Raw genomic sequence first — 144,179 nt, 5'->3', positions numbered from 1 at the left:
GTTTTCCCAGAGACAATATGTAGTAGGGTTCTGATGCTCCTATTACCCCCATGTGTGTTCCTCATTTTGTCCAATGTTGACTTGGGTGTGGGTTCTGTCCTGTGACAAAGAGAGGCTTTGTTACCAGCGATCCCTTGGATTTCAGGTGTTGCTTTCTGCATTTGACGTAACTACCATTGGCATTTGCTCCTCTTCGTCTTCTCTTTGACCTCCGGAACCCACCGAGGGCCCGTCTTTAGCTGTTGAGTCCTCGCTTGGACAGCTCCGCCTGTCTTCCTCGCTCCCTGAGGGCCCAGCTCACTCTCTTTATCCATCTCGCTTGGGTGATGAAATTGGGTAATTTGTCATAACTATCTTTGCCACATGCTCCTCTTCTTCATCTTCTTTCCGGTACCCACCACGGGGCAAGTCCAACCTCCGGCACCCACAGTGGGCCCGTCTTCAGCTGCCAAATCCTCTCTTGGAGGGCACACCTTGATCTCTTTAACATCTTCGCTTATGTTTCCCACCAACAAGCAGCTTCAGTTGATGCTCATTCTCTCCTGTTTGGTCCTGGATGGGTCTTTTCCTCCTCGTCATCACTGGCATTTTCTTTTTTTCAGTGTTAAATTGGTGATGGGTCCATCTTCAGTTAAAACGATGCATCATTCCTGGAGATTCTGCCTTGCTAGCAGAGTCGTCCTCCCCGAGCTGGCCAGGCTATTTGGCATCTTTCTTCTGTCTTTGCCCTTCTGGTGAATCCAATGACAATGCAAGGAGTCCAGCTTGGTTCTCAATCGTCGGAAGCTCCAGCTGCTTCTGGTGAGTTGCGATGTCTTGGTTTTCCCTGAGACAATCTGGAGTATGGTTGTGATGCTCCTGTTCCTCCCATGTATGTTCCTCATTTTGTCCAGTGTTGACTTGGGTGTGGGTTCTGTTCTGCCACAAAGATAGGCTTCATTACCAGTGATTCCTTGGATTTCAGGTGTTGCTTTCTGCATTTGACGTAACTACCATTGGCACTTGCTCCTCTTCGTCTTCTCTTCGACCTCCGGAAACCACCGAGGGCCCGTCTTCAGCTGTCGAGTACTCGCTGGGACGGATCGGTCCCTCTTTCTCGCTCCCTGAGGACCAAGCTCACTCTCCTTATCCTTCTCGCTTGGGTGACGAAATTGGGTAATTTTTCATAAGTATCTTTGCCACTTGCTCCTCTTCTTTCCGGTATCCAACACGGGGCAAGTACAACCTCCGGCACACACCGTGGGCCTGTCTTCAGCTGCCAAATCCTCTCTTGGAGGGCACGCCTTGATCTCTTTAACATCTTCGCTTGTGTTTCCCACCAACAAGCAGCTTCAGTTGATGCTTATTCTCATCTGTTTGGTCCTGGATGGGTCTTTTCCTCCTCGTCATCACTGGCATTTTCTTTTTTTCAGTGTTAAATTGGTGATGGGTCCATCTTCAGTTAAAACGATGCATCATTCCTGGAGATTCTGCCTTGCTAGCAGAGTCCTCCCCGAGCTGGCCAGGCTATTTGGCATCTTTCTTCTGTCTTTGCCCTTCTGGTGAATCCAATGACAATGCAAGGAGTCCAGCTTGGTTCTCAATCGTCGGAAGCTCCAGCTGCTTCTGGTGAGTTGCGATGTCTTGGTTTTCCCTGAGACAATCTGGAGTATGGTTGTGATGCTCCTGTTCCTCCCATGTATGTTCCTCATTTTGTCCAGTGTTGACTTGGGTGTGGGTTCTGTTCTGCCACAAAGATAGGCTTCATTACCAGTGATTCCTTGGATTTCAGGTGTTGCTTTCTGCATTTGACGTAACTACCATTGGCACTTGCTCCTCTTCGTCTTCTCTTCGACCTCCGGAAACCACCGAGGGCCCGTCTTCAGCTGTCGAGTACTCGCTGGGACGGATCGGTCCCTCTTTCTCGCTCCCTGAGGACCAAGCTCACTCTCCTTATCCTTCTCGCTTGGGTGACGAAATTGGGTAATTTTTACATAAGTATCTTTGCCACTTGCTCCTCTTCTTTCCGGTATCCAACACGGGGCAAGTCCAACCATCCGGCACACACCGTGGGCCCTGTCTTCAGCTGCCAAATCCTCTCTTGGAGGGCACGCCTTGATCTCTTTAACATCTTCGCTTGTGTTTCCCACCAACAAGCAGCTTCAGCTATGATGCTCATGTTCTCCTGTTTGGTCCTGGATGGGTCTTTTCCTCCTCATCACTGGTATTTTCTTTTGTTCAGTGTTAAATTGGTGATGGGTCCATCTTCAGTCAAAACTGATGCATCATTCCTGGAGATTCTGCCTTGTTAGCAGAGTCCTCCACGAGCAGGTCAGGCTATTTGAAATCTTTCTTCAGGCTTTGCCCTTCAAGTGAAACCAATGACAATGCAAAAAGGAGACAAGTCAAGTCAAGTTTATTCATCACATACAAATACAAGATGTGCAGTGAAATGAAAAGTGGCAATGCTCGCGGACTAGCTTGGTTCTCAAGCTTACTTCTCACCTGGTTCTCAAGCTTGGTTCTCAATCGTCGTTAGCTCCAGCTGCTTCTGGTGAGTTGCGATGCCTTGGTTTTCCCAGAGACAATATGTAGTAGGGTTCTGATGCTCCTATTACCCCCATGTGTGTTCCTCATTTTGTCCAATGTTGACTTGGGTGTGGGTTCTGTCCTGTGACAAAGAGAGGCTTTGTTACCAGCGATCCCTTGGATTTCAGGTGTTGCTTTCTGCATTTGACGTAACTACCATTGGCATTTGCTCCTCTTCGTCTTCTCTTTGACCTCCGGAACCCACCGAGGGCCCGTCTTTAGCTGTTGAGTCCTCGCTTGGACAGCTCCGCCTGTCTTCCTCGCTCCCTGAGGGCCCAGCTCACTCTCTTTATCCATCTCGCTTGGGTGATGAAATTGGGTAATTTGTCATAACTATCTTTGCCACATGCTCCTCTTCTTCATCTTCTTTCCGGTACCCACCACGGGGCAAGTCCAACCTCCGGCACCCACCGTGGGCCCGTCTTCAGCTGCCAAATCCTCTCTTGGAGGGCACACCTTGATCTCTTTAACATCTTCGCTTATGTTTCCCACCAACAAGCAGCTTCAGTTGATGCTCATTCTCTCCTGTTTGGTCCTGGATGGGTCTTTTCCTCCTCGTCATCACTGGCATTTTCTTTTTTTCAGTGTTAAATTGGTGATGGGTCCATCTTCAGTTAAAACGATGCATCATTCCTGGAGATTCTGCCTTGCTAGCAGAGTCGTCCTCCCCGAGCTGGCCAGGCTATTTGGCATCTTTCTTCTGTCTTTGCCCTTCTGGTGAATCCAATGACAATGCAAGGAGTCCAGCTTGGTTCTCAATCGTCGGAAGCTCCAGCTGCTTCTGGTGAGTTGCGATGTCTTGGTTTTCCCTGAGACAATCTGGAGTATGGTTGTGATGCTCCTGTTCCTCCCATGTATGTTCCTCATTTTGTCCAGTGTTGACTTGGGTGTGGGTTCTGTTCTGCCACAAAGATAGGCTTCATTACCAGTGATTCCTTGGATTTCAGGTGTTGCTTTCTGCATTTGACGTAACTACCATTGGCACTTGCTCCTCTTCGTCTTCTCTTCGACCTCCGGAAACCACCGAGGGCCCGTCTTCAGCTGTCGAGTACTCGCTTGGACAGCTCCGCCTGTCTTCCTCGCTCCCTGAGGCCCAGCTCACTCTCTTTATCCATCTCGCTTGGGTGATGAAATTGGGTAATTTGTCATAACTATCTTTGCCACATGCTCCTCTTCTTCATCTTCTTTCCGGTACCCACCACGGGGCAAGTCCAACCTCCGGCACCCACCGTGGGCCCGTCTTCAGCTGCCAAATCCTCTCTTGGAGGGCACACCTTGATCTCTTTAACATCTTCGCTTATGTTTCCCACCAACAAGCAGCTTCAGTTGATGCTCATTCTCTCCTGTTTGGTCCTGGATGGGTCTTTTCCTCCTCGTCATCACTGGCATTTTCTTTTTTTCAGTGTTAAATTGGTGATGGGTCCATCTTCAGTTAAAACGATGCATCATTCCTGGAGATTCTGCCTTGCTAGCAGAGTCCTCCCCGAGCTGGCCAGGCTATTTGGCATCTTTCTTCTGTCTTTGCCCTTCTGGTGAATCCAATGACAATGCAAGGAGTCCAGCTTGGTTCTCAATCGTCGGAAGCTCCAGCTGCTTCTGGTGAGTTGCGATGTCTTGGTTTTCCCTGAGACAATCTGGAGTATGGTTGTGATGCTCCTGTTCCTCCCATGTATGTTCCTCATTTTGTCCAGTGTTGACTTGGGTGTGGGTTCTGTTCTGCCGACAAAGATAGGCTTCATTACCAGTGATTCCTTGGATTTCAGGTGTTGCTTTCTGCATTTGACGTAACTACCATTGGCACTTGCTCCTCTTCGTCTTCTCTTCGACCTCCGGAAACCACCGAGGGCCCGTCTTCAGCTGTCGAGTACTCGCTGGGACGGATCGGTCCCTCTTTCTCGCTCCCTGAGGACCAAGCTCACTCTCCTTATCCTTCTCGCTTGGGTGACGAAATTGGGTAATTTTTCATAAGTATCTTTGCCACTTGCTCCTCTTCTTTCCGGTATCCAACACGGGGCAAGTCCAACCTCCGGCACACACCGTGGGCCTGTCTTCAGCTGCCAAATCCTCTCTTGGAGGGCACGCCTTGATCTCTTTAACATCTTCGCTTGTGTTTCCCACCAACAAGCAGCTTCAGTTATGATGCTCATGTTCTCCTGTTTGGTCCTGGATGGGTCTTTTCCTCATCATCACTGGTATTTTCTTTTGTTCAGTGTTAAATTGGTGATGGGTCCATCTTCAGTCAAAACGATGCATCATTCCTGGAGATTCTGCCTTGTTAGCAGAGTCCTCCACGAGCAGGTCAGGCTATTTGAAATCTTTCTTCAGGCTTTGCCCTTCAAGTGAAACCAATGACAATGCAAAAAGGAGACAAGTCAAGTCAAGTTTATTCATCACATACAAATACAAGATGTGCAGTGAAATGAAAAGTGGCAATGCTCGCGGACTAGCTTGGTTCTCAAGCTTACTTCTCACCTGGTTCTCAAGCTTGGTTCTCAATCGTCGTTAGCTCCAGCTGCTTCTGGTGAGTTGCGATGCCTTGGTTTTCCCAGAGACAATATGTAGTAGGGTTCTGATGCTCCTATTACCCCCATGTGTGTTCCTCATTTTGTCCAATGTTGACTTGGGTGTGGGTTCTGTCCTGTGACAAAGAGAGGCTTTGTTACCAGCGATCCCTTGGATTTCAGGTGTTGCTTTCTGCATTTGACGTAACTACCATTGGCATTTGCTCCTCTTCGTCTTCTCTTTGACCTCCGGAACCCACCGAGGGCCCGTCTTTAGCTGTTGAGTCCTCGCTTGGACAGCTCCGCCTGTCTTCCTCGCTCCCTGAGGGCCCAGCTCACTCTCTTTATCCATCTCGCTTGGGTGATGAAATTGGGTAATTTGTCATAACTATCTTTGCCACATGCTCCTCTTCTTCATCTTCTTTCCGGTACCCACCACGGGGCAAGTCCAACCTCCGGCACCCACCGTGGGCCCGTCTTCAGCTGCCAAATCCTCTCTTGGAGGGCACACCTTGATCTCTTTAACATCTTCGCTTATGTTTCCCACCAACAAGCAGCTTCAGTTGATGCTCATTCTCTCCTGTTTGGTCCTGGATGGGTCTTTTCCTCCTCGTCATCACTGGCATTTTCTTTTTTTCAGTGTTAAATTGGTGATGGGTCCATCTTCAGTTAAAACGATGCATCATTCCTGGAGATTCTGCCTTGCTAGCAGAGTCGTCCTCCCCGAGCTGGCCAGGCTATTTGGCATCTTTCTTCTGTCTTTGCCCTTCTGGTGAATCCAATGACAATGCAAGGAGTCCAGCTTGGTTCTCAATCGTCGGAAGCTCCAGCTGCTTCTGGTGAGTTGCGATGTCTTGGTTTTCCCTGAGACAATCTGGAGTATGGTTGTGATGCTCCTGTTCCTCCCATGTATGTTCCTCATTTTGTCCAGTGTTGACTTGGGTGTGGGTTCTGTTCTGCGACAAAGATAGGCTTCATTACCAGTGATTCCTTGGATTTCAGGTGTTGCTTTCTGCATTTGACGTAACTACCATTGGCACTTGCTCCTCTTCGTCTTCTCTTCGACCTCCGGAAACCACCGAGGGCCCGTCTTCAGCTGTCGAGTACTCGCTGGGACGGATCGGTCCCTCTTTCTCGCTCCCTGAGGACCAAGCTCACTCTCCTTATCCTTCTCGCTTGGGTGACGAAATTGGGTAATTTTTCATAAGTATCTTTGCCACTTGCTCCTCTTCTTTCCGGTATCCAACACGGGGCAAGTACAACCTCCGGCACACACCGTGGGCCTGTCTTCAGCTGCCAAATCCTCTCTTGGAGGGCACGCCTTGATCTCTTTAACATCTTCGCTTGTGTTTCCCACCAACAAGCAGCTTCAGTTATGATGCTCATGTTCTCCTGTTTGGTCCTGGATGGGTCTTTTCCTCATCATCACTGGTATTTTCTTTTGTTCAGTGTTAAATTGGTGATGGGTCCATCTTCAGTCAAAACGATGCATCATTCCTGGAGATTCTGCCTTGTTAGCAGAGTCCTCCACGAGCAGGTCAGGCTATTTGAAATCTTTCTTCAGGCTTTGCCCTTCAAGTGAAACCAATGACAATGCAAAAAGGAGACAAGTCAAGTCAAGTTTATTCATCACATACAAATACAAGATGTGCAGTGAAATGAAAAGTGGCAATGCTCGCGGACTAGCTTGGTTCTCAAGCTTACTTCTCACCTGGTTCTCAAGCTTGGTTCTCAATCGTCGTTAGCTCCAGCTGCTTCTGGTGAGTTGCGATGCCTTGGTTTTCCCAGAGACAATATGTAGTAGGGTTCTGATGCTCCTATTACCCCCATGTGTGTTCCTCATTTTGTCCAATGTTGACTTGGGTGTGGGTTCTGTCCTGTGACAAAGAGAGGCTTTGTTACCAGCGATCCCTTGGATTTCAGGTGTTGCTTTCTGCATTTGACGTAACTACCATTGGCATTTGCTCCTCTTCGTCTTCTCTTTGACCTCCGGAACCCACCGAGGGCCCGTCTTTAGCTGTTGAGTCCTCGCTTGGACAGCTCCGCCTGTCTTCCTCGCTCCCTGAGGGCCCAGCTCACTCTCTTTATCCATCTCGCTTGGGTGATGAAATTGGGTAATTTGTCATAACTATCTTTGCCACATGCTCCTCTTCTTCATCTTCTTTCCGGTACCCACCACGGGGCAAGTCCAACCTCCGGCACCCACCGTGGGCCTGTCTTCAGCTGCCAAATCCTCTCTTGGAGGGCACACCTTGATCTCTTTAACATCTTCGCTTATGTTTCCCACCAACAAGCAGCTTCAGTTGATGCTCATTCTCTCCTGTTTGGTCCTGGATGGGTCTTTTCCTCCTCGTCATCACTGGCATTTTCTTTTTTTCAGTGTTAAATTGGTGATGGGTCCATCTTCAGTTAAAACGATGCATCATTCCTGGAGATTCTGCCTTGCTAGCAGAGTCGTCCTCCCCGAGCTGGCCAGGCTATTTGGCATCTTTCTTCTGTCTTTGCCCTTCTGGTGAATCCAATGACAATGCAAGGAGTCCAGCTTGGTTCTCAATCGTCGGAAGCTCCAGCTGCTTCTGGTGAGTTGCGATGTCTTGGTTTTCCCTGAGACAATCTGGAGTATGGTTGTGATGCTCCTGTTCCTCCCATGTATGTTCCTCATTTTGTCCAGTGTTGACTTGGGTGTGGGTTCTGTTCTGCCACAAAGATAGGCTTCATTACCAGTGATTCCTTGGATTTCAGGTGTTGCTTTCTGCATTTGACGTAACTACCATTGGCACTTGCTCCTCTTCGTCTTCTCTTCGACCTCCGGAAACCACCGAGGGCCCGTCTTCAGCTGTCGAGTACTCGCTGGGACGGATCGGTCCCTCTTTCTCGCTCCCTGAGGACCAAGCTCACTCTCCTTATCCTTCTCGCTTGGGTGACGAAATTGGGTAATTTTTCATAAGTATCTTTGCCACTTGCTCCTCTTCTTTCCGGTATCCAACACGGGGCAAGTCCAACCTCCGGCACACACCGTGGGCCTGTCTTCAGCTGCCAAATCCTCTCTTGGAGGGCACGCCTTGATCTCTTTAACATCTTCGCTTGTGTTTCCCACCAACAAGCAGCTTCAGTTATGATGCTCATGTTCTCCTGTTTGGTCCTGGATGGGTCTTTTCCTCATCATCACTGGTATTTTCTTTTGTTCAGTGTTAAATTGGTGATGGGTCCATCTTCAGTCAAAACGATGCATCATTCCTGGAGATTCTGCCTTGTTAGCAGAGTCCTCCACGAGCAGGTCAGGCTATTTGAAATCTTTCTTCAGGCTTTGCCCTTCAAGTGAAACCAATGACAATGCAAAAAGGAGACAAGTCAAGTCAAGTTTATTCATCACATACAAATACAAGATGTGCAGTGAAATGAAAAGTGGCAATGCTCGCGGACTAGCTTGGTTCTCAAGCTTACTTCTCACCTGGTTCTCAAGCTTGGTTCTCAATCGTCGTTAGCTCCAGCTGCTTCTGGTGAGTTGCGATGCCTTGGTTTTCCCAGAGACAATATGTAGTAGGGTTCTGATGCTCCTATTACCCCCATGTGTGTTCCTCATTTTGTCCAATGTTGACTTGGGTGTGGGTTCTGTCCTGTGACAAAGAGAGGCTTTGTTACCAGCGATCCCTTGGATTTCAGGTGTTGCTTTCTGCATTTGACGTAACTACCATTGGCATTTGCTCCTCTTCGTCTTCTCTTTGACCTCCGGAACCCACCGAGGGCCCGTCTTTAGCTGTTGAGTCCTCGCTTGGACAGCTCCGCCTGTCTTCCTCGCTCCCTGAGGGCCCAGCTCACTCTCTTTATCCATCTCGCTTGGGTGATGAAATTGGGTAATTTGTCATAACTATCTTTGCCACATGCTCCTCTTCTTCATCTTCTTTCCGGTACCCACCACGGGGCAAGTCCAACCTCCGGCACCCACAGTGGGCCCGTCTTCAGCTGCCAAATCCTCTCTTGGAGGGCACACCTTGATCTCTTTAACATCTTCGCTTATGTTTCCCACCAACAAGCAGCTTCAGTTGATGCTCATTCTCTCCTGTTTGGTCCTGGATGGGTCTTTTCCTCCTCGTCATCACTGGCATTTTCTTTTTTTCAGTGTTAAATTGGTGATGGGTCCATCTTCAGTTAAAACGATGCATCATTCCTGGAGATTCTGCCTTGCTAGCAGAGTCGTCCTCCCCGAGCTGGCCAGGCTATTTGGCATCTTTCTTCTGTCTTTGCCCTTCTGGTGAATCCAATGACAATGCAAGGAGTCCAGCTTGGTTCTCAATCGTCGGAAGCTCCAGCTGCTTCTGGTGAGTTGCGATGTCTTGGTTTTCCCTGAGACAATCTGGAGTATGGTTGTGATGCTCCTGTTCCTCCCATGTATGTTCCTCATTTTGTCCAGTGTTGACTTGGGTGTGGGTTCTGTTCTGCCACAAAGATAGGCTTCATTACCAGTGATTCCTTGGATTTCAGGTGTTGCTTTCTGCATTTGACGTAACTACCATTGGCACTTGCTCCTCTTCGTCTTCTCTTCGACCTCCGGAAACCACCGAGGGCCCGTCTTCAGCTGTCGAGTACTCGCTGGGACGGATCGGTCCCTCTTTCTCGCTCCCTGAGGACCAAGCTCACTCTCCTTATCCTTCTCGCTTGGGTGACGAAATTGGGTAATTTTTCATAAGTATCTTTGCCACTTGCTCCTCTTCTTTCCGGTATCCAACACGGGGCAAGTACAACCTCCGGCACACACCGTGGGCCTGTCTTCAGCTGCCAAATCCTCTCTTGGAGGGCACGCCTTGATCTCTTTAACATCTTCGCTTGTGTTTCCCACCAACAAGCAGCTTCAGTTATGATGCTCATGTTCTCCTGTTTGGTCCTGGATGGGTCTTTTCCTCATCATCACTGGTATTTTCTTTTGTTCAGTGTTAAATTGGTGATGGGTCCATCTTCAGTCAAAACGATGCATCATTCCTGGAGATTCTGCCTTGTTAGCAGAGTCCTCCACGAGCAGGTCAGGCTATTTGAAATCTTTCTTCACGCTTTGCCCTTCAAGTGAAACCAATGACAATGCAAAAAGGAGACAAGTCAAGTCAAGTTTATTCATCACATACAAATACAAGATGTGCAGTGAAATGAAAAGTGGCAATGCTCGCGGACTAGCTTGGTTCTCAAGCTTACTTCTCACCTGGTTCTCAAGCTTGGTTCTCAATCGTCGTTAGCTCCAGCTGCTTCTGGTGAGTTGCGATGCCTTGGTTTTCCCAGAGACAATATGTAGTAGGGTTCTGATGCTCCTATTACCCCCATGTGTGTTCCTCATTTTGTCCAATGTTGACTTGGGTGTGGGTTCTGTCCTGTGACAAAGAGAGGCTTTGTTACCAGCGATCCCTTGGATTTCAGGTGTTGCTTTCTGCATTTGACGTAACTACCATTGGCATTTGCTCCTCTTCGTCTTCTCTTTGACCTCCGGAACCCACCGAGGGCCCGTCTTTAGCTGTTGAGTCCTCGCTTGGACAGCTCCGCCTGTCTTCCTCGCTCCCTGAGGGCCCAGCTCACTCTCTTTATCCATCTCGCTTGGGTGATGAAATTGGGTAGTTTGTCATAACTATCTTTGCCACATGCTCCTCTTCTTCATCTTCTTTCCGGTACCCACCACGGGGCAAGTCCAACCTCCGGCACCCACCGTGGGCCCGTCTTCAGCTGCCAAATCCTCTCTTGGAGGGGACACCTTGATCTCTTTAACATCTTCGCTTATGTTTCCCACCAACAAGCAGCTTCAGTTGATGCTCATTCTCTCCTGTTTGGTCCTGGATGGGTCTTTTCCTCCTCGTCATCACTGGCATTTTCTTTTTTTCAGTGTTAAATTGGTGATGGGTCCATCTTCAGTCAAAACAATGCATAATTCCTGGAGATTCTGCCTTGCTAACAGAGTCCTCCCTGAGCTGGTCTGGCTATTTGACATCTTTCTTGTGTCTTTGCCCTTCTGGTGAATACAATGACAATGCAAAAAGGAGTCCAGCTTGGTTCTCAATCGTCGGAAGCTCCAGCTGCTTCTGGTGAGTTGCGATGCCTTGGTTTTCCCAGAGACAATCTGTAGTAGGGTTCTGATGCTCCTGTAACCCCCATGTATGTTCCTCATTTTGTCCAATGTTGACTTGGGTGCGGGTTCTGTCCTGTGACAAAGAGAGGCTTCATTACCAGCGATCCCTTGGATTTCAGGTGTTGCTTTCTGCATTTGACGTAACTACCATTGGCATTTGCTCCTCTTCGTCTTCTCTTTGACCTCCGGAACCCACCGAGGGCCCGTCTTTAGCTGTTGAGTCCTCGCTTGGACAGCTCCGCCTGTCTTCCTCGCTCCCTGAGGGCCCAGCTCACTCTCTTTATCCATCTCGCTTGGGTGATGAAATTGGGTAATTTGTCATAACTATCTTTGCCACTTTCTCCTCTTCTTCATCTTCTTACCGGTACCGATCACGGGGCAAGTCCAACCTCCGGCACCCACCGTGGGCCCATCTTCAGCTGCCAAATCCTCTCTTGGAGGGCACACCTTGATCTCTTTAACATCTTCGCTTGTGTTTCCCACCGACAAGCAGCTTCAGTTATGATGCTCATGCTCTCCTGTTTGGTCCTGGATGGGTCTTTTCCTCGTCATCACTGGTATTTTCTTTTGTTCAGTGTTAAATTGGTGATGGGTCCATCTTCAGTCAAAAAGATGCATCATTCCTGGAGATTCTGCCTTGCTAGCAGAGTCCTCCACGAGCTGGTCAGGCTATTTGACATCTTTCTTCAGGCTTTGCCCTTCAGGTGAAACCAATGACAATGCAAAAAGGAGACAAGTCAAGTCAAGTTTATTCATCACATACAAATACAAGATGTGCAGTGAAATGAAAAGTGGCAATAATCGCGGACTAGCTTGGTTCTCAAGCTTACTTCTCACCTGGTTCTCAAGCTTGGTTCTCAATCGTCGTTAGCTCCAGCTGCTTCTGGTGAGTTGCGGTGCCTTGGTTTTCCCAGAGACAATATGTAGTAGGGCTCTGATGCTCCTATTACCCCCATGTGTGTTCCTCATTTTGTCCAATGTTGACTTGGGTGTGGGTTCTGTCCTGTGACAAAGAGAGGCTTTGTTACCAGCGATCCCTTGGATTTCAGGTGTTGCTTTCTGCATTTGACGTAACTACCATTGGCATTTGCTCCTCTTCGTCTTCTCTTTGACCTCCGGAACCCACCGAGGGCCCGTCTTTAGCTGTTGAGTCCTCGCTTGGACAGCTCCGCCTGTCTTCCTCACTCCCTGAGGGCCCAGCTCACTCTCTTTATTCATCTCGCTTGGGTGATGAAATTGGGTAATTTGTCATATCTTTGCCACATGCTCCTCTTCTTCATCTTCCTTCCGGTACCACCACGGGGCAAGTCCAACCTCCAGCACCCACCGTGGGCTCGTCTTCAGCTGCCAAATCCTCTCTTGGAGGGCACACCTTGATCTCTTTAACATCTTCGCTTGTGTTTCCCACCACCAAGCAGCTTCAGTTATGATGCTCATGCTCTCCTGTTTGGTCCTGGATGGGTCTTTTCCTCCTCGTCATCACTTGTATTTTCTTTTGTTCAGTGTTAAATTGGTGATGGGTCCATCTTGAGTCAAAAAGATGCATCATTGCTGGAGATTCTGCCTTGCTAGCAGAGTCCTCCACGAGCTGGTCAGGCTATTTGACATCTTTCTTCTGGCTTTGCCCTTCTGGTGAATCCAATGACAATGCAAAAAGGAGTCAAGTCAAGTCAATTCATCACATACACATACGAGATGTGCAGTGAAATGAAAAGTGACAATGCTCAGGGACTAGCTTGGTTCTCAAGCTGGTTCTCAAGCTTACTTCTCACCTGGTTCTCAAGCTTGGTTCTTAATCGTCGTTAGCTCCAGCTGCTACTGATGAGTTGCAATGCCTTGGTTTTCCCAGAGACAATCTGTAGTAGGGTTCTGATGCTCCTGTTACCCCCATGTATGTTCCTCATTTTGTCCAATGTTGACTTGGGTGTGGGTTCTGTCCTGTGACAAAGATAGGCTTCGTTACCAGCGATCCATTGGATTTCAGTTGTTGCTTTCTGCATTTGACGTATCTACCATTGGCACTTGCTCCTCTTCGATTTCTCTTTGACCTCCGGAACCCACCGAGGGCCCGTCTTCGGCTGTCGTGTCCTTGCTTGGACAGCTCCATCTGTCTTCCTCGCTCGCTGAGGGCCCAGCTCACTCTCTTTGTCCGTCTCGCTTGGGTGATGAAATTGGGTAATTTGTCATGACTATCTTTGCCACATGCTCCGCTTCTTCATTTTCTTTCCGGTACCCACCACGGGGCAAGTCCAACCTCCGACACCCACCGTGGGCCCGTCTTCTGCTGCCAAATCCTCTCTTGGAGGGGACACCTTGATCTCTTTAACATCTTCGCTTATGTTTCCCACCAACAAGCAGCTTCAGTTGATGCTCATTCTCTCCTGTTTGGTCCTGGATGGGTCTTTTCGTCCTCGTCATCACTGGCATTTTCTTTTTTTCAGTGTTAAATTGATGATGGGTACATCTTCAGTCAAAACGATGCATCATTCCTGGAGATTCTGTCTTGCTAGCAGAGTCCTCCCCGAGCTGGTCAGGCTATTTGACATCCTTCTTCTGTCTTTGCCCTTCTGGTGAATCCAATGACAATGCAAGGAGTCCAGCTTGGTTCTCAATCGTCGGAAGCTCCAGGTACTTCTGGTGAGTTGCGATGCCTTGGTTTTCCCAGAGACAATCTGTAGAAGGGTTCTGATGCTCCTGTTCCTCCCATGTATGTTCCTCATTTTGTCCAGTGACGACTTGGGTGTGGGTTCTGTTCTGTGACAAAGATAGGCTTCATTACCAGTGATCCCTTGGATTTCAGGTGTTGCTTTCTGCATTTGACGTAACTACCATTGGCACTTGCTCCTCTTCGTCTTCTCTTCGACCTCCGGAAACCACCGAGGGCCCGTCTTCAGCTGTCGAGTACTCGCTGGGACGGATCGGTCCCTCTTTCTCGCTCCCTGAGGACCAAGCTCACTCTCCTTATCCTTCTCGCTTGGGTGACGAAATTGGGTAATTTTTCATAAGTATCTTTGCCACTTGCTCCTCTTCTTTCCGGTATCCAACACGGGGCAAGTACAACCTCCGGCACACACCGTGGGCCTGTCTTCAGCTGCCAAATCCTCTCTTGGAGGGCACGCCTTGATCTCTTTAACATCTTCGCTTGTGTTTCCCACCAACAAGCAGCTTCAGTTATGATGCTCATGTTCTCCTGTTTGGTCCTGGATGGGTCTTTTCCTCATCATCACTGGTATTTTCTTTTGTTCAGTGTTAAATTGGTGATGGGTCCATCTTCAGTCAAAACGATGCATCATTCCTGGAGATTCTGCCTTGTTAGCAGAGTCCTCCACGAGCAGGTCAGGCTATTTGACATCTTTCTTCAGGCTTTGCCCTTCAGGTGAAACCAATGACAATGCAAAAAGGAGACAAGTCAAGTCAAGTTTATTCATCACATACAAATACAAGATGTGCAGTGAAATGAAAAGTGGCAATGCTCGCGGACTAGCTTGGTTCTCAAGCTGGTTCTCAAGCTTACTTCACACCTGGTTCTCAAGCTTGGTTCTCAATCGTCGTTAGCTCCAGCTGCTTCTGGTGAGTTGCGATGCCTTGGTTTTCCCAGAGACAATATGTAGTAGGGTTCTGATGCTCCTATTACCCCCATGTGTGTTCCTCATTTTGTCCAATGTTGACTTGGGTGTGGGTTCTGTCCTGTGACAAAGAGAGGCTTTGTTACCAGCGATCCCTTGGATTTCAGGTCTTGCTTTCTGCATTTGACGTAACTACCATTGGCATTTGCTCCTCTTCGTCTTCTCTTTGACCTCCGGAACCCACCGAGGGCCCGTCTTTAGCTGTTGAGTCCTCGCTTGGACAGCTCCGCCTGTCTTCCTCACTCCCTGAGGGCCCAGCTCACTCTCTTTATCCATCTCGCTTGGGTGATGAAATTGGGTAATTTGTCATATCTTTGCCACATGCTCCTCTTCTTCATCTTCTTTCCGGTACCACCACGGGGCAAGTCCAACCTCCAGCACCCACCGTGGGCTCGTCTTCAGCTGCCAAATCCTCTCTTGGAGGGCACACCTTGATCTCTTTAACATCTTCGCTTGTGTTTCCCACCACCAAGCAGCTTCAGTTATGATGCTCATGCTCTCCTGTTTGGTCCTGGATGGGTCTTTTCCTCCTCATCATCACTTGTATTTTCTTTTGTTCAGTGTTAAATTGGTGATGGGTCCATCTTGAGTCAAAAAGATGCATCATTGCTGGAGATTCTGCCTTGCTAGCAGAGTCCTCCACGAGCTGGTCAGGCTATTTGACATCTTTCTTCTGGCTTTGCCCTTCTGGTGAATCCAATGACAATGCAAAAAGGAGTCACGTCAAGTCAATTCATCACATACACATACGAGATGTGCAGTGAAATGAAAAGTGACAATGCTCAGGGACTAGCTTGGTTCTCACCTGGTTCTCAAGCTTGGTTCTTAAGCGTCGTTAGCTCCAGCTGCTACTGATGAGTTGCAATGCCTTGGTTTTCCCAGAGACAATCTGTAGTAGGGTTCTGATGCTCCTGTTAACCCCATGTATGTTCCTCATTTTGTCCAATGTTGACTTGGGTGTGGGTTCTGTCCTGTGACAAAGATAGGCTTCGTTACCAGCGATCCATTGGATTTCAGTTGTTGCTTTCTGCATTTGACGTATCTACCATTGGCACTTGCTCCTCTTCGATTTCTCTTTGACCTCCGGAACCCACCGAGGGCCCGTCTTCGGCTGTCGTGTCCTTGCTTGGACAGCTCCATCTGTCTTCCTCGCTCGCTGAGGGCCCAGCTCACTCTCTTTGTCCGTCTCGCTTGGGTGATGAAATTGGGTCATTTGTCATGACTATCTTTGCCACATGCTCCGCTTCTTCATTTTCTTTCCGGTACCCACCACGGGGCAAGTCCAACCTCCGACACCCACCGTGGGCCCGTCTTCTGCTGCCAAATCCTCTCTTGGAGGGGACACCTTGATCTCTTTAACATCTTCGCTTATGTTTCCCACCAACAAGCAGCTTCAGTTGATGCTCATTCTCTCCCGTTTGGTCCTGGATGGGTCTTTTCGTCCTCGTCATCACTGGCATTTTCTTTTTTTCAGTGTTAAATTGATGATGGGTACATCGTCAGTCAAAACGATGCATCATTCCTGGAGATTCTGTCTTGCTAGCAGAGTCCTCCCCGAGCTGGTCAGGCTATTTGACATCCTTCTTCTGTCTTTGCCCTTCTGGTGAATCCAATGACAAAGCAAAAAAGAGTCAAGTCAAGTCAAGTCAAGTCCATTCATCACATACACATACAAGATGTGCAGTGAAATGAAAAGTGGCAATGCTCGCGGACTAGCTTGGTCCAGCTTGGCCCAGCTTTTTTCTCAATCTTGGTTCACACCTGCTTGTGTTTCCCACCAAGCAGTTTCAGTTATGATGCTCATGCTCTCCTGTTTGGTCCTGGATGTGTCTTTTCCTCCCTGTCGTCACTGGTATTTTCTTTTGTGTTAAATTGGGTAATGTGTCATGACTATCTTTGCCACATGCTCCTCTTCTTCAACTTCTTTCCGGTATCACCAGGGGCAAGTCCAACCTCCGGCACCCACAGCGGGCCCGTCTTCAGCTGTCGAGTCCTCGCTGGAACGGCTCAGTCCCTCTTACTCGCTCCCTGACAGCCCAGCTCACTCTCCTTATCCGTCTCGCTTGGGTGACGAAATTGGGTAATTTGTCATAAGTATCTTTGCCACATGCTCCTCTTCTTTCCGGTACCCACCACGGGGCACCCACCATGGGCCCGTCTTCAGCTGCCAAATCCTCTCTTGGAGGGCACACATCTTTGCCACATGCTCCTCTTCTTTCCGGTACCCACCACGGGGCACCCACCATGGGCCCGTCTTCAGCTGCCAAATCCTCTCTTGGAGGGCACCAGCCCAGCTCACTCTCCTTATCCGTCTCGCTTGGGTGACGAAATTGGGTAATTTGTCATAAGTATCTTTGCCACATAGAAACATAGAAATTAGATGCAGGAGTAGGCCATTCGGCACATGCTCCTCTTCTTCATCTTGTATCCGGTACCCATCACGGTGCAAGTCCAACCTCTGGCACCCACTTCGGGCCTGTCTTCAGCTGCCAAATACTCTCTTGGAGGGCACACTTTGATCTCCTGAACAACTTCACTTGTGTTTCCCACCAACAAGCAGCTTCAGTTATGATGCTCATGCTCTCCTGTGTGGTCCTGGATGAGTCTTTTCCTCGTCATCACTGGTATTTTCATTTGTTCAGTGTTAAATTGGTGATGGGTCCATCTTCAGTCAAAACGATGCATAATTCCTGGAGATTCTGCCTTGCTAGCAGAGTCCTCCCCGAGCTGGTCAAGCTATTTGACATCTTTCTTCAGGCTTTGCCCTTCTGGTGAATCCAATGACAATGCAAAAAGGAGTCAAGTCAAGTCAAGTTTATTCATCACATACACATACGAGATGTGCAGTGAAATGAAAAGTGGCAATGCTTGCGGACTAGCTTGGTCCAGCTTGGTTCTCAAGCATGGTTCTCAATCGTCGTGAGCTCCAGCTGATTCTGGTGGGTTGCGATGACTCGGTTTTCCCAGAGACAATCTATAGTAAGGTTCTGATGCTCCTGTTCCTCCCATGTATGTTCCTCATTTTGTCCAGTGTTGACTTGGATGTGGGTTCTCTCCTGTGACAAAGATAGGCTTCATTACCAGAGATCCCTTGGATTTCAGGTGTTGCTTTCTGCATTTGACGTAACTACCATTGGCACTTGCTCCTCTTTGTCTTCTCTTTGACCTCCGGAACCCACCGAGGGCCCGTCTTCAGCTATTGAGTCCTCACTTGGGCAGCTCCGTCTGTCTTCCTCGCTCCCTGAGGGCCCAGCTCACTCTCTTTATCCGTCTCGCTTGGGTGACGAAATTGGGTAATTTGTCATAAGTATCTTTGCCACATGCTCCTCTTCTTTCCGGTACCCACCACGGGGAAAGTCCAACATCCGGCACCCAGCATGGGCCCGTCTTCACTGCCAAATCCTCTCTTGGAGGGCACACCTTGGTCTCTTTAACATCTTTGCTTGTGTTTCCCACCAACAAGCAGCTTCAGTAATGATGCTCATGTTCTCCTGTTTGGTCCTGGATGGGTCTTTTCCTCGTCATCACTGGTATTTTCTTTTGTTCAGTGTTAAATTGGTGATGGGTCCATCTTCAGTCACAAAGACGCATAATTCCTGGAGATTCTGCCTTGCTAGCAGAGTCCTCCACGAGCTGGTCAGGCTATTTGACATCTTTCTTCAGGCTTTGCCCTTCAGGTGAAACCAATGACAATGCAAAAAGGAGACAAGTCAAGTCAAGTTTATTCGTCACATACAAATACAAGATGTGCAGTGAAATGAAAAGTGGCAATGCTCGTGGACTAGCTTGGTTCTCAAGCTTACTTCTCACCTGGTTCTCAAGCTTGGTTCTCAATCGTCGTTAGCTCCAGCTGCTTCTGGTGAGTTGCGATGCCTTGGTTTTCCCAGAGACAATATGTAGTAGGGTTCTGATGCTCCTGTTACCCCCATGTGTGTTCCTCATTTTGTCCAGTGTTGACTTGGGTGTGGGTTCTGTCCTGTGACAAATATAGGCTTTGTTACCAGCGATCCCTTGGATTTCAGGTGTTGCTTTCAGCATTTGATGTAACTACCATTGGCACTTGCTCCTCTTCTTCTTCTCTTCGACCTCCGGAACCCACCGAGGGCCCGTCTTCAGCTGTTGAATCCTCGCTGGGACGGCTCAGTCCCTCTTTCTCGCTCCCTGAGGGCCCAGCTCACTCTCTTTTTCCTTCTCGTTGGGTGACGAAATTGGGTAATTTTTCATAAGTATCTTTGCCACTTGCTCCTCTTCTTTCCGGTATCCAACACGGGGCAAGTCCAACCTCCGGCACCCACCGCGGAGGGCACACCTTGACCTCTTTAACATCTTTGCTTCTGTTTTCCACCAACAAGCAGCTTCAGTTATGATGCTCATGCTCTCCTGTTTGGTCCTGGATGGGTCTGTTCCTCGTCATCACTGGTATTTTCTTTTGTTCAGTGTTATATTGGTGATGGGTCCATCTTCAGTCAAAAAGATGCATAATTCCTGGAGATTCTGCCTTGCTAGCAGAGTCCTCACCGAGCTAGTCAGGCTATTTGACATCTTTCTTTAGGCTTTGCCCTTCTGGTGAATCCAATGACACTGCAAAAAGGAGTCAAGTCGTCAAGTTTATTCGTCACATACACATACGAGATGTGCAGTGAAATGAAAAGTGGCAATGCTCACGGACTAGCCTGGTCCAGCTTGGTTCTCAAGCTTGGTTCTCACCTGGTTCTCACGCTTGGTTCTCAACCGTCGTTAGCTCCAGCTGCTTCTGGTGAGTTGCATGCCTTGGTTTTCCCAGAGACAATCTGTAGTAGGATTCTGATGCTCCTGTTCCTCCGATGAATATTCCTCAATTTGTCCAGTGTTGACTTGGGTATGGGTTCTTTCCAGTGACAAAGAAATACTTTATTACCAGTGATCCCTTGGATTTCAGATGTTGCTTTCTGCATTTGATGTAACTACCATTGGCACTTGCTCCTCTTCGTCTTCTCTTTGACCTCCAGAACCAAACGAGGTCCCGTCTTCAGCTCTTGAGTCCTCACTTGGACAGCTCCGTCTGTCTTCCTCGCTCCCTGAGGGCTCAGCTCACTCTCTTTATCCATCTCGCTTGGGTGATGAAATTGGATAATTTGTCATGACTATCTTTGCCATATGCTCCTCTTCTTCATCTTCTTTCCGGTACCCACCACGGGGTAAGTTCAACCTCCGGCACCTACCTTGAGCCCGTCTTCAGCTGCCAAATCCTCTCTTGGAGGGCACACCTTGATCTCTTTAACATCTTTCGCTTTAGTTTCCCACCAACAAGCAGCTTCAGTTATGATGCTCATGCTCTCCTGTTTGGTCCTGGATGGGTCTTTTCGCCCTCGTCATCACTGGTATTTTCTTTTGTTCAGTGTTAAATTGGTGATGGGTCCATCTTCAGTCAAAAAGATGCATCATTCCTAGAGATTCCGCCTGGCTAGCAGAGTCCTCCACGAGCTGGTCAGGCTATTTGACATCTTTCGTCTGGCTTTGCCCTTCTGGTGAATCCAATGACAATGCAAAAAGGTGTCGTCAAGTTTATTCATCACATACACATACGAGATGTGCAATGAAATGAAAAGTGGCAATGCTCGCGGACTAGCCTGCTCCAGCTTGGTTCTCAAGCTGGTTCTCAAGCTTGGTTCTCAATCATCGTTAGCTCCAGCTGCTTCTGGTGAGTTGCGTGCCTTGGTTTTCCCAGAGACAATCTGTAGTAGGGTTCTGATGCTCCGGTTACCCCGATGTACGTTCCTCATTTTGTCCAGTGTTGACTTGGGTGCGGGTTCTGTCCTGTGACAAAGATATGCTTCATTACCAGCGATCCCTTGGATTTCAGGTGTTGCTTTCTGCATTTGACGTAACTAACATTGGCACTTGCTCCTCTTCGTCTTCTCTTTGACCTCCGGAACCCACCGAGGGCCCGTCTTCAGCTGTTGAGTCCTCGCTTGGACAGCCCCGTCTGTCATCCTCGCTCCCTGAGGGCCCAGCTCACTCTCTTTATCCGTCTCATTTGGGAGATGAAATTTGGTAGTTTGTCATAACTATCTTTGCCACATGTTCCTCTTCTTCAGCTTCTTTCCGGTACCCACCATGGGGCAAGTCCAACCTCCGGCACCCACCGTGGGCCCATCTTCAGCTGCCAAATCCTCTCTTGGAGGGCACACCTTGATCTCTTCAACATCTTCGCTTATGTTTCCCACCAACAAGCAGCTTCAGTTGACGCTCATTCTCTCCTGTTTGGTCCTGGATGGGTCTTTTCCTCCTCGTCATTACTGGCATTTTCTTTTTTTCAGTGTTTAATTGGTGATGGGTCCATCTTCAGTCAAAAAGATGCATCATTCCTGGAGATTCTGCCTTGCTAGCAGAGTCCTCCACGAGCTGGCCAGGCTATTTGGCATCTTTCTTCTGTCTTTGCCCTTCTGGTGAATCCAATGGCAATGCAAGGAGTCCAGCTTGGTTCTCAATCGTCGGAAGCTCCAGCTGCTTCTGGTGAGTTGCGATGCCTTGGTTTTCTCAGAGACAATCTGTAGTAGGGTTCTGATTCGCCTGTTACCCTCATGTATGTTCCTCATTTAGTCCAGTGTTAACTTGGGTGTGCGTTCTGTCCTGTGACAAAGATAGGCTTCATTACCAGCGATCCCTTGGATTTCAGATGTTGCTTTCTGCATTTGATGTAACTACCATTGGCACTTGCTCCTCTTCGTCTTCTCTTTGACCTCCGGAACCCACCGAGGGCCTGTCTTCAGCTGTCATGGTCCTGTGTCCTTAACATCTTCGCTTATGTTTCCCACCTACAAGCAGCTTCAGTTGATGCTCACTCTCTCCTGTTTGGTCCTGGATGTGTCTTTTCCTCCTCGTCATCACTGGTATTTTCTTTTGTGTTAAATTGGGTAATTTGTCATGACCATCTTTGCTACATGCCCCTCTTCTTCATCTTCTTTCCGTTACCACCACGGGGCAAGTCCAACCTCCGGCACCCACCGCGGGCCCGTCTTCAGCTGTCGAAAGATCTCTTTAACATCTTCGCTTGTGCTTCCCACCGACAAGCAGCTTCAGTTACGATGCTCCTGCTCACCTGTTTGGTCCTGGATGGGTCTTTTCCTCGTCATCAATGGTATTTTCTTTTGTTCAGTGTTAAATTGGTGATGGGTCCATCTTCAGTCAAAAAGATGCATAATTCCTGGAGATTCTGCCTTGCTAGCAGAGTCCTCCACGAGCTGGTCAGGCTATTTGACATCTTTCTTCTGGCTTTGCCCTTCTGGTGAATCCAATGACAATGCAAAAAAGAGTCAAGTCAAGTCAAGTTTATTCGTCACATACACATACGAGATGTGCAGTGAAATGAAAAGTGGCAATGCTCGCGGACTAGCTTGGCCCAGCTTTTTTCTCAAGCTTGGTTCTCAAGCTTGATTCTCAATCGTCGTTAGCTCCATCTGTTTCTGGTGAGTTGCGATGCCTTGGTTTTCCCAGAGACAATCTGTAGTAAGGTTCTGATGCTCCTGTTCCTCCCATGTATGTTCCTCATTTTGTCCAGTGTTGACTTGGGTGTGGGTTCTGTTCTGCGACAAAGATAGGCTTCATTACCAGTGATTCCTTGGATTTCAGGTGTTGCTTTCTGCATTTGACGTAACTACCATTGGCACTTGCTCCTCTTCGTCTTCTCTTTGACCTCCGGAACCCACCGAGGGCCCGTCTTCAGCTGTCGAGTCCTCGCTGGGACGGCTCGGTCCCTCTTTGTCGCTCCCTGAGGGCCAAGCTCACTCTCCTTATCCTTCTCGCTCGGGTGACGATATTGGGTAATTTTTCATTAGTATCTTTGCCACTTGCTCCTCTTCTTCATCTTCTTTCCGGTATCCAACACGGGGCAAGTCCAACCTCCAGCACCCACTGCAGGCCCGTCTTCAGGTGCCAAATCCTCTCTTGGAGGGCACGCCTTGATCTCCTTAACATCTTCGTTTGTGTTTACCACCAACAAGCATCATCAGTTATGATGCTCATGCTCTCCTGTTTGGTCCTCGATGTGTCTTTTCCTTCTCGTCATCACTGGCATTTTCTTTTTTTCAGTGTTAAATTGGTGCTGGGCCCATCTTCAGTCAAAACTATGCATAATTCCGGGAGATTCTGCCTTGCTAGCAGAGTAGTCCCCGAGCTGGTCAGGCTATTTGACATCTTTATTCTGTTTATGCCCTTCTGGTGAATCCAATGACAATGCAAGGAGTCCAGCTTGGTTCTCAATCGTCGTTAGCTCCAGCTGCTTCTGGTGTGTTGCGATGCTTTGGTTTTCCCAGAGACAATCTGTAGTAGGGTTCTGATACTCGTTACCCCCATGTATGTTCCTCATTTTGTCCAATGTTGACTTGGGTATGGGTTCTGTCCTGTGACTAAGAGAGGCTTCGTTACCAGCGATCCCTTGGATTTCAGGTGTTGCTTTCTGCATTTGACGTAACTACCATTGGCACTTGCCCCTCTTCGTCTTCTCTTTGACCTCCGGAACCCACCGAGGGCCCGTCTTCGGCTGTTGAGTCCTCGCTTGGACAGCTCCGTCTGTCTTCCTCGCTCCCTGAGGGCCCAGCTCACTCTCTTTATCCGTCTCGCTTGGGAGATGATATTGGGTAGTTTGTCATAACTATCTTTGTCACTTGCTCCTCTTCTTCATCTTCTTTCGGGTACCCACCACGGGGCAAGTCCAACCTCCGGCACCCACCGCGGGCCCGTCTTCAGCTGTCAAATCCTCTCTTGGAGGGCACACCTTGATCTCTTTAACATCTTTGCTTGTGTTTCCCACCGACAAGCAGCTTCAGTTATGATGCTCATGCTCTCCTGTTTGGTCCAGTATGGGTGTTATCCTCCTCAGGGGTATTTTCTTTTGTTCAGTGTTAAATTGGTGATGGGTCCATCTTCAGTCAAAAAAATGCATCATTCCAGGAGATTCTGCCTTGCTAGCACAGTCCTCCCCGAGCTGGTCAGGCTATTTGACATCTTTCTTCTGGCTTTGCCCTTCTGGTGAATCCAATGACAATGCAAAAAGGAGTCAAGTCATGTCAAGTTTATTTGTCACATACACATACGAGATGTGCAGTGAAGTCAAAAGTGGCAATGCTCGCGGACTAGCTTGGTTCTCATTACCAGAGATCACTTGGCTTTCAGCTGTCACTTTCAGCATTTATTGTACCTACCATTACATAGAAAATAGGTGCAGGAGTAGGCCATTCGGCCCTTCGTGCCTGCACCGCCTTTCAATATGATCATGGCTGATCATTCAACTCAGTATCCTGCACCTGCCTTCTCTCCATACACCCTGATCCCTTTAGCCACAAGGGCTACATCTAACTCCCTCTTAAATATAGCCAATGAACTGGCCTCAACTAACTTCTGTGGCAGAGAATTCCACAGTTTCACCACTCTCTGCGTGAAAAATGTTTTTCTCATCTAGATCCTAAAAGGCTTCCCCCTTATCCTTAAACTTTGACCCCTTGTTCTGGGCTTCCCCAACATCGGGAACAATCTTCCTGCATCTAGCGTGTCCAACCATTTAAGAATTTTGTACGTTTCTATAAGATCCTCCCTCAATCTTCTAAATTCTAGTGAGTACAAGCCGAGTCTATCCAGTCTTTCTTCATATGAATGTCCTGACATCCCAGGAATCAGTCTGGTGAACCTTCTCTGTACTCCCTCTATGGCAAGAATGTCCTTCCTCAGATTTGGAGACCAAAACTGTACGCAATACTCCAGGTGTGGTCCCACCAAGACCCTGTACTACTGCAGTAGAACCTCCCTGCTCCTATACTCAAATCCTTTTGGTATGAATGCTAACATACCATTTGCTTTCTTCACTGCCTGCTGCACCTGCATGCCTACTTTCAATGACTGGTGTACCATGACACCCAGGTCTCGTTGCATCACCCCTTTTCCTAATTGGCCACCATTCAGATAAGTCTACTTTCCTGTTTTTGCCACCAAAGTGGATATCCTCACATTTATCCACATTATACTGCATGTGCCATGCATTTGCCCACTCACCCAACCTATCCAAGTCAACTTGCAGCTTCCTGGCATCCTCCTCACAGCTAACACTGCCCCTCAGCTTTGTGTCATCCGCAAACTTGGATATGTTGCATTCAATTCCCTCGTCCAAATCATTAATATATATTGTAAATAGCTTGGGTCCCAGCACCAAGCCTTGCGGTACCCCACTAGTCACTGCCTGCCATTCTGAAAATGACCTGTTTACTCCTACTCTTTGCTTCCTGCCAGCCAGTTCTCTATCCACATCAATACTGAACCCCCAATACCGTGTGCTTTAAGTTTGTATACTAATCTCTTATGTGGGACCTTGTCGAAAGCCTTCTGAAAGTCCAGATATAACACATCCACTGGTTCTCCCTTATCCACTCTACTAGTTACATCCTCGAAAAATTCTATAAGATTCGTCAGACATGATTTGCCTTTCATAAATCAATGCTGACTTTGTCCAATGATTTCACCACTTTCCAAATGTGCTGCTATCCCATCTTTAATAACTGACTCGAGCAGTTTCCCCCCCCTACCGATGTTAGACTAGTTGGTCTGTAATTCCCCGTTTTCTCTCTCCCTCCCTTTTTACAAAGTGTGGTTACATTAGCTACCCTCCAATCCTCAGGAACTCCTCCAGAATCAAAAAAGTTTTGAAAAATTATCACTAATGCATCCACTATTTCTGTGGCTACTTCCTTAATTACTCTGGGATGCAGCCTATCTGGCCCTGGGGATTTATCTGCCTTTAATCCATTCAATTTACCTAACACCACTTCCCGGCTAACCAGGTTTTCACTCAGTTCCATCTCATTTGACCTTCCTTAGTGAAGACAGAACCAAAGTAGTTATTCAATTGTTCTGCCATGTCCTTGTTCCCCATGATCAATTCACTTGTTTCTGACTGCAAGGGACCAACATTTGTTTTAACTCATCTTTTTCTCTTCACATATCTAGAAACAATTTGCAGTCAGTTTTTATGTTCCCTGCCAGTTTTCATTCATAATCTATTTTCCCTTTCCTAATTAATCCCTTTGACCTCCTCTGCTGGACTCTGAATTTCTCCCAGTCATCTGGTAGGCTGCTTTTTCTGGATAATTTGTATGCTTCATCTTTTGTTTTGATACTATCCCTGATTTCCCTTGTTATCCACGGATGCACTACCTTCCCTGATTTATTCTTTTGCCAAACTGGGATGAACAAAGTTCATCCATGCAGTCTTTAAATGCCTTCCATTGCTTATCCACAGTCAACCCTTTAAGAATCAATTGCCAGTCTATCTTGGCCAATTCACGTCTACCTTCAAAGTCACCTTTCATTAAGTTCAGAACCCTTGTTTCTGAATTAATTATGTCACTCTCCATCCTAATGAAGAACTCAACCATATTATGGTCACTCTTGCCCAAGGGGCCACGCACAGCAAGACTGTTAACTAACCCTTCCTCATTACTCAATACCCAGTCTAAAATAGCCTGCTCTCTCGTTGGTTCCTCTACATGTTGGCTTAAAAAACTATCCCGCATACATTCCAAGAAATCCTCTTCCTCAGCTCCCCTGCCAATTTGATTCACCCAATCTATATGTAGATTGAAGTCACCCATTATAATTGTTTTACCTTTGTTGCACGCATTTCTGATTTCCTGTTTGATGCCATCCCCAACTCCACTACTACTGTTAGATGGCCTGTACACAACTCGCACTAGCGTTTTCTGCCCCTTAAAGTGTTTCGCAGCTCTACCCATATTGATTCCACATCCTCCAAGCTAATGTCCTTCCTTTCTATTGCGTTAATCTCCTCTCTAACCGGCAATGCTACCCCACCTCCGTTTCCTTTCTGTCTATCCCTCCTGAATATTGAATATCCCTGGATGTTCAGCTCCCAGCCTTGGTCACCCTGGAGCCATGTCTCCGTGATCCCAACTATATCATATTCATTAATAACAATCTGCACATTCAACTCATCCACCTTATTACGAATGCTCCTTGCATTAAGACATAAAGCCTTCAGGCTTGTTTTTACAACACTTATACAATTATGTGGAAAAGTGGCCCTTTTTGATTTTTGCCTTGGATTTGTCTGCCTGCCACTTTTACTTTCCCTCTTGCTACCTATTGCTTCTACCCTCATTTTACACCACTCTGTCTCTCTCTGCTCACACATTTAAGAATCCCACCACCTCCTTTATTATATTTTTCTTCTTTCTCCCCTACATGTTGGGTCCGAGTGCTTCCCTTCTCTGCCTCCTGCCTCACACATTGTCCACTAGCTTTATCTATTATCAAGGGGCAACAGACAAGGATGCTCATTATCACCACTGTTATTTGCTCTGGTAATTGAACCTTTAGCCGAAAGAATTAGAACACATCCGAATATCCACGGTTATAATACAAAATATTCTAATAACAAAATATCTTTATACGCAGACGATGTACTACTGTACATCACAAGACCCCAAACTAGTATACCAAACATATTAAACCTAATCGAGGAGTTTGGATCTTTCTCAGGATACAGAATAAATTGGAATAGAAGTGAAATCATGTCGATCAAACCGAAAGACTCAACACACCTCTCAAAATTCCCTTTTAAAATAACCACAGAAAAATTTAAATAGTTGGGAATCGAAATCACTAGAAAATATTAAGCTATGTATAATGCTAATTATAGTACCCTACTTAAGAAATTAAATACTTTAATTATATTCTGGAAAACGCTTCCGATGTCTTTAATAGGCCGAATAAAATGATCTTTTTACCACAAATTCTATACCTATTTCAATCAATTCCTATATATCTACCAAAATTTTTTTTTTTTTAAACTGGACAGACATTACAAATTTTATATGGGACTATAAATCCCACAGAATACAAAGAACTCACTTGAGCAAACCTAAAGAATTGGGTAGTTTAGCACTTCCTAACTTTATGTACTATTACTGGGCAGTAAATATCAAAAATATGATTCACCTGCTGGACAATTCTGCCCAGCAGGTGGATTGGATTATAATGGAGCGAGAGGACTACTCCCCTTATAATATTGGAGTGATCCTCCTCTCACCAATGAACTTGAATAACACAAATTATAATAAAAATCCAATTATACACAGTACAATTAGAACCTGGAAACAAATAAAACATAACCTAAAAATAAGAAATCTCTGTTATCTCCAATAGCTAATAATTCGTCGTTTAACCCCTCTATTATAGATAAATCATTTACATAATGGGACAGAATAGGAATTAAAACGCTCAGAGATTTGTACGAAAATGGAAAATTATTATCATTCCAACAATTACAAATATAATCTAATCTGAGAAATTACCATTACTTTAAATACCTTCAAGTATCTGACTACCTGAAAAAATATACACAAGATTATTATAATATGCCATCAGATTTACTGGACGAAGCAATGAAGACAAAGGCTGAATCAGCAAACTTATTATCATACTTGTATAACATTATTTTAAATATAGAAATACCATCAACTGACGGTATTAGAAGAGACTGGGAACAAGAACTAGCTATAAACATTTCAAGAGAGGGGGGATAAACATTTAAAATATGTGCATAAATGCTCGATTAACGTTAGACACTCTAATACAATTCAAAATCTTACATAGATTATACTATTCAAAAACCAAAATAAGTAAACTTTTTCCTAACGTCTCACCTATTTGTGATAAATGCCGATCTCAAGAAGCTACCATAGCGCACTCATTTGTTTTTTGAATAAAAATCCAAAAACTTTGGACTGAAATTTTTGAAATCTTCACAAAATTATTCAAAATAAAACTGATGCCAAAACCTGAATGGATTATCTTTGGAACAATGGAAGGTAGCCCTGAACTAAATGTGTTTCAAAAGAATCTATTTAATTATGGGCTAATAATGGGAAAAAAGCTTATACTTAAATTCTGGAAGAACGCTCCTATACCAACATTAAATATGTGGATTTCAAATATGTTTGAAACATTACACCTGGAAGATATGAGACTCCTCCTTGCAGGCAAATCGGACCACTTCCAAAAGACGTGGTCTGCATTTATCGACTTACTACAAGAATAAGGTGCATCAGTACTTCAAAAAAGAAATGGTGTCTGGATCTGGTAAGGGGGGAGGAAAAATATGAAGTTGGTATATCCTTTTTGCGCGGTTTTTATAATAGTTTTGTTTTTTGTTTTTTCCTTTTTCCTCCTTTCTTTTCTAGGGTCTATTTCTTAATTCTTTTCTCTATCCAATGGGTCCCTTTTTTTTCTCTCATTGATCACTCTTTTACGCAAACACAACTTTCTTTCTCTCACTTTCTCTACTTTCTTTATCTATATCTTTCCTTAAAGCTTAAAAAATGAAGGGGTACAATAAATGTAATAAGATATATCTGGCTTGTACTATTGTAATTTACTGTACTTCTAATAAATAACAAATATTTTAAAATTTAAAAAAAAAAGAGCTTTCTCTATTTGAGTCCCTCCCCACAACCGTTCTAGTTTAAAGTCTTACCGCTTTGCAAATCTCCCCGCCAGGATATTGGTCCCCCTTGGATTCAAGTGCAACCTGTCCTTTTTGTATAGGTCACACCTTCCCCAAAAGAGGTCCCAATGATCCAGAAACTTGAATCCCTGCCCTCTGCACCAGTCCTTCAGCCACGCATTTATCCTCCACCTCGCTCTATTCCTACTCTCACTGTCGCGTGGCAGACAGTAATCCTCAGATTGTTACCTTTGCTGTCCTTCTCCATAACTCTCCTCCTAACTCCCTAAATTCTCCTTTCAGGACCTCTTCTCTTTTCCTACCAATGTCATTGGTACCTATATGTACCACGACCTCAGGCTCTTCTCCCTCCCATTTCAGGATATTTTGGACACGTTCAGACACATCCCAGACCCTGGCACCAGGGAGGCAAACTACCATCTGGGTCTCCTGACTGCGTACACAGAATCACCTATCTGACCCCCTAACTAGAGTCCCCTATTACTAATGCCCTCCTCTTTTTTTCCCTTACCTTTTTGAGCAACAGGGCCGGTCTCTGTGCTGGAGGCCCGGCCGCTGTCACTACCCCCAGGTAGGCTGTCCCCCCCAACAGTACTCAAACAGGAGTACTTATTGCCAAGGTGTACAGCCACTGGGGTACTCTCTAGTCCCTGCCTCTGCCCCTTGCCCCTCCTAACCGTGACCCACTTGTCTGCCTCCCGTGGTCTTGGAGCGACTACCTCTCGGATTGTCAAGGAAGACTCTCTCTAACTTCTACAGGTGCAGTCGAGAGCATGCTGACCGGTTGCATCGTGGCCTGGTTCGGCAATTTGAGGGGATTTATCGCAGTCGCTGCCTCAAAAAGGCTGGCAGTATCATCAAAGACCCACACCATCCTGGCCACACACTCATCTCCCTGCTACCTTCAGGTAGAAGGTACAGGAGCATGAAGACTGCAACAACCAGGTTCAGGAATAACTACTTCCCCACAGCCATCAGGCTATTAAACCTGGCTCGGACAAAACTCTGATTATTAATAACCACTTTCTGTTATTTGCACTTTACCAGTTTATTTATTCATGTGTGTATATATTTATATCATGGTATATGGACACACTTATCTGTTTTGTAGTAAATGCCTACTATTTTCTGTGTGCTTAAGCAAAGCAAGAATTTCATTGTCCTATACAGTGACACATGACAATAAACTCACTTGAACTTGAACTCCTCTCTCTGACCTCCTCGCTCTCCTTGACCAGACAGAGGCCATTGAGCTGCTGCCCCAGGAGCAACACGCTCCTCTTCTTTATCTTCTCTAGGACACCCACTGTGGGTCCGTCAGCAACCCGACAATCATTCTTTCCAGTTTCAAGAACATCTTCCCATCAACCATCAGTTTCTTGAACATGGCACCAGCAACACATTTCAGCACATTTCTACTCACTTTTGCATTATGTTCATTATTTGGATCGTCTTCATCAAAATAGCCAAAGCACTCTCAATTAAACAGAATGCATCCGTCAACCACTTGGTTAGATTTCAAAGAACCTCAACCTCTCTATCTTCTCTGCTTCATGTTCCCGCGCTTTTAAGGTCAAGCACATTTTGGGGCGACAGTTCTCTTCAATGAGTCTATTAACTCCTGCATGTCTTCCAACTCACCTCTTCACAAACTACTTTCTAAGCCAAACTCAACCTTTTCCTCTGGTTTTACATAGTCCATTACCAACCCTAAAACCTCTCAGGCCAGGCACTCGATGCAGGCACAGTTTTTATCAAACATCATTTACACACCAACCATGTCCCGTGCATTGCGAGCAAGCATTATGAAGTCTCTAATGTTAAGATTTCCAGACATCTTTAACAGTCATTTTACAATCACCAGTAGCCTTCATTACAGCATCAAATGTTTTGTTGAGATAATAAAAATTAAACATGCTATTCACACCCAGATCCATAAGTTGGAGGGATGTAGTGTTCAGTAACATTTCTGTTTCTGCACTTTACATTGTCACATTGCCATTACTAATAAATTATGACACATGCTACAAAGTCTGAACATCAATTCTTCATCTGAACTATACTTGCATGTTTCTTAATTAAGCATTACAAATCGAGAAATAGGACATCCAGACATAATAAATGCAAACAGCAGACTTAGGGAGTAAAATATTCAGCAGCTCTTACCAGACCTTTAGTTGAACTGGACGAAGGAAGGATGTAGATGTACTTCATCTTCTCGGACAGGGGACAATCCTCTCCCTGGAAGGATCATGCGCAGGATCACGTCCACAACCTGGCCAAGTTAAGCTCACTGGCCTTCAGTGAGTTTGACAGCTGAGCTCTGGTAGCACTGATCTCACCCTTCAGATTGATCTGGGATATGACCTCTCTAAGGTGCTTAACATAAGGATATGTTACCTTGCAAGAGCTGTAACTGGGACATGTTACAGGCTTCAAACCAGTGGCAATTTAGAGGACTTTCTAAAGGGGTCCCAATCACTCTAGTTCTTCAAACTATTACAAACTTCTTATTGTTCTGCCAGATTTACTAGCCTATCTATTGCAAAGAAGCAGATTACAGCAATTGGAAAGACACTGCCAACCAGTATCCATCCCCTACCTGTATCATGATCAGTCACTACAACAGCAAGTTATGTTTGCATCAAACAAGAACCAGCTTCCAAGATTATTGTGGTTGTCCTACTAATCATCCTTTTACCATTACCATTTTTTGATGGGGGGGGGGGGGGGGGTTCTGGAGTGCTAGCATGGGTGTTGTGGGCCGAATGGATTTTTGGCCTGGCAGTTGCAAAAGGCGCACAGTTGCAAAAGGCGGTTACAAAAGGCGCAGTTACAAAAGGCGCAGTTACAAAAGGCGCAGTTACAAAAGGCGCAGTTACAAAAGGCGCAGTTGCAAAAGGCACAGTTGCAAAAGGCACAGTTGCAAAAGGCGCAGTTGCAAAAGGCAGTTACAAAAGGCACAGTTGCAAAAGGCGCAGTTGCAAAAGGCACAGTTGCAAAAGGCACAGTTGCAAAAGGCAAAGTTGCAAAAGGCATTGCAAAAGGCACAGTTGCAAAAGGCACAGTTGCAAAAGCCACACAGTTGCAAAAGGCACACATTTCAATAGCCACACAGTTGCAAAAAAACACATAAAGGGCACTCACTGGTCAGTATTCTCATTGTTCTGTAGATTTCCAGCGCGGACTGAGTCGCGATCCTCTCCCTCCCCCATCATGCAGACTGAGCCACGCCCACACTTCCGGGTTTTACAGCTCCTTACCCCCTCCCACCGGAAGGGGCGTGATTGACAGGAAAGAGAATCTCAACATTTTTAAAACATTAATAAACCGTGTCCCATGCATCGCGGGAAAGCATTATGAAGTCTCTAATATTAAAAGATTTCCAGAAATCTTTAACAGTCATTTTACAATCACCAGTGGCCTTCATTACAGCATCAAATGTTTTGTTGAGATAATGAAAATTAAACATGCTAATCACACCCGGATCCATAAGCTCGAGGAAGGATGTAGTGTTCAGTAGAAAATAAACTTGAATATTTCTGTTCCTGTACTTTATGTTGTCACAATGACATTACTAATACATTATGACACATGCCACCAAGTCTGAACATCAATTCTTCATCTGAACTATACTTGCATGTTTCTTAATTAAGCTTTACAAATAGAGAAATAGGACATCCAGACATAATAAATGCAAACAGCACACTTAGGGAGTAAAATATTCAGCAGCTCTTACCAGACCTTTAGTTGTACTGGACGAAGGAAGGTTGTAGATGTACTTCATCTTCTCAGACAGGGGACAATCCTCTCCGTGGACGGATCACGTCCACAACCTGGCCAAGTTAAGCTCACTGACCTTCAGTGAGTCTATGACAGCTGAGCACTGGTAGCATTGATCTGATCATTTAGATCTCGGATGTAATCTTGGATGACCTCCCTAAGGAGCAACTCGTGGGATTCCAGACAGTGCGGGTTTTCCATTTAGATCCACGGTATGACCTACAATACAATTGAGTGGTATCAGAACAATTATCTCACTCTCTGCCTTTGTAAGACAAAGGAGTTACTTGTTGCCTTCACTAATGCACTGACCGATCCATCACAAATACTGCCCACCCACCATTGAATTGACCTACAGGAAGTGCTAGTACAACCGGATCACCCGTTTGGGGGAGTGGAAGGAGCAATAGGGGGTGTGCACGTAAGGTCACTGGGTCATAGGGCTTGACGCACGGAGCCGGTCAATCCATCTGGAGGACATCCGTAACTTCCGGTATATGTTATTAATGCAAGAAACGCGTACTTTCCTACCTGTTAAAAACCGCTAAAATGTTGAATTTTTGCGCTGTAAAAAATTGTGGAAGTCGGGATAAGTGTGAGAGACATTTCAAAAGTGAAGCAAAATGAAGGTAAAGAGAAGTGAGAGCTGAAGGGACAACAGCAGCTAAAGTGCTTGACAAACATTGGCTGTGCAGATATCGGAATTGAAACTATAGGGAATTATTGCGTTTGCTCACTGCATTTCATCAACAGTAAGGCATTATTTGTGGTTTTTCTTGATTCCTTTGGTATCTAAAAAGTATCAGAAGTGATAAATCTGGCTGTAAATTTTGCTTCTGAGGCGTTTTCTTTTTGTATGTAAAAACCCACTTGAGAACCATGGGCGATTTTAAAATTTTACGGCCAGATTTTCACTTCTGAAATTTTTTAGATGCCAAAGGAATCAAGAAAAAACACAAATAATGCCTTAGTTGATGAAACGCAGTGAACAAACGGCCAATGTTCGCTAAGCACTGGCTGTTGTTGTCCCTTCAGCTCTCGCTTCTATCTACTTTCATTTCTCCTCACTTTTGGAATTCTGAAGTAGGCTAAATGTCTCTCACGCTTATCCCGATTTCCATAATTATTTACAGCGCAAAATTAACAATTTTGGCGGGTTTTAACGGGCCCTCTACGCTGCAAACAATGGTAAGTGCCTACCTGTAGGTATGTTACAAAACTTACCGTCAGCGGCGCTGTAATTCTGCCACTGGCCGTGTGCGCGATTTTGGCGCGTTTGAGGGGGGGGGGTTAAAACGGGGTTTTTTCCCAACCTGTTCCTGAATTATATTTGTTGGAGTGCAAGTTTTTGCTAAAGAATCATTCCTACAGCCGTTCTGTGTGTTTTAAAAAAAAAATTCGCCCGACAAGTTAATAGCTGGAATGATTTTAAAAGCAGCTTCTGGAGCCGTCAATGCCGATAACTGGGACGGATTTTATGGAGGACCAGGTAAAAGAAAGTAGTTTCTTTTTATGTATAAAAGTGTTGCATAAGATGTTTTTAATTCACATTTTACGTTGCGAAACAGTAATTTTCCCCACTGAAGAACCGGCAGTGTATTTGCTGCAGATATGGGGGTATAAATTCACCGCATCTGAACGTTCTAAATGGTCCCGTTCCAGTAAAACCCACTCGCAAGCTGATTTAAATGGCCATTAATTTACAGGTATTAAACATTAAATTCCTTCCATTTGGCCTATAAACCCATGACAATGAGATTTTAAAATTATGTTATATTCTGAATTATTGTGTGAATGTTATTTGGACACTTAGGCTATTTAAAAATGTTAATCTATTCTTAAGAAATGGATAATGTTTAGATCTAATAATTGAATTTTGTAATTAGCTACAATTAGGTAACTAATTATATGCTTTAATTTCAAGTCATCTAAGTAAGATTGTTTCATATTTGTTTCAGAATGCTTCAATCTAGAATAACTGAACATTTCTTTCAGTTCTCTTAAATTTTAAGAAAGTTATCGGCCTTTAAATGTTCTCAATCACAGCTTTTGTGTTAAGTCAATGAAAAAGCAATAGGGAACAAGATGCCAATTTCCGAGTACGAAAATGTCCATAATCGTTTTAATACTGAAGGTATGAAAGTGAATTAGGAGTCAAATTAAACTTATTGTTATGCTTTATCTGATGGGATAAATTAAAGACTTGATTTTTAACATCTCAAAATTTTGTAACATTGCTATTACCTGCAGTTCATCGCGTGTACTCCATTTGGCGTGGCGTAGCGTAGCAACAGTACGGGTCATGGGTCGTGACCCGACTGCCGTGAAACCTCCCTATAGATTCGTGTCCTCACTAGTAAAAAAGTCCGCCTCGACTAAAAAACACACCTTGAGAAAAAAAGTTTTTAAAAAATCAGCCTTGACCAAGCAAACACCTGCAATAAAAAGCTAGATTTAAAATCACACGTCAAAGAATCACGTAAAAATCCCGCCTCAACTAAAAAACACTGAGGGGAAAAAAAGTAAAAAGCCCGCCTCGAATTAAAATCACACCTCAAGTAGATACCTGTAAAAAAAACATACCTCAAGTAAAACCCCCTGTCAAAAGTAAAAACCATAACTTGAGTAAAAAGCCCATTCAGTTAAACCCCCCCCCCCCCCCCCCCCCCATCCCGAGTAAAAACAAGAGTAACCAATGGGGTAACCTCGGGCTTTGTCCAATGAACATGGCAGGAGTTTCGAGTTGGTTTTATTCGAGTACAAAAACACCTCGAATAAAACCAACCAAGTTGAGCTAAAAAAAAAACGAATAAAAGGCCGCCTCGACTAAACAGCCATCTCCAATTAAAAAGTTGGCTTCGACTAAAAATCACAATTAAAATGCCTCCGTCATGTAAACCTGCTCCAGTAAACCACCCCGATTAAACTAAACAACCACCCCGACCAAAGTTACAAACACCTCAAGTAAAACATCCAACGCGTAAAAAATGAGTAAAAGCTCAGCTCGAAGTAAAACAAACCTCGAGTTAAAAACGCATGTCGAGTAAATAGAAACCACGCGTAAAAAGCTCGCCTCGACTCAAACCCCCACCTCGATTAAAGAAAGCATCCCGAGTAAAATAAACCAATACAAAGCCTGCCTCGAATAAATAAACACCGTTAAAACTAAAAAAACACCTCGTTAAAACACACGCCTCGAGACACAAAGAACGAGTAAAAATCCCCTTGACTAAAAAACAAACCTCGAGTAAAAAGCACATCAAGTTACCAAAACACACCCCGAGTTTAGATTTTTTTTAAACGAGTAAAAGCCCGCCTAAAGTTAAAAAAATGAACTCGAGTAAAGTTATTAAAAAAAATACCTCGAGTAAAAACAAGAGTAACCAACGCTGATCGAAATGGCCTGTTTCCGTGCTGTAATTGTTATATGGTTATCGGTCCTCGGGCTTCGTCATGAGGGGATTTATGAGCGGGAAACCGAAGCGGAGAAAGTTTTCGCTGTCGGCGAAACCCGCGCCCGCCACAAGTACAGCACTAGTGGACAATACCTCATGTAAACAACCTGCCCCAGTAAAGAACCACCCGCCTAAACACACACCCGACTCAACATCAACCTCTCAACAACCACCCCGACTAAACAATTACAAAACCTCCTCGAGTAAAACAACCAACTCGAGCAGAAAGCACAGGTCAAGTAAAATCAAACGAGTTAAAACAATGCCTGTTTAAGAATGAACTGTAGATGCTGGTACATCGAAGGTAGACAAAAATGCTGGAGAAACTCAGCGGATGCAGCAGCATCTATGGAGCGAAGGAAATAGGCAATGTTTCGGGCCGAAACCCTTCCTGTCTGAAGAAGGGCCTCGACCCGAAACGTTGCCTATTCCCTTCGCTCCATAGATGCTGCCTCACCCGCTGAGTTTCTCCAGTTAAAAACGCATGTCGAATAAACAGAGATCACGAGTAAAAAGCTCGGCTCGACTAAAAAAACCACGACTAAAAAACACACCTTGAGGTAAACAACGCACCGAGTAAAATAAACTAGGAGATAAAATAAACAAACGAATAAAATTCCCACCTAACTGAGAAACAAGCCTCGAGTAAAAAGTACATTGAGTTACAAAACAGAGTAAAACGTTTTTTAAAAAACCGCGAGTAAAAAAAAAGCACAAGTAAAAAGCCCGCCTCGACTAAGCAAACGCCCATCTCCAGCAAAAAGCTGGCTTCGACAAAAAAATACCTTGAGGTACCAGAGCGGTTCCGTGGCTGGAGGCGGGAACAGGACCCGAAACACTCGCAACTCCCGCCCCAACGCTGAGCTGACCCCGAGCTTCGTCTAATTAGCACGAACGGTTTTTTTGAGCGGGAAATGGAGGCGGAGAAAGTGTCCGAAGCCCGCGCGCGTCGCAAGTACAGCTCGAGTGGACAACCCCTGATGTAAACAACCTGCTCCAGTAAACATCCACCCCCGACCAAACAACCACCGTTCATTTACAAAATCACCTTGAGTAAAACTAACGAGTGAAAAAAAACGAGCAAAAAGCACAGCTCGGGTTAAAGCAATTTCTCGAGTTAAAAGAAACCACTAGTATTAACTAAAAAAACCCCATCTGGAGTAAAAAGCCAGGCTCAAGTAAAAAACACACCGAGTTAAAAAATCACACCTCGAAGTAAAAAATCCCACGAGTAAAAAACTAACATGGACTCTAAAGCCACCTCGAATAGAAAAAAGACGCACATCGAGTAAAAATGACGCCTCGAGTACAGAAAAACACCTCGAGATAAGTACACATTTCTCATAAAAGAAACGAGTGAAAAGCTCGCCTAGACTTAAAAAACCCTCAGCTTGCGTTAAAAAACACACCTCGAAAAAATCTCACCGAGTTAATAAACATGCATCGAGTTAAAAAAAACCACATCGAGTATTAAAAAAACGAGTAAATAACCCGCCTCAAGTAAAAATCACACATCGAGTAAAAAAAACTAACCAGGTTACAAAATATACTTCGAGTGAAAAACACGAGTAAAAAGCCCGCCTCGACTAAAAAACACCTCGAGTAAAAATCCCACAAGTAAAAGACTAGATACCTCGAATAAAGAGAAACATCGAATAACCAACCACCTCGATTGAAAAATACATGAATTTTAAAAAAACGTCGAGTAAAATATAATTTCTACACTAAATCTTATTGTTATTCAGAAATAAAATGTGAGCATTTTAGAATGTTCGTTGTCAGAAGCAGGCTCGACTAAAAAACACTCCTCGAGTTTAAAAAAAACCGAAGAAATGTGGAAAAATGGTCCCCCAGATCCCTTTAATTCTTTCAACTTTTATCTTAACCAGTCCCCTTTAGTTTTTAAACTTCATTGCCTTTGAAAAAAGCTGCCCGATCAGATCATCACCTTTAATGCACAGCTTCTGCCTCTCGCCGATCGCAGCTTGCACTTGAGTTGGCTGGAGAGTTGTCTTCCCTTATTTAGAGACTCACCGAGAACAGGCATCTTGGTCGTCAAGGTCGAATTGGGCTAAAGAGACTTTCCTATTTATGTCTGACTGTTTACCAAGAAGGTCCAGCGAGGGGTTTGGTTGTTGTTGTCACGGCACCGCACTCTGAGGGAAAGGACTGCAACGCAGAATCCTACTACCACAGGCTACTGAGGGGCGGATCCTATGTAACAGCCTATGAAAAATACTCTGAGGTAGACATGAAATACTGGAGTAACAGCGGGACAGGCAGCATCTCCGGAGAGAAGGAATGGGTGACATTTCGGGTCAATCTGACTCTGAAAAAGGGTCTCGACCCGAAAGGTCACCCATTCCTTCTCTCCGGAGATGCTGCCTGTCCCGCTGAGTTACTCCAGTATTTTGTGTCTACCTTCGATTTAAATCAGCATCTGCAGTTCTTTCCTGCACATATGTGAAATACTCTATTGATACTTAAAGATGAAACATTACTGGAGTATTGCTACTATACAACATTGTTTCCACTCACCTACACATTGAAAGGCAAGCAAGACATAACATTATAACTCCAATTAGTCTGGCACGTTATCGATGTTACAATAGTGTCGCCATAATTATATGTTCGAAAATATATCAGACTGAGAGATTGACAGGGTGTGAAGGGTCCTAACTCAAAATGTCGCCTGTCCATTCCCTCCACAAATGCTGCTGACGGATTGTTCCTCCAGCATTTTGTGCAGAGTTGATTTGTGCTTGTTCAGCTGACAGAAGCCAACATTGTGATGGATTATGTGAGCCATACAACTGAACGATCTCCTGATGCAGAATTTTAACTCAAAACGTCGACTACCCTTTTGCCTTCACAGATGTTGCCCGCTGAGTTCCTGGAACAACTTTTGCTTTGCTCCAGTTTCCAGCATCTGCAGTCTTTGAATTATCCTCTCATTATTTCACTCGCAGATATCCTTTTTGCCTGACGTCCTTTTCTTATTTCCAAGCTGTCTTATCGTCGAACGAACCAATATTAGACAAATTATACAAGTCAACCCGAAACGCCACCCATTCCTTCTCTCCGGAGACGTTGCCTGTCCCGTTGAGTTGCACCAGCATTTTGTGCAGTTCCAGCATCTGCAATTCCTTCCTTTGCTCAAAACATGAACTAAATAATGAAGAAAAATCAATAGGAACCGCCGATGTTGGTTTACGAGAAAAAAATACAAATGCATACATACAGATATTGAAACTCATTGTTAGATACACAGATGGTAGACACAAAAAGCTGGAGTAACTCAGCAGGCCAGCAGAATCTCTGGAGAGAAGGAATGGGTGATGTTACGGGTCGAGACCCTTCTTTAGACTCAGTGTGTTTGGACCAAAGATACTAGAGAAGCAGTCTGAAGAAGGATGTTGACCCGAAACGAGACCCATTCCTGAGTTACTCCAGCTTTTTGTGTGTATATCTTCGGTTTAAACCAGCATCTGCAGTTCCTTCCTACAGAATAGGAACTGCAGATGCTGGTTTGCGATTCAAAACAAAAGATACAAAGTATCTGAAAGGGACGGGATGCGACCTTCCTGCTGCGGCCACCACCCGCGGCTCCATGCCGATCCGCCAGGGTCCCGGGTTCAATCCCAGCTCAGGGCGTTGTATATGTGGAGTTTGCATGTCCTCCTTCAGGCCTATCCGTCAGTGCACCGCCTAAGGGAGGGGAGGTGTTTTTACTGTGGTGAACTGGGACATTTGTTGAACAGCTGTTCAGTAAAAGACAAAGCTCACCAATGAAAGAGAGGACATTGGTGAGTTGTACCGCTCCTATGAGCCGTTCCTCTCGTCCATTGTCGACGGTACAATTGTTGGTGCATTCCCAGTGGCACTCCCTGCAGGCTTTGGTTGATTCTGGGGCAGATGAGAACTTCATGGACATTCGCTTGGCTGATGAATTGAAGCTGGAACGTGAACAGCTTCAAGATCCTATGGAGGCTAGTGCACTGGATGGGTGCCTACTGTACAGGGTAATTCACCGAACTCAACCTGTTCAACTCATCGTAGCAGGTAATCACCTTGAGACCATCAGTTTTCATCTCCTCGACTGTCCTCTTCATCCTCTGGTTTTGGGGCTCCCTTGGCTGTCTTACCATAATCCTCACATGAACTGGGGTACTGGGGAAGTAATTTCTTGGGGGAATAACTGTAAACTCATCTATCTGCATGATTCTTCTCCTGAGTCTATGAAGGATCCGTCAAGGAGCAGTTTGCTGGGATCTTCCAGGACCACCCTCCGGCAGCCTCCCCGTTCAAGGGAGGAGGATTTTCCAGATCTCACCAAGGTTCCCTCATATTATCTAGACCTAAAGGAGGTGTTCAACAAGGCCAAGGCCACATCTCTTCCGCCGCATAGACCGTACGACTGCTGCATCGACCCTCTGCCAGGTACAGCGCCTCCTAAGGGCCATCTCTACTCCTTGTCTTCACCTGAGCGGCTCGCCATGGAAAAGTACATTGACGATGCCCTTGCTGCTGGGATCATCAGACCTTCTTCTTCACCTGCAGGAGCTGGATTCTTCTTTGTGGATAAGAAGGATGGAACACTTCGGCCCTGCATTGACTACAGAGGACTCAATGACATTACTGTTAAGAGCAGATACCCTCTTCCTCTTATCTCCTCTGCATTTGAACTGTTAAAAGACGGTGCAGTATTCACTAAGTTAGATCTTAGAAATGCGTATCATCTGGTGAGGATAAGGGACGGGGATGAATGGAAAACTGCGTTTAACACACCCAGTGGTCATTATGAATATCTGGTCATGCCGTTTGGTCTTACTAATGCTCCAGCAGTTTTTCAAGGCATGGTTAATGATGTATTACGGGACATGCTGAACCGATTTGTGTTTGTGTACCTTGATGACATTTTGATTTTTTCTCCAGACGAGACTTCCCATGTGCAGCATGTACACCAGGTGCTAGAACGTTTGCTCCTGAATGATCTGTTTGTGAAAGCTGAGAAATGTGAATTTCATGTTAACACTGTTCAATTCCTTGGTTTTGTTGTATCACCTGCTGGTATACAGATGGACCCGAGCAAGGTCAGTGCTGTGGCCACCTGGCCTACACCCTCCAGTCGTAAGCGACTTCAGGGGTTCCTTGGGTTTGCTAATTTTTATAGGAAGTTTATCCGGAACTTTAGTGTCACTGCTGCACCACTCCATGCTCTTACCTCACCCCACGTGCCTTTCTCTTGGTCCTCTCAAGCAGAAACTGCATTTATGAGACTCAAGAGGAGCTTCTCCTCAGCTCCCATCCTGGTTCACCCTGACCCGTCACTCCAGTTCGTGGTTGAGGTGGACGCCTCGGGTGTGGGCATCGGGGCCGTACTCTCACAGAAATCCCCCACAGATGGTCGATTACATCCCTGCGCTTTCCTCTCAAAGAAGCTTTCTCCTGCTGAGAGAAATTACGATGTGGGTAACCGTGAACTGTTAGCGGTTAAAACAGCCTTGGAGGAATGGAGACATTGGTTGGAGGGTACCAAGCAGCCGTTTCTAGTTTGGACAGACCACAAAAACCTGGAATACATCAAGTCAGCCAAATGCCTCAACTCGCGCCAAGCAAGGTGGCTCTCTTCTTTAATCGATTTGATTTTGTACTGTCTTACCGCCCTGGTGCCAAGAATGGCAAACCTGATGCTCTCTCCAGACAGTTTGATCCTGACCCATCCCCGAAGGTTTCAACTCCCATTCTGCCTGCTTCCTGTTTTGTTGGGGCGGTTACTTGGGAGATTGAGAAGAGAGTTTCCGAGGCAACTGCTGGTGTTCAGTCTCCGCTAGGGTGTCCTTCTAATCGTCTGTTTGTTCCCGAGTCTCTTCGTTCACAGGTGATTCACTGGGCTCATACGTCTCGGATCTCCTGTCATCCCGGTGTCCGCCGAACCCTGTTTGTGGCCAAACAGCGGTTTTGGTGGCCTTCCATGGAGAGGGGGATTAAGGAGTACGTCGCCGCCTGCAGTATTTGTGCTCAGAACAAGACCTCCCGTCGGGCCGCCTTTGGCCTCCTGAATCCGCTGCCTGTCCCCTCACGCCCCTGGTCAGACATCTCCATGGACTTTGTCACGGGCTTGCCCTCTTCTGAAGGTAACACCTCAGTCATGACTGTAGTGGACAGATTTTCTAAGATGGTCCATTTCATTGCGTTGCACAAGCTTCCCTCCGCCAAGAAGACGGCAGAGGTCATGCTGTCTCATGTTTTTCGCATTCATGGATTTCCCAGAGACATTGTGTCTGACCAGGGGCCTCAGTTCGTGTCCAGGTTTTGGAAGGAGTTTTGTTCTCTGTTGGACGCCACGGTCAGCCTTACATCTGGTTATCACCCGGAATCCAATGGACAGACTGAACGCCTTAACCAGGAATTGGAGACAGGACTGCGGTGCTTGGTGGCACAGAACCCTTCAACTTGGAGCAAACACCTTATTTGGGTGGAGTATGCACACAACACACTTCCTTGCTCATCCTCTGGTCTCTCCATTCCAGTGTGCCTATGGTTATCAACCGCCATTGTTCCCTGCTGTGGAGAAGGAGTCCAGTGTGCCCTCCGCTCAGGCTCTCGTCCGTCGCTGTCGCAAGGTTTGGAATGGGGCTCGTCAGATGCTGTTGCGCAGTTCTGCGCGTTATAAGAGGATGGCTGACCGTGGAAGAACGCCGGCTCCAGTATACTCGCCTGGTCAAAGGGTGTGGCTCTCCACTCGAGACTAACCGCTGAGGGTGGAATCCCGGAAGCTGGCTCCTCGTTTTGTTGGTCCTTTCCCCATATCGAAGGTCATCAATCCTGTGGCGGTTCGTCTCAAACTCCCCCGTGCCATGAGGGTCCACCCTACTTTCCATGTCTCCCGTCTGAAGCCATTTAAGGAGAGTCCTCTGGTCCCTGCCTCCACACCCCCTCCGCCCCCCCGGTTCCTTGATGGGGGTCCAGTGTTTACGGTCAGCCGGTTGCTGGGGATGCGCCGGCGTGGTCGTGGTTGTCAGTATCTTGTGGATTGGGAGGGGTATGGACCTGAGGAGCGGTCTTGGGTGCCAGCTCGCAACATATGCGACCCGGAACTTATCAGGGACTATCGGCGCCAACATCCTGAAGATCCTGGGCCGTCAGGAGCCGGCCGTGGAGGGGGGGGTACTGTCAGGTCTCGCGTTTGATCTAGTTTCTGTTTCTTATTGGTTTTTAGTATTAGAGTTTGCATTCTTGTTTTATTTTGGTGTCTCACATCTCCTCTTGTTTCAGGTCCCATTTCCTGTCAGGTCGTTTACCCTCATGTGATTGTTGGCCACGCCCTGATGTGTTTCACCTGTGTCTCGTTATCCCCTGCTAGTCTGTTGGCCACGCCCTGATGTGTTTCACCTGTGTCTCGTTATCCCCTGCTAGTCTGTATTTAAGCCTTTTGTGTTTTAGTTCCCATTGCCAGTTCGTGGTGTATGCTACCTGGTATCACCTCGTTCCAGCTCTCGAAATCTTGTGACCTTGTGATCTCGACCTTTGCCTGTATTTTCGACCACTGGTTCTTGACTGCTCCTATATGGTACTGTTGCCTCTGTTTTGCCTACCTGTGTACTGACTTGGACCGATTAAACGCCGAAGACTGATCTGCCCTGTGTCTGAGCCTGCATTTGTGTCCTCCTCCTCGTTCAGTTCTGACACCATTGACTAAAGATTTTTAGGAAAATCAATATATTTGTGATTTGTAGGTATAGGTTTTGAGGGAACAGTGTGCTCAATTTTTTGTTACCTGTGCGTAAGGATAGTGCACAAGCTGAAAATACCTGTTCCTTTGGGTTAGGTGGAACTTGGAGGAAATTCTTAGTTTGATTTTCCCGTCTCCCAATCAAGTTCACTGAGGTTGTGGCATTTTGTTTTGCTGGGATAAAGTTGTTCCAAACAAGGTTCTGTGGAAGATTCTGTAAAAGATTGTGAGTACATCAGAACCTTGGTGGCTACAGTTTGAGTATTAATTTGTATGTTTCATCAGTATGAAACAGTATGCTTCATCAGTTTGTATGTTTCATGCTTCATGCAGCAAGCAAGAATTTCATTGTCCTATCTGGGCCACATGACAATAAAACTCTCGACTCTTGACTTCATTATGGAGTAGCACAAGAGTAAGGCAGAATATTCCATAAGGTGTGGGACAGGGGTGGCGCAGTGGTAGAGTTGCTGCTTTACAGCGCCAGAGACCCGAAATAGAAGCAAGAGTAGGCTGCAGTGTTTCAATCTTGTCTCAGCATTAGATGACATCAAGGCTAATTTGATTTTGAGGACTGAACCTCACCATCCTGCCTTTTTTCTATAACCCTTTACTCTCTTCCCAACCAAAAATCTATCCATCTATGTCTTCACACTATTCTGTGTTGTAACCTCCACAGTACTTTGGGATAAAGAATTTCAAAGTCCACTGAAAGAAAAACATTCCTCGTCATGCTCATCTTTTTTGAGGCTCTTCTGGGAGGGTAAACATTTCCTTTGTCAAGCCCCTTCAACCTGTGTGATTCATTCAAATCATCTCTCATTCATCTAAACTCCAATCTTTCATTCCATTTATCACAGAAATCAACTTGGTGAAACCCTGTTTCGAGTGCTTCCAATGTGTACAATGTGGAAGCAAATCTACAGGTTGTCCCCTGATATTTACTTGAGTTTGAAGGTAGACAAAAATGCTGCAGAAACTCAGCGGATGCGGCAGCATCTATGGAGTGAAGGAAATAGGCAACGTTTTGGGTCGAGACCCTTCTTCAGAAGAAGGGTTTTGGCCCGAAACGTTGCCTATTTCCCTCGCTCCATAGTTGCTGCCGCACCCGCTGAGTTTCTCCAGCATTTTTGTCTACCTTCGATTTTCCAGCATCTGCAGTTCCTTCTTGAACATCTACTTGAGTTTCTTCTCTCTTTCCTTTTTACTCATCATAGCAGGTTGTGAGCCATTTTTATCAACGATGTTATCTTTAACTTTCTAGGCCATGCATGCTTGATCTTTTTCCTAGAATATGGAATATGAATTCAAAATAATTCCTTAAATGTCTCCCACTGCTTATTTACCATCTTCCCTTTTAATCTCTGTTATCTTGGATTTGAAAAATAACATTTCTCTTCATTCTTTTGCATTGTTCTCGGGATAGAAATTTAAGAATGAGAATATTAACAGTCTTGTGTTCTCTTCTTTCTGGGAAGTTCTGTAGTGGAAAGATATCTGAACTATTATTTTCTAGTTCAGGTTTTGAAACTGGAGCATCATTCAACTTTATTTACTATCCAAAACTCCACGCTAAGTGGTTGGATCAGATTATAATCAGTTACAATTGGTGCTGGATACATTTAAATCATAACTACAGTCAGTTAAATGAGCATTATAACTTCAGATCTTTGCCTGTTTTGTATCTTGAATATTTAATTTATTCTGAGAACCGTATAAAAGATTTAATGTTAATTGTGAATGTTAATTACTGCTGTGTTTTTGTGCATCCATTTTTCATGTTCTATTAATTAATTTGTTTGAACTCATAATACATCTATTTGAACTTATCTTTCGCAGAAGTTTATAATACAATTGCCATCTTTCCGCAGGAGAATTTTGAATATTTTCCTAATTGGTTCTTTGCTAATGTTGCATTTTGTGTTTCAAGGTACTGGGCAAGCCTGAAACTGCTGTGGACTTAAATAAATCCAAGTATTAGCTTATTACATGATGTTGTTAGGTATTTTTTTTAACACCTATTTATAATTTAATAAAATTTCTTACAGAAGATGTTGATGGTCTAGTCAGGTGAGCAGGAAAGTGGAAAATAAAATTTAAACCAGAGACATGGGACACATTGCCCTTGGGGAGATGCAACAAGGCAAGGGAATGCACTGCAAATAGGAGATGATGGGAATTGTGAAGGAGAAGGGGGAACTTGGGGTGAATATCCATAGGTCCTTCGAGAAAGGATGGATAGATTAGAAGGCTGAACGACATATGGAATGCTTTTGTTTATTAGCAGATGCAAAGAATACGCAGGAAACAAGATTACGCTGGAATTGTGCACAATGCTTGTTTAGCTACAGCTTGCCTATTGTGAATCATTCTGGTCATTGCATCATAGGCAGGGCATAATTTTACCGAGAGGGTTCAGATCTCATATGAAATGAACTGTAAAATTAGAAGTTCTGAGGACATGTTGCAGCCTGAGGTTGTTTTATTTTGGAACCGATGAGCCAAATGGCCTCATAATCTCATGAATATTCTGTGATCTGGTCAATATAAAGACAAAACGCACATTCTCTATTTAAAACAAATCTGCCTTCACCCACCATTTTGCATTTGATTTTAATCAGGGTCTGGCATCCAATATTTACATAACCACAGAATTATCCACAGAGATCTGAAATCTGAAAATATTGTGTTGCAAGAAGATAATGGCAAGGTAAGGGAAATGTAAAAGTACTTAAAAAAAAAAGTTTGAACTCTTTCCTCTGTGGTTTTCCTACCACAATTTAAGAAAAATTGGCATCTTTTATTTATTGTATTGCCAAATACCATCTATTTCTTCCTTTAAAATCAGCATTCCCTTCCCAATAATCCCAACAATGCATTTTTGTCCCTTTATTCTTGTAACTACGGCACCATCTTCAGTCTTTGCTTCTCTGCAAGATGCTTGAATGTACTATCAAATCTGAGCCTACTTCTCAAACCTCATCAATATTTCCATCATATTTAAACCTCAGCTTACACAATGTTGAATGAAAGTCAGAGTGGCACGTTTTCCATTCCAGACAAGGTACTAGACCATTCTTCTATAGCACCTCTTTTGTACAATTTAGTTGAGCTGTCTTTGCTCTGTTCCATTCTTGCTTGTCTAATCGTATCCAGGGATTCACTGGCTGTGATTTATTCTCACATGCCTGATGTTAGTTATCAACGTTCCAGAAATACATGAAGCTTGGCTCCCTTCCTGGTTCACTTCATGACTGAGTACCTGTTGGTGTGGGCTGAGTTGCAGCCTCTGTTGCTTTCATTGAAGCCTACCATTGCACTTGTCAGTGAAGAGCAGACAATACTCTTCCAGACTTTATACACTACTAGTAACCTTGGATGTAAGAAATAATCCTTAGCAACTATGTAATTCATTTATGTTCAAACATTTATCAAGAACTGCTGAGTTATTTGTGTTCCTGTGAACTAACAGTGTACTATATCACTAAAACTATGTGTTTCAATTTAACGGATCTTTTACATATATTTCAATTATTTATTTCTTATTTTCAATATTTTTATTTTTATGGGACTAATTTCACGAAAGGCTCTTCGGGTACACAAGATTGCTGTGGCAGTAGTACTGGCTTCATTCACCAAATTGCAGTCCTATCAATGCTTCATCAATCTGAGTTTTAATTTCTTATATAATTGAATGGCAGCATAGACTTGATGGGCCGAATGGCCTAATTCTACTCCTACCATTTAAGATCTTATGATCGTATAGTGAGATGATGGTGGAAGGACATCACAGTAGTTACATTTTATTGGTAAAAGGCACGACAGCATAGTCGACCCACATAACAACATTTAATATTTATTGAAATTGTTCATTCACATGCACATACACACACACACACACACACACACACACACATGCACATACACACAAACACATACACGCACTCACTCCTTTAGGTTCACTTCCCACACCCCACTTCCAACCACCAGTCCACGAGACAGTCTCCAGCTCCAAGGACATTCAGTTCAAACGATAATTAGGATTAGTAATCAGTGACATCTAGATTCTGTTGATTATTAACTTTTAAAAACTACAGGCATTTAATGGCCTTATGCTGAACTGTAACGTCCAAGTTCAGGAACAACTTTTTTCCTACTGCCATTAAACACAACAACCTCAAATAAGCTCTGAACTACATAGACTATTATTTAGAAGATTAATACGGAGAGTCGGTTTGTCGAGCACTCTCTCCAGCTTCTACAGGTGCACAGTAGAGAGCATGCTGACCAGTTGCATCGTGGTTTGGTTCGGCAACTTGAGCGCCCTGGTGCAGAAAAGACTACAAAAAGTAGTAAACACTGCCCAGTCTATCATTGGCTCTGACCTCCCTTCCATCGAGGGGTTCTATCGCAATCGCTGCCTCAAAAAGGGTGGCGGTATCATCAAGGACTCACACCATCCTGGCCACACACTCATCTCCCTGCGACCTTCAGGTAGAAGGTACAGGAGCCTGAAGACTGCAACAACCAGGTTCAGGAATAGCTACTTCCCCACAGCCATCAAGCTATTAAACTCGGCTCGGACAAAACATTAATAACCCATTATCTGTTTATTTGCACTTTATCAGTTTATTTATTCATGTGTGCATATATTTATATAATGGTATATGGTCACACTGATCTGTTTTGTAGTCATTGCCTACTATGTTCTATTTCCTATTTCCTTCGCTCCATAGATATTGCTGCACTCGCTGAGTTTCTCCAGCATTTGTGTGTACCTACTATGTTCTGTTGTGCTGAAGCAAAGCAAGAATTTAATTGTCCTATCAGGGACATATGATAATAAACTCTCTTGAATTTTGAATCTTATGGAATAGAAACACACACTGAACTTGTTTTTCTCTCTTGTTTATTATATTGTTTACAGTGTACTATGTTTACATATTCTGTGGTGCTGCTGCAAGTAAGAATTTCATTGTTCTAGTGGACATATGACAATAAAACATCCTTGACTTGACACTGAGCTGGCCTTGTTCCCTTGTTTTGCCCAAAGCAGGAATTAAGGATTCTAGATTGATGTTAATTGCAAAGCGGACCCTGTCTGGCTGCAATTTTAAAATTTGGTGCAAAAATGCTCCAAAATAAGGCTCAGAATGCACCAGAGAGCATCTAAAACCTCAGAGCTTCCAGGGCCCTTAAGTGGGCCCTGGACCCCGGCCGCAAGGTTCTTTGAGCTTCACGCTTGTGATATGTGCTGTGTGCACTTATTTCACATAAATTTTTTGTAATCCTGCCATGCCACCCCCCTTTTTGAAAAGCTTTGTACGAGCTTGGTGTATAATATTTTTGACACTGTCACAGGCCTTTCTTACATATGCCATCACAATGCAATAGTCTCTAAACAAGCCTTCAGTAATTTTCCTTGCCCTCCATTTCAGAATAATAGTGTTTTAAGCCGATAACTCAACACTAGCACTGGCAATAAATAAAAAGCGCAGCTTTCCAGCCCTTATCACATTGGCCATGCTCGGCTGCATATCGATGTCAATCTGGTGGACTCTTCCATCTGCCTCTCGTCGTGGGGGTGGGCGATTGGGAGGGGCCTCACAAGTGGAATAGCCTAGGGCCTCTCTTCATCTAAATCTGGCCCTGGCTCAGATGGTCAGTACGTAGAAGCATTTCAGGGCTGAGAGAAGAAAGGCATTTGGTTTATTATTCTCACGTGTACTGCAATACAGTGGCAAATTTTGTTTAGTGTGCCAATCAGTCAAATCACGCCATCATGGATCCATGGGCAGAGAATACATGACCCAAGATCACATTGCGACTGGCAAAGACAGAGAACGTGAGTGAGCTCAAGCTGTAGAATTCCATGTTGGGATCGGAAGGCTGCAAACTGCACAGTGAAGAGGTGCAGTAGCTCAACTTTGAGTTGGACCTCGTTCTAACAGTGCAAGAGGCCACAGACAGTTGAGCCAGAGTGGGAGTGGGATGGATAATTCAAGGGGGGGGAGGGGGATACAGGACAGGATGAGTCCATGCACTGATTTTAGATGGTCCGGGGAGCAATAACCCAACCTGCAACGTTCAGCAAATCACATTCTGAACACCATATGTTGCCAACTTTCTCACTCCCAAATAATGGACAAAAGGTGGTGTGCCGCCGCGGTGTGGGAATGGTGCAGGCCCGGGATGAAGTGAACCGTGTTAGCCTTTCCGTGGGAGGAAGCGACGAGTGAGGAATCTTGCAGAAGGCGAGATGGACATCGAACGGCCAACAGATCTGATGAGCCGGTTGATAAAATCTCAGAGCTGCTACCTGCTGTGACAATTCACCGTGTGCTCGCTCCTGTGGGGGCTGGCACTCGGGAGATTTAAGGGGCGTCGGTGTTCAGGGAATTGGTGAGCGCTCCGACCGGTGGCGGGAGGTTGAGAGATGCCATAGAGATTTCATAATTAAAACGTGGAAATTAAAAACACTCCCAGAGGCAGAAGGGGAGAGAGAGGGAGAAAAACTAACCCGGAGAATGAAAACCCACAAGCACCTGGTGGTCCAACACTGAACACTCTGGTGATGGTAGGTTAGGTGTATATTAAATGCATTTTCGACACGATATTTTCGATTTGCGATGGGTTTGTCGGAACGTAACCCCATCATAAGTTGAGGAGAACCTGGTAGTAGCAGTCAAATACGGGACAAGGGCGGTCCCGTATGGGACAAACCAATTTAGCCCAATATACGGGATGTCCCGGCTAATACGGGGCAGTTGGCAACCCTATATGCAGGAGATCAGACTGGAAGTGAAGGAAGTGATTCTCTGCTTCACCTGGAAGGACTCCTTGGGTCTCTGTATGAGGTGGGGGGAAATAAGTAAAAGGACAGATGTTCAATCGCCACTTTAAATTTTCACTTTCTATCCTGAATTAACTCAATGATGGAGTTTCCAAGGCCCTCCAGGGGACGGAATTCCCACACACCAGTCATATCCTCCAAGAGAGACACAGAGTGCTAGAGTAACTCAGGCGGTCAGGCAGCATCTCTGAAGAACATGGATAAACATTTCAGGTCGAGAGAATCCCGTCCCCACTTCTCACAGAAAAATCCCACCACCAGTCATATCTTCTCATCCCCAGGCCTTACCATTTTCCAGAGAGAAACTACACTTCCTCCCACCCTGCCTCTTGCAAAGGCAGCATCCCCTTCTCTCCATTTCTCCATCTCTGCCACATCTGCTCCCAAGAAGAGGTTTTCCATTTTAGGACATGAAATATCCTCTTCCTTTAATAACCGCGGATTCCAGAGATCCTTCACCTGCATCTCCTCAGTGTCCCATAGTTCTGTCCCCTGTCCGTCCCCCCCAGTCAGAACAAGGATAGAGTTCCCTCAGTCCTCACCTTTCACCCCACCAGCCTCTGCATCCAACACATCATTCTCTAACATATCCACCACCTTCAACATGATCTCACCACCTCACATCTTCCCATCCCCACTCCTTTCCACTTTCCTGAGAGACTGCTCCCTCCGCAACTCCTTGGTTCACTCATCCCATCCAAACCACCCCCTTCCTGGGTGCTTTTCCCTGCATCCACAGGAGACGTAACACCTGTCACTATACTTCTTCCCTCACATCTATCCAGTGATCCCAGCAGTCCTTGCAAGTGAGGCAGAGGTTGACATGCACCTCCTCGAACAACATCACCTGCATTCTGTGCTTCTGCTATTTTCACTTGGATGGTGAACCTTTGGAAACCTCTACCCTGTAGGCTTTTAGAAGTTAAGTCATTTTGAGACCAGGGATAGATTTCTGGACTATTATCAGCTGACAACCTAGCCAGCTTGTCTCCCACTATTTTATTTTACTCTTACCTGATTCCATTCTTACCTTTTAAAATATTGTCAGTAGAGGAATGGCCTGATCTTCACCTCTCAGGGAAGTGAAGTAGTAAATGGGGAAGGAGAGTGCAGGAGGGGTGGTGGTAAACACTTCTTTACTACTGTGAAGGATTGATGCATGCAATCAATATTCCTGCACGAATTGTGAGCAAGAACTTTTGGGGAATTCTAATTGTTATTCTTTTCTTAGTGCCTTTTCAAAACACCATGGCCCTCCAGGGCCACTCAATGCAACGTGTAAATGATGGATATAGAAACATAGAAAAATAGGTGCAGGAGTAGGCCATTCGGCCCATCAAGCCTGCACCGCCATTCAATATGATCATGGCTGATCATCCAACTCAGTATCCAGTACCTGCCTTCTCTCCATAACTCCGATCCCTTTAGCCACAAGGGCTACATCTAACTCCCTCTTAAATATAGCCAATGAACTGGCCTCGACTACCTTCTGTGGCAGAGAGTTCCAGAGATTTACCACTCTCTGTGTGAAAAATGTTTTTCTCATCTCGGTCCTAAAGGATTTCCCCTTTATCCTTAAACTGTGACCCCTTATCCTGGACTTCCCCAACATCGGGACCAATCTTCCTGCATCTAGCCTGTCCAACCCCTTAAGAATTTTGTAAGTTTCTATAAGACCCCCCCTCAATCTTCTAAATTCTAGCGAGTACAAGCCGAGTCTATCCAGTCTTTGTTCATATGAAAGTCCTGACATCCCAGGAATCAGTCTGGTGAACCTTCTCTGTACTCCCTCTATGGCAAGAATGTCTTTCCTCAGATTTGGAGATATCACCAGGATTGAGACAATAATGTTCCAATTTAGCCATGTATTCCAAGATGTGCAGATCTAAAGGCAATTTGATGAGAATGTGTTGACACATGTTGGTGCAATGGGAAGATTTGCTGCCTTACAGCGCCAGAAACTCGGGATCAATCCTAACTATGGGTGCTGTCTGTAAATTCTTCATGTGGATTTTCTCTGGTTTCCTCCCACATTCCAACGACATACAAGTTTGCAGGTTAATTGGCTTTGGTAAGTTGGGAAAGGGGTGGTTTGGATGGGATGAGTGAACCAAGGAGTTGCGGAGGGAGCAGTCTCTAAGGAAAGTGGAAAGGAGTGGGGATGGGAGGCAGCTCGAATGTCGGCGAAACATCACTCCCTGACGAGCTCAATGCGTTTTACACACGCTTTGATAGGGAGAACACTGATGTGCCTTCTCGTGCCCTCATTCGCTGTGATGGTATTTCAGTCATAGTCACAGAGGCCGACGTCAGAAAATCCTTCAAAGGGGTGAACCCTCGAAAAGCACCTGGACCTGATGGTATACCCGATCGTGTTCTAAAAACCTGTGCCGACCAACTGGCTGGAGTTTTTACGGACATTTTCAACCTTTCACTTCCGAGGTCTGAGGTTCCCACCTGCTTTAAAAGGGCATCAATAATACCGGTGCCCAAGAAGAGCAAGGTGATGTGCCTCAATGACTATCGACCAGTGGCACTAACGTCTGTGGTGATGAAGTGCTTTGAAAGGTTGATCATGGCTCAAATCAACTCCTACCTCGACAAAAACTTGGACCCTCTGCTGTGCGCTTTCCGCCACAATAGATCAACAGTGGATGCGATCTCGCTGGCTCTCCACTCCGCTCTGGACCACTTGGACAACAAAAACTCATATGTCAGGCTGTTATTCATTGATTACAGCTCGGCATTTAATACAATCATCCCCTCCAAGCTGGTTACCAAACTCGCAGAACTGGGTCTCTGCGCATCCCTCTGCAATTGGATCCTCAACTTCCTCAGTCACAGACCACAGTTAGTTCGTATTGGTGGAAATGTGTCAGCCTCAATAACAATCGTCATGGGAGCACCTCAAGGCTGCGTGCTTAGCCCCCTGCTGTACTCACTCTATACTCATGACTGCGTAGCCGGTCATAGTGCGAACTCCATCAAGTTCGCTGACGATACCACTGTTGTGGGACGTATCACTGATGGGGACGAGTCAGAGTACAGAAGTGAGATCGACAGACTGACCAAATGGTGCCAGCACAACAACCTGGCCCTCAACACCAGCAAAACCAAGGAACTGATTGTGGACTTTGGAAGGGGGAGGATGGGGACCCACAGTCCCGTTTATATCAACGGGTCGATGGTGGAAAGGGTCAAGAGCTTCAAATTCCTGGGCGTGCACATCTCTGAAGATCTCTCCTGGTCTGAGAACACTGATGCAATCATAAAGAAAGCACATCAGCGCCTCTACTTCCTGAGAATATTACAGAGAGTTGGTATGTCAAAGAGAACTCTCTCTAACTTCTACAGGTGCACAGTGGAGAGCATGCTGACTGGTTGCATCGTGGCTTGGTTCGGAAACTTGAGCGCCCTGGAGCGGAAAATACTACAAAAAGTGGTAAACACTGCCCAGTCCATCATCGGCTCTGACCTCCCGTCCATCGAGGGGATCTATCACAGTCACTGCCTCAAAAAGGCTGGCAGAATCATCAAGGGCCCACACCATTCGGGCCATACACTCATCTCCCCACTACCTTCAGGTAGAAGGTACAGGAGCCTGAAGACTGCAACTACCAGGTTCAGGAACAGCTGCTTCCCCACAGCCATCAGGCTATTAAACTCGGCTCAGACAAAACTCTGAACATTAATTGCCATTAATCTGTTTATTTTCACTTTGTCAGTGTATATATATTTATGTAATGGTATATGGACACACTGATCTGTTCAGTATTCGTGCCTACTATGTTGTGGTGTGCTAAAGCAAAGCAAGAGTTTAATTGTCCTATCAGGGACACATGACAATAAAGCTCTCTTGAACTCTTGTAAAATTGTCCCTAGTGCATGTACGGGGTGATTGCTGGTCAGCGCGGACTCGGTGGGCCGAAGGGTCTGTTTCCACACTGTACCTCTAAAAAAAAAAGTCTAATTGATAAAGTCCTCATAAAATTAATGAATTATTCAGCGCAGGAGTTTCTTCAGATCATCGCGCCTGCTCTGGCTCTTTCCATTTACACCCAGATCACTGTTCTCACCCTGTGGTCTCGACGAATTAACTCTTCAAATATTTGTCCAAATTCCTTTCAAAAGTTTTTGGTACATCAACTTGCACCATCCCTAAAAAAGAGAGAATTCCCGAACAAAATAATTCTGTTTAAAAAAGACTGCATCTGAATTGCTAGTTGTACAATCTATTTTCAGTGCCATCCATGCAATTAAAAACCTGGTATAGTCCTGGAGGGAAACATGGCAACAACTATTTTCAGATCATTTCTGTTGCCTCACGACTATGATAAAGCACATTAAGCCTTGAGTCATCATTGGCTAACTACTCTCCATGTCAGGTGCATGCGAGATCATCTGATTTCCTGTGCAAAGGTCGTTTTGGGGTGCAGAAAGAGAGCCTGCACTGCGTTGTTCAGCAACAATCAACATTAGGCAACTCAGGGCAAGCTGATTTAGTTTTTTTAGTTTTCGAGATACAGCGCAGAAATAGGTCTTTCGACCCACCGAATCTGCACTGACCAACGATCCCCGCACACTAAAGGGGCTGTCCCATTGCGGCGACCTAATCTGCGAGTTTAGATGAGTTTGCCCTCGACTCAAACTAGCAGCATGGTCGACACGTGGTCCTAGGAAGTCCTATGAGGTCACTGGAACTCTCCTTCATGCTCGAGAGAAGTTCCCGAATCAGCATGTTGAAAATCTTTCAGCAAGTAAAATTTGGTCGGCATGGTTCTTTTTAACTCGTAGTGCAGTGGAGTCGCTATTTAGTTGCAGGCAGTCGCAGGCAGCCGTAGGCAATCTCCTTCGCTGACCGGGCATTTTGATTGGCTCATTGGAGTTTTCAGGACGTGTGGTCGATCCAGCTCGCGGTTTCAATGCTGACCATCGATCCAGCTCGAGGTTTTCCAGGTCGATCCAGCTCGAGTGGCCTCGAGCTTGAAGGTCGAAGACACTCTTCTTAACTCGCGGATTAGGTTGCCACAGTGGGACAGCCCCTTAACACTATCCTACACACACTAGGGACAATTTACATTTTATACCACTGGAACCTACAAATAACCTACAAGCCTGTATGTCTTTGGAGTGTGGGAGGATACCAAAGGCCTCGGAGAAAACCCACGCAGGTCACGGGGATAACGTAAAACTCTGTATAAACAGCACCTGTAGTCGGGATCGAGTCCTCTCACTTCAGGCCCAGGCTGAGACTTGCTTCACTTTCATCCATTGACCTCTCTCCCCAAGACTGTAAGGGCACCCACATAACCCACCCACTCACAGGCTTTGTTGCAGACTTACAATCCCAAGGTACAGACTGCTGATCTCTAGACACCCCCCCCCAATCTAAAATCTGACCTCTCAACCCTACCAAAAAAACCACCAACACAACCCACTGAAGTTCCAAGTGGAGGTCCTCATCTTTTTACTTTCCCTCTTCAACTCCCCTATATTACTTCCCTCGGCCCTACACTGATCCTGCATGTATTTCCTTTTCTCAACCGCACCCACCCACCTAAGGTCACCAACTTACAAGATTCAGAGTTCCCCTCCCATACCGCTTCTGATAATTCCCACCATCTCAGGACACTTCCCCCCCGCTATCCTCAATAAAGCATAAGCCAAACATGCCCCCCTAGCCAGCCAGCCAGCCAACTAACAAGATCCTTGCAGAAATTCATCCTCCACCACAACATTGACCTTTGGCCAGAGCATACCTAGCTGGAACAAATGCAATTTTACAGTCATTGCCTTTCCATTGTAATAAAAAACAAAAAAACAGCCAATTTGATTCAAGAAACGGTTTAAAATATAATTTTATGGTCACTACAAGAGCCAAAGGAACACTTCTGCACACTTTTTCTCTCCTCTCTTCAGAGGTATTGTGACTGAAACATGATTGCAATGATACAGTAATCTAACAACCAAGCACACAGCAATAGACAGTGAATAATGAATCACTGTGGGTGGGGAAGCTTTATAAACTAACCTGGTTGACACACCTACACTTTATCATCTTTGATGCAAGGTATCAGCTACAAGAATTCTGTTCAAAGTTAAAAAGACAGAGGAGAGAGGGAACCAAATCAACAGCAGCGTAACAACTCCTACCCCAACCCGAGACAGGTGGGAAATGGTTATGTACTGTTGTTTTATTAAGTAGGATGTTAAAGTGAAAAAATACAAAGTGGCAAGACATACAAGAAAGGTTCAGCATTTCAAAATTTGGGGTTTTAAGCATATTTACCCAACTTTTTAACATTTACAGATTCAAGATCTTAAATAGAAAGATCGTTCAATGTATTTTATAGCATTAGCACAAAATCTAAATATAGTCTTGCACCATAGTTAAGATTATTCTGTACAATGCATTGCTTAGGGAGCGTAGTAGTTTTTCATAGATGAAGGTAAACACTCAAATAAACAATAATTATGTGAAAATAAAAATCAGGAGTTACCAACGAAAAGTGCTATGAGTAAGGGCTTGGGGCATGATGTAAATGAGAACAATACTCAAAATGTCACCTGCCTTTGCCAAGCTAAAAATCAACAGCCCCTTTAACAAAGTACTTCAGCACAGTGCTTCCAGACCTGGGGATTTATCATCATGTAGTGCAACTGTCTTTATAAAGTGGCAGAAGTCAAATATACAACTTTACACAGGAAACAGTTTCCAGTTTTATACTAATCCCCCAATGTAAGCAGAAAGCTAACATGCCAGTAATAGTATATACAGATTTATTAATAAAATCATTAACATTAATAGTATATTATCACACACAGTGCGTGTTCGTTGCCCAGCAGTTGCTCATCCTTCAGTGAAAGGCAGGATACCTGCCCAAACCATCTTATCCAAATGTCCATCCTGACAGCAAATAGATTCCTGCATTTCAAATGAGCTGGCACGTTCACGTCTCTGTGGGACAAACATTTCGGTCTTTGCAGCAGAAATAATGGACGACAACACCATTGGGATAACGGGCAAACGCACTAGAGAAAGAGAAACAATGTCAAATAACCACTCTGAAGAGAAAACATTTAAAAAATCACAAATGGGAACAAGCTAATTACGCAAGATATTGAATTCTCTAAAGGGGGGCATGATATAAATTGAAAATCAAAGAGTGAAATATTTAATTGATCACGAGATGAGCCAGCCTAACCTGGTATTTTTATGTTGCTGTTTTATCCTCTTCACCGCATTATTTTCTTACCATTATTGCTCATGCTTCAGCACCAGGTATTCAGTGGGAAGGTGTAGAGCTGTTACAGTGCATTCAGAAAGTTTTCAGACCCCTTCACTTTTCCACATTTTGTTATGTTACAGCCTTACTATAAAATGGATTAAATTCCTTTTTTTTTAATCATCAATCTACACACAATGCCCCAGAATGAAGAAGCGAAAACAGTGGCCTAGAAATTTTTGCAAAGTAATTAAGAATCAGAATCAGACTTTATTCGCCAAATATGTTTTGCGATCCGCGTCGAGGTGTTCAGCTCCTATATCGGGGGGTTGTCAGCTTTACATAATATCACATTTACATAAGTATTCAGACCCTTTGCTATGACGCTCAAAATTGAGTTTGTTCATCCTGTTTCCATTGATTATCCTTGAGATGTTTCTACAACTTGATTGGAGTCCACCAGTGGTAAATTAAATTGATTGGACATGATGTGGAAAGGCACACACCTGTCTATATAAGGTCCCACAGTTGTCAGAGCAAAAACCAAGCCATGGGGACGAAGGAATTGTCTGTAGACCTCCGAGACAGGATTGTGTCCAGACACAGATCTGAGGAAGGGTATAAAACAATTTCTGCAGCATTGCAAGTCCCGAAGAGCACAGTGGCCTCCGTCATTCTTAAATGGAATAACTTTGGAACTACAAGGACTCTTCATAGAGCTGGCTGCCCGGCCAAACTGAGCAATCGGGGGAGAAGGGCCTTGGTCAGGGAGGTGACCAAGAACCGGATGATCACTCGGAAAGAACTCCAGAGTTCCCCTGTAGAGATGGGAGAACCTTCCAGAAGGACAACTATATCTGCAGCACTCCATCAATCAGGCCTTTATGGTCGAGTGGCCAGACGGAAGCCACTCCTCAGTAAAAAGCACATGCGCTTGGAGTTTGCCAAAAGGCATGAGAAACAAGATTCTCTGGTCTGATTAAACCAAGATTGAACTCTTTGACCTGAATGCCAAGCGACACGTTTGGAGGAAACCAGGCACCGCTTATCACCTGGCCAATACCATACCTACGGTGAAGCATGGTGGTGGCAGCATCATGCTGTGGGGATGTTTTTCAGTGGCAGGAACTGACAGGATCGAGGGAAAGATGAACGGAGCAAAGTACAGAGAGATCCTTGATGAAAACTTGCTCCAGAGCGTTCTAGACCTCAGACTGGGGCGTAGGTTCACCTTCCAACAGGACAACTACCCTAAGCACACAGCCAAGACAATGCAGGAGTGGCTTTGTGACAAGTCTGTGAATGTGCCTGAGTGGCCCAGCCAGAGCCCGGACTTGAACTCGATGGAACATCTCTGGAGGGACCTGAAAATATCTGTGCATCGACGCTCCCCATCCAACCTGACAGAGCTTGAGAGGATCTGCAGAGAAGAATTGGAGAAATTACCCAAATACAGGTGTACCAGGCTTGTAGCGTCATACCCAAGAAGACTTGAGGCTGTAATCGCTGCCAAAGATGCCTCAACAAAGTACTGAGTAAAGGGTCTGAATACTTATGTAAATGTGATATTTCAGTTAATTCTCTTTAATTACATTGCAAACATTTCTAAACACCTGTTTTCGCCTTTGTGTGTAGATTGATGATAAAAAAAACAATTGAATCCATTATAGAATAAGGCTGTAACGTAACAAAATGTGGAAAAAGTGAAGGGGTCTGAATACTTTCTGAATGCACTGTATATCTGCATCAATAGTGTCTCGTCAGTTATTAATTAACAAATTAGAACTGTGCCTGAAATAACTGTGCATTGCATCCCCTGCTCACTCTCCACAGTAAGGGCACTTAATTGCAGTACAATAATAACAGAATATTTTGACCAAAGTTTCTGCCTCTCTGATCATCTAAAGTTCCATTACCTTGCCATCCTTATTCTTTATCCTTACTGGAACATGCCAGTCTTGAACTCTGATCAGCTGGCTTTAAACAACTCCCACGTGTCTGAGAAGAGGCATCCAATAACTACTCCCAATTTACTCTCCACAGCTTCTGCTTAATAATGTTGTCACCTCCTTTACCGTGGTACCTTCCCTCATGAACTCCAATCCTTGAAACACAACACCTGAACATTGTTTGTGTAAGAAAGAACTGCAGATGCTGGTTTAAATCAAAGGTAGACACAAAATGCTGGAGTGACTCAGCGGGACAGGCAGCATCTCAGGATAGAAGGAATGTGTGATGTTTCAGGTCTCAAACTTCCATCTTATCATTTCTTCAAATGCGAGAAATAAGATGACATTCTGCAGTTCAATAAATCAGAAGATTGACCAGGGGAGACTTTAGGTGGACATTTTGCACAAGCAGCCTGCAAAGAGCTGCTGCGACCACTGTTCCACCCATGCTAATGTGCAAATTCCTCTTTGCCTATCACCCATGTTCATTGCCAGACATCAATTTCCAGTCTACAGACACTTTCATTTTAAGATGCATATACTTCACAGCCTCACTCCTCATCACTCCAACCTCCCAAATCATCACCACCACACCCTGCCACTCCTCAATCCCCATTAACCTACCCTCAAGACATCTATTCTTCCATGATTCTTGCCTCTTGCAGATCTCCAATCCACCATTAGTACAGGACCACCACCAATTTTCCAGCAACTGGTAGTCCGGTACCTCCTTTAATCTGGACAGAATTACAAGAGTACTTTAAATCCCCCCTGGATGTCCCGTTGAAAATGTGGAGCCTGGGCCATGTGAGGCGGCCAATCTTGACCTCGTTGTTACTTCCGCTGCCAATCGGCAGGATGAATTTGCCCCTTGCGGCCAGGGTTCTGGAACTCCAGCCTGACCGGAGTTGGCAGATCCGTTCCCAAAGGCAATTTCTGAGGCTGACTTGTGGGCCTGTATCGCCCCCTGTTCGACTCCTCTCGGAGGCCGTGACGTCTGGCAAAACAGATAATTCAACAAGGCTCTGGAACCAAGGGTGCCGGAAAATCGATGGTGGACCTGTACTTATGTACTTAGATACAGGGTAAAAGGAATAATGTTCAGTGCAAGATAAAGTCCAGTAAAGTCCGATATAGAGATAGTTTGTCTCCAATGAGGTTGATGATAGGTCAGAACCATTCTCAAGTTGGTGATAGATGGTCCAGTTGCCTGATGGCAGCTGGGAAGAAACTGTCCCTGAATCTGCAGGTATGCGTTTTCACACTTAAGTATCTTTTGCCTGACGGGAGAGGGGAGTGCTTCCGATGCCAAGCGGAGGCCAGACTGTCCGTGTGCAGATTGTCAGGGTTATTTGCCTGAATACATTTGGGTCAGCTTAGAAATAAATTCCCAATGTATTTTATACCATCATCCAAATCATTATTGGGTGCCCTATCTTTTCTTTAATCTTATAATATTTATTGGCTTGTAATTTCCTTGTAGGTTTTACATATGGAATGAACATGGTATTAGAGCCGCAAAGAATGTAAAAATGTCTGTGTTTTTGTCAAATTGCTTCACATTTGTTGGCTGTGTTTCCCTCAACCTCGAAGATAGACACAAAATGCTGGAGTAACTCCGTGGGATGGGCAGCATCTCAGGAGAGAAGGAATGGGTGGTGTTTCGGGTCAAGACCCTTCTTCAGACTTTCCCTCAAACTCAATGGGTTCCTGAACAAAGAGGTGCAGCTGTAGTCACCACCTACTCGGAACACAAATCAGGCTGGATTTTTTTTTGGCCAATGCTCCCTGGGACAGGAGGGCAAGTGCTTTGCTTTGTAAGGGAGCAGCCTGAGGCCCACACTCGCCATTGCGAAAGTGAGCAGTGTGCTGGCAGGCGAGGGGGAATGCCCCATGACTCAGTGAGGTGCTGGTAAGAGGACACACGCAGCTCCAACTTGGCCAGATTTCCAGAGCCATGGTTGCAGGGGGATAATTATTTTAAATCAAACAATGCAAATTATGCAAAAGTACTTTGATCGAAACTTGGGACAAAGCCTTTCACATCTGGACAATCTTGGTATTATCTGGATGCTTGCTCATGCTTCAAGCCCGAAGTCGCACTCAGTCAGTGTCTCTGCAGGAGGCCATGTTTCCAAAACTTCAAAAACTTAAATACAGAAACCTGTCGAGGATGAGAGGCATGGACAAGTGAGGGCCAAATCGATAGCACTGGAGACCATTCAGTTGGCTAGACAAAGTTACCCATACTAATTCTACCTTCCAGCTTGTGGTCAACAGTCATGCTGATCTCAGGTTTTCCACCACTGTTTAAATCTGATGTTGATATCTGTTTCCACCATCCTTTCAAGCAGCGAGTTCCAGATCACTGTCTGGGTGAAAACATTTTTCATCGTCTCCCCTTAATTCTGGCTGCCATTGGTTAATCTATTCTACCAGGTCCGCCACACCGATAAGGAATTGCCTCCTTCCTTTTAATGTAGCCACCCCCACATTCCAATAATTTTGTATATACTTCAATTAAGTAAAACTTTGCACGCCTCGATTCCAAGAAAAATCCTTGGTTAATCCAATGTGTCCTGACAGATGTAATTTTCCAGTCCTGGCAACATTCTTGTAAATCTCTCTGCAACCTCTCCAGTGGATTATGGTACCAAATAAGACACACTCTTCCTTGGTCATCCTCTTTCTCTAAGTTCTCATCAAACCTCTTCGGATTTCCTTTGCCAATTTTAAAATTCCTTATTTTTCCTTTCAATTTCAAATTTTTTCTGGATTTTCTACAATATTAAACTACCAGGTGCCCGACAAGCTTTTTTTTGTTACCTTACCCTCATCATCTAGGAGGCTTTATATGACAGCTCCATAACGGTTCCTTTGTGGAATTCCTTGAATGCTTTCTAATGCTCTGAAATTGATTTACACTTAAGTTTTTACGTATACTTTTGCTAATTTACTTCTAAAATTGGCATTCCTTGAACTTCAAACCTTTCCTCTGAATTTATCTGTGCAATACCTGGATTTTAATCTTAGAAAGGAGTAGACACAATGGAGAGTTTTTGTACGTTAAAATCTCATCCGATTCTAATCCGATCATTTTAATTGACTGCCCTGGTTCCTGATTCATCGCCCCCAGTTACTTCTAGTCTTAACCATCGGTGTCTCATTCATTCTGACTAAAAGGGTACAAGGCTCACGTGAAAACCCATGTTACTACTATTGGTAGATATTCCCAGATCAACTGGATACATAATAAAAAGTATTATTTGTTGAGAAGGATCTCGAGATCTCAAGCTCAACTTGACTAAATTAGGATGTCAGTCTTTAATAAATATTAAACCGTTCAATGCGGAATAGAGTGACCAAACCTGTTTCCGATTTTCTTCTTGCAGACACGACAGATTTTCTCTTCAGTAATGATACATTTCACCTCCTGATGGTAAATCCTCTGCTCTTGGATCTGTCAGATAATGAAGCTTAGAATTTGCATTTAAACGTCATCTTTCACGATGCAAAGGTAGACCAGCATGGATAACAAACAATGAAAATCATTTCAGATACATTTGCAAAGCAGACATCAGTTTTCTGTATAAGAAGGTCCATGTATAACAATTGCAATCTAACATAATATTTTCACTATAAGATATTAGAACAGAGAGCAGGAAATCTCTATATTTAAAAAAAACCCATCAGGAATTCTTTTGTGCATCTACCCAGTGGGCAAGTTTGGTTTACTATCACATCTAAAGCTTCAGTCCTCCCTTAATATTGCAGAGATACCAGCATCACACCTGTAGATTAGCTTCAAATTTAATTTCTTCATCACTGGTACAAATGTTAACATTTACTTAAGCTCTAAATCAGTTTGACTTACATGGCTAAACTGAGATTGCAAAGCAAAGGCTGAAGCCGTGAACATCTGCTTATCTCATATTCATGGAGTCCAGTGTGCCACATACAATTCAGTGATGTTTTAGCACTTGGGCTAAGTACGATGGACCTGCTTCAGGTTAACCTGGCAACTGAAATTAACGACTGTGGACAAAAGAGCAAATACAAGCCTGGCTAGCTCAGTCGGTAGAGCATGAGACGCTTAATCTCAGAGTCGTGGGCTCGAGTCCACAGTGCTTCGTTTTAAGGTGGCACAACGGTAGAGTTGCTGCTTTACAGCACCAGACACCAAGGTTCTATCCTGAATACGGGTGCTGCCCGTAAGGAGTTTGTATGTTTTCCCTATGAACACTTGGGTTTTCACCAGGTGCTCCAGTTTCCTCCCACACTCCAAAGTCATACAAGTTTGTAGGTTGTGTAGGAAGGATAGACACAAAATGCTGAAGTAACTTAGTGGGTCAGGCAGCATCTCTGGAGAAAAGGAATAGGTGACATTTTGGGTTGAGACCCTTCCTCAGACCTACAGGTTTGTAGATTAATTGGCTTTGGTAAGTTGTGAAATTGTCCCAAGTATATGTCGCTGGTCGACACGGATTCGGTGGGCCGAAGGGTCTGTGTCCATGCTGTATGTCTAATGTACAAGGTAAATGCACTTAAATAAAGCAAGAACATTAATTGGCACAGCAGCTGCATATGCTGGAACTAGACCCTATAGACAAAGGCAATATCTCAAATTGTGGAGTACAAAGACAAATAAATACATGATGGATCTTTGGCCCAAACATTATGGAGGGCACTGTGGTTGGCTCAATTGTAATCATGTATAGTCTTTCTGCTGGCTGGTTAGCATGCAAAAAAAGCTTTTCACTGTACCTCTGTACACGTGACAATAAACTAAACTCACTACAATTACAATATACATTGAAATATAAGCACTTAGAAATATAAAATGGAAAACGATGCAGCAGCTGAAAGAAGTAATTTTATCAATGGGATTTTAAATATTCCGAGGAAACGGGAAGCACTTTGATTGGTTAGGATGCTACATATTGATTCTGGATATGGTATAACTAGATTCTAGAAGCAATACATTTTAATAACTTGCACTCAGATGTAATGACTTACACGAAGGAATTCTGCATGAAGAAGGCTTTTCTTAATTTGATTCGAGCGTCGCCTCTGAGCATTTCCTTCAAGCACATTCTCCAGAAATACCTGAATCTCTCGGATTTGTGTGTTGGCAGGAAGCAGATTCAAAGCCTATGTAAAGGGAACATCACAGAAAGAATCAAAACTCTCCTTCATGTAAACAGTGTGAAATGTCAGTCTACGACTATAACCAAATCCAAAGCTCAACTTCGGTGTAATCTCCAATCTACTATACAGCAAATAGCCACATTATAATCAGAAGCACTGATATTGAAATGTTACAGAGCTTCAAAGCTTCCCCTTACTGATGAATGCTGCTCTTAATTGGAAAAATGTTTGAATGGTGCAAACTAATGGAGGAATCTTGGACCAGAGGCTGCACTGTTTGGTCAGCCTACTATAGGGAAGGTGCCATTAAGCTGGAAAGGATGTAGAGAAGATTCATGAGGATGTTGCCAAGACTCAAAGGCCTGAGCTATAGGGAGAGGTTGGGCAGGATAGGGCTCTATTCCATGGAGTGCAGAGGGCTGTGGGGTGAATAAAACCCAAGTAAAATTAGGTCACATTGTTAAAAAGAGTGGGAATCCTGAACGGCAAATAGGAACAGAGACAGTGTGAACATTCACATATAACACAGGGAGGGGCAGTGTGGTGAATACAGGTAAATGGTTGACTTACCCATAACAAATTTTATCCGGTAATCAGGAAATCCGCAATGAGCCAAACTGATGGAATAAATGTTCAAATTGGACAACTCCAATGTGCGGGAGTCAAGCAAGTGAAAGAGCAAGGCAGGACGGGACACTCCGGGAGGGAAGGCCACTCCAGCGCTCGTGTTGAACGAGGAGTGGCGACTGTTGCCGCGGGCTGAGCCTGTTGACTGGGCCTGGGCTGGAGCTGAGCCTGGAGCTGGAGTGAGGGCAGAACCCGGGGCTTGGGATGGGGCCGTGACCAAGGCCGAAAAAGAAGCCACCAGTGGAACAGGGACGGTGAAGTCGGAACCTGCACTAGAGCCCAGGTGGCGGCCGAGCTGACGGCTGGTGGCTGCCCCTGGAACCAAGGATGAGCCTGGGTCTACAGCCAGGGCCGGGTCGAGTACGAGAACCAGGCCCAGTTCCAGGCTCTACGACCTGAGTAATTCCTGGGGCAGAGAATGGGAGTGAGGGGAGGAGGATGAAGGAAATGAGGAGGGAGATGGGGTGGGGAGTGGGGTGGTAGCGGGAGATGGGGGTGAAGGGAGGAGGATCCCTATCTAACCTCACACTGTCCCACCCTCTCTCCCCCCCTAACTCTCTACTCCCCTCCCCCTCCACTCCACTCCCCTCCCTCTCTACCCCTTCTCCCTCTACCCCCATCCCCCTCCCTCTCTGCTCCCCCCCCCCCCTCTCTACTCCCCCTCCCTCTCTAGGGGTTGAAGAGGGAGGGTGAAGAGGAGGAGGAGGGATTGCTGGGGGATGAGGAGAAATGATCTGCGCCTCCGCAGTTGGGGGCTATGCGTGAGTGGTGCAATATTGCGTTGGGGAACGGCTTGCGTTGGGGGAACAGGTGAGTGGTGGAATCTTGCGTTGGGGGAGCAGACCCAATGCGTCCGCACTTGGTCTAGTATTTCCTAAATTCTTTACAAAATGGGAGAGAACACGAGGCCCAACAAGTGTTTGTCAGCGCTCAGAGCATCCCCATCAGTCCCTTTCCCCCACTTATATCCCTGTAACTTATTTTCTCTCACATACCCAACAACTCATGCTACTCCCTTACGCTACCTACCCACATCTTGAGACATGGAGGAAATGCACACAGCACAGAAAGAATCATTCATGCCCCACTTATTCAGCTCTGGATGTCAAGGTAAAACCTGGTCACTGGTTCTATGTGGCAGCCGCATTTATTGTTGAACCACTCTGCCACCCAGTTACAAGCTGGTCTGTTGTCTTTGTGTTGTCAGGGTCAAGGACGTCATCAGTTAGTGGAAGGACATGGTTTAACCAGCCAGGGTCCACTGCTGGATGTCATAATTCATATAGTCATTAATGGTTGACTATAAACAAAGTTTTTTTTAAATCTCAGAGTGCTTCTAAGTAGTTAGGAAAGAAATTCATAAGCAGAAGATTAAAAGTTTGTAACTGCAGATTACTTCCACTAGCAGGTTCAGACATTGGAGGAGAATGCAAGTTACTCTTCAACTGGAAAAGTGCAGTCATTTTTTGGGCTGACTTCCAGATGTATTCTCCGTGTTTACCTGACATGCCTTTGACATGGCTTCCTGCAATTTATAACTCTCTTCACTGTCAACCATATGGTTGATTTTTACATTATCTATGGACTTAATCACAGCTCCTACATTCTAGTCTTAATTTCAGATTTATATGATCAAATGTGACAAACCAAGAATTGGATCCTGTGGAATAAGACCCTGCAATCTCTGCTATTTATTATCTGTCAGAACTAGCGGGGCTGTCCCACTTGGGTGACCTAATTGGCGAGTTTAGAAGAGTTTAAAAAAATGACATGTTGAAGACCTCCTTCAACTATGTAGAAGACCTCCTTCGACGATGTTGAAGACGAGCTTCGACTAGCTACGACTAACTTCGGGAAAATTGGACACCGAATATCGGAGAGTGAAGACGACCTCCTTCGACCTCCCTTCGACTATGATGAAGACTATTTATGACTACGTTTGACTGCCCTCGATTACCTACGACTAACATGCCGACCTACTACGACTAAACCTACGAGTAAAAAAAGTATCGATTTTTTCCATGGCGACCTTTTTCTTTTACTAGCGGGCATTTTTTAACATATTGAAAAAAAACGCCGCGACCTAGCTGAGGCCACGAGTACGCGGAGACCACTCTCGAGCATGAAGGAGAGTTACGAAGACCTCGTACGAGCTCAGGTCGACCTTGCTGTGAGTATGAGATGAGGGCAAACTCGCCAGAACTCGCGGAATAGGTTGCCCAAGTGGGACAGGCCCTTTAGTTTGGATGTAACTTGCCATATAACGTGTGTAAGAAAGAACAGCAGATGCTGGTTTAAATCGAAGACACAAAATGCCGGAGTAACTCAGCGGGACAGGCAGCATCTCTTCAAATGACCCTTGCTTTCCCTCTCTATCCCCTCCCCCTTCCAGTTCTCCCACCAGTCTTACCGTCTCCGACTACATTCTATCTTTGTCCCACCCACTCCCGACATCAGTCTGAAGAAGGGTCTCGACCCGAAACGTCACCCATTTCTTCTCTCCTGAGATGCTGCCCGTCCCGCTGAGTTACTCCAGTATTTTGTGCCTACTTGCCATATAACCTTGGGCTTGTAGTTTACTAATGCCCCTGTCCCACTTAGGAAACCTGAACGGAAACCTCTGGAGACTTTGCGCCGCACCCAAAGTTTCCGTGCGGTTCCCGGAGGTTTTTGCAATTCTCCCTACCTGCTTCCACTACCTGCAACCTCTGGCAACCACCTGCAACCTCCGGGAACCGCACGGAAACCTAGGGTGGGGCACAAAGTCTCCAGAGGTTTCCGTTCAGGTTTCCTAAGTGGGACAGGGGCATTACCGGTCTAATATTGAATACCATGACAATAGACCGTATCAACGTCTAAGAAGACTCTATGCGACTCCATACCAATCAATGTGGTCAAAGTGGGATGTGCTAAAAATTAGTTTCATAATGTTGAGGTAATTGTGTTAAAAAATTCAAAAAGCTAAAAATAAACCCAAAATACCTGTGGGCAGCACAATGGCACAGTTGATAGAGCCGATGTCTCACAACACCAGTGACCCTAGTTCGATCCTGTCCTCGGGTGCTGTCTGTGTGGAGTTTGCACATTCTTCCGGTGACTGTGCGGGTTACATCCAGGTGTTCTGGTTTCCCCCCACATCCCAAAGATTGGTAGGTTAATTGACCTCTGTAAATTGCCGCTGGTGTGTTGGGAGTGGATGAGAAAGTGGGATAACATAGGACTAGTCTGAAGGGGTGATCGATGGGTCGGCGTGGGCAGAAGGGCTTTAACATGCTGCATCTCTAAAGTAATCAACTTGTGCTCCAACTCCTTATGAAGAGCAACCCGTGAAATCTCAGGTGTTCATTGGCAGAGTGATCCATATTTTGCCAAATGTGAACAAGTGGGTCTATCATTCAAATAGACTGGGAAGCACTGGTATCAAGGACCAGTTGAGTCACAGCTGCAGCACTACATTTCTAAAAAAATCAGAAACCAGTCTGCAGAAGGACCTCGACCTACAACGTCATCTGTCTATTCCCCTCCACAGATGCTGCCTACTGCATATGGGGAGAGAATCCAGAAATCGGAGGCCCAAAGGGACTTGGGAGTGCTGGTGTAGGGTTCCCAAAACGTTAATACAAGTCGAATTGGAGGTAAGGGAAGCAAACTCAATGCTTGCATTTATTTCAAGAGGGTTTGAGTGCAAAAACATGGATGTAATGCTGAGGCTCTATAAGGCGCTGGTCAGGTCACCTGAGGAACCAAGAGGCTAACCATCAACTACACGTCACATGGTCTGGACTCCCACTAACACATTGCCCAAACCCAGTCTACCTTGCAGTCACACTCGACCGCTGCTTAACATTCAAGGCACATGTGGAAAAAAACTAAAGCAAACATGGGCACCCACAACAACATATGGAACAAACTCACCACCACCGAATGGGGTGCCAACCCAACAACAGTACGTACTACATCCTTAATACCCTGCTGCAGAATACGCCTGCCCTGCTTGGGAGAGATCTACACATGCAAAGAAGATCGACTCATCCTTGAATGCCAGCTGCCGTAGCATCACTGGTTGCCTCCGATCTACGGACATAAACAACCTGGCATCGCTCCCCCAGACATCAGGAGAGCTGTCGCAAGTAGGACAGAGAGTCTGAAACAACTACAGACGATAGACACCCATTACATAGAAACATAGAAAATAGGTGCAGGAGTAGGCCATTTGGCCCTTTGAGCCTGCACCGCCATTCAATATGATCATGGCTGATCATCCAACTCATTACACAACCATGTGCCCACTCCTAGCCGGTTAAAATCCCGTAAGAGCTTCCTAACCAGCGTCACCCCATTAGAAACATCACCAACTGAAGCTCGCCTCCAGATGTGGAAGAACAGACTAGCCACTGTCCCTATTTCCACCAAGATGGGCATACCAGCAGCAGAGCGCTTACCACCTGGTTCTGATGAACACTGGCTGAACTGGAGATGTCTCAACCAAATGCGAACCGGGGTCGGGCAGTCAAGGGTGACAATGCACAAATGGGGCTACATCAAGGGTACAACAACCTGTGACTGTGGCACACAGACCCAGACAATGCAACACCTACTGCAATGCCCATTACTGGATAATCCATGTACTACTGCAGACCTTGCACCTAACACTCAAATAGCGCAACGATGTGTACAGCAGTGGCGAGCCACTATATAGCATAAGGACACGAAAGAAGAAGATGGCCGCATTTGTGAGCAAATGCGGGCACCATATTTGAGGAAGGATGTGCTGGCTCCGGAGAGGGTCCAGAGATTTACAAGAATGATCACAGTAAAGAGTAGGTTAACATATGATGAGTGTTTGACGGCACTGGGCCTGTACTCATTGAAGTTTAGAAGAATGAGGGTGGACCTCGTTTCCACTAGTGGGAGAGTCTAGGACTAGAGGTCATAGCCTCAGATTTAAAGGACGTTCTTTTAGGAAGGAGATGAGGAGAAATTTCCTTAGGATGAGGGTGGTGAATCTGTGGCATTCTTTGCCACAGAAGGCTGTGGAGGCCAAGTTAGTGGAAAGATTTATGGCCGAGATAGATAGATTCTTGATTAATACAGGTGTCAGAGGTTATGGGGAGAAGGTATGAAAATGGGGTTAGGAGGGAGAGATAAATCATCTATGATTGAATGGTCGAGTAGTCTTGATGGACCGAATGGCCTAATTCTGCTCCTATCACTAAAGATCTTATGATCTACTGACTGTGTTCCTCTGGGTGTTTGTTTTACAGAACAGTGTAACACAACCCTACCAGTACCTTTGTCGTGTCCAGTTTGTTATGGTGTAGTTCCAGCACTCGCAGTGCAGCCTGCAGGTTTGCCTGTGGCTCTGGTACCTCCAATCGGATTGGTCCCACACAATGAATGTCAGGTGGTGATAAGTACATACGCAATAAAGAAAGGTACACCTGAGTGGAAAAAAGACATTGCTCGAATATCCAGCCTCTGTTCGATGTGTGAACAAGAACTAAATCCAAAAGATCCTCCTACGCACATCTTTCTTGCCACTCCCTGTCACCCAGTTCTTCTCCCCTTTTCCACCTCTTCCTTCTGTTGACTATTTGCTTTTACCCCTACACAAGTTTATTTTCTCTTTTTCCCAGTTCTGACAAAGGATCTTTGGCTTGAAACATTATTGCTCATTTCTCTTCCCACACACCAGACCTGCGGAGTATTTCCATTATTTTCTGTTTTTATTTTAGTCTACTTGCAAATCTGCATTTTTTTTTTACATTCACCCATTCATTATCTATCTATATCATTTGTAGAAACACAATGTCTTAATTACGACATGCCCTTCCACCTATTTTCTTATCATTGGCAAATTTGGCAACATTGTGTTCTGTTGTTTCTTAGAGGTTATTAATATAAATAGTAAACATTTGAGGATCAAGAATTGATCCCTGTGGTACTCCACTATTTCCAGCCTTCCAGGCTGAAAAGGACCTATGGATTCCAATTCTATTTTTCTACGTGAGAGCCAGTTTTCAGGCATGTTAACACTTCCGCCAATATCATTACATTCTTAATTTATGTTCCTGCCTCTTGCATGGCACCTTGTCAAATGCCTTTTGTAAATCAAACGATACCACATCTACTGGTTTCCCTCTATCAACTCTCCTTGCCACATCCTCAGACTGCAAGCAAATTTGTGAAACTGATTCACCTTTCATAAAACCACTTGACCAGATTTGATGATATTCATCTTTTCTAAATAATTAGTTGTTATTGACTCCAGCATCTTTCCAATTATAGATGCAAAGCTAACTGTCCTATTGATCCTTGCCTTCTGTCTTCCTTTCTACGGTAGTTACATGAGCTGTTTTCCAACCTACTGGTACCCTCCTTCCTGGAACTTAAGAGTTTTTCAAAACTTTCAAACAATGGGTTCACCTGCTCTGTAGTGGCATATGAAACTCTGCATATTAACAAACTGTGCCACGGTCATCAACCACTGAATATAATGGTTCTAATCATTTGCTCCATTCTTCCTCTCCTCCAACCAGAATAGAGAAGTTATAAAGCAAACTGCTTGATAACTGCGTCAGCATGTAGTCTGAGTTCAAACTTTGAGCGAGTCTGCCAATTACATTTCTGTGCTACAGTGCTGCCCTCTACACAGTACAACACCAACCCCTACTTTCCATGCTCTACACAGCAACCGAGCAAGGCTGAATGCTAAGTTCCTCACCACTATAATTTGAACAATTTGTACTCACATCTTTGTTACCATCTCTGCTCCAGTCATAGTGCGTGTGACAGTATCTGAAATCGGAGAATAAGACTGTTAAATTAAAATCAGCTCAAAATTAATTTTCTGAAGTGGGCGAAACTTGATAGAACTTGGCAAGAATACTGAGAAATCAAGCCAACAGATATTTTTCAACATCACCAGTTCTGCACATGAATGTTTCAATAGACAGCCGATAAAACATACAAGCTCCTCTACCTCTGAGCAATTAGCAATATGAAAATAAACACTATAAGGAACCATTTGTTGTCACCTTGATGTATACTAGGTGTTTTATTCATAAATTAATGTAGTCTGATCAAAGGACATGCAGACTGCAGTTGAAACAAGAAACATTTGAAGAGGCTCTCCAAATCAGCAAATCATTGCAATCTCACCATGTTTGTTCTGATACAGAAAGCTTTCCAGGCAGTTCCTAATCCAGCCAAATTTGTGGAGAATGTGATGTTTTGCATTGGTTTGTCAGATTACATCAGATTTTGGGGAATAAAACAAGTCTAAATGTTAGTCCCACCTCCACAACATCTCAGCAGCCTCTATCCGCAGCTCACCATCCTCAAACACACATGGACATATATTACTGTACAAGCTGAAGTCTGTGGAGAAAAGGATTAGTCGACTGATGCAGAGTCCCAACTTGAAACACTAACTATCCCTTTGCTATGTGGCACACTGAGTTCTTTCAGCAGATTTTTTGCTCCAGAATCGTGCATCTGCACTCAGGTGAACACATCCAAGCTTGTTCATTGCTGGGTATTAGATTTAATGTTTAAATCCAAGTATTACAGAACCAAAACTTACACAAATAAAAAAATGAGACATTAAACACTTAAAATCAGATCATATTGAAAGTCAAGGCATTTTAAATATCAATGTCTGAGAATATACTTACTCCTCCGCCATTTTAATATTTTTTAATACGTGCACGTAAATAAAAAGAGCTTGCTCGTGTAGACCCATTTGACCCATCAGCAGTGCTCGCTCTTCCAGCAATCCTAAAATGCAACCAGAATTGGAGTTATCAATCAGTTCTATTCCACTTTCTGCCTTGAAAGGCATAATTGCAAACCAAGGAGCAATGTGTTATGAAAGTGCCACAGCTCAACAGTATCACTTAATGTGTGCCAATAGAAGCAATTGCTTGTCAATTTCGATAGCTGGCCACGGTTGAAGAACCGGCTGTGTTCTTAAAAGACAGCCGTGTTTGATTGCTGACGGAAGGTTACATGGAAATATAATTTTCTCCCCGCTATACAGCTTTCGTTCTGCTTGTCTATTTTCCAAAGTTACTTTTAAATGGTTTAGCTCCCAATCAAAATTGCTTTATAATTAATTCAGCCCACCTAATGCAAATAGTACTCCTAATTCATCACTATCCAATTCAAGTTATGGAAAATTGCATTATAGCTGTTTTACAACCTACCGGTACCCTCCTGAAACATTTTGAAAATGTATTCTACCTGTTGTTGAGGCTCCACCATGGATCCCACTTATTACTGTCAATCTGATAATGGCCCATTTATTCTAATTCTCGAGTGCTTTTACCTTGTGTAATGACCTTACGTAGCAGCTTGGTGAATGCCATTCAAAATATCTCAATGTACGGCATGTACTACCATATGCATTTAAATGATAAATTCTCAAAGAATAGCAAATTTATCAAACACGATTTTCCTTTCATAAAACCACATTGAATCCGTTCAACTGTGTACCATTTTTTAAATGTCCTGCTATCACATCCTTTGATTATTTTCACAGTGGCCGATGCTCGACTAGCTGGCCTGTAAATTTCTGCTTTCTGTCTTCCTTCTTTCTTAAATAGTGTTGCGATGTTGCTGTTCAAATAACTGAAGCCTTACACTGCGATAAAGGTCCAAAGACTTTATTAACGTTACTGCATCGGTAAAGTTCATGCTAGCACGTTTCTCTAATAATGTGGGAACCAGGCAGGGAGGGTTACTGTAAAGCTAGTGGGCGTAACTACAAAGTATGACTCATAACATGAGTGACACTGATCTACAAATAGTGTTGTGATATTACAATCTTCAGTGACGTCTCTTGAATCCTACATTTCTTTATAGTGTAGGAGGCAGTCAATTCAGCCCATTAACGCTGGCTCTCACAGCAATCCCACAAGTCTTTTACTCGATTTGTTGTAAGTTATCCTTGTAGACTACACGTTTGAAAGAATCCAAACCATTCCTTCTTGTCACAAGTACTTCAACATTTATTACACAAACTGATGCTTATATTGATGCCTGACAACATCAGTGTCGAATAAGAGTTTGGTTGATGATCAGACCATCGAGTTTTTGGGTTTCCAGCTTTAACGGAAATTTTGATCCACTTTGAATCGCATTTGTAAGGGGCACAATCAGAGCATTATGAAGCTATCAAACTGTTAAACTGTAACTATCAAAGAGCCATATTGTAATCTTAAAATTAAATTAAAACAACATGGAGGAACAAAACCAACCTTCTTAGCTGGCCAGACTAACTAAAATCAAGATACAACTTTAACTTGCATGCTTTCTCCATTCCTTGCCCTAATTGTACAAGAGGAGAAATGCTCGACGTACCAATGCCTGTACAAATCACAAATGAATGCAGTGTCACAGCACCTTTATCGATCAAAATCTAGCAGGATAGACTAAGGAGAGTCAGTGGATGTTATTTACTTGGATTTTCAGAAGGCTTTTGATAAAGTGTTGTATGTGAGGCTGCTAAACAGGATGACAGCCCATGGTATTAAGTAAATATACTAGCATGGATAGAAGCTTGGCTGTATGGCAGAAGGCAAATAATGGGAATAAAGGGAGACTTTTCTGGTTGGCTGCCGGTGACTAGTGGTGTTTCGCAGGAATCAGTGTTTGGTCTACGACTCTTCATGTCGTTTATTAATGATTTGCATGATGGAATTGATGGGTTGGTGGCAGAGTTTGCAGGTGATACAAAGATAGCTGGAGGGCCGGGTAGAGTACAGGATGCAGAGGACTTGTAAAGGTTGGGAGAGTGGGTAAAGAAGTGGCAGATAGAATATAGGTAGTTGAGTGTGTGATCATGCACTTTGGAAGTAGGAATAAAGGCTTAGACTATTTTCTAAATGGTGAGAGGATTCAGAAATAGAATGCGCAAAGGGACGGGAGAGTTGGTGCAGGATCTCCAAAAGGTAAATTTGCAAGTAGAATCGATAGTAAGGAAGGCAAATGCAATGTCAGCATTCATTTTGAGATGACTATAATATAGAAGTAGGGATATGATGCTGAGGCTTCATAAGTCACTGGACAGGCCGCATTTGGAATATGCTGAGCAGTTTGTGCCCCATGTCTGAGCATGAATTTGCTGGTGTTAGATATGGGTCCAGAGGAGACTTACAAGAAGTTACCATTTAGAACTGAGATGAGGAAAAAAATTTCACCCGGAGTTATGAATCTGTGGAATTCTCTGCCACAGAAGGCAGTGGAGGCCAATTCACTGGATGTTTTCAAGGGAGAGTTAGATATAGCTCTTAGGGCTGACAGATCAAGGGATATGGGGAAAAGCAGGAGCAGGGTACTGATTTTGGATGATCAGCCATGATATTGAATGGCGGTGCTGGCTCGAAGGGCCGAAAGACCTACTCCTGCACCTATTTTCTATGTTTCTATGAAAAGCTGGTAATTTGGTAATCATTGCTCTTCAACTTTGAAAGGTTTGCAACCACAAAAGGGGATTCTTATCATTAATAAACAGACTAGGATTTTTAAACCTGATGCTTTTCTCATTTCAACTATTGGTCAATAAAGCATTAAACAGGAAGTTTATGGAAAAAACCCAAAATTCATGCAAAAGCCAGAGTTTGACTGTATTTTGGTACACGTAACAATTATAAACCAATACAAAATACATAAATGGTAGATTAAACTGGCAACACTATTTCTGATTAAAAAAATGTAAAGAAAGTGAACATCGATTTGAACTGTTTAAAGCTTTTTAGCATTATCCACCATGTTAAAACTTTTGGGAAAAGTTATTATTTGGCAGATTACTTTCTTTAACCTGGCAAAATTCTGAGAACCACAAACAGCCATCTACACAACCACAAAACAACAAAAGGTGCATTTTATACTAGATATGTGATTACTCACCATCAAATGGGAAGTCACTGATGAGCTTGTTGGGCTGATAATGTGATGAGATTTCCAAAAATGCCAATAGCTTGTTTCTATATTCTCCCAACTCCCCTTCTTCCTTTCCAGCAGGAACAGGGATCTCATCTGCAAAAAAACAACCCAACTCAACACGATTATAATCCATTTGTTATAAACACGCATGTTATTAGAGAAAGGAAACAAGCAATTCAGGGTGTTCCAAAGCACTTTACAGCAATAAAATATCTTGTAATATAGGAAATGTGGCATCCAATTTGGGCAAATAAAGCTCCCTCAACCACCCAGATATTTTATTTTTATAATTCTGCTTGCACAATAAATATTAGGAATAAGGATTAATTGCCTTGTTCTCCTTTGAAATAAAGTAATGGAATCATTTGGGATTGAGTGGGAAAGATAGATCAGCCATGATTGAATGACTGAGTAGACTTGATAGCCCAAATGGCCTAATTCTACCTACAACTTATGAACATATGCCAAGTATGATCTCTGATCTTGGCACTGTTGAATACACAGCTTATGAGATGTTTTAAAATTAAACTGTGTTATATTGCAAACGGCTATTTGAAATAAATAGAACATTTAAATATCACCCGTCATAAATATTTACATAACTCAGCTAATGGCAATTGCCCTAAAGAGTGGTAAATATTGGCTGTCTTAATGTTAGAGACATGCAGCATGGAAACAGGGACTTCAGGTCTCCAGTCCATCTCGACCATCAACCATCCATATATTACCCCCATTAAAAAAAAAAAAAAATGCAGCAGCGCCATCCACGATAAAACACAATAAAATTGCAGTATTGAAATATAAATTAAACAAGATTTATTCAGACCAAGTTATAAAACTTTATCAACATACAAAACAATTAAATTTTGAATTTGGTGACAAACCACAAAAACTATTAGCGCGTCAACTTCGCAAATTGTTTGGGGAAAAAACAATATACAAAATTAGAACAGACAAGGGAGAAACATTAACACTGCCTAAAGATATTAATGATAGATTTCTACAATACAACCAAAAATTGTATTCATCTAAAATAACAGAACAATCAACGGGAATGGAAACATTTTTACAGAATTGTAAGTTTGCGGGTCTAGATCAGAAAGAGAGAGAATTGCTAGGGGCTGAAATTACGATAAAAGACATTGAAGAATCAATAAAGTCCTTAAAAAACGGAAAGTCGACAGGACCCGATGGTCTAAATTCGGAATTTTATAAAAAAAATTATGATTTGCTTTCCCCACGCCTACAGACAATGTGCAAATACGCTTATACTCAACAGAAACTCCCAGAAACTCTAAATGAATCTACAATCATACTTATACCAAAACCGGACAAGGATCTTGAAGACCCAGGTTCATACAGAGCTATAGCCCTCTTAAATACTGATCAGAAAATATTAACTAAGATTCTATCTAATAGATTGAGCTTAGTGATCAGCAAATTAATACATCCCGACCAAACAGGGTTTATCCCCAAACGGTATTCATTTTATAATCTGAGAAGATTATTTAATATTATATACTCCAATAGAATCCCTAACGCAGAGCTAGCAATTATCTCGTTAGATGCTGAAAAAGCATTTGACCAGGTAGAATGGCCATATTTATTTTCGGTGATGGAAAAATTTCAACTAGGAGAGAAGTACTGTACATGGGTAAAATTGTTATATTTTTAATCCAACAGCTAGAATATTAACAAACAAAATGTTATCAACTAAATTTAATCTCTCTAGAGGCTGTAGACAAGGATGCTCACTATCCCCACTATTATTTGCTCTTGCAATCGAACCCCTAGCAGAAAGCGTTAGAAACCATCCAGGAATATTTGGATACAATACTAGAGACACAAGGAATAAAATCTCCTTATATGCAGATGATATACTAATATATATTACAAAATTAGAAACTTGTATTCCAAACCTATTAAATCTAATAACTCAATTTGGTCAGTTTTCGGGATATAGAATTGGAATAAAAGCGAAATCATGCCAATAACAAAATTCAATTTACATACAATACAACAATCCCCTTTTAAAATAGTTAAAGATAAATTTAAATACTTAGGAATCTATGTAACTAAGACATATACCTCTTTATTTAAACTAAATTTCCCACCCTTACTGAATAAACTACATAAGAATATTCAATACTGGAAAACACTCCCCATTTCTATGCTTGGGAGAATTAATGCTATAAAAATGATTTTTTTTACCGCAACTGCTGTACCTACTTCAATTAATTCCGATATATATCCCAAAAACTTTTTTCAAAAAAGTCGATTCCATTGTTACAAGTTTTGTCTGGGATTATAAGAATCATAGAATAAGTAAAAAACATTTATGTAAATCAAAGATAAATGGAGGTCTGGCTTTGCCAAATTTCTTATTTTATTTCTGGCTGGAAGAAATGGATCAACAACCAGATTGGCTAATGATGGAAAAGGAAGACTGTCTACCTTTTGAAATTGGACCGATCATATTTGCCCCCACAAAACTGCACAAAAAAACCTATAAAGAAAACCCCATAATACATAGTGGAATATGAATTTGGAAACAAATAAAAAAAGATTTAAAATTGAATAATATACCACTCTGCCTTCCCATTGTAAATAATCCTTTGTTCAAATCATCCTTTATGGACAAAGGTTTCACACAATGGAAAAATTATGGAATCAAAAATATAGGACATCTTTATGGGAAAGGTACTTTTCTTTCATTTCAAGAGTTACAACAGAATTATGGACTGCACTCAAATAATTTCTTCAGATATCTACAAATTAGAGATTACGTTAAATCTAATACACAAGTCTACAGGAATAGGGAATCAGAAATTCTTGATGAATGTCTGAACAAGCATCCTAATACTGAAAAACTAATAGCTTATATTTATAACACCCTACTAAACAACGAGGTACCACCGACCGAACCATATAGATACAAATGGGAAAATGAAATAGGTCATCCTATCACGAAAGATATGTGGGACGAAAGTTTACAACAAATACATCAATGTTCATTAAATGCCAGACATACTTTAATACAATTCAAGGTCTTACATAGACTACACTTCTCTAAAATAAAACTAAATAGAATCTTCCCACAAATCTCTCCTATTTGTGATAAATGTCTACATCTAGAGGCTAATTTAACACATACGTTTGCAAACTGTATAAAACTTAAACATTTCTGGACTGCTATTTTTGAAATAACTTCAGAAATTATTAATACAAAACTGGACCCAGACACAAAATTAATAATACTTGGAATATCAGAACAAAGCTTAACACTCACAACAAACCAAAGAAATTTCCTCAACTACAGTATAATAACCGGAAAAAAAATTAATATTAAAATTTTGGAAAGGCCCTACAACCCCCACAATTAAAATGTGGATTACGGAAATGTCGGAGACCCTATACTTAGAAAGAATTAGACTTGTCTTAATGGACAAACAAGATCTTTTCCATTAAATTTGGGCTCCATTCATTAACTATCTGAAGGGATAGATTGGCACAGCGCGAGGACCCAGCTGAAACTTGAACTCAGGAATAGATGAAAAGCTATACTTTATAACCTACGAACCTATCTCCATTGATGTATTACATGTAACCCATTCCACCTCCCTTGTTTTTCTGTTGTATTTTTTTTTTGCTTTCTTTTTTATTTGTAACTTTCTACCCTCTCTTTTTCCCTCTTTCTATAAAAAATAAAAACACTAGAAGCAGAAGTAATCGATAATGGAAAATTTTAATAATGTATGACTGATGTATATGAAAAGTTTTTTTAATATAATATGTAACTACATTTTATAATATGTCTACTTCTAATAAATAAATTTAAAAAAAAAAAAAAAAAAAAAAAAAATTCTCTCCACGATTCTACCACTCACTTGCACACAGGAGGCAATTTAGAGGCCAATTAACCTACTATCCCGCTCATCTTTGGAATGTGGGAGAAAACTAGAACATTCAGAAGAAACCAATGCAGTCACCTGGAGATTCCAAACAGCACTTGAGGTTGGGATTGAAACCTGATCACCAATGCTGTGAGCCAACAGTTCTACTAGCTAGACTGTTGCACCACACTCTGTATTGAAGATAACTTTCATCATATATCCTCTCACTTTCAAAAATCTCATAACTGCACATCCAGGTTAGAGGTTATAGGAGGAAAGATACAAGAGAAAAAAGGAAACCAACAAGAAAAAGGGAAACCAACAAGAAGTCAAATGATGCAAAATTCATTGCCACTTCCCAGTGTTACATTATTCACTTTCCACTTAAAATGTAACCTGGTATAATTTTCTTTGAAAGGAAGAAGGACAATGTGACAACTTAATATTCTTGCTATTGGTTAAAGCATCTGTGGAAGATGAATGTTTAGTTCTACCTCCCACAATATTATGGTACAGTGTTAATGCAGAATGGCTGGGAGTCATATTTATGTGATAAGATGCACCAAGTTGGGAGCAATGGAGGTCAGTGCAACATCACCACAATGGTGATCAGTGAAATTCTTCAAGGAAGTCCTTTAATGAAAGAAGGGGTGAAAAATTGGCAACATAAACCAAATCATTTTGTTCACAACTGAGGAAAAAGCATTGTTCTCCAGCAGAGATCCTCTGCAGACCTGGTCCTTACCCTCAGGTAGAGAGTTCAGGTAGTCCTTCATGAGGGCTTGTACTTTTTCACGGTACAATTGGATCAGGCAGTTGTGGAAGACTGACCCCGTTTCATCCCAGGTATAAATGATGTGTTCCTTGGAAAGAAGATAAACAAAATAATCACAAAGACCTAACATAGCAATTGATTGGTAAGAGGGCATTGATGAACTGCAGCTCAGGTCCAAAGTGATGACATACAGCCAATTCTCACTGTATCAGTTTACGCAAAGAATTATAGTGAAATGTAGTTTCTGGGTGAGATTTATGAGTCATTAATAAATACAGGCGAGGTGCCGAAAGACTGGAGGGTGAATGTTGTACCTCTATTCAAAAAGGGCTGCAAGGAAAAGGCTGGGAATGACAGGCCAGTGAACTTAACATCTGTGGTCAGAAAGTTACCAGAAAGTATGCTGAGGTATAGGATATGCGTACATTTAGATGGACAAGGACTGATTAGGGATAGTCAACATGGTTTTATACGTGGGAGGTTGTGTCTCACGAATTTGATTGTTTTTTGAGCATGTGACCAAAAACGTTGATGACGGCAGAGCTGTGGACGTTGTATACATGGATTCCAGTCAGGCATGGTTCCGCAAGGCTGCTCTGGAAGGTTAGATTCCATGCGTTACAAAGAGAGATAGCTGAATGAATAGAAAATTGTCTCCATCGAAGGAATGAGGGGGTCATTTTGGAAGGTTACTTTTTGGACTGGAGGCCTGTGAGTTGTGGTGTGCCACAGTTTGGTGCTGGTCCCAAAGCTGTTTATCATCTATATCAATGATTTGGATACAAACTTACATGGCATGATTAGCAAGTTTGCAGATGACACAAAAATGAGTGATATTGTAGTAGATAGTGAAGATGGTTGTCAAAAAATTCAGCAGGATCTTGATCGGTTGAGCAGGTGGGCTGAGGAATGGTTGATGGAATTTAATACAGAGAAATGTGAGGTGTTGCATTTTCAGAGCACCAACATGGGCAGGATCTACACAGTGGATGGTAGGGCTCTGGGGAGCAGAGGGATCTAGGAGTGCAGGTACATAGTTCGTTGAAAGTGGCTTCACAGGTACAGTAGATAGGGCAGTCAAAAAGGCTTTTGGAACATTAGCCTTCATCAGTCAGATTGTTGAGTATAGAAGTTGGGAGGTTATGTTGCAGTTGGAAAATAGTTGGTGAGGCTGCATTTAGATTATTGTGTTCAGTTTTGGGCACATTATAGAAAAGATGTTGTCAAGCTGGAAAGGGTGCAGACAAGATTTATGAGGATGTTGCCAGGACTCGAGGGCCTGAGCTATAGGGAGAGATTGAGCAGACTATTCCTTGGAGCATAGGAGGATGAGTATTGATCTTATGGAGGTGTACAAAAACATGAAAGGAATAGATCGAGTAGAAGCACAGTCTATTGCCCAGAATAGGGGAATCGAGAACCAGAGGACACAGGTTTAAGGTACTATCGTAACTTTTAAGAAACATTAGGAAGGTACATGGAAAAGAGAGGTTTTGAGGGATATGAGGCAAACGCAGGCAGGTGGGACTGGTGTAGATGGGACATGTTGGCCGGTGTGGGAAAGTTGGGCCGAAGGGCCTATTTTCATGCTGTAAGACTCCATGACTAGGAAATACTGAAATGTTACGTCACAGAAATCAAACCTGAGAGCACCTTCACAGAAGTTGTAATCCTTTCTATGTTTGTTTTAAATTAAACACAAGCTGCGTTCATTAAGGAAAAAAAGCTTAAAGAGGCTGCAGAAGAAAGAAAACAGAGTAAACTTCAATTTGGCAATGAGGAGCAGTGAAGCAGAACATGTGGTGGAGGGCATGGCCAGGAGGGGAGCCATTAATTAGCCTTACATTAGGTTTGTGCAATTATCCAGTGCTTTAATCCCAAAGCAAAACTCTACAGATGCTAGAACTCTGAAATAAAACAAAATCCTGCAAATATTCAGCAAGTTAGATAGCCTAGGAAGAGAGAAACAGTGTTGACATTTCAATTAATGTTCTTTCATCAGAACAGTGAAAAAGTTATATAAAATGTTTCAACTTGCAGAGAAGGGAGGCAGGAAAAGATAAACACATAGAACAAATATCAGTCCAGCACACGAACAGACCCTTTGACCCATGATTCCTGTGCCAAACAGATATGCCAAACTAATTCCTTCTGCCTGCACACGATACATATCCCTCCATTCCCTGCATATCCTTGCGGCTATCTAAAAACCTCGTAAACGCTCTATTGTAGCTGATTCCATTACTACCCCGGCATCATCTTCCAGGCACTGACCACTATGTCTACAAAAAACTGCACATTTCCTTTAAACATTCCCACTCTCATCTTAAAACTATGCCCTTAAGTATTTGACATCTTCAGGCTGGGAAAATGATCTGACTGTCTATCCTATCCATGCCTCTCATAACTTTATAAAATTCCATCAGGACTCCCCTCAGCCTCTGGATTCCAGAGAAAACAATCCAACCTCTCTTTATGCATACCTTTTAATCAATGGTAAATCCTTTCTGCACCCTCACCAAAATTGCACACAATATTGCAAATGCAGCGTAAACAAAGTGTTATAAAGTTGCAACACGACACCCTGACCCTTATATTCAATGCCAAAACCAACAAAGACAAATGTACTATACACCTTTGTTTAGCCACTACATCTATTTGCGTTGCCACTTTCAGAGAGCCAAGTACATGGACCCCAATGTCCCTCTGTACCTCAATGCTGTTAAAGATTCTGCCATTTACTGTATACTTTTCCTGTTTTGTTTGACCTCCCAAAATGCAACACCTCGCACTTACCCAGATTAAACTCAGTCTAGCATTTCTCCGCCCATAACTGTAGCTCATCTACATTTTACTGTATCCTTTGACAGCCACCTTCATTGCCACAATTCCACCACATTTTGTTTTGTCTGCAAATTTACTAACCAATCCATCTACATTTTCATCCACTTAATTTATGATCTCTGCAATAGATTGAGAACAGGAGAGATTAAATGACACAAATGGAGCAAGATATAAGGCGGTAAATGCATCTGTAGATAGAAAAAGGTAAGTAGGTCTGGTGCTGATGTAAGTAAGGCTTCATTGGAACATTGTAAGAGGCTGAAGGTAGATATAGTGCAAGTAGCATGTAGACTTGGAGTGACAGACAAATAGTTATGGGTCACCTTTGCACATTTTACAAAGGTGCTTTGCAATGCAGATGTGCAATCTGCAATTAGTTTCCCTGTTGCAGAGAAAATATTTTGAGCATGAATGTAGCATATTAAATTGAAGGTAGTGCACAAAAGGTGTTTCATCAAGAAAGTGTTTATGTTGCCTTGTTTGATCGGGAGATCTAAAAGGGCAGATGTGGTATTTGCTGCAAAAATATGGAAAAGTGCCAATGGAAGGGAAACTAGCATTGATGGATACAAGAGGGTGAACCATAATGTACCAGAGATTGCGAAAATGGGTGTCACTAAACCTGCAGTAAACACATATTTATTTAAATCTACAATAAAGGGATACATTCTTTGTAGAGTAAAGGCAGTTTTGTAATCTTCACACAAAGATTTTGACCAAACATAATGTCGTAGTACACCGTGAGGAGCCAATGGCTCCGCAAATGAACCTTTATTTTTTAAACAAAAGAGGCTGTTAGCCAATGGAGATGTGGGGCAGGCAGTCAGGTATTCATTGAAATTTAACTCTCACCTTTGAACCCATATATTTGGTTGCCAAAAATGTATAGAAATAAAAGAACTTCAGCTTGAATTCTCCAAATGCCTTTATAAATGTATAAGCTCATAATTTTGCTACTGCGAAACACGTTGGTTGGAGGCCACTCTTCGGTGCTATTTTGAAGAGCAAGAGATATCCTGGCTTTCGGGCAAATCCTCATCTTCCAATCAACATCATTAATACAGCTTCAGCCATTATCTCATTGCCACTGAGAGAGCCTGCTGTGCATGCTTTCAACATGACAATAATAACAATTGCTCCAAAGGTATTTACCTGGCTGCAAATTTATTTTTCTCAAAGTTATGGACCAATGCAGTGTAATTATTATATTTCCATCCCCATCAGTTGCTCCTCCACCCTTGTCTACGTGCATCACCTGGGCTGGGATGTGTGAGACCCAAGTGACATGTTTGTACAGGCTGTTAGTAAAGTGGACACATTACTTCAAGTGATGTTAATACCATCTCCAATTATGAACAGTCCTTACCAGATATGGAATAGCAAGGTCCTTGCAGCTTTCCTTCAGGAATTCCAATACTTTGTCCCTTGGTAGATTTTCCACTTCGGGGAGATCTTCTGTAAATACCTAAGTGAAAGGAGTCATGTGAACCAATTTATTGTATTCTTTGCTCAACTAATCTGGATACTTAAACTCTGAGTTACTCTGCTCCAAACAGACGTTGTTTTGTCACGCCACACTGTGATGAAGTCCCAACACTTTATCACAGTGCCACTGCTAAATAGCACCCGCTCACCATTAAACTATCAACCAATGTCAAATAACATTAACAAATACATGTATAAAAGCAGATGGCAGAAATCAATGGGAAGTTATTGTAATTATCAGGGCCGGCCTTAGGAGGTGCGGGGCCCAATTGGGAACAATTTTGGTGAGCCCCAGGTTCCCACCCAAGTTCTGTAGAATCATAGAAATATAATTAAAGTCTATTATAGACATTATATCTCTATGGTAGAATGGAAAGTAATCAAAATGTGCGTTTAAAAAGTGCATGCGACTTAATGGACCAAACAGATCTAATCTACATTTTAATATAAAATTGCATACATGTAAGCTTACAAGTAACAAACAAAATGTGTAGATCACCTCTGAAAAGCACATACAGGTGCACAACCTTTTATCCAAAAGCCTTGGGACCAGACACTTCTCGGATTTCGGGATTTTTCGGTTTTCCGAACGGAAGGTTTTTAGCGTAGATTTTAACATGTGGCTCAGTGGTAGAGTGCTCGGCTCGTGGCCGCAAGGTCGCGAGTTTGCGCCTCGATCCCGGCAGTTACCCGGTCAGGGCCGGCCTTTAGCCGATAGGACCTATTTCTCCCAATTGGGCCCCGCGCCTAAGGGGGCCCCGCGCTAGAGTAATCAAATCAATTGGAGCAAAGATCTTATAGCGTGCAAGATGGTCGACTCCTGCGAAATACAATGAACTGACGCGTAGTTCGCACCGGAGCGTAATCTCCATCATTTCAGTAACCCCGACCCGACTTCAGTTATGCCTCTCGCAGCGTTGCGGGGGAACAGTTTAGGTGTTGTTAAATGTTTTAAATGTTTTTTATCACTTCCTTTTTAAACGGCACATGCCTTGTACTTTTTAAACGGCACATACTGCAGATGCTGATTAAACCGAAGACAGACACAAAAGGCTCGAGTAAATCAGCGGATCAGGCTGCATCTCTGATGAGGAATACGTGATAATAGGAGGAAATAGGTGATATTTCGGGTCGACTTTTTCAATAGCTGCCATGAGGGGAGAAGCGCCGGCACCAAGAGCGTGCGAAAGCGTGGGCAGACGGACGAAAGCTACGTTCATAGAGCTGCGTTGGTAGACATTTCGGATCGAGACCCTTCTTCAGACTGATAGTCAAGGGAAAGGGAAACGGGAGATATCGGCATATCTTCCATTCACTTGTCCTTAGTACCGTCCATAGCTCTTGCTCCTCTTTCCCCTGAGTCAGTCAGAAGAGGGGTCTCGACCCGAAATGTCACCTACAAAGATCTTTGGTCACCTATTCCGACCTATGATCGTTGCTTTTGTCTGTTCTGTCCGCGCATTCGCTCGCTCTTAGTGCCGCCTTTTCTCCCCTCAGACTCCGCCAAACAAACACACACACACACACACAGCATGTCCGGCAGATCGCTGCGGGCCGAGAGAGAGTAGAGAGGTAGAGGGGGAAGAAAGGGGTAGATGGGGAGGGGGGTGTGAGGGGGAATGGAGAAGGGGGAGGTGCCCTCACGCTCCCGGGGCAGCTCTCCCGTCCCTCTAGTCACCGTGCTTCACGCACACAGCCCCGGCTCCCGCCCTCCCCCCTCTCTCCAGGAAGACGCGGTGAACAATACGCGGAGGGCCGGGCCGGGGGTTGCAGCAACGCCCAGACCCAGGCATCCGTTCCCGCCGCTGGACCTCTCCCTCCCTCCCTTCTCTCCCTTCCCTTCTTCTCTCCCTTCTCTCCTTCTCCCCTCAGACTCCGCCAAACAAACACACACACACACACAGCATGTCCGGCAGATCCTTCCTCTCTTCCCTTCTCTCCCCTCCCTTTGCCGAAACCCTTCCTCAGACTGATAGGGCAATCTGAGAAAGGGTTTCTGCCCGAAGCGTTCCTATTTCCTTCGCTCCATAGATGCTGCTGCACCCGCGGAGTTTCTCCAGCATTTTTGTGAATCCCTAGACCTAGTTCAGTGAGCGTCCACCGTGGGTCACCCGGAGAGGTGACCGCGGGACCTCTCCGGGCGACCCTCGGTGGACGCTCACTGTACTAGGTCTAGGGATTCCTACTCTCCCGGGCAATATACCCTCCCTTTTTTCCAGGACCGAAAATGTCTGATTTTCGGAGCTTTTCGGTTTCCGGAATTTCGGATAAAAGGTTGTGCACCTGTAGTTACAATACCACTTGTTAGTGACTGAAATGAAAAAAAAGTAATTTAATTAAATAGATCCTGGAAAACAATAACCATTGGTGAAAAACCAGTCCACGCATTAAATTTAGGGCTTCAGCCCCATCCTACCCTTTGGGCTTCTACCCCATCCTAACTTAGTTGTGTGTATTAATTGTCTGTGCGTGATGTGTGTGTGTTAGTTGTCTGTGCGTGATGTGTGTGTGTTAGTTGTCTGTGCGTTATGTGTGTGTGGGAGGGAGAGAAAGTGAGGGAGAGAAAGGGGGGGGAGGGAAGGAGAGAAAGAAGGGATGGAGCGAATGAGAGAAGGGAAAAGAGAGAGAAAGGAGGGAGAGAAGGAGAGAAGGGAGAGAGAGGGCCGGCGGCGGGAGCGGATGCCTTGGTCCAGGCAGACGGGTGTGAGCTGAGGCCGATGTTTGCAAACGTTGCTCCAACACCCGGCCCGGCCTTCCGTGTATTATTCACCGCGTCTCCCCTGGGAGAGAGAGGGGTGGAGCCGGGGCTGCCGTGAGCGAACGCCCCACCTCCCTCTCTCCCCCTCCCCGTCTACCCCTTTCTTCCCCCTCCACTCTCTCTCTGCCCCTCTCTCTCCCCTCCACCCGGGGTAGATCTACCCGAGTCGAGAGTAGATTACTCTGGCGCGGGGGCCCCCTTACTCGCGGGGCCCAATTGGGAGCAATCGGTCCAATCGGCTTAAGGCCGGCCCTGGTAATTATAGTTTAAAAAATTGTTATTAAACAACTAAGAAACAAAACTAAGCCTATTCCAAACACCTACCTTTAATCCATCTTCAGGACATGCTTTGAGGACCCAGAGAGAAAATTCAAAAATAATATTCAAGTTTTCTTTCCCTGCAAAGAAACACAATAGAAAGCAGGTTCAAGAAATGTCTTCTACAATATATACAGTGCATAAATAAACTGTAACAAGTTAAAATGAATCAAATTTCAAATGTAAAAACTCCTAAAGGCTATCCAAATGATAATATTCTCAAAACCCTTCCCTTCAGCTTCAATATGCAAAAGTCTAATTATTGGCACAGATTAAGTACTAATACCGACATAATTTGAACAGAAGTGCTCGTCAACAGCAAGTTTCAAAACTCAATCTCTGCATTCAATGTGTGCATAGATATACTATTCAGAAGTTACTAGCTCAGGGTGAGCAGCAGTTTCCTTCTTCATTGCCCACAATTGGAACCTGAAAACTACAGCTGGACAGCTCACCTAAGGGCATTCATTCACATCACAGTTATTTAATTGGTTTCTTCATGAGGTTAGTGAGATAGAAAATATGCAGGGTATCAGCTATCAATATGCACATAACTATTACTAACCCAGTCTTTGCAGGTATTGCACAGTTCGCTCATGTCCTTTCAATGGTGAATTGGCTTTTTTTGCCTGATCTAGCAAGACTTGCAAAGCTGCAAGGAAACCACAACAGTACATGAAACATTATTCAATAACAAGGAAAGGAGTGGTAGACACAGCTAGAATGGAAAATACAACCACAACACAACCTTTAAAATTTATGACAATGTGCCATACTCCAGTCTTTTATCCATGAATACAAAGTGAAAAGGGTGATCCCATTGTGCTGTTTCATCTGATTGGACTATTCAACAGCATTCTTAGAGAGAAACTATTTCCTCTTGTGTTAAATTACCTCAAAACTGATTCCAGAGAACATTGTTTCACGCAAATGCAAGACAAAGCAAATGAGAATGGGTCAATTAAAAAAGTTTCAAAACTGACTTGAAGCTCAGTTTGGCATGGTGAATTGGGTTTATAGAACCATGTCAAATAGCTTTCTTTTTCTTATTGTTCAAAAGGGAACTGCAGATGCTGGAATATCGAAGGTACACACAATTGCTGGGGAAACTCAGCGGGTGCAGCAGCATCTATGGAGCGAAGGAAATAGGCGACGTTTCGGGCCGAAACCCTTCTTCAGACCCTTTTTCTTATTGACAGGATGTGCATGGATGGCAAGGTCAGCATTTATTGTCATTCCAAATCATTCTCAAGAAAGGGGGAGTGAGTTCACTTGTTTGAGATGTATATATACAAGTGATATGTATGAAAATATAGATTGCCAGAGTTGTGGATTGTGAGGAAAGTTATCAAAGGAAATTTGGGCAGAGAAATGATAAGAGTTTAATCTGGGCAAGTGCGATGGGTTGCACCCTTAGTGTTGGTGTACAGTAGAATCTTGTGGTGAAAGTCCATAGTTCTTTGAAAGTGGCAATACAAGTGGATAGAGTGGTAAAGAAGTAGTAAGATTTGTTTGCCTTCATCGGTTGGGGCATTGAATACAAGAGGGAGAAAGTCTTGTTGCAGCTTCGTAAAACATTGCTGAAGCTACATTTGGAGTATTGTGTGCCGTGATGGTTACCACATTATAGGAAGGATGTGAAGGTTTGGAGAAGATGCAGAAGAAATTCAACAGGATGTTTCCCAGATTAAGGAATATTAAATTTAAGGAGAGGTTGGACAAACTTAGATAGTTTTGTCTGGAGTGTCGGAGGTTGAAGGACAACCTGATAGTAGATAAAATTATGATAAACAATGATTGAATAGGTAGTCAAGGTCTTTATTCCCAGAATGGAAATGTCAAATACAAGCTTTAAGGTGTGAGAGGGAAAGTTTAAAGGAGATTTATAAGGACAGTTCTTTTTTGCCTGGGATAGTAGTGGAAGCAGATATAACAATGTTTGGGAGGCATTTAGACAGGCACATGAACGGGCAAGAAATAGACAATTATAGACCATGAGCAGGCAAATGGGATTAGTTCAGATTGGCATCATGGCGAGCGCAGGCATTGTGGGCTGAAGATCCTATTCATGTGCTGTATACTGTAATCATTGCAGTTCCTATGGTAAAGGTACGTCCAAAGTGTTAATGGGTAAGGAATTATAAAATTTAGATCCAGAAACATGCGGGGACCGTTGGACGGCGCGGACTCGGTGGGCCCAAGGGCCTGTTTCCGCACTGTATCTCTAAACTAAACTAAATAATGAAGAACTGCTAAAATAATTTCCAAGATAGAATGGTTTGCAACTTAGCAGAAACCTCCGGATGGTGGTATCCCCGTGTCTTTGTTCATCGTGGTGGAGGTAACAAGCTTTAGAGATGCTATTAAAGTAGTTTTGTTAAGTTTTGTAGATGGTGCACACAACAGCGAAAGAACACCAAGCTTGAAGGATTGAATACTTAGGTAGATGGATGGAGTGCTGATCAAGCATGCTGCCTTGACCTAAAAGGCATTGAGCATTCCAAATGCTGATGGATGTACATTCATCCAGACAATTGGAAAGTATTCTATAAAAGACCTGTGTCTGGCCGATGATGGATGGGCTTTGGGGTATAAGCAAACAAGTCACCTAGTCTCTGATCTGCTTTTGTAGCCATGGTATTTATGTAGCTAGTCTATTGAGCTTTTGGTCAGTAGTGACCCACACGATGTTCACAGAGGGGGATGATAATGTCACTGAACATCACAGGTATGCAGCTTGACTCTCTCACGTTGAAGAAAACCATGAATCGTCACAGTTTACTTCCTACTCATCAACCCCTGAGCAAATGTTGTTTAGATCTTTGCTGCATGCAGGAATGGTCTGCTTTTTCTAAGGAATTGTGTATGGAATTGAGCATTGTGCAATCATCAATAATCTCTTCACCATGAAATGTCATGGTCATGGGCAGAAGGAATACCTTTGAAGTAGTAGTTAAAGGCATTTTGGCCCAGGCTACTGGCCTGTGATGACCGACCAACAACCACAGCCACCCTCCTTTAGGCAAGGCATAACTCAAACCAATAGAGTACTATACTATAAAAGTGTTACTATATATATATATATACACTTCATGTGAACAAAACATCTCATGCATCCTGATGTATATGACTAGTTTATTGTCATAACTGATGTAGATGACTTGTTATAGAACATTTACTCTTGATCCAACAAAGGGAAATGGAAATGTAATGGATTTAAAATAATACTTTTACCTTTCTCGTGTAGACCCTTCTTTTCATACAGAATAATCAGCTCGCTGTACTTCTGCACTTTCTTCAGGACATGCTCACTCTCCTCAATGTGACAATGGTTATTTTCCAGCCGTAACAATGGGGCCACAAGTGCCACATTAGTCTGAAACACAGCATCCAGCATTCAATTATAATCTTTTAGTATGCTAACACAGCTCCACGTTATATTTTTCAGCCCCTCTCACTGCCATGTCACACTGCTTGTCCAACTGGATGAGCCAAGATTTCTTCCAGTTTGATAATAGGAAGATTGAAGCTATCACCTTTGGACTTGCTCACTATCTTCATTTCCTAGCTGTTGTCTCCAACCCTTTCATTGACCATTGGAATCTTGACAGCATAGTTAATCCTTAAACGAGCTATTAATTCCAAAATTAACTCTCGGAAAGCATCTAGAGTGATGGTGTAACTGGTCGCATTCTCAAAACCTGAAAGGACTAATTGGCTGGACATATTGTGGACATATTCAACCTCTCATTACAGAGGTCTGTGGTTCCAACCTTGTTTAAAAGGGCATCGATAATATCAGTGCCCATTCGTTATGTCGCATATCAATTCCTACCCAAGGAAGAACTTGAATCACACGATCTTGAAGACTCTCCATTCTGCACTGGACCACTTGGGCAATAAAAACACATACAACAGGCTGATGTCTATCGACTACACCTCGGCACCATCACCCTCTCCAAACTTGTTACCAAACTCGGCAAACTGGGCCTCTGCATATCCCTTTGCAACTGGATTCTTGACTTCCTCATTCACAGACCACAATTTGCACGAACAACACTTCCTCCTCGATAACAATGAAGGTGAGATACCTCAAGGTTGTGTGCTCAGCCTCCTGCTTTACTGTTGGACAATACAGCTCACCACCTCCATGACACACTGGTCAACCCGAGGAGAACCTTTAGCAACAGACTGGTTCCACCAACATACAGTACAGAACACCATAGGAGACCCTTCTTCCCTGTGGCTGTCAAACTGTACAACGACTCCCCCTTCTGTCGTGGGGTAGACTGACTCCCCTACAAACCCCCCCATCTCAATCTTTGCACATTCCCAATCCTTTCCTCTCGTCACTTTAATTTCATGTTTCATGTATTTTGTGTTTATGACTGTTGGCAGATCAATTTCCCTGCTGGGATAAATAAAGTTCTATCGTATCATACCGACTACACCTATGACTGTGCAGCCAGACACAGTCTCCATCTTTAAATTAGTCGATGACACCACTGTTGTTGGACGAATTACGGATAATGATGAGTCAGAGTATAGGAGAGAAATCCATCATCTGATGGAATGGTGCAAGAACAACAACCTTGGTCAGTAAGACCAAGGAGCCGATTGTTGACTTTAGCTTTGATCTACAAATCTGTCTTATTCGACAAATAAGTGGGGGAGAGTCAATAACTTCAAGTTCCTGGGCGTGTATGTCTTCGAAGATCTGTCCTAGACCATTTGTCTCCATTGCTTACTTCAAGTTTAAAATTGTACCCTGGTTTTCAAATTAATTGTCACTCCACCATTTCATATCAATCACACTCAAACATTTCTTTATCACCAATGCAATAACATCCGTTTTTCTCCAAATTTCCCTTCCAAGATCGCCAACTTCATTGCGGCACAAATGGTGGCTGTAATTTGATCTGCTCAGAAATATCCTTACGAAACCATTTTGTCTCTCTATGTCAACCTTCAAATATTTCTATCTCCTCTAACTATTCTAAATAACCAGGTTTATGGTCAACTGTGCTGATAGTTCACATGGTTCAGGTTCATTCTCTGTTCGATAATACCTACAACAACCTCAGGATGTTTGAATACATGAAATACACTATATAATTGCAAACATTGTTAATGCAGTGTGGTGACCACAGAGGCCAAAATATCATCATAGTGCCAGAGTGGAAGAGAAGGGAATTTGTAGCTTAACTATAGATACATTTACATGAAATCTCCGACTTCACTGGGCGGGCAGGAGGGAGCAAAGATAAAAAGTGAGAAAACAAGCGTTTTTAATAGAAGTTGATGTTTATTGAAATCCATGGAACTAAACGGAAATGGCAGCATGGAATGATATGGGTGGTATTAGCTACAGGGAGAGGTTGAACAAACTTGATTGTTTTCTCTGCACTGCTGAAGTTGCAGGGAGACCTGATGGAAGCATATAAAATTATGAGAGGTATAGATAGGGTTGGCAGTCGGAATCATTTTTCGTAGGATGGAAAAAACAAATAGTAACGGGCATAGCTTTGAAGCAAGAGGGGCAAAGTTTAAAAGAGATGTGCGGGGCAGATTTAAAAAAAAAAAATACAGAGGGTGGTGAATGCCTGGAATGTATTTGATAGTGGGGTTTAACAGTATTTTGGATAGGCATGTGGATATGCAGGAAATTAAGGGATATGTGTAAGCAGATAATAGTTGGCATCATGTTCTTCACAGATATTGTGGGTCGGAGGACCTGTTCTTGCATTGTACTGTTCCATATTGCACCTCAAATGGGGAAAGAAAATGTAACAATTATGTTTGTCTTTAAAGGTAGACATACCACACTACTTAGCCACAGCCTTGCCTTACTCACTTGAAGGTAACACTTTAATAATGTTGTGTCGATAATCTGCAGCAATTTTTTCTTTGACTTGATGGTCGGGGTTCCCTCCATGAGTGGCGAAGTGGTAGAGGGATCTGAATCATGCAGCTGCTTTACTAAATGCATTCGTTTCTAGGAAGAATGACAAGAATTATAAACAATACATTAAATGAGGCTTTACAATACTATAAACAAATTTGTTTTTAAACCGCCGAGATACCTTACTACCTCATCACTACGAGACTCGCTCTACAATACCTCGCTTCACCCAACACCTCTGCTCAGTTCACAATAACCAACCTGATCTTCCGGTGGCTCAGCACTTCAACTCCCATTCCGAATCTGACCTTTCTGTCCTGTGCCTCTTCCACGGCCAGAGTGAGTCCCACCGCAAATTGGAGGAGCAGCACCTCATATTTCGCTTGGGTAGTTTACACCCCAGCGGTATGAACATTGACCTCCAATTTCAGGTAGTCCTTGCTTTCTCCCTCCTTCCCCTCCCCTTCTCAGCTCTCCCACAGCCTACTGTCCCCACATCCTCCTTTCTTTTTCCCGCCCCCCACCCCCCCTCCCTGACATCAGTCTGAAGAATGGTCTCGACCCGAAACATTGCCTATTCCTTCGCTCCATAGATGCTGCCTCACCTGCTGAGTTTCTCCAGCATTTTTGTCTACCAACAATACCCAGTGTATGTTTAGCAACATTAGATAATTTACACATCTTCTCACTGGAAGTTCAAAGCCACTTTAAGTTTAACCCTATTCACCCTCCAGAGTGGTATGCCTGACCTCCTGCTTGAATCTGAACTCCAGAGCATTCATTTTACTGTTCTACAACCCCTACCCCAGTACATTCAGATATTCCGTGTTGTTTCAAGTTACTCATCTTATGAATTGAAACAACCCTCTCTATGGACGTCCCAAACCTTCAGGAGCATTCATGATATATCATTTTAAAGCATTGTAGGCCCTTACATATGTAATCAAATAGGGTAGATTATGATTTCCCAAGAGCATTTACCTGAGTCAAGTAGTCTATGAGTGCTAAATGTGCTTTCTCCAACTCTGCAGTAGATAGTGTGGGAAGAGGATTTGGGTACTGAAGTTGTTTCCTGAAGTCTGCTGGCAATAGGTCTGGGTACAGCCCAATCACATGTGTAGGATCTGGAGTGTAGGAAAATAAATAAATTCAACAAAATAAATCAATTCATGTGTTGGAAAGAACTGCAGATGATGGTTTAAATCGAAGGTAGACACAAAATGCTGGAGTAACTCAGTGGGACAGGCGGCATCTCTGGAGAGAAGGAATGGGTGACTTTTCGGGTCAGACCCTGCTTCAGAATCCAGAATTTCCAAAAACTCCAGTCTTTTTCTCCAGCTTTAAATATGTCCGAATTAAATGCTTCTTACTGGGTCCTTTTGCTCTTAAATTGTTAATATTTGAGATCCAAATCTCCTTCATTTGGAGAAGCCCCCATTATGAACTGCCTTTTCTCACTTCTATCCTTCCTAATGTACAGTACGACATTGGTCCTTCTCACAAATCAAGACTCACACTGTCTCTCAAAACCTTGCCACTACTTCTCATTCCCTGCCTCCATTAGAGAATCGGTTGACCTAATCATCATCTATGATTATAGAAGGGGAAGCAAGAATTAGAATGAGTTGTCAAAAGTTTTGGTTTCTTTCATTTAGTTACATGCTCTCGTCACTCCTGGCTCTATGGAACGATAGTGCCACATTCCTATACTGGCCCCCGACTCATCATCTATTTAAAAGTAATATAGGTATATTATTACCTGTGCCAAGCTTAGCAAAAACCTGCATGGAGTCATCGAAGCGTTTCTGGCAGAATAGATTGAAAGCAAAAAGGTTCTGAATGTGATGAATCTGTTGCCATTTGTCGCTGTCTGCATCATCCTTCATTTTCTGAAAACAAATGGCAGCTCTTCAGCCAAATAATCAAGGATAGGTGAACCATCATGATTAGCAAAGACCACAGAGCACGGAGCACTGCACCCTGAAGCATGCATCAATATCTTTAAGATAATTTTGAGATGGAAACAGGGAAAAAAATACCAGTTTCTTTTGTAAATGTCTTATAAACTTCAACTTGATCAAAATATCATTCTCCTATCCTGTCTTGCATTGGCTTGTCGACCAAAACGCACCAACATAATTCAGGATTTATTACAACTATCAGTCCCAATCCTCCATCTCTGTATTTTCCTTTTGGCCCTGTAAGTTACTTTCATGTGCTCATTGACTACTCACTTTAAATACTTTACTAAATACCTGCAGAATGGCCAATATACATTAGCCAATTAACCTGCCACAAGTCATTGAGAAGAATATGGAGCTCCTGGTGAAACCTAAGTGATGATAGAGAGAACGTGAAACTTCACAGACATTACCCGAGGTCATGATGAAATCCTGGCTTCTAGAGTTCTGTGCCAGCAGCACTAACTTCTGTGCCACTATACCACCCAATGTAGAGAGGGAGGGGGAAGGGGAGAGCATAAAATTATGTTGCAATCTAATGAGTATCGGTACTAGAGTGCTGCATCATTGCCTGACTGTAGAAAACAATGCCTATTCATTTCCATTCCCCAAGCTGAATTATTTTTTAATTAATCATAATACATTTCACATTTATGCACTATCATAGACTCTTTTTCTAAACGTTGTTTAGAACTCGTCTTCTGATTGCGATTTGTACCAATATCTTGTTTTTTGTAAATTTTTCATGTCATTCAGAATGTGTAATTTATGTATTATTCTTTGAAGTATGTGCTTTTGATACTGCTGCAAGATTTTCATTGTCCCTGTATTTCAAACTTGTGCAACTGTTAATGAACTTGACTTAGCACATTGTATTTGCTATATAATATAGCATAATATAAGGATAATATACATGTTCAAACGTCATATTTATTGATTGAACTTTGAAACCAGCTTGCTTAGCAGAAATTTATGTCCAGTCCAATATATCTCACATGTAAGGTACAAACTAGGAGGATTAATGATCACAAGCTCCTCAGTGAACTGAAGAGCTACTGGAACAGATTATTCTTATCCCAATCAAATATTCAATGTTACCTAATATTTATCTTACCTAGAGAGATGAATATGTAAGCAATACCAATGGTTGTGTTACTGAGGCAGTACTTGAGGAAACTCAGACTCAAATTTTATAAGGAGGAACGCAAGAGCCTGAAATGAGTTTGAAATAAAAAATGGAAGCCAGGTGTTTAACTAAATAAGTTTTATTCATATATTTTAGCTGGAATCGCCTTCAGCAACTCTTGTCCAACACCAATACTTAGAGAGACAAAAGAGACTGCAATCTGGAGTAAAAAACAATCTAATGTAGAAACTCAGCGGATTGAGCAGCAACTATGGGGGGAAGAATTGTCAGAATTTCGGGAAGACCCTCCATCCGAGATCGACATTGGATGAAGATAGTCACTATAAACAGAGGGAGGCATGTTAAATCAAATGCTGGTTGGTGATATGAGGACTGAGGAGTGAAGGATAATGGGCAAAAGAGGCAGTGGGCAGCAGGAGCAGATTTAGGAGATATAGATAGGTGGAAGAAAATGAAGAAATGGAGGCAGATAGAGAAAGGTGCAGAGGGGGAAGGCTGAAGGTGGAGCCACAGGCTGGAGGTGATAAGTGGGGACATAAAGGCAAAATGTGCTGGAAGGGAGAGATGAGGAGCATGCGGGCTAAGGAATGTGATGGGTAACATGCGTGGATACCAATACGCTTCACTGTCCTACTCTTAACAGTCATAGAACAGCGAAGCACAGGATCATGAATATTTGTGCTGAACATGATGCCAAGTTAAATTGATCTCATCTGCCTTTACATGATCTATATCCCTCCATTCCCCGCACTTCCATGTGCCTGTGTAAAAGCCTCTCAAATGCCACCATCATATCTGCCTCCACCAAACCCCTTGGCAACGTGTTCCAGGCCCCCAATCTGTGTATAAAAGAAACCTGCCCCACAGATCTACATTAAACTTTCCACCTCTCACTCTAGAGCTATGGCCTCTAGTCTTGGCCATTTTTACCCTGGGAAAACTGTCTACCCTATCTATGGCCTCTGAAGAATGCTGGAACCCGATCAATTCTATTAAAAAGAGCCACAATGAAAGGAAACGGTTGAAAAATGCCCTTCAGCTAATGCACAAGATTTAACCATCAGAGTGGAATTTACTATATGGTTAGATAATCAATCCAAGAGAACCAAGGGTCCGAGTAGGTTTAAGACAATGTTCAATAAATTTGTGGCTGAAAAGAGAAAGCCAATTTAAACACATCTATTTGGATCTCTCTTGATTTGCTCTGCACCATGGAGAGCAATCCTTTCTTCAAATGCCTATTGAAAATCAAAGTAAATATTAACTGTACTTCCTTCAACCCTTCTCATGACTTTATGGATTTTAATCAAGTTTGTTAAGCATGGTTGTCACCTCCTGTTGGTCCTTTAAAATCTGAGTAAATAATGTTTCACATCTCCATCCTCGTTTCACACTAATCATATTTGAACAACCAGCTGCAGTCACAAATCGTAATATGTAGGAAGGAACTGCAGATGCTGGTTTACACCGAAGATAAGACACAAAATGCTGGAGTAACTCAGCGGGCCAGGCAGCATCTCTGGATAGAAGGAATGGGTGGCGTTTCGGGTCGCGACCCTTCTTCAGACCTTCTGAATGGTCTCGACCTGAAACGTCACCCATTCCTGCAGCATTTTGTGTCTACCAATTGTAATACTTGATTTGTGGAATAGAGACGTAATATTTTACACTGCTATTACTGCACTACAAACCCAGAGATCTATGACTAGTTGTGGGAACAATCGCCACAACCTTTATCCTACTACCTTCAGCAATGCAGCATACCTCCTGTGCATTAAGCAGCTTTTCTCCACTGAGACCAACAATGTTTGAAATGCTAAATCACTATTTTTATATTTCAAAGTTTTCTATCTGCTACTACCATTCACATTCCTCCACACTCACCATTCTAATGAAAGTAGTTAAGGAGAGAGAACATGAACAAAGGAAACTAGAGCAGATCGTGCATAAAAAGAACAGGTGGGGGAAGTACAATATTATGTTGATGAAATGGATAGTTGCCAAAGTCTTTCCTTCCCCTTTCCAAGGAGGGATTGGGTTCTCCCCCATGCATTCTCATTCTCCAACTGCCCTAACTTAAGCCTTTGCTCATGCTTTCTCTCCTGCATGCTCTCTTGCACTGTCCTTCTTAACCCATCAACTGGACGACCACTACAACTTAATCCCCAGACTGCATTTTATCAGAGATATTTCCATTAGAACAACCACCCCTCCCTGACATTCGTTACAAATTAAATTGACTTATTTTTTCTCTTTCCCAGTTCTGGCAAATGGACTTTAGTTTGAAACGTTAACTGTTTACCTTTTCACAGATGCTGTTCGATTTGCTGCTGTGTTTTCAGCACTTTCTATTTTTATTTCTGTCTTGCCTCCTTACACAATTTTCCAAGGAAGAGTGGGCAGAATAATCCCCAAATCATAAGCATTCATTTATAATAATTACTGTGCCGTACCACTTGATTAAGTACACTAAATACTGCTATCAAGGGTATTAGCATAGTTAAGATCATTAAAACTTCATCAAGCATATACGACAACAAAAGCCTTGCATGTACTTATTTACTTTATTTTAACTAATTTAAAAAGACTCGTCATATCCTGATGTACATTCTGCAAATACTTACAGCAAGCTGCAAAGCCAGTTCAAATTGCTTGTCTTGAAGCAGCTGTCGGATCTGAGTTGCAATTGAAACAGGTACCAGACGCCACACAAAGTGATTGCTGGCCACGTAGACAACGTTAGATCTAGGAAGGAAACAAATATGGCCAGCAGGTGAGAATGGAAATAGGTGGCGAGAGATGAAAACTTGAACCAGACACATTTGTTCAACGACCCAGCTGAATTACAAGCAAATACAGATGAACTCATTTGATTATGATTTATGAAATTAAGAAATTCAGCCTTCTTCAAAAGGGGCACAAGGTAGAAACAGCTTTCAGTTCATAATGCCTTCATATTCTCGATTCAAGACAAAAAATGACATAGCACAGAAACAGACCTATCGGCCCAACTCGTCCATGCAACTAAGAAACCTCATTTGGTGGTGGCACCATCGAGTGTGGCAGCCTCGCCTGCAGCTGTTCGTGCTTTCATCCTTTTTTTAATTTTTAGTCCGTCAAAAAGTTTTGATTTGGAGGTCTTTTAGTCTTTTTTTATATGGGGGGAGGGGGAAACTTTTTCACAGTCGCTACCTGGGTCGAGGATGCGTCTTTCCTCCGAGCCGCATCTTCGCCCCCCCCTTGCGGCCTACCATCTGGATTGGCGCGGCCTTTCCTGCCATGACCGGTCAGAGCTTCAGCGGCGGCGCAGCACTGAAGTACCATCGCGGAGTGGCCGATGCCTTACCAGGGTCGCCATGTTGGAAGCTCCGGAGTGCTGTGACTGCCGACTTTAACACTGTGGAGCTGTGGTCTGCGGAGCTTCCAGCCGCGGGAGGCGCTGACTTTAACATCGCGGAGTCCTGGGATCTTTCGTTGAGGATTGCCGTGTGGAGCTCCGCCCAGCTCGGCCTGTGGACTTCGGGAGCCGTGGTCTCCGGTAGGAAGCGGCCGATTCGGAAACTCCAAGCCGCTGAGAGTTTTCTTCTGATGCCGGAGTACTCCGGCGAGAGGGCCTGAAACATCGGGTCGTCCTTAGCGGCGACTGCGGAGACCTCAAATAGGCCCCGACCACGGGTGAACAAGAGGAAGTGGACTGAACTATTATTGCCTTCCCTCACAGTGAGAATCGTTGATTCCGCTGTGGGGGATGTTTTATGTTTTAAGTTAAATTCTATAGTGTTGTGTTTATCTTATGTGTATGCTGCATAGTAACTCAAATTTCACTGTACCAATTGGTGTACGTGACAATAAATGTCCTTTGTCCTTTGTCATTTACAGTACCTGTATTTACAGTACCGTATCCCTTTAAACCCTTCCTATCCATATACCAGTTCAAACGTCTTTTAAATGTTATTATACTTGCTTCAACCATTTCCTCTGACAGCTTGCTACATATGCCCACCACCCTGTGTGGAAAAAGTTCCCGCTCAAGTTGCAGGACTTTAGTAACTTGTCAGTTTCTTTGTTGAACTAAATTAAGGCGCATGTTGCAATCAAAAGCGCTTGATTTCGATTCCAAGCTACATAAACAGATATAGATGACAGGATATAAACGTATTAGTTTGGGCCTTTCTGTAATAATGAATCCTTTTTTTTTAAAATTTAATTTTTTTAAATTTTATTAGAAGTAAGTACAATCATATGGCACCAAAGTGCCTAATATATATTTTCATAATACATTTTATGTACAACTTCTTTTGTTTTTGTTACATTGAAAAAAGATTAGAATAAGAAAAAGAAGTTAGATAGTAAAGGATAGAAAGATGTGAAATATATAGTGTGTGAAGAAAGAAAACGAGTAAATGAAGAAAGTTGAGAATGAGAAAATAGAAAAAATAAATAAATAAAATAAAATAAAAAAAGATCATTATTTATAATCTTGACCAACCCTCGTCCAGTCCTGAAACAGTTATTTTTTACAATTGTGTTGCACCATGATTCCAAAAAAAACGACGAATGGAGACCAACTCATTATGAATTGGTCTGATTTATCCATTAGGAGGAATCGCATTTCCTCAAGATGAGCGGTGTCCAACATTCTTGCAATCCACATTTTAAGCGTTGGTATTGATGTACCCTTCCAAAATTTAAGTATTAATTTTTTTGCTATTATTAAACCATAGTTAAAGAATAGATTTTGAGATGTGTTCAATTTATTCCCATCTTCCATTACGCCAAATATAATCATTTCAGTATTAGGTTCCATTCTTATCTTGAATAATTTTGTAAATATTTCAAAAATATCATTCCAAAATCTATAAAGTTTTATGCAGGAAACTAAGGAGTGTGTTATAGTTGCATTTTGGGCTAGACATTTATCACAAGTGGCGGATATATTTGGATAAAATTTGTTCAATCTTGTTTTTGAATAATATAATCTATGTACAATTTTAAATTGAATTAGATTATGTCTTACATTAATTGAACATTTGTGAATATATATCAAGTATTTTTCCCATGTAACCTTCGTGATTTTTATCATTAGATCCCGTTCCCACTCTTCTCTAAGTACCTCTGTCGATGGTAGGTCTATATTTAGAATACTATTATATAAATATGATATTAATTTTTGTGAGTCAGCTTCAATATTCATTGCTTCTTCCAATACTTCAGAGGTTATTTTTTGATATCCTTGTATATATTTTTTCATGAAATCGCAAATCTGAAGATATTTAAAATATTGGTTGTTTTTCAATTTAAATTTTAATTGTAATTGTTGGAATTACAGGTTTGTAGGAATTACAGGAATTACTGGAATGTAGGTTTCCCATTTCGTACATATCCCCGATCCTTCTAATTCAGAGACTTTCCCATTGGTTATATGTCTTATCAATAAGAGATGGTTTAAATAAAGGGTTATTCGCTATTGGCATTAACAATGATAGATTTCTTAATTTTAAAGATAATTTTTTTTGTTTCCAAATTCTTATTGTACCATATATAATTGGGTTCTTCTTATATATTGTGTTATTCAGTTTTTTTGGGGAGAAGAGGATCGTTCCTATATTACAAGGATGGCAATCCTCCTTCTCCATTTTTATCCATTCTGTCTGTTGGGTAGAACTATCCAACCAATAAATCATATTCTTAATATGCACTGCCCAGTAATAATACATAAAATTCGGGAGTGAAAGTCCCCCGACCTCTTTTGGTTTACATAAGTGTTTTTTTGTGATTCTATGTGATCTATAGTCCCAAATATAATTAGTAATATTAGAGTCTAATTTAAAAAAAAAATATTTTGGTATATATACCGGTAGACTGAAATAGGTATAGTAATTGTGGTAGGAAGATCATTTTTATTGCATTTATTCTACCTAATAATGATAAGGGAAGTGTTTTCCAAAATTTAATCAGCGTATTAAGTTTATTTAATAAAGGTATGAAATTAGCGTTGAATAATGCTTTATATTTTCTAGTAATCTGAATACCCAAATATTTAAATTTTTCTGTTGCGATTTTAAAGGGGAACTTCAATAAGTGTGTAGGTTCTTGAGGTTTTAATGTCATGATTTCACTTTTATTCCAGTTTATTCTATATCCAGAAAAAGACCCAAATTCCTCTATTAAATTTAATAAATTTGGTATGCTCGTTTGTGACTTTGTAATATATAAAAGTATATCATCTGCATATAATGAGATTTTATTCTTTGAGTCCCTGGTATTCTAGCCCTGAATATTCGGATGAATTCTTATACTTTCAGCCAGGGGTTCTATCATAAGGGCAAATAGCAGGGGTGATAATGCACATCCCTGCCTATTACCCCTTGATAGTTGAAATTTTTGAGATAACATGTTATTAGTTAAAATTCTTGCCATCGGTTTATCATATAATAATTTTACCCATGTTATAAAATTCTCTCCCATATTAAATTTTTGTAGTACTTTATATAAGTATTGAATCTAATCACTCACATATCACCAAGAGATTTTGAGCGGATATAGAAGAGATTTACCAGAATCATTCACATGATAATGGATTATATTTATTTGGATGGATTACTGATGGTTGAATCATTGCACTATTTATTATTATTAGGTAATTGTATGGTAGTTCTTCTTTGAGCTGAGAGACAAACTAGATAGAATAAACAGAGAAACTATGCAATGTCTGTGACAATAGCTGGAGGGCAGATATAATAGTTCGGATTTGCAATGCAGTTCCCAATACCTGTAGTATGATTTAAGCAGATTTAAAAGGGAAGTTTAATAAATACTTGGAGAAAACAGGAACATGACAAAGGAGCAGTTGGACCAATGTGCTAATCTTTTGAAAGATCTAATAGAAAATCTACAGGCAGAATGGCCCCATTTTATGTTGTTCCCTTGTATAACACAATAGGTATTGTAGATTGAAAAATCTCCAATAATTCTAGTAATACCTTAAAATGCTCAGTTTCCAATGTAAGAGATCCATATTACTGTAAGGATACATGCCTTTGGTACTAGTTTCTACTTTCTACACTGTGACACATTTTGTACACTGTGGATCCATATATTTCAGACTAAACAACTGCGCTGTAAATATGATGATTTCTGTTTCAAGGAGCACTCGAGTTTTCTAACTGAGGTGCTGGCCAAGCCATAGAGGCTAACCTGGAAGGAATAAATTCCTGTTGATGTCACTTCATACTTTACCATGTGGGGCACTATGTAATAGAGGAAGGATGATGCTCACTTACCCTCCAGACGTGATAAACCGGGGCCTTTGCAGCTCCACACTCTGTACCAGTAGCCGTGGCTCAAAGGTACGAATCTCCACATATCGTGGCAGCACTGCTATGATATAAGGAGACTGATGTTCTATTGGAGATGTAAAAAATGGAAATGAGTGGTGACAAGAGTAATTTTGAACATTCCTTTATTATGTTTTTATGATCTAGTTACCCTCACTTGTCCACTTGAGTAAGTGTCTTCCAAGTAAATCACTTAGTGCCCTCCATAATGTTTGGGACAAAGACCCATCATTTGTTTATTTGCTTCTGTACTCCACAATTTGAGATTTGTAATAGAAAAAAAATCACATGTGGTTAAAGTGCACATTGTTAGATTTTATTAAAGGCCATTTTTATACATTTTGGTTTCACCATGTAGAAATTACGGCTGTGTTTATACATAGAGCCCCCATTTCAGGGCACCATAATGTTTGGGACACATGGCTTCACGGGTGATTGTAGGTGTGTTTAATTGCCTTCTTAATGCAGGTATAAGAAAGCTCTCAGCACCCAGTCTTTCCATCACTTTTGGAAACTTTTATTGCTGTTTATCAACACGAGGACCAAAGTTGTGCCAATGAAAGTCAAAGAAGCCATTATGAGACTGAGAAACAAGAATAAAACTGTTAGAGACATCAGCCAAACCACAGGCTTACCAAAATCAACTGTTTGCAACATCATTAAGAAGAAAGAGAGCACTGGTGAGCTTACTAATCACAAAGGGACTAGCAGGCCAAGGAAGACCTCCAAAGCTGATGACAGAAGAAAACTCTCTATAATAAAGAAAAATCCCCAAACACCTGTCTGACAGATCAGAAACACTCTTCAAGAGTCAGGTGTGGAATGGCCCCATTTTATGTTGTTCCCTTTCTTACCCATTCTACAGCACGACAATGAACCCAAACATACTGCTAAAACAACAAAGGAGTTTCCCAAAGCTATAAAATGGTCAATTCTTGAGTGGCCAAGTCAATCACCCGATCTGAACCCAATTAAGCATGCCCTTCATATGCTGAAGAGAAAACTGAAACAAGCATAAGCTAAAGATGGCTGCAATACAGGCCTGGCAGAGCATCACCAGAGAAGACACCCAGCAACTGGTAATGTCCAAGAATCGCAGACTTCAAGCAGTCATGGCATGCAAAGGATATGCAACAAAATACTAAACATGAATACTTTCATTTACATGACATTGCTATGTCCCAAACATTATGGTGCCCTGAAATGGGGGGACTATATATAAACATTGCTGTAATTTCTATATGGCGAAACCAAAATGTATTACTGGCCTTTATTAAAATCTGACATTGTGCACTTAAACCACATGTGATTTTTTTATATTACAAACTTCAAATTGTGGAGCACAGAGGATTATAAATAAATGATGGGTCTTTGTCCCAAACATTATGAATGACACTGTATCTTAACAATAAATTCTACATTAATTCTTGGATTATAATTAATTACTTGGTCTCAGCAGATTATTCGCTGCTCCACAATTTGACTCGGTGTCATCTGTGAGGCAGGTTGGGAGGGAATTCATCGATCTACGTTTGGAAAGCATATGTGGAGACCTGGTGAATATGAACTCATTGTCATATCACCATTATGAAATTGAATGCAAGGTAACAAATCAGTCGATAGAAAGTCAAGTTGACTCTGAACCAACGCAACAGAGCATTCAGAAAGCACTTGAACCTGGAGGTAATCTATTGAAATAGGTACAGAAAGAGTTGGAAGTTTGGAGGAGAGCATGGGTAAGCAATCAATCTGACAAGATTTAACCAATGATGATCCCAACAAGTTGTGTATTTGGACCTGCGTTTTTCTTGACTTCACAAGAGAGGAGCAGGCAGCCACATAAGTTTACTCATGATATCAACAGGCAGCAAGAGAAGTGCACGGATGGAGCAAGAGATTTGCATTAGGATACTGACAAGAGAGCATGAAAAATTATAGGAAATGAAGGTCAATGTCGGGTTAACGCATGTCAGATTCAAGAATATTTTCTCTATATGGAATTGCAGAAAACCTGAAGGGTTTCAGGGTTTAAGTGCATAAATTACCAACAAAAATGACTTCAGTTTGATTTAGAGATACAGCGTGGAAACAAGCCCTTCGGACCACTGAGTCCACGCTGAACAATGATCACCCATACACAAGTTGTATCCTACACACCAGGGATCATTTACAGAGGTCAATTAACAAACAACCTGCACATCTTTGGAAAGTGGGAGGAAACCAGAGCATCTGGAGAAAACCAACGCGGTCACAGGGAGAATGTGCAAACTCTACACAGACAGCACCCGTGGTTAGGATCGAACCCGCGTCCCAGGTTATACATACCATCTAAAGAAAAGCAATAAATATATTTAAGGTTTTCAAATTCTCGTGGAGGTTGAACCACCTAACAGCAGTAGTGACGTTGAGGATAGCATCAAACAGGAAATTAGGGATGCGTGTTGCAAAGGTACAGCGGTTATCATGGGTGACTTTAATCTACCTATAGATTGGGCTAACCAAGTTGGTAACAACACTGAGGAGGATTTCCTGGAGTGTATACGGGGTCGTTTTCTAAACCAATATGTAACGGAACCAACAGGAAGGCAGGCCATCCTAGACTGGGTATTGTGTAATGAGGAAGGATTAGTCAGCAATCTTGTTGTGCAAAGCCCCTTGGGCAACAGTGACCATAATATGGTAGAATTCTGCATTAGGATGGAGAGTGACACAGTTAATTCAGAGACAAGGGTCCTGAACTTAATGAAAGGTAACTTTGATGGTGTGAGACAGGAATTGGCGAGGATAGACTGGCAAATTATACTTAAAGGGTTGACGGTGGATATGCAATGGCAAAGATTTAAAGATCGAATGGATTAATTACAATAATTGTTCATCCCTGTTTGGTGTAAAAATAAAACAGGGAAGGTGGCTCAACTGTGGCTAAGAGTGAAATTTATATGCCTTTTCCTTGTTAAATCCAAGGAAGAGGCATATAAATTGGCCAGAGGAAGCAGCAAACCGGACTGGGGGAAATTTAGAATTCAACTGAGGACAAAGGGGTTAATTAAGAGGGGGAAAATAGAACATGAAAGAAAGCTTGCGGGGAATATAAAAACTGATTCTAAAAGCTTCTTTCGATATGTGAAGAGGAAAAGATTAGTGAAGAAACAGGCAAATTTATAATGGGAACCAAGTACATTGGTTCTGTCTTCACTAAGGAAGACACAATCTCCCAGAAATACTAGGCGACCGAAGTTCTCGTGGGAAGGAGGGACTGAAGGAAATTCACATTATTCAGGAATTGATGTTATGTGAATTGTTGGGACTGAAGGCAGATAAATCCCCAGGACCTGCTGGTCTGCATTCTAGTGTACTCAAGGAGGTGGCCCGAGAAATCGTGGATGTACTGGTGATCATTTTCCAATGTTCTATAGACGCTGGATCAGTTCCTGTGGACTGGAGGGTAGCTAATGTAATCCCACTTTTTAAGAAAGGAGGGAGAGAGAAAACAGGGAATTATAGAACTGTTAGCCTAACCGGTCGTGGGGAAGATGCTTGAGTCAATTATTAAAGATGTAATAGCAGTGCATTTGGAAAGCAGTGACAGGATCGGTTAAAGTCAGCATGGATTTATGAAGGGGAAATCATGCTCAACTAATCTTCTGGAATTTTATGAGGATGTAACAAGCAGAATGGATAAAGGGGCTGTCCCACTTGGGCGACCTAATTGGCGAGTTTAGAAGAGTTTAAAAAATGACATGTTGAAGACCTCCTTCGACTATGTTGAAGACCAGCTTCAACTAGCTACGACTAACTTTGGGGAAATTGGATATCGAATAGTGGAGCATGAAGACGACCTCCTTCGATCTCCCTTCGACTATGATGAAGACTATCTACAACTACCTTCAACTACCCTCGATTACCTACGACTAACATACCGACCTACTACAACCTACTACGACTAAACCTACGAGTAAAAAAAGTATATATTTTTTCCATGGCAACCTTTTTTTACTCGCAGGCATTTTTTAACATATTGAAAAAAACGCTGCGACCTAGCTGAGGCCTCGAGTACGCGGAGACCACACTCAAGCATGAAGGAGAGTTACGAAGACCTCCTACGTGTCGACCATGCTGCGAGTATGAGTCGAGGACAAACTCGCCAGAACTCGCGGATTGGGTCGCCCAAGTGGGACAGGCCCTTAAGGAAGAGCCAGGGAATGTGGTGTATCTGGACTTTCAAAAAGCCTTTGACACTGTCCCACACAAGAGATTAGTGTGCAAAATTAGAACACATGGTATTGGGGGTGGGGTATTGACATGGTAAGAGAATTGGTTGGCCGGCAGGAAGTAAAGAGTAGGAATTAACGGGTCCTTTTCAGAATGGCTGGCAGTGACTAGTGGGGTTCCGCAAGGCTCAGTGCTGGAACCCCAGTTATTTACAAGATATTTTAACGATTTAGACGAGTGAATTAAACATAACATCTCCAAGTTTGCAGATGACAGAAAGCTGGGGGCAGTGTGAACTGCAAGGAGGATGCTGTGAGGCTGCAGGGTGACTCGGATAGGTTGGGTGAGTGGTCAGATGCAGCATAATGTGGATAAATGTGAGGTTATCCATTTTGGTGCCAAGAAGAAGGTAGATTATTATCTGAATGATGTCAGATTAGGAAAAGGGGAGGTGTAACGAGACCTGGGTGTCCTTGTACATCAGTCACTGAAAGTAAGCATGCAGTGACAGCAGGCAGTGAAGAAAGTAGATGGCATGTTAGCCTTCATAGCAAGAGAATTTGAGTATAGGAGCAAGGAGGTCCTACTGCAGTTGTACAGGGCCCTGGTGAGACCACACCTGCAGTATTGTGTTCAGTTTTGGCCTCCTAATTTGAGGAAAGACATTCTTGCTATTGAGGGAGTGCAGCGTGGGTTCACCAGGTAAATTCCCGGGATGGCAAGACTGACATATGATGAAAGAATGGATCGACAGGGCTAATATTCACTGGAATTTAGATGGATGCGATGGAATCTTTTTGGAACATATAAAATTCTTAAGAGACTGGACAGGCTCGATGCAGGAAAAATGTTCCCGATGTTGGGGGAGTCCAGAACCAGAGGTCATAGTTTAAGAGTAAGGGGTAGGCTAATTAGAACTGAAATGAGGAAAAACGTTTTCACACAAGAGTTGTGACATCAGACTCCGGTAAGACCAGAGGTGGGGGTCTGTGCATTTATGTAAATAAAGCATGGTGCACGGACTCCACCATTATCGAGAGTCACTGCTCAGCTAACCTTGAGTTCCTCTTGGTTAGATGCAGACCATTCTATCTGCCCAGAGAGTTCACCTCCACTGTTGTGACTGCAGCCTATATCCCTCCTGATGCTAATGCCAAGCTTGCAATGAAAGAGCTGCATACTGCCATTAGCAATCAACAGACGCACAACCCCGCCTTCATTGTTGCGGGTGACAAGACACTGGACAAAGTCTACACCAACATGGCTGAAGCTTACAAAGCCATCCCCCTCCCCCACCTTGGTCAGTCTGATCACGTCTCATTGTTCCTGCTCCCTAAGTACTCCCCACTCATCAGACGGGTTAAACCAACTGTGAGGACAGTTAAAGTCTGGTCAGAGGAAGCGGACTTCACACTTCAGCAGTGTTTTGGAAACACTGACTGGAAGGCGTTTACAGCCCAGGCCACCCTTGACTCCCACACGGACATTGATTCCTACACATCCTCTGTTCTGGACTTTATAAACTCCACCATCAATAGTGTCACCTCCCTCAAACAGGTGACCATATTCCCGAATCAGAAGCCATGGATGAACAGCTAGGTCAGGCTACTGCTGAAAGCACGGGACACCACTTTCAGGTCAGGCGATGCTCGAGCCTACAGTTCAGCCAGGGCTAACCTGAAGAGGGGCATCAAGCAGGCCAAGCACTGCCATAAGCTCAGGATTGAGGAGCACTTCAACAACAACTCCGACCCCCGAAGCATGTGGCAAGGCATCCAGGCCATCACGGACTACAGACCCTCCAACACCACCCCCACATCCAGCGACGCTTCCTTCCTTGAGGAGCTTAATCACTTCTATGGCCGCTTCGACAGGGACAATCTAGAGACAGCCATCAAGGCTGTGCTACCTGCCGATCACCAACCCCTCACACTCACCCCCTACGACGTATACGTGGCACTGAGTAGGACTAATGCACGTAAAGCTGCTGGCCCTGACGGCATCCCCGGGCGCGTGCTCAGGGCCTGTGCCGCGCAGCTGACAGACGTCTGGACTGACATCTTCAACCTGTCACTTGCCCAAGCAGTTGTCCCCACGTACCTTAAAACCACCTCCATCGTGCCAGTGCCAAAACACTCCACTGCGGCAAGCCTCAACGACTTCCGCCCAGTTGCACTTACCCCCATCATCACCAAGTACTTCGAGAGGCTGGTCCTGGCACACCTCAAAAGCTGCCTACCCCCCACACTGGATCCCTATCAGTTTGCCTACCGCATCGATTCCAGCTCAGCATTCAACACCATTATACCATCAAAACTGATCACCAAACTCGGTAACCTGGGCATCGGCCCCTCCCTCTGCAACTGGATACTGGACTTTCTAACCAACAGACCCCAGTCTGTTAGGTTAGACAAGCACACCTCTTCAACCCTCACCCTGAACAGGGCTGTGTGCTGAGCCCCCTCCTCTACTCCCTCTTCACCTATGACTGCACACCTGTACATGGTACTAACACCATCATCAAGTATGCAGATGATACAACGGTGATTGGCCTCATCAGCAACAACGATGAGTCGGCCTACAGGGAGGAGGTCCAGCACTTAGCAGCATGGTGCGCTGACAACAACCTGGCCCTTAACTCCAAGAAGACCAAGGAGCTCATTGTAGACTTCAGGAAGTCCAGGGGCGGCACGCACACCCCCATCCACATTAACGGGACGGAGGTGGAATGTGTTTCTAGCTTCAGGTTCCTGGGAGTCAACATCTCCGATGACCTCTCCTGGACCCACAATACCTCAACTCTGATCAAGAAGGCTCACCAGCGTCTCTTCTTCCTGAGGAGACTGAAGAAGGTCCATCTGTCTCCTCAGATCCTGGTGAACTTCTACCGCTGCACCATCGAGAGCATCCTTACCAACTGCATCACAGTATGGTATGGCAACTGCTCTGTCTCCGACCGGAAGGCATTGCAGAGGGTGGTGAAAATTGCCCAACGCATCACCGGTTCCTCGCTCCCCTCCATTGAGTCTGTCCAAATCAAGCGTTGTCTGTGGAGGGCGCTCAGCATCGCCAAGGACTGCTCTCACCCCAACCATGGACTGTTTACCCTCCTACCATCCGGGAGGCGCTACAGGTCTCTCCGTTGCCGAACCAGCAGGTCCAGGAACAGCTTCTTCCCGGCGGCTGTCACTCTACTCAACAACGTACCTCGATGACTGCCAATCACCCCCCCCCCCCCCCCCCCCCCCCCCCGGACACTTATTATTATTTATTCAAATCATTTGCTATGTCGCTCTTCCAGGGAGATGCTAAATGCATTTTGTTGTCTCTGTATTGTACACTGACAATGACAATTAAAATTGAATCTGAATCTGAATCTGTGGAATTCTCTGCCACAGAAGGCAGTGGAGGCCAATTCACTGGATGTTTTCAAGAGCTTTAGATATAGCTCTGAGGGCTAACGGAATCAAGGGATATGGGGAGAAAGCAGGAACGGGGTACTGATTTTGGATGATCAGCCATGATCATATTGAATCATGCTGGCTCGAATGGCCTATTCCTGCACCTGTTTTCTCTGTTTCTAATTGCTCCAGTTTGCTCTGAATGGCCTATATCCACCATTTGTGCAACCTCCGAGTAATATCATTTAAAGGAAACCTGTGCAAATATTCATACAAAAGATTTTGGAATAATTTAAATTTTATATACCCATAGCAAGAGGGATATCTGTCCAGTTCAGGGCACACTTCTGTGTGCAGATTCCATCCTTGTTCAGCACCACTGTTAAGTCGTCTTGTCCAACTGCCACCTTCTGATCCTCCAAGGGAGTCACAAGAGGCTCTAGTTGCTTTCCAGTCGGGAAAAGTTCCTTTATTGAACCTTTTCCATCTAACTGTTTGAAAAGGAAAAAAAGAATTGTGTACGTTATTGATTCGGAATCAATTTAACCCACGAAAAGATATCTTAACTTGGAAAAAGACAACTTTCATTCATGTTAAAGATACAAATGGATTTACTAATTACTTATTATATACCATCATAGCAAATGTAAAATATTTTCTAATCATTTTACCCTATTATCTTGTTCCCAAGGTGCAAAACATGTCCATCAGCTAGATTCCTGAGCAAGCATGTTTTGAAGGGAGAGAAAATATCAAGAGTTTACCCAGGGGAGTGGATGTGAAAGTGGGATAACATAGAACTGGTGTGAATGGGTGATCAATGGCCTGCCTGGACTTGGTGGGCCGAAGGGCCCTTTTTCCATGCTGTGTCTCTAAAAGGAAAACTATTTAAGATTATATTCACCAGTTTTTAGACCTGAAAGCTCTGATGCAGATATACTTAATACATTATCTTCAAACTGAGTGGATGGTTTTAAACTAAACAATAGCTAACAACACGTGAATAATAGCAAATTTCCTCATTCCTATAACGCTGAATCATTTTTCTATAGCAATTCCACTGCATCAGTTCCTTTAACTTTGACCATCACAGAGATCATTCAAATGTTCTTGTTTGCTTACAGATGCAGCAAATACATGTGGAATGCATAGTGGTTCCCACTACCAATCGTCTGAATGTTTCAATATTCCCACAAAACGTGCAATTGTACATCACAGGAATTTCTACTCAGTTAACATAGTGTAGTAGTTTTCTGCAAAAACATTTTGCTAACAGCAGTCCTGAAAATCTTCAACCTACATTCTACGTACCCTGATAAGAAAATAATCCCTTTTAAAGCCCACACAAATGGAGTTCTCACACCAGGCCATAGATTTGGGAACATCAGGAACACTGAAATCTGCCTGTAACAACAAAGACATGTTTTTAAACATTGAAAATAGAAACATTCTGAATAAGCAGACTATTGTTCAGCAGGATGGCATTAAAGCTGAAAAGATAAAACAAATATCCTGCACTCTCTATCCACATTTCATTAACTCCGTTTGGCCAAAAGGCTGTCAAATTTGTCTGCACTGTGTTTCTAAACACACTAGTTCATAAGTGTGTGAAGTGTGAAGTGTATAGGACACTCTCACTCTCAGAGCCAAAATGTTGCATGCTATAAAAGATGTGGTATTAGAATGAGATGAGATTAATGTATAGCCTTATCGTGAGGCACCCATATGACATGTTAATTATACATTCAGTCTGAGGAAGAGATGAATGGGTTCAATACAAACAACTATGAGTCCAACATGAACAACTATGAGTGCACGAAAGCTAAACTGGCGAAATGGAAATGACAAATTAAGTTTAAAGATTGTTCAGTTAATATGCATCAGCAGACATTTAAGGAAATATTTCAGAACAGATACATGCCGACAAGAAAGATGGATTCCTCGAGGAGACCCAATATCTGTGATTTATCTATAGAGAGTAGATATAGAGGAACTTCGGGGAGTATTTTGTCACTCAAAGATCCATATCTGCAATGCTCTGATTGAGGGCGTATTGAAGGCAAATACTCATAACATTTTAGTAGTACTTACAGTGCCCTCCATAATCTTTGGGATAAAGACCCATCATTTATTTATTTGCCTCTGTACTGCACAATTTGAGATTTGTAATTAAAAAAATCACATGTGGTGAAAATGTGCATTGTCAGATTTTATTAAAGGATATTTCACCATGTAGAAATTACAGCTGCGTTTATATAGTCCCCCCATTTCAGGACACCATAATGTTTGGAACACATGGCTTCACCGATGTTTGTAATTGATCAGGTGTGTTTAAATGCTTCCTTAATGCAGGTATAAGAGAGCTCTCAGCACCGAGTCTTTCCTCCAATCTTTCCATCACCTTTGGAAAATTGTATTGCTGTTTATCAACATGAGGACCAAAGTTGTGCCAATGAAAGTCAACAAAGACATTATGAGACTGAGAAACAAGAATAAAACTGTTAGAGACATCAGCCAAACCTTAGGCTTACCAAAATCGACTGTTTGGAACATCATTAAGAAGAAAGAGAGCACTGGTGAGCTTTCTAATCGCAAATGGATTGGCAGGCCAAAGAAGACCTCCACAGCTGATGAGTGAACAATTCTCTCTATAATAAAGAAAAATCCCCAAACACCTGTCCGACAGATCAGAAACACTCTTCAGGAGTCGGGTGTGGATTTGTCAATGACCACTGTCCGCAGAAGACTTCATGAACAGAAATACAGAGGCTACACTGCAAGATGCAAACCATTGGTTAGCCGCAAAAATAGGATGGCCAGGTTACAGTTTGCCAAGAAGTACTTAAAATAGCAACCACAGTTCTGGAAAAAAAGGTATTTTGGACAGATGAGATGAAGATTAACTTATATCAGAGTGATTGCAAGAGCAAAGTATGGAGGAGATAAGGAACTGCCCAAGATCCAAAGCATACCACCTCATCTGTGAAACATGGTGGAGGGGGTGTTGTGGCCTGGGCATGTATGTCTGCTGAAGGTACTGGCTCACTTATCTTCATTGATGATACAACTGCTGATGGTAGTAGCATAATGAATTCAGAAGTGTATGGACACATCTTATCTGCTCAAGTTCAAACAAATGCCTCAAAACTCTTTGGCCTGCAGTTCATTCTACAGCAATACAATGATCCCAAACATACTGCTGAAGCAACAAAGGAGTTTTTCCAAAGCTAAAAACTGGTCAATTTTTGAGAGGCCAAGTCAATCACCCCATCTGAACCCAATTAGGCATGCCTTTTATATGTTGAAGAGAAAACTGAAGGGGACCAGCCCCCAAAACAAGCATACAGTAAGCTAAAGATGGCTGCAATACAGGCCTGGCAAAGCATCACCAGAGAAGACACCCAGCAACTGGTGATGTCCATGAATCGCAAACTTCAAGAAGTAATTGCATGCAAAGGATATGCAATAACATACAAAACATGACTACTTTCATTTACGTGACATTGCTGTGTCCCAAACATTATGGTGCCCTGAAATTGGGGGGACTATGTATAAACACTGCTGTAATTTCTACATGGTTAAGCCAAAATGTATAAAAATAGCCTTTATTAAAATCTGACAATGTGCACTTTAACTACATGTAACTAGTAGAGTGGATAAGGGAGAACCAGTGGAAGTGTTATATCTGGACTTTCAGAAGGCTTTCGACAAGGTCCCACATAAGAGATTCGTATACAAACTTAAAGCACACAGTATTGGGGGTTCAGTATTGATGTGGATAGAGAACTGGCTGGCAAACAGGAAGCAAAGAGTAGGAGTAAACGGGTCCTTTTCAGAATGGCAGGCAGTGACTAGTGGGGTACCGCAAGGCTCAGTGCTGGGACCCCAGTTATTTACAATATATATTAATGATTTGGACAAGGGAATTGAATGCAACATCTCCAGGTTTGCGGATGACACGAAGCTGGGGGGCAGTTTTAGCTGTGAGGAGGATGCTAGGAGGCTGCAAGGTGACTTGGATAGGCTGGGTGAGTGGGCAAATGCATGGCAGATACAGTATAATGTGGTTAAATGTGAGGTTATCCACTTTGGTTGCAAAAACAGGAAAGTAGACTATTATCTAAATGGTGGCCGATTTAGAAAAGTGGAGAGGCAACGAGACCTGGGTGTCATGGTGCACCAGTCATTGAAAGTAGGCATGCAGGTGCAGCAGGCAGAGAATAAAGCGAATGGTATGTTAGCATTCATAGCAAAAGGATTTGAGTATAGGAGCAGGGAGGTTCTACTGCAGTTGTACATGGTATTGGTGAGACCACACCTTGAGTATTGTGTACAGTTTTGGTCTCCAAATCTGAGGAAAGACATTCTTGCCATAGAGGGAGTACAGAGAAGGTTCACCAGACTGATTCCTGGGATGTCAGGACATTCAAATGAAGAAAGACTGGACAGACTCGGCTTGTACTCGCTAGAATTTAGAAGATTGAGGGGGGATCTTATAGAAACTTACAAAATTCTTAAATGGTTGGACAGGCTAGATGCAGGAAGATTGTTCCCGATGTTTGGGAAGTCCAGGACAAGGGGTCACAGTTTAAGGATAAAGGGGAAATCCTTTAGGACCGAGATGAGAAAAACATTTTTCACACAGAGTGGTGAATCTCTGGAACTCTCTGCCACAGAAGGTAGTTGAGGCCAGTTCATTGGCTATATTTAAGAGGGTGTTAGATGTGGCCCTTGTGGCTAAAGGGATCAGGGGGTATTGGAGAGAAGGCAGGTACAGGATACTGAGTTGGATGATCAGCCATTATCATATTGAATGGCGGTGCAGGCTCGAAGGGCCGAATGGCCTACTCCTGCACCTATTTTCTATGTTTCTACATGTGATTTTTTTCTATTACAAATCTCAAATTGTGGAGTACAGAGGCAAATAAATAAATGATGTGTCTTTGTCCAAAACATTATGGAAGGCACTTTAGACGAGTACTTAAAACATGATGGTACAGGCTATTATTCATGAGAGGCTGGCATGGAGACGGTTGGCACAAGATCCCGTTGCTGGGACTTCATGACAGACCAGAAGGTTTAAAAGAATAGAAAATGTAGTTAAAAATGGCAAAAAGAATATTAAGCAAGGAAAAAAAAGCAAGATAAAGCTAGCCAGAAATATTAAGACATAGTGAGAGTACTTTTACTTCTCTAATTAAGAGTTTACAAAGTGAGTACTGATCCAATAGAGTATGAGTATGGGAAATTAATAATAAAACAGAGGTAGCAGATGAATTAAACAGGCATTTTGCATCGTATTTACAACAGAGAATACAAGTGGCATTCCAGAAATTGCTGCAACTAGGGAAATGAAAAGAGGGAGGAACGTGGAAAAACTGCACACATCAGGGAGGTGGTGTCATGCAGATTGTTGGACCAACGATAATCCAAATCCTGAAGTACTTTATCCTGATGTTCTTAAAATGGGACTGGTGAGATGGTTGATGCATTGATTTTAACTTTTACAAGTTTTATAGAAAGTTCCAATGGATTGGAAAATAGCAAATCTTATTCAATGGGAGACAGTAATCAGGAAACCACAGGCCACATTAAGAGAAATTACTTCTGTGTGGGCACTCTGACGTAATCAAGTTGTATTGTTTTTTGGTAGTAAAAGACTACGTCAAATAAAGATCATGTCCAATGATCCAAAAGCAGCACACTGACATTGAACAACACATGTGATGAACTATGCTTTGAAGAAATTGGAAAAGATGTAGTTTAATAAATTGAGACATAAGAGAATACAGATGCTGGAATCTTAAGCAAAAAACAAAATGCTAGAGAAACCCAGCGGGTCAGGAAGCATCAGTGGATGGAAAAGGACAGTCAACATTTCAGGTCATGACCCTTGTTCAGATGTCCGCCCTTGCCACCCTACAGGTGCTGCCTGGCCTGCTGAATTCCTTCAGCACTTTTTTTGTTGCTCCTGGTTGCATAAAGGATGCTTGGAAGCAATGCAGCAAAATAATTTGTTTTAGGATTGCCATTAATATCCTCCACTCAGCAGGAATTAAAGTTGTCAGATGTTCTGCTTATTGGGATAGAACAGGAAGGGATGAAGATCGGAAAAAAATCTAAATGTTAGTCGCGACCCAATCTGAAATGGAGGCACAACCAGAGGAAGTGGTTGAAGCAGGTACTACAACAACATTTAAAACACATATATAGGAAAGGCATAGAGGGATATGGGTCATATGTAGGTAAATGGGATTAGCAAAGATGAGCACCTTGGTCAGCATTCATGAGTTGGGCCAAAGGACTTCTTTCTGTGTTGACTATGACACAATAAGTTACATAGCCCCTATAGGCAACCATAGCCACATTAAGTTAAAGGAAAATCAAAGAAACGACACAATATAATTCTGAAATCAAAATAAAAAAGGTTGCAGCATCTGCAGAAAGATATACTTGGACAACACCTTAACGTAAGCGGAAAAGAGACCACTGAGGCAATTAAAGCGAAAGGCACAGGTGTAAACTCTGCTGGAAAGCAGGGAACTTCAATTATGACATTCCAGACCTTTTGAAAATTCACTAGTTCCACCTTATTCATACTCTTATTAGGTTTGCCTAACTCCATTTCATTTGCATATATCAACACTCACTTTTGCCAATTATTATATTATAATATTGTGAGCCAGCCTTCTGGATTTTAAATATTTCCCCCTAGAGATTTTCACCAAGGTAGTCTCACCTGTGCTTCATGGAACTCCCGACCCCGCCAGCAGTAAAGCTGCAGTTTCTTCTTCACAGCGACACACATATTGAGAGTCAGCTCATCGCTGTCAGATCGCTGAAAATATAGCATGCACATTACAAACCACATTTGAAAAGTACATTTTCAAATATCCTATTCTGCCAACATTTTCACACAGAGAGTTGTGAGTCTGCGGAATTCTCTGCCTCAGAGGCCGGTTCTCTGGATACTTTCAAGAGAGAGCTAGATAGGGCTCTTAAAGATAGCGGAGTCAGGGGATATGGGTTGAAGGTAGGAACAGGGTACTGATTGGGGATGATCAGCCATGATCACATTGAATGGCGGTGCTGGCTCGAAGGGCCGAATGGCCTACTCCTGCACCTATTGTCTATTATGTGTGTAGAATATATAATATGCACAGTGGATCATAAATAATATTGATACAACTAAAACATTTTGAAAAACGTAGATCTTAAACTGACCCTCAATTCTGCAAAACGTACATCAGAAATTTAATTTCACTGTTGTACATTTGGCTGCAGAACCACTGCAAACAGATGTTATCAAATCATAATCAGTGGAAGTGCAACAAAACTATTACATTCCAAGTCCCTTCCAGCAGGACTTTTTAATTTGCAAATATTATTAACTTGGGTTAGAGAAGGGGAACATAGGCAACAGTCCCCATTTTTGATACACACCCACGTGTACATATGAGGACCATGACCATTGACATTGCACATTTTTGGGTTATACAAAAGAGACTTATAAATAATTAGCAGAGGTATCCAGCAAACAGAAGCATACCCCATATCAGGTCAATCCCTCCAAATGAAGGGAGAATCAATTAATATATAGCTACAAGTATTAAATTCCTTCTATTGTCAGAATATTCTAAGACATGCAATAAGAAATCCATTATCACAAGGAGCCCCTTAACAGTACAGTAAACCATTGTTTTAATGGACCCCATTATAACAGTCTTTCAGTGAGAGCAGATGAACCCTGAACTTGCACCGCCTCCCCGGCCGTTTAGAGTGCAGTTTCCAAGGACCCCTGCCCGGTTCGCAAGGTGCACCAGCGAGCCCTTCTTCACTCACTCCATGGTCCAGTAAAAGCGGCTGGCCATTTTTGTGGGCCTCCTGTAGTCTACCTTGAAGGCATTAACTTGATTCACCCTTCCACTGGCCCATGCTCCTCACATCCAACGTCTCCAGCTCTCTCATGGTTACGCGGTCAGACGAGCCTTTGGGCGGATTCATGGACCCGCTGTCAGACGAGCCTTCAGCAGGCCACGATTGTGCCGTCCAACAGCCCCCCACCAAGTTCTCTGTGGCAGAGTCCCAAAAACTCGCAACTCTCACAGAATTAATACTTTCGCATTTCAGTTTTAAATGGCCTCCCCTTATTGAATCCTCTTCACAACTTCCCTTCCAACATGTTTAGTTGCCATGCATTTACTTCTTTCCTCAAGATCTAAGTATATATTTTAAACTGTTGTGATCCCAGTACCAATCCCTGGTCACAGATTAGCAAACCTAAACATCTTCTTTACACCCCATTGCTACTTCCTACCTGTTAGCCATTTCTCTATCCGTGGCAATGTTATTTAACGTATGTTCTTATCTTGCATCTTCATCTTTTGTGTGGTGCATTGTTGAGTGGTTTTTAGATGTACAAATATATCTATTGGTTCTCTATCTACTCTGGTCAGACTTACTCAATAACACTAACAAATTTGTCAGATACAAGTTCCTCTTCTGAAGACATGTTAACTGCTTGATTAGATTATAATTTTTCAAATGTGTTGCCATTATTTCCTTAATATCTAGCATTTTCCAACAATAGGTAGACAGCCTATCATCCTACAGTTACCTGTTTTGTTCCCCCTTTTTTAGAATAGGTTGCCATACTGGCACCTTTCCAGTCCTCTGGCACTTATCCAGAATCTAGGGATTAAAAAAAAAAAAGATGCATCCACTATCTTAGCTGCCACTTCTTTAAAGATCGTCAGATGCAGACTACATGGGCCAGAAAGCTTAACAACCTTTAGTCCCATTAATATGCCAATTCTCCATCAACGGGAATATTTATTTCCCGCGCCTGCATTATTCAGTACAGAAATGGGATAAATAGTGTCCCTACCATAATGATGGTGCAAAATACCTGTTTAACTCCATTGCTGTTTTTAAGTTTCCTGCAAACATTCTTTTGGAGGACCCAGTGTTCACCTGTACTATCTTTTTATTTAAAGAAATGCTTGTTTGCTTTTGCATTAATTACGAGTTTGCCCTTGTGGTGTATTTTCTCTTGCTTCATTATCTTTTTTTATACAGCTTCACCGGATTCTGAATTAATCTCAGTGATTGGGTCTACCACTAACTTCTGCCTCTTTATACATTTTTTCTTTCAATCCAATACACTTCATATCTCCTTGGTTATCCATGGTTAGTTTATCACTTCCAGAGAATCTTCCCTTTTCACTTCATTTTTGTTGAATTTCATGAATTACTTCCTTAAATGTTAGCCACTGCTTGCCTATCATCTTTCCTGCTGTTCAATCACAGCAGTCTCCTTTTGCCAACATTATCCTAATCTCTATCCACATTCCACTGTATTTCTCTTTATTTAACTTAAACTTCCTTCCAACACTCGTCCAACCAGTGTTTTTCCCCAGCTCTTTTAAAAAAAAATGGTGCCATGTGACATTGACCCTTTCTTACATTGCTATTTCTTTCATCTCCTACTAACAGCACTATTCCACTTTATTTTCCTTCTCACCTGTCCTGCCAAAAAGTCAAATATCTCTAAAGATTAAATTTTCATCTTTGATCACCCTTCATCCATGTCTCCATAATTATTCCCCTTCACCACGATCAGGTGCAATTAGTTCACGTGCCTTTTTTGGAATGCCTTTCATTTTGCCCGTTTCTCATTAAAACATTTTTGTACTATGGCCCTACTTGCACCTCTCCCCTGATTTCCCCACCTTCAACACTTGAATTCTATAGTTTTTCTTTCATTTCCGTCCTGTACACTCCCCCAACTCTTCGAACTCTGAAGTAGCACTTTTGAGAATCATTAATGGAAGGCCACTTGTACAACCTACCAGATGGGGCAAATGTATCCCATCACCAACCAACAGTAAAAGATATAGGCTGAACACTTTGAAAAGAAAGGATATTGAGGGCAGTTTTGCCTTTTTAAAATAACTCCTGTTAAGGAGATTTAATAATGCTTCTACAACTCCCAGTCATATAATGTGCACTCAAACGCTCCCATATTCCCTGTACAAGTAAGCAGGGATTGAAATAAAGTTGTATGCATCATCGTTATCATCTTTAGATTTGTTAAGGAGATTTATTGAATCCTTACACAGCATAAATAATAATACTATCTGCACATCCTGCCTCTTACCTTCAAATCGCATGAGAAGAGACTGGCCCCTTTGGCCTTTGCAACCATTGTAATTTGTTGGAATGTGAGTAAATCATGAACATAAATATTATTTTCTGCAGGAAAAGAGAAAATATATTTAAATATTATTAGAAATAGTCCATTGCCTAAAATTTTTATTTCAGTCAGTATGGATTAATGTATCTATTCTGTCTACGCTAATAAACTACATATTGTTAAATTCAAGAGCATCTCTTCTTCGGAAGAGATTCTTTTAGAATCTTATTCTTAAAGAAACTTATTCTTTACCAAGACCTCAAAAATCTTCACCATTTTAAACATCCATTCCACTTGAAAGAACAACTCCGAGATTATGGAGCTAGAACTTCTGGATTTGCCCTCCCTTTTATAGTTACTTTACTTTTTAATTTAATTTTTCAATGTAAAATTGCAGTTCAAAGTGCTTTCTGCTTCAACGTCGAAAGGCAACGTTATGTTTATCCATTTCCGCAGAACTCTACATTATTAACAAGGAAGTCTTATGTGCATTCTACAAAAGATTCATTTGCAAATACATCAGGATCCATGAAATGTTCATCTAAAATAAAACATTTTTAATAACATTCAGCTTTGTGCTGTCTTATTTTCATACACGTGAACTTAATTTACAATACTGTTTACTTTAAAAACTGCCATAAAACTACTCCAATCCCAGGATTTTGCAGATTAAAGGGAGACACACTGGTCACGAGTATATTAAATTTTGTTTAAGCTGAATGATGCAATTCGACATTGATACTTTAATTTAAGAAGACCACAGTTCCTGTCACCAGATCTGAATTAATTATAAATGTGTTCTTTAAAACCACTGTCACATTATCAGAGGATCATCACGCGAGGATGAAATCCAATTTATTAGATTACTGTACATGGGGAAATTATTAAATGATTTGCAAATATGATTTTATAATATCAAATTTGTAACACCTCAGACCAAAGCAGGGAGCAGGGTGAAAAAGACATCCCACTGCTCAGATGGTATGGCTGGCACAGATGTGTTGCAGGTAGAGCTACCGCCACACAGGTCCAGTGACCCGGATTTGATTCTGAACTCGGGAGCAATCTGTTTGGTGGTTTCATGTATGGGTGATCAATGGTTGGCGTGGACTTGGTGGGCCAAGGGGCCCATTTCCACACTATATCTCTGAATTAAGCTAAACTATAATGGTAACCTGATAATGAAGCAAGTGAATTGTTACACAAAAGTCCCTTTCTTTTACAAGGAAATTACTAACCCATTTTAAGTACTACAATTAAACGCACAACAGCTAAATTCACTTTAATTGACATAGAAATGTTATGATTGGATTCAAAAGTAAAATGTCAACTTTTAATTTTTACTTACCCAAAAGTGAAATCAGTATCTTAAATTGGGATACCACATAAAGCTGGAAGACCAAAACAAAAACACATTATGGAGTAACTCAGTTAAACCAACATCACGATTAACCATGAGACAGCTTGCTAATCATTTTCAGGATTGCATCAATTGGAACAAATAAGAAACACATTATATTGTAGCATGAAAAAAAATGAAGTAACTGGTCAAGAAAATAGACAGAAATGATTCACACAAGATTCACCAGAACAGTCTATAAACCAAATAGGGCAAAACTGCGTGGAACTTAGGTGTGTGAGTAAACAGGAATGCAGTCTGGGTGCACAATTATACTCTAAATGGGATAACACTTTATTACTGAGGCAGGAGAGAGGAGGAGCAAATGTCTCAAAAGTAGAACAGTACTATCAAACTCAGGACAACGCAAGATGACTAGTACCTCCAATCTGGAAATTATGTCTAAAATTCAGTTAAGAGACATTGCGTGTGAAGTAAGTTTTGCAGAAGGAACCAAGAGACTCTGTTCAAGGTGCACAACATCACATGGTTATTAATTAAGGAACCACAGCACTAAACTTTTCCAATCTCCAGATCCCAAAACTATTTCAAGATGAGGACCAATTAACAGAATGTGTAGAATAGAACTGCAGAAGCTGGTTTAACTCAAAGATAGACACAAAATGCTGGAGTAAGTCAGCGGGACTGGCAGCGTCTCTGGAGAGAAGGAATGGGTGACATTTCGGGTCGAGACCCTTCTTCCGACTGATCCAATTAACCAATTCACAGGAGGGTCAGAGTTACAGAACCATTAGCTTCAAATTCACATCAAACAAATCTGTCCTGACAGCACCAACATTAAAAACTGAAAAGTCAGGAAACACATCCCAACACTCGCCTTTATTTGATGTACAATACTGTAAAATATTCCAGGTCTTTGATTCTTTATTTATCCTTTTTTCAGTTTGTGGATTCATTGTTCTCCCCCAATTGTCAGAAGAGGAGTCTCCTGCAACAAATTGCCCAGCCTATAATCTGAGTTTTTGTTATTGGTCCACTTGAGTTTCTGATCAATGGTGGCATCCAAAATTATGTCAGTGGCACTGACATTCAGAAGAGATGTCATTGTCATTGTTGTTGGAGATAGTCATTGTCTGAGGCTTTGTAGCATAATTGTTACTTGCCCTAATGATCTGGCCACACCTGATCATTGTCTAGGTCTTCCTTGATGGATGGAAGGTCATTGATGATGGGCCTGGGATGAATGACTCTATTTTTGTGGCCTGACTCTAGCGTTTGGAACCCTTTTGTCTTTAATATTGATTGATTTCAGTTTCACTAGGACTTATTGATGCTATACCCTAATCAAATGCTGCTTTAGTGTTAAGGCCAGACACATATGGAAAACAACTGATTCAGGTTTGAGACGTGGCTTTGACGAGATCAAATGGTCTTTGTGAAATAGAAACTGGGCGTAGGTGAGCAGATTACTAGCGAGCGAGTGCTGCTTTTCACTTGATTTAGAGTAAGCCGGTTGGGTAGGAATTAGCCGATTGGATTTGTCCTTGCTGTTGATGAGCGTTCCATAGCTGCACAATTTGCCACATTTTTTGGTAAATGCCAGAGTTTAAATTATATCGGAAAAAGACAAGAATGCGCATTTGGTGATGTCACAAGGATGATGCACATTTTAATCATAGTATTGGGCATTAAATTGGCATGTCAACTCACCACTTTTACAAAATGGCAAAAAGGGACCGACATAATTCCATACATCAACAAAACAAAAATGATGGATGATCTGGGTTTTAGATTTGATCACCAGATTCCATTTACTTACCCGAGTATAGGAAGGGCAAAGTGCCATTTGTATTTTGTGTTCAGAAATAAAATAAACGTAACCAAAGTTTGCTGGAAAGCAATTGGGTGCACACTAAGTGTGCACATTGTGTGTCAAGCAACTCAGAACAGGGAGCTGGGAATCAGAAGAAATTTGACCGGGCTGACCTAAGACTGGTGGAAGATCAAATTCCACAAGATTAGCTGGGCCAGATATTCAGTCAGATCTAACAGGTAAGCTCAGATATGATAAGAATAAGCGCTACTCAGCACATGCATGCCCACTGATCAGCGACTGAATATTTAACATAAGTGCAGTCCAGTGAAAGAGAAACAAAAGATGCAGGCTGAGCAGACCCTAGATTTCTTGCCCCTCCCACACCAGGAGGTTGCATTCAAAGCCTACCTTAAATTCATTATCATTTGAAGCCCTATCACCTTACAATTTATTTGTCATATTGAGGGGAGCTTCTGGAAGGTCACAGCAGGGCTAAGAAGCTGAAGGGTTCCAATCAGAAATGTCATCCATCCATTTCCCTCTACATATGATACCTGGCCTATTGAGTTCCTCCAGCACTTTGTTCTTTGCTCAAAATTCCAGCATTGGCAATCTTGTGTCTTCGTACAACTGACCCCCATCAGCAAGGCAGAGCAGCGATAACTCCGCCCGGGTGATTGGCAGAAAATAACTGTGACAACGACCATCAAGGAGCACAGGCAGCAAAGGCTGACTCTGAGCTCTCTAACCATGTGAGAGAAGATGACACCGGCACCACCCAAGGCAGGGCTCTGGGAGCCCCCGAAAACATGTGTGACTGCCCCCAAGTATAATAGATCGTGCTTGGGTCATGGCAGATAATTAGAGCCCAAGTTAAGTATTGTGCGTCCCTGTGCACAAGGATCCAATGCGTTCTTTGGCTTTTCTCGAAAGTATAATGCGCCTGGGCAAAACACTTATTCTTACTAGGGAGCATAGGCCATTGACAAATGTCCTCCACCTCACTGGCAGTTCTTTCGAGATCTCCCCAGTTGAGCCCACTCTCAGACATTTCTGTCTGGACAAAACACACTTAATGTATAATGGTTTAAGTGCTCAGAACAGGTAGGTGGAACAGCACCATTAGTCTTAGTCATAGTGCATCTCAATCTCCAATCAGACAAATAGCTCACTAATGCACACCATCTTGACTTACACGTGAATGAAAATCAAAAGTGAAACCATCTAGTACCATTGGAATCAAATTACTGCAAAAAATTATGAAGAAACTATCAAAAGATTTGGCGTAGAAAATGCTGAATTCAGAAGCAGCTTCAAGAGGCATTTAAACGGGGATTTGTAAAACCTGCTTTAATGCTTATGGCTGGATGTAATTCAAGTTATCAATTATTCAGTTACCATTCTAAATCACACCAGTGAATTGTAGCACAAGTGATAGATATCAGGAGTAAGGGGCTGGAAATTAGAGAAAAATTTAGTTAACATTTTTTTTTAAAAATCACTAAAATATCACATCTCTCATCAATCAGACAATATTATATCCACTGAAACAAAGGATGTAATAAATACCTGTTGAATTTTCTTTGAAAAGTTTTTGTTAGACTTTTCTAATAAGACTTCAAATTTGTTGTTACCTGTTAAAAGAAAGGAAAGATGACTCAAGGATTAACTTGTTTTTCTTAATCATTCAAATACTTCAAAACCAACAAGAATTTCTCAACTTCTTTGATTGATGAATAACGGCCTAGGGCTTCCACTCAATTATAGTCAGATTTATACAGCACAGAAATGGGTCCATCAGCCAACCACATGCATGCATACCTATCTGTCCATCAGCACTAATCCTATTTGCCCATACTACGCATGTATGAACTCATTTTATACGCCCTCGGAAAACACCCTAAAGCCCCATGATCGGTTCGGGAAGATGTGCATGACGACCTCAGTGTACAGAAGGGGTGGATGCTGGAGGAGATGGCCATGCTTTGAGGTAGTCGCAAGTTATGGTGTTGCCAGAGGCAGCCATGGGAGGCTACCGCAGCTCTCTAGTGAGTGAATTAAGGGTCAACTAACACTGCACAGGGCATTAGTAGAGGTATTTGATGGCCAGTCCAAATCCTGCATCGATCCAGTGCTGTCAGGACCCTGGGCAGAAAAATAGAAATTGCATATGTCCTTGGGCCAAGGTTGGGCTTTTCAGAGAAGTAGCAAGACTGGGAAAGCGGCTGGAGGCCTTTATCAGATTCAGATTCAGATTCAACTTTAATTGTCATTGTCAGTGTACAGTACAGAGACAACGAAATGCAGTTAGCATCTCCCTGGAAGAGCGACATAGAATATGATTTCAATAAATAAATCTATTTACATGCATAGTCATAGTGTTTTTCCTGTGGGAGGAGTGTTTGGGGGGGGGGGGGAGGGGGGTGATTGGCAGTCACCGAGGTACATTGTTGAGTAGTGTGACAGCCGCAGGGAAGAAGCTGTTCCTGGACCTGCTGGTCCGGCAACAGAGAGACCTGTAGCGCCTCCCGGATGGTAGGAGGATAAACAGTCCATGGTTGGGGTGAGAGCAGTCCTTGGCGATGCTGAGCGCCCTTCGCAGACAACGCTTGCTTTGGACAGACTCAATGGAGGGGAGCGAGGAACCGGTGATGCGTTGGGAAATTTTCACCACCCTCTGCAGTGCTTTCTGGTCGGAGACAGAGCAGTTGCCATACCATACTGTGATACAGTTGGTAAGGATGCTCTCGATGGTGCAGCGGTAGTTCACCAGAATCTGAGGAGACAGATGGACCTTCTTCAGTCTCCTCAGGAAGAAGAGACACTGGTGAGCCTTCTTGACCAGAGTTGAGGTATTGTGGGTCCAAGAGAGGTCATCGGAGATGTTGACTCCCAGGAACCTGAAGCTAGAAACATGTTCCACCTCCGTCCCGTTGATGTGGATGGGGGTGTGCGTGCCGCCCCTAGACTTCCTGAAGTCTACAATGAGCTCCTTGGTCTTCTTGGAGTTAAGGGCCAGGTTGTTGTCAGCGCACCATGCACTTATCGAGGTGCCGCGGTCTTGATGCCTTTCGGATCGCCATGATGAAGCCTGGGTCAGGGTCCGGGCGGGGCCTCGTGTGCCGGACTGGAGGAGCCGGTCCTCGCGGGTCGGAGACCGGGTCGGCGGAACGGCTGACAGAGCCCGCGGCTGTGGCCCAGGTGAGCACCACGGAGGCGTGAAGTGGGGCATCGACAGCGGTAAGGCCTCGGTGGTGGTCAAGGAACGTTAGTTGTGATGCCTCACGATGATGGGGCCTTGGCAGTGGTGAAGCCTCGCGGCAGCAGCAATGCCTTGCGGGTCGACAGTCGATGAGAGCGTGGGGGGACCACAGTGAGGGGGAGGGGAAGAACAATGAAGGACCCGGCGTGGGAGGACTGCTGTGAGGGAGGTGGAGAAGAACAATGGAGAACCCGGCGTGGGGGGACCGCGGTGAGGGAGGAGGGGAAGAACTATGGAGGACCTGGCGTGGGAGGACCGCCGTGAGGGAGGTGCGGGGAGAACAATGGAAGACCTGCCAACGAGAAACCGCCTTGAAGGGGGAAGGGAAGAACTATGGAGGACCCGGCATTTGGGGACCGGCGTGAGGGAGGTGAGGGGAGAACAATGGACAATTGGGGAGTGGGGGAGAACAACGAACAATGGGGACCTGGCGTGGGGGAACCGCTGTGAGGGGGAGAACAAAAGGAGGAGCTGGCGTGCTTTGTAACTTTGTCAGCGCCGTAGGTGGCTGCTACTTGTATACATTGGATATACAACAAAGAATTTCACTGTGCCTAGTCACATGTGACAATAAAGTATTCCATTCCATTTCAAAATGACGCCAGAACTGTAGACTCTTTGTGTGCTGTTCCAGAAGAGGATCTATTGTACTTATGTATAGTATTTTTTGACTAGAAATAATGCAGAACATCGCATCACTGTGCACATGACAATAAATAACTAACTGATCGTAATTGCCTGTAAAAAATGTCGCATAAATATAGTGATTATATCTGACTCCACCACTTCATCTGGCAGCAAGTTCCAGATGTCAAAAACTTTGCCCTCAAATCTCCTTTAAAACTCCTTCCTCTCAACTTGAACCTGTACTCTCTCGTTTTTAATGATTGGTTAGATCTACCTAATGAATACAATTAATTTTAGCCAATTATTTCTTAGTATGTTATGTATCCTGGAAGATTACAAATTGGGACACAAAATAGCATTCTGGAAAATAATTATATGAAAGAATTTGAAATGATGCAACAGATTTTTATGATTTTACTCAGATTTGGAAGGGAATGGGCTAATTAGGGTCAGTCAGTGAGGTTTTCTCTGTGATGGGTCATATCTTACAAACTTGATTGCATTTTTGAGGTGACCTTTGTGAGAGTAGGGCAGTGGATCGTGCCCACGTGGATTTTGGTAAGGCATTTTATAAAGTCCCCCATGGTAGGCTGATCCAAAACATTTATCTGCATGGGATCCACAGAGGCTTGGTTATTTAGATTCAGAATTGGCTTCCAAATCGAAGACAGAGGGTTGTGATGGAAGGGTGTCCTTCTGGCTGGTCAGTGATCAGTGGAGTTTTGCAGGGATCTATGTTGGGACATAATTTGTTTGTGATATCTATATAGATAAGTTGGACATAAATGTAGATGGATTGATTGGTAAGTTTGTAGACAATAGTAAAATTGGTGGAGTTACTGACAATGAGGAAGGTTATCATGGTATATAATGGGATATAGATAAGCTACAGAACTGAGCAGAGAAATGGCAGATGAAATTTAATCTGAGCAAGTGTGACGTGTTACACTTTGGGAGGACAATTATAGGGGAAAATATAGTTAATGGCAAGCCCCTAAACAACAATGTTGCACAGAGGAATCTTGGGGTCCAAGTCCATAGCTCCAAGTATATTGGGTGATAAGGTGGCATATGGGTGAGAAGGTGTCCCTTCCCCACCTCCCCAGGTACTTTAAAGAGATCTATCTAACTCTCTCTTGAAAGCCTTCAGAGAATTTGCCCCCACTGCCTTCTGAGGCAGAGAATTCCACAGTTTCACAACTCTCTGTGTGAAAACGTTTTTCCTCATCTCTGTTCTAAATGGCTTACCCCTTATTCTTAATCTATGGCCCCTGGTTCTGGACTCTCCCCACATCGGGAACATGTTTCCTGCATTTGGAGTATTGTGTGCAGTTCTGGTCTTGTCATTACAGAAAGGATGTGGAGGCTTTGAGAGGATGCAAAAGAGGTTTAGCCGAATGCTACCTGCATTAGAGGGTATTAGCTATAAGGAAAGGTTGGCCAAACCTGAATCGTTTTTCTCTGGAACGTCGAACGTTGAGAGAAGGCCTAATAAAAGTAGATGAAAATTGTTTGAGGCATAAATAAGGTTGACAGTCAGAACCCTTTTTCCAAGATGAGAATATCAAAGACTAAAGAGTATTGCTTTAAGTGAGAGGGGCAAAATTTAAAGGCAGGGCAAGTTTTGTATTTAAAGAGAGTGGAGGATGCCTGGAACACATTGCCAGGGGTAGTGGTGGAGCAGATACAAGAGTAGCATTTTAGATAGGCACATTCATGTGCAGGGACTGGAGAGATATAAATTATGTGCAGGCGGAGAAAGAAGACTATTTTAGCTTCGCAGCATGTTTGGCACAGACATATGGGCCAAAGGACCTGTTCCTGTGCTGTTCTATGTTTGCTGATTTAAAAAAAGAATACTTTATTGTCATTGTAAATACATACAACAAAATTTCAGGCGCACTGCCCGAGCGGAGCTCCAACGTAACAGATAAATAATAACGACAATGGAAACAACAAAAATGGCAAGAAAAACGTGAACATGTCCATTATCAGATCCTCACGCCACTGTCAGCAGATCGGGCAATTGCAAACAGCATTTATGTGACACAAAGTTCTGTCCAAAAAAAATCAACTTGCCCAATTCCTTCTTGATCCTGTAGAGGAGGAGATGTCCTGGCTTGGTACCAACAAGAAGCCAATCCTCTAAGAGAAAAAAAAAGTTATTCTAGTTGTTAAATAGTTGAAGAATTCTTCATGAAATACCATCAGTTCTAACCGCAGAAAACTCCAGATACACTGTTGCTCGGTATGTGCACAAAAAGTTCTAGCTGGCCTATAGTGCAATATCATTTAGATAAAAGCAAGCAAGCAAAATAAAAACACCTACAATCTTCTTCCAATTCTTTTAGGTGCTACACATAAAATACATTAGTCAGAGCACTTCCCATCACATACACAACAAATAGACCTATCATCAGTACATCATATCCATATCCATCCATATCCATATCCATTATAACTATAAAACTGATCTTGGATGTGTGTGTATTTATTTATTTGTTTGGGTGTTTTCACATCTTCTCGAAAAAACGCACGAACGGGAAAATGTTTACATATTCTGGTAGAGATTTACCCCCAGGAGTCTGAAATCGGCTTACCTGAAAATGTTGTACTTTATTTCAAATTTTGAAATCAAAATGCCTGTTTTTTGCTGATGACGTGACAATGGATCTGCCTGCCTGCCGTCTGTTCGTGCTGCGACTGACGTCCCCTCCCACCCCTCACTCCTTCCCCCGTTGTTTTAAAGTCGCCATGTCGACCAAAGATCATAGCTGAAGACTGCGGCACGCACTGCAAGTGAAGAACGAGCATGTTGGGCCCTGTATTAGAGCTCTCGGGCCCAGTCCGTCGCTGCCGAAAAACCTTTGGAAAAAAAACTCTGCTGTCTTCTTGCTCGCGCTGCGAGTGACGTCACCCCCCCCCCCCCCCCCCCCCCCGACCACTGCCCTGCGTGTTGGGGGCTATGCGTCAGTGGATAAGGCGGGGATGGGGTAAAAGGAGCCAATGAATAATATTAATATAATGTCAAGGAGGGTGGATAGTGTGTGTGGGGGGGGGATGGTTAGTGTGTGTGTGTGATGCCGCAGGTCGCCCCCTCACCCCCGCAACCGCACGTTGAGGGGACGGGACACAACGGGTCCCACTTGGTCTAGTTACCCATAAATATGTGACAAAATCACCTCACCGCTGAGAAGACTAAAAATTGGAAGGGTAGAATCGATAACTTTGTTAGGGATGGTTTTGAACACACTATTTCAGGCAGTGAATTCCAGATCAGCTAGCTGTTCAATTGGGAGTAGGGGATAGAGTCTTTGCAGGAAGCAGGGCGGAAAGAAGTGTGGTCGAGATTATTGTGGGAGTCAGTGGGTTTGTAATAGACGTCAGTTGTAAATTGTCTATTTCCTGTGATGTAGACAGCAAGATCAAAAAAGGGGAGGGAGGTGTCGGAGATGGTCCAAGAAAATTTGAGCGCAGGATGAAAATTGGTGATAAAGTTGATGATGTCCATAAGTTCTGCATGGGTGCAGGAAGCAGCATCGATGCAGTCATCAATGTAACGGAGATAGAGTTCGGGGATAGGGCCAGTGTATGCCTGGAACAGGGATTGTTCAACGCACCCTTCAAAGAGGCAAGCAAAGGTGGGGCCGATGAGGGTGCCCATAGCTACACCTTGGATGGAGGAAGTGGGAGGAGTCAAAGGAGAAGTTGTTGAGGGTGAGGACCAGCTAGGCCAAGTAGAGTGTTAGTAGAGGGAAAATTGGATGGTTCTGCGGTCGAGGAAGAAACAGAGGGCTTTAAGGCCTTCCTGGTGGGGGATGGAGGTGCAGAATGACTGAACGTCCACAGAATAGATGAGGGAGTGGGGGCTCAGAAAGCGGAAATCATTAAAAAGACGAAGGGCATGTGTGGTATCTTGGACATACAGTGGGAGAGATTGGACCAGGGGGATAGGATGGAGGAGATTGGACCAGGGGGAATAGGGTGGAAGAGATCGGACCAGGAGAATAGGATTGTGAGAGGGCAAAGGAAAGCTGAAACATGACAAAACCAATACTTCCAAGCTCCTCTCCCAGATAACAACACTGAGATATATTTCATACACAAGGTTCAAAAGATGAAGAAAATGACCAGTGAATCTATTATGTGATTTTGATTGAGTAGATTTTTTGTTATATAGTGCATTCAGAAAGTATTCAGACCCCTTCACTTTTTCCACATTTTGTTATGTTACAGCCTTATTCTAAAATGGATTAATCTCTTTTTTTTATCATCAATCTACACACAATACCCCATAATAAAACAAGCGAAAACAGGTGTTTAGAAAATTTTGCAAAGTAATTAAAAATAAATAACTGAAATATCACATTTATTTAAGTATTCAGACCCATAACCCAGTACTTTGTTGAGGCACCTTTGGCAGCAATTACAGCCTCGTCTTCTTGGGTATGACGCTACAAGCTTGGCACACCTGTATTTGGGTAATTTCTCCCATTCTTCTCTGCAGATTCTCTCAAGCTTTGTCATGTTGGATGGGGAGCGCCGATGCACAGGTATTTTCAGGTTCCTCCAGAGATGTTCAATCGGGTTCAAGTCCGGGCACTGCCTGGGCTACTCAAGGACATTCACAAACTTGTCACGAAACCACTCTTGCGTTGTCTTGGGTGTGTGCTTAGGGTTGTTGTCCTGTTGAAGGTGAACCTCTGCCCCAGTCGAGGTCCAGAATGCTCTGGAGCAAGTTTTCATCACGGATCTCTCTGTACTTTGCTCCGTTCATCTTTCCCTCGATCCTGTCTAATCACCCAGTTCCTGCCGCTTAAAAACATCCCCACAGCATGATGCTGCCACTGCCATGCTTCACCATAGGTATGGTATTGGCCAGGTGATGAGCGGTGCCTGGTTTCCTCCAGACGTAACGCTTGGCATTCAGGCCAAAGATTTCAATCTTGGTTTCATCAGACCAGAGAATCGTGTTTCTCATGGTCTGAGAGTCCTTTAGGTGCCGTTTGGCAAGCTCCAAGCGGGCAGTCAAGTGACTTCCATCTGGCCACTCTACCATAAAGGCCTGATTGGTGGAGTGCTGCAGATATAGTTGTACTTCTGGAAGGTTCTCCCATCTCCACAGAGGAACTCTGGAGCTCTGTCAGAGTGACCATCGGGTTCTTGGTCACCTCCCTGACCCAGGCCCTTCTTCTCCGATTGCTCAGTTTGTCCGGGTGGCCAGGTCCATGAAGAGTCCTGGTGGTTCCAAAGTTCTTCCATTTAAGAATGACAGAGGCCACTGTGCTCTTCGGGATCTGCAATGCTGCAGAAATTGTTTAATACTCTTCCCCAGATCTGTGTCTCAAACTATCCTGTCTCGGATGTCTACAGACAATTCCTTCAACTTCATGGCTTGGTTTTTACTCTGACATGCACTGTCAACTGTGGGACCTTATATAGACAGATGTGTGCCTTTCCAAATCATGTCCAATCAATTTAATTTTCCACTGGTGGACTCCAATCGTTGGAGAAACATCAAGGATAATCAATGGAAACAGAATGAACCTAAGCTCAAATTTGAGTGTCAGATCAAAATGTCTGAATACTTATGTAAATGTGATATTTCAGTTATTTGTTTTTAATTACTTTGCAAAAGTTTCTAAACACCTGTTTTCGCTTCTTCATTCTGGGGTATTGTGTGTAGATTGATGATTTAAAAAAAAAGAATTTAATCCATTTTAAATTAAGGCTGTAACGTAACAAAATGTGGAAACAGTGAAGGGGTCTGAATACTTTCTGAATGCACTGTAAACTAGGAGGAATCAGGACAAGCATGTAGACAAAATGAAGGCAGCTGCTTAAACAAATCATCCACGTGTTCCTTCAAATTTAATGGGCCTCACCTGTGGGAGTTTGTGGATCCCACACAGACCATATCAGCTACCTGGAAAGCCAAAGAACCAAAGAGGAAAAACATCCTTGACCCCAATGGCTTGCCCAGGAAGAAGACAGAGACATGAAGATACAAGGAACGGCAGATGCTGGTTTCCAAAGAAAGACACAAAGTGCTGGAGTAACTCACTGGGTCAGGCAGGGCCTCTGGAGAACGTGGATAAAGGACGTTTCAGATCGGGACCCTTCTAAAGAGTCACAGACAGGGGAGCAATGAGAAGGGGTCTCGCAGATCTCTTGTCGGAGAATTTCTTCAAAGTAGGCAGACCTCGAGGAGATTTTGCAGCGGAGCAGTAAAATGTAGACACTAAGAAAACTGTAGATGCTGGAACAAGAAGACGACATGTTTGCTAACACAATGGGAAATCCCTTGATCTTCAAATAAAGTTTTGAAAGGACCTGGTGGAATCTGGGACCTATTTGAATGACATCCTAAAGAAACACATCATCTCCATCAATACTCCTACGCAGCATTAACCTTTGATTTCATGTTCAAATCCTGGAGCGTTTCTTGGACCTATAACCTCCTGACCCAGCTCAGTCGAAACATCACTGTTTAAGTTATTTCTGCACATTTCTCAAAACCTTTGTTTGGGAAATCCCTTGCTCTCAATGTGCTAGCCGAGAGCGTCCCTCCCAATATTACAATCTACTTTCTCCCAATGGTCCAAAGTCTGTAGATAATCCTTATGGACCTAAAGATTCTGGACTCCAGCAACACGGTTCCAACAACAGCAGAGCCTCCGACACATCAACAAAGAGCTCCCAAAATGTCGCACAATGATTTAACAATTAACAAAGCCCCAAAACAACTTTGATAGTTGTAAAGCTGAGGGTGGGGGTAATAATGCAATCAAAGAATCATACAGCACAGAAACAGGCCCTTTGGCCCAACTCATCCACGTTGACCAAACAACTTTAAATGATTTTTGAAACTCAAACAGTTATTAAAACTGAAGTGATAATTTAAACAAATAATTAAAAAATGTTATTAAGCAAAAAAAAATACTGGAAATTGGTTTCTCTATGGGTCCTAAATCGAAGCACTGCAATCCCCATTCAAATCATTGGAGTTGCAGATCATGTACCAGGTGAAACCTGAAGCATGATCCAAAAGGTGATTCCTCCATGTGATGCTGGAAAACTCAAATTAGAATATGTTGCACCACACTGCATGTTTGACAACAGAAATGCACAAGCAAATGTTCTACAATTTAAGTAGATATAAGTGACTGCAGCTTCGATAGGTATCACTGGCAGAAATCACCAAGTTGTTTCAGTGACTTGTCTGTTTTATCTATCACCCCGCCATCCCACACAAGTGAAGCTGATCCAGAAAGGTGACATTGTATTTAGTCTCAAATGCTGGTTTACATTTCACTAGTTTCCACAGATGTATACAATACCCTATCACATTGAAAAAGTCAAGAGATACACATAATTATTTTAAAGTGATGTATTAGAGCCCCAACTGAATGTGTACATTAGCACACAATAAGATGACAGGAAGAAATATAACAGTACACTATCGTATCCCTTGAACATGTTCCACCATTCAATTGAGTCTTAGCTAATCTTTATCACTTTCTATATACTTTTCTTGATCACTTGACATAATATATTTTGTCTAACAAAATATAGCAATCAGACATTAAAAAAAAAAAATTATTCACAGCATCATTAAGATTTTAGAAAAGACAGGGCCAAATCTCTAAGGTAGACAAAAATGCTGGAGAAACTCAGCGGGTAAGGCAGCATCTATGGAGCGAAGGAAACTTTTCGGGCCGAAACCCTTCTTCAGACTACACAATAAGGATTCTTAAATGCCAGAACAAGCTGCTTCTACTTTAACAAATGAACTTAAACCTTAATGACATAATTTAGTTTAGTTTAGTTTAGAGATACAGCACAGAAACAGGCCCTTTGGGCCACCGAGTCCACTGCGACCAGCACATTAACACTATCCTACACACACAAAGGACAATTTAAATTATACCAGTCAATTAACCTACAAACCTGAGGTACACAAAAAAGCTGGAGAAACTCAGCGGGTGCAGCAGCATCTATGGAGCGAAGTAAATAGGCAACGTTTCGGGCCGAAACCCTTCTTCAGACAACCTACAAACCTGCATGTCTTTGAAGTGTGGGAGGAAATCGAAGATCTCGGAGAGAACCCACGCGGTCACAGAATGTAGAAACTCAGTAGACAGCACCCATGGTCAGGATTGAACCCGGATCATGGGCGCTTCAAGTGCTGTAAGTCAGCAACTCTACCGCTGCGCCATCGGGCTGCCTTCTTAACATCTCTTAATATTCTATACGTGAGTAAAAGCAACCACATGAAAATGCCACGTGTCCTCATAATTTAATCTTTCCACCTTGGTATCGTAGAACTGCATTGAATTTGTGACCCACTCAACACTTCCTTCCACCCCACCTACCTTTCCTTCTCACAAAATGTCCCTACATCCAAGATCTTTGCTGCATTTTTGTCTAACTCTTTGAAAAGCGAAGAACTTGCTGTGAGAACAGTTTGTAGAGAGATCTTGACTTTCATTCATTCTATTACAGATTTGAGAGAGGGTAAAGGGAAGATTTGCAATAATGGCTTCAGGAATGAGGGACCTTAACAGTAGGGATGGAACACAAAAGGCCGGTGTTATACTTGGAGCAAAGGAAGTTGAATGGACATTTGGTAGAGGTGAACAAGATCATGACAGGTCTAGATTCAATAAACCAAATTAAGCTAACATTAATGAATAGTTTGAGGGCCAAAGAACAGAAAGAAAGCGTGAGAAAAGAGGCATTATTTTAAAGAAAAAAGGTGCATATTAGTTATGATCTTGAATTCACTGACTGTTAGATTAGGAGAAACTGAGAAAATGGGCTTTTGAAAGAGTACTGACACGAACACCACAGAAAATAATTTACATCAATCTACATGAAAAAAGACAACCTAGACTGTGGCAATTATAGGGGAATCAGCCTGCTTAGTCATTCATGCAAAATATTCATCCTAATAATTCAAAGACGCATCACGAAAAGGGCAGAAGAGATTCTATCAGCAGCCCAGGCGGGATTTAGACCAGGTCGGTCAACCATTGATCAACTGTTCACTCTAACACAAACAATGGAAAAACACCTAAAAAAGAAAAAAGGACTGTTCTGTTGCTACATAGACTGAAAATGCCTTCGATTCTGTATGGCAGGAGGGATTGTGGAAGGCCCGGTGTCTTTGGTTTTTCCAACAAAATTATAAGGCTACTAAAAGCACTTTACCAGAAATCTACAAGAGCTGTAAGAGTGAATGGGGAACTAACAGAATGGTTTACCACTGCAGTTGCAGTGCGACAAGGGTGTGTTATCTCACCACAGCTATTTAACATCCTGTTGTAAGCATTGCACGTCACTAATAAAGAGGTAAATATCCAGGGCCAGCTCCTAAATAACCTGCGCTTCGCAGATCGCAGATGACATCGCACTCATTGTTGCGAGTGAAACCGACATCCAGACTCTGGTACACCTCGTACATGAAAACAGTAAAGCGCTGGGACTGAAAATCAACATAAAAAAACACAAGTGCAAGCAATCTCCAAAAAGAACATAAAAATAAATATCAAAATCAACAGTACATCATTGGCTCAGGTTGAGGAGTTCACATATCTAGGAGGAAAAATATGTCAAACTGGATCATGCTCCAAAGATGTAAAATTATGCATTGGGAAAGCTGCTGGGGCTGTTCAAAAACTCCAAAAGAAATGGAGCGCAAAAGACATCCGAAGCAGCACAAAGACCCAGCTCTATAAAGTACTTGTCCTCTCAATACTGCTGTATGGAGCGGAAACATGGACAGTAAAGAGGGAAGATGAAACCAGACTTTCAACATTTGAAATGATGTGCCTTCGCAAAATAATGGGAGTGTCACGTCTCGGCAGGATCCGGAACACCTCCGTGCATGCAACCCTTGGTATGGAATTACCCATTCTGGGCAGAATTACAACAAAACGACTATGTTACTTATGAGGCACGTGTCCATGGAAACCGCCCAAGAGGAAGACCACCAAAAAGATGGAATGACTGCCTGAAAGCAGACTGCAGCAAAAAGAACATAAATTCTCTGGTCAGAGCTAGCCAAGGACAGGAAAGAGTAACAGGACATCATGAAGCAGATGGGGGGGGGGGGGGGGAGGAGGGGGGGCTGGAGAGGAGGAGGGAGAGGGAGAGGGAGAGGGAGGGGGAGGGGGAGGGGGAGGGGAGGGGAAGGAGGGGGGGGGGGGGGGGGCGGGAGAGGGAGAGGGAGAGGGAGAGGGAGAGGGAGAGGGAGAGGGAGAGGGAGGGATCAGGGATCAGGAGAAACTGAGAAAATGGGCTTTTGAAAGAGTACTGGACAGGAGCACCACAGAAAATAATTTAGCTAAAAAATGTTGGAGTAACTTAGCGGGTCAGGCAGCATCTCTGAAGAAAATGGATACGTGAGGTTTTGGGTAAGGACCCTCCTTCCGAAAAGTGACAAAAATTCCTGTCTCATCGGGCGGCGCGACTCACCCGTTGCAGCGGCCCCTACAGCCTGTCTGTCTTTTTTTAATTTTTTGTCTAGTTAATGTAGTGTTTGGTGTTTTTTAATACTGGTTTTAAATGTGTATATGTGGGGGGCGGGGGAGGGGGAAACCGTTTAAAATCTCTTCCCTGTCCGGGAGACCCGACCTTTTCCCTGTCGGGTCTCCGTTGTCGTTGGGGACCGTGGAGCGGCCTCCAGCCTGAATGACCCGGGGCTCGGGAGACTGCGGAGACCATCGTGGGGCTGGCTGGCCTCGGAGCGTGGGGAGCGGCGGTGACTCGCTGCTGCGACTCGGCTCCTGGGGCCCGGAGGCTCCAGCAACGCAGCCGCAGGTCCGCTGGACTGGGACATCGGGAGCTCGCGGGTCCGGGGGGAGAGAGAGACCGCTTCCCGGAGCTCCCGCAACGCGACTTCTCCAGACCGTGTCGCGGGGTTGGAACGACCCGGACCGGGACCGTACATCACCTGGCGCGGCTTCATGGCCGTGGGACTCACCATCGCCCACCGGGGGCTCCAACCTTGTACTTTCAGACCGGGAGCGGGGCCGTAAATCGCCCCGCGCGGCCTAAAATGGCCGTGGGACTTATCATCACCCGCCTGGGGCTTGGACATCGGGAGAGACATGGAGAACAGGGGAGAGAAAAGACTTTGCCTTCCATCACAGTGGGTTCTCTCTGATGGATGTTTGTGTGAATTTAATTGTGTGTATGTCTGTAGGACATTGTCTTTGTTTGTATGGCTGTGGAAACGAAATTTCGTTTGAGTCTCACTGGGGCTCAAATGACAATAAATATTGTATTGTATTGTATATCCATTTTCTGCAGAGGTGTGTCTGACACACTCAATACTTCATTTATCTATTTTCACCAGACATGTTGCCTGACTTGCTGAGTTACTCCAGTATTTTGTGTCTATCTTCCGCATCAACCTGCATCTGCATTTCCTTTTTATTACAGAAAATATTTTGTAGGGCTTGTATACAAATAATTGGCAAGGAGGATAGGAAAATAAATTGTTCTACAAGCATCCATGAATGGGCCAAATAACTTTCAGTCCAGCTAGATTCAATGACAGAAATTCAATTGCGTAAAACAGGACAACAGCAGGAGGTAGACACAAAATGCTGGAGTAACAGCGGGTGAGGCAGCATCGATGGAGAGAGGAATTTGGCTCGTTTCGGGTCGAGACTCTTCGTCAGACTGATGTCAGGGGAGGGGGCAAGACAAAGAAAGAATGTAGGCAGAGACAGTAGGACGAGTGGGAAGGGGAGGGGATGGAGAGAGAAAGTAGGGGCTACTCCTCTAACTTCAGGTAGCCCCTGCTTTCTCTCTCCATCCCCTCCCTCTTCCCAGTTCTCCCACTAGTCCTACTGTCTCCGCCTACATTGTTTCTTTGTCCTGCCCCCTCTCCTGACATCAGTCTGAAGCAAAGATCTTTGGTCTGAAGAAGAGTCTCGACCCGAAACGTCGCCAATTCCTTCTCTCCATAGTTGCTGCCTCACCCATTGAGTTACTCCAGCATTTTGTGTCTACCTTCGATTTAACCAGCATCTGCAGTTCTTTCTTAAACAACAGCAGGAGAACCAGGTTGATACCACCCGGCTCGACTGACAGCTTGTAAATGCTGGCGTATGGGAAGAACATGACGCCTTAATTAAAGTTGCAAATTAAAGAGAACGCGTGCAAATCTACAGCCCGGTGACAAATTTACACCGAAGGCTGCCCGAGCCCAGAGGATCAGGGTTTTTGAAACCCATCTGCAGCTCTGTGCCTCTTTAACTACTCGGATGATGCCATCACCATGCGACCCAAACTTTCTTCCTCTGCGCTCCCTCCCTCTCTCCATCCACACCTGCACCTGCACCGTTGCTTTGAACTATTTAGTATTTATTTTCTTTAACCTGCCTCAGCTCACCGGTTCCTGGCATACAGGCTGGGCCCTGGATTCACGCCGTCCCCCCCCGGTCCCGGTCCCCCTCCCTCCGGCCTGTTGTCAACCGGGAGACGGGCCCGCAGCGGCCCCGGACCGTGCCCTTACCCCAGGCAGCCATGCAGTCGATCTGCAGCGGCAGCTTCTCCAGGATGGGCACCGGCTCGTACGCGTCGTGCATGGCGGCGGCGGCGGCGGCCGCGCGGACCAACTGCCCGGTGTTCCAGCAGCGCGAGCCCGCGTCCGCGTCCGTGCACGAGCGGCCCCGTGACAACGTCACGCGTACCGTCACGTCGCCCGTCCACTTCACCGCCCGTCCCAATGCGCATGCTCCCCCTCCCTCCCTCCCTCCCTCTTCAGAGAAGGAAGTGTTTGTTTACACTCCAGCGGTGTGGGCATTGACTTCTCTAACTTCAAGTACTCCTTACTCTCTCCCTCTATCTCCCCCTTCCTCCCCCCTTCGCAGTTCTCCGACCAGGCTGACGGTCCCCCTGTTTACATTTTATCTCACTCAGTGTAAGAAGGAACTACAGATGCTGGTTTAAACCGAAGATAGACGCAACAAGTTGGAGTAATTCAGCGGGACAGGCAGCATCTCTGGAGAGAAGGAATGGGTGACGTTTCGGGTCGAGATTCTTCTTCAGACGGAAGGGTCTCGACCCGAAACACACCCCTTCCTTCTCTCCAGCGATGCTGTCTGGCCCGCTGAGTTACTCCAGCTTTTTTGTGTCAATCTACATTTTATCTATTTGCTTTGATGTTACCTCTCCCAGCTAACAATGTCACACTTTACCCTTCCGATTTGTATACATTGGGTATGCAAGCAAAGAATTTCACTGTGCCTAGTCACATGTGACAAAGTATTCAAATTCCTTATCTCTGTCTCTCGCTCCCTTGACTCTCAGTCTGAAGAAGGGCCTCGACCCGGAATGTCACTCATTCCTGCAATCCAGAGATGCTGCCAATTCCGCTGAGTTACTCCAGCATTTTGTGTCTATTAAGAGTGATTGTTGTATATACTGACAACGGAACAATTAAATTCTTACTTGCAGCATATTAAAAGGCCAGTAAAACCATTGCATGATCTATAAATGAACACAAAATCAATACATTAATAACCTCAATACTATTGCAAAAAATTAGTGTTGCCACCCGCATGTTGTGAATGATCCTTTTGAAAAGTTCATTCATAAATGTTTTCAGAGTACCTAAAATCAGAGTACCTAAAACCTAAACTGCAATTTTTTATAAACTGAACTGGCTTTCAGCGATGCTCACTGCTGACCTCGAAAAGTCTGTGCACAAAGTTTGTTAACTGTGGTGTGAGCTCCCCATTTTTAAAAAACATCAATTTTCAGTCATCGGTTCAGATTTTCAAAATCTTTATTGCATTGGAAAATAAGACTGAATAAAGACATTTGTTTCTAATTCA

At 43.3% G+C, this 144,179-nt stretch overlaps 1 protein-coding gene across 1 annotated transcript; it reads right to left on the bottom strand.

The window, feature by feature from the left end:
* Nucleotides 1-56,976: 56,976 nt before the first annotated feature.
* vps39 (VPS39 subunit of HOPS complex) lies at nucleotides 56,977-143,026 on the bottom strand. Its single transcript, XM_033026708.1, has 25 exons — nucleotides 142,856-143,026; nucleotides 132,406-132,471; nucleotides 128,007-128,071; nucleotides 124,610-124,652; nucleotides 123,226-123,320; nucleotides 119,806-119,904; nucleotides 114,378-114,470; nucleotides 113,374-113,557; nucleotides 105,400-105,520; nucleotides 100,741-100,861; nucleotides 96,768-96,897; nucleotides 95,990-96,132; nucleotides 94,961-95,101; nucleotides 92,341-92,482; nucleotides 89,672-89,758; nucleotides 89,113-89,186; nucleotides 85,912-86,010; nucleotides 81,672-81,789; nucleotides 76,998-77,126; nucleotides 73,763-73,865; nucleotides 72,839-72,884; nucleotides 71,378-71,527; nucleotides 65,328-65,462; nucleotides 63,680-63,771; nucleotides 56,977-58,168 (listed from the first exon to the last, which is right to left on the bottom strand). The coding sequence occupies exons 1-25, from the start codon at nucleotides 142,926-142,928 to the stop codon at nucleotides 58,087-58,089; spliced, it is 2,631 nt and encodes an 876-aa protein (XP_032882599.1). The 5' UTR covers nucleotides 142,929-143,026; the 3' UTR covers nucleotides 56,977-58,086.
* Between the last annotated feature and the right edge of the window lie 1,153 nt (nucleotides 143,027-144,179).

Source organism: Amblyraja radiata, chromosome 9, assembly GCF_010909765.2.
Source record: "Amblyraja radiata isolate CabotCenter1 chromosome 9, sAmbRad1.1.pri, whole genome shotgun sequence".
In the NCBI taxonomy this organism is placed as follows: Eukaryota; Metazoa; Chordata; class Chondrichthyes; order Rajiformes; family Rajidae; genus Amblyraja; species Amblyraja radiata.
This window is presented reverse-complemented; position numbering and strand designations above follow the sequence as displayed.

Bases quoted from the DNA above. Each gene is read 5' to 3' on its own strand.
- vps39 (XM_033026708.1), bottom strand. From the start codon at position 142,928: ATGCACGACGCGTACGAGCCGGTGCCCATCCTGGAGAAGCTGCCGCTG. The intron at 132,472-142,855 runs GTAAGGGCACGG...TTTTTCTCTTAG, and splicing joins CGACTGCATGGCTGCCTGGG to AGGATTGGCTTCTTGTTGGT. The intron at 123,321-124,609 runs GTAAGTAAAAAT...CTTTTCCTGCAG, and splicing joins GATACTGATTTCACTTTTGG to AAAATAATATTTATGTTCAT.